Genomic DNA, 134,164 nt, shown 5'->3' on the forward strand with positions numbered 1-134,164 from the left:
AATCCGGCAGCAATAGCAGGAGCAGCATAAAAAGGACTGTATTCTTCGATGGTGGGGAGAAAAAATGACGCTACATTAGCAAAACCAGGGAGAGTTTAGAGGACGCAAACAGTGAGGAAGATTCGCGGTACTTCAAAGGCAGCACGGGGAAGAGAGCACTAGAGAACAGACGTGCGGATCCCCCAACGGAGAGAAGCGAAGGGTGCGTTACCACAGCGGGCGCTGATTTCCTGTGGATGCCGCGCTCCAGCCCATCGCGCGCGCCAGAAGACTTCTGTTTATCTAAAGTCTGATTGAAAACCCGCCGAAAACAATGGGAATCTACCTACTGATACGAAATACAGTTCGCCCCAAGCCTTCATTTCTTTCGAATGATTTTAAGTACTGTTTCTTCCCTTTGTTATTCCGCACAGCTGATTATTTGTACTTCTGTACAAATGATAACGTTTGTATTCCTGTATTTTAAATTACTTTCTGTGAGAGCTAACACGCCTCACACCCAGCTGGTTTTTGACCCTTACGCATACTGAGCCCAAGTGGTACTTCTTTGACCTTGCTTTTATATAGACGGGTGTGTATTGTATAAATAAAGCAAAAATTAAACTGTATAAAAACCTTTAAACTCTCAGTCTTCTGGGGAAACGAAGGGGAAAGGCAGGCTTGCGTAAAGCACCTGCTAGTCCCAAGAGACAGTCTTAAATAGGCTCCGGTAATGTTTTGATGGGTTTGGTGGGTTGATCCTGGCTGGACATCAGGTGCCCACCAAGCCATTCTATCAGTCCCCTCCTCAACTGGACAGCAGGGGGGAAATACGACGAAAGGCTCATGGGGTGAGATCAGGACAGGGAGAGATCACTCACTAATTACCACCATGGGCAAACCAGAATTGACCGGGGGGAAATTAATTTAATTTATTGCCAATCTAAATCAGAGAAAGATAATGAGAAATAAGAACAGATCTTATGTCACCTACCCTTCCCTTCCTCCCAGGCTCAACTTCACTCCCAACTTAGAATCATAGAATCTTCATGGCTGGAAAGGACCTTTGAGATCATCGAGTCCAACCATACACACACATAAAAAAAACCTACAATGTCTGCCACTAGAGCATGCCCTGAAGTGCCACATCTGCACGTTCCTTAAACACCTCTAGGGATGGTGACTCAACCCCCTCCCTGGGCAGGCTGTTCCAGTGCCTGACCATTCTTTCAGTAAAGTCATTCTTCCTAATATCTAACCTAAACCTCCCCTGCCGCAGCTTCAGCCTGTTTCCTCTGGTCCTGTCATTATTCACCTGGGAGAAGAGGCCAACACCCACCTCTCCACAACCTCCTTTCAGGGAGCTGTGGAGGGCAATGAGGTCTCCCCTGAGCCTCCTCTTCTCCAAGCTAAACATGCCCAGCTCCCTCAGCCTCTCCTCATATGACCTGGTCTCCAGACCCCTCATCAGCCTGGTCGCTCTCCTCTGGACACGCTCCAGCACTTCAACGTCCCTCTTGTACAGAGGGGCCCAGAACTGAACACAGCACTCGAGGTGAGGCCTCGCCAGTGCCGAGTACAGAGGCACCATCACTTCCCTACTCCTGCTGGCCACGCTATTCCTGATACAAGCCAGGATGCTGTTGGGCTTCTTGGCCACCTGGGCACACTGCTGGCTCATGTTAAGCTGGCCGGCCACCAGCACCCCCAGGTCCTTTTCTGCGGGGCAGCTTTCCAGCCACTCTCCCCCAAGCCTGTAGCGTTGCTTCGGGTTGTTGTGGCCGAAATGCAGGACCCGGCACTTGGCCTTATTAAACCTCATCCAGTTGGCCTCGGCCCATCGATCCAGCCTGTCCAGGTCCCTCTGTAGAGCCTTCCTACCCTCAAGCAGATCAACACTCCCACCTAGTTTGGTGTCATCTGCAAACTTACTGAGGGTGCACTCAATCCCCTCACCCAGATCATTGATAAAGGTATTAAACAAAACTGGCCCCAAAACTGAGCCCTGAGGGACACCACTGGTGACCAGCCGCCAAGAGGATTTCACCCCATTAATCCCAACTCTCTGGGCATGGCCATCCAGCCAGTTTTTAACCCAGTGAAGAGTACACTTGTCTATGCCATGATTCGCCAGCTTCTCCAGGAGAATGCTGTGGGGGACGGTGTCAAAGGCCTTACCAAAGTCCAGATAGACATCGTCCACAGCCTTCCCCGCGTCCAGAAGGCGGGTCACATGGTCATAGAAAGAGATCAGGTTGGTTAAGCAGGACCTCCCCTTCCTAAACCCATGCTGGCTGGCCCTGATCCCTTGGCTGCCCTGCACTTGCCGTGAGAGCTCGCTCAAGATGATCCTCTCCATGATCTTTCCTGGTACCGAGGTCAGGCTCACAGGCCTGTAGTTCCTTGGATCCTCCTTCCTACCCTTCTTGTAGATGGACGTCACATTAGCCACCCTCCAGTCACCTGGTACCTCCCCTGTTGACCAGGGTTGTTGATAAATGATGGAGAGAGGCTTGGTGAGCTCTCCCACCAGCTCCCTGAGTACTCCTGGGTGAATCCCATCCAGCCCCATAGACTTATGTACGTCTAGGTGCAGAAGCAGATCACTGACTACTTCCTCCTGGATTATGGGTGGGTTGTTCTGCTCTCCATCCTTATCTTCCAGCTCAGGAGGCTGAGCACCCTGGGGATAGCTGGTCTGACTACTGAAGACGGAGGCAAAGAAGGCATTAAGTATCCCAGCCTTCTCCTCGCCATTGGTTGCAACTTTCCCCCCAGCATCCAGTAAGGGATGGAGATTCTCCCTGACTCTCTTTTTGTTTATGTATTTATAGAAATGTTTTTTGTTGTCCTTTATGTTAGTGGCCAAGTTGAGTTCCAGCTGGGCTTTTGCCTTCCTAATTTTCTCTCTGTATAACCTAACAAGATCTCTGTACTCCTCCTGAGTTGCCTGTCCCTTCTTCCAAAGGTAGTAAACCCTCCTTTTATTCCTAAGTCCCATCAAAAGTTCCTTGTTCATCCAGGCTGGCCATTTTCCCTGCCCTTTAATCTTGCGACAGTTGGGGACAGCCTGCTCCTGGGCCTTTAAAATTTCATTCTTGAAGAGTGTCCAACTTCCCTGGAAAAAAAAAAGCCAAAAAACAAATGTGGGTAGAAAACTGGTAAGGGTGATTCCCAGCACCTTGAGTCCATTCTACTGCATAAATCTTCCATGTGAAATGCCGGGGACTGTGGCATGTGAACAGTTTCCAGAGTCAGTTTTTAGCTGAGAAGCAGCTATTTTACCTAGATTGTGCGAGCTCAGTTACCAAGCGTTGCAGTAATGCACGACATCTTTAGCTTCTGGGATTTATGTTGGCTTCATAACTTCCTGCAAATTTCTATTACTTGACAGGTGTATATAAAAATGGGGTCCCTGATCCAAAGCAGCACAGGGGACAACCCTGGTAAGTAGGAGCAGCAGTCAAAGCACTTAGAAGAAAACAGACTGCCCCAGAGAACAAGAGAACAGTAAAGAGCAGGTTGGAGAACACAGGCAAACCAAAGGCAGGGGGGAAAATCCCTGTTTATCTGTGCTTAATGAAAACTAATAATTTTTAATATTAAAAAATACAATTTTTAAAATAAATAGGGGCCTGCTACTGGAATCTGCATTCATTCCAAATTCCCATTTACTTCACTAGGAGTTAAAAGCATTTAAAAAGATGACTAGAGATATTATTATAAGGGAAAAATGAGCAGAAAGCTGCAGTGTCCTGGTTCTGATGTCATCCGTGAGTGCTGAAGAGTTTTTTTGACTGACCTGATTTCCTGGATCATTCGTTTCCACTGATCAGTGAAAGCAGAAGAAAAAAAAAAGAAAAAAAAAAAGGCCAAACTGCATCTCTGGGGAGTTTCAGCGTCTCACATTGCCTGGGATGGGGTCTGATCCGCAATTACATTCCATTGATCACTCAATGTCATTTGTGTAAGAAAAAGAAAATCCCACTGATAAAATATTCGCTGCCTCAGTTACAAAAGGTTTGCTTAAATATCATTAGGCAAGCAGGGCAGGACAGGGCAGAGAAGGTGTATATATATATATATATATACCTCAAATATATATATATCTCAAAAGTTCTTTGGAGACTGGCCTGGTATCAGAATTCAGGAATTGAATCTTTTTTTCCGTCTTGACAAGAACTCAAGAGAAGGTAGAGGGCATATTAACCTGCCACATTCCCTTCTACAGGCCTAAATCTCTTCTGTTACACAGAACGTTTTGTGGTTTTCTTTTTTGCTTTCATTTTTGTGCCCAGTTTCCCAGTAGGTTTTCTGTATTTGTTGCAGACTATGCCTGTCATTTCCAAAGGCAGCAAGTGATATTTTTATTGTAGTTTTAGTTTTAGCTCAGCTGAGTGCACAAGAGAAGGCTGTGTGATTCCTCATCATGACACTTAATAAATGGGAAAGTTCTGGACAATATTTGATATAAATGCATCAGCAACTGAATGAGAACACACCTCAATTTCTTTAAAATAAATGAGCAGGGGTAAAAATAATTCCAGATAAGTAGGAGTTACCCCTTTGAAACCTCGGATAGACAAAATTTCCATGCTCATGTATGACAACCCATCCAGTTCCCTGACCTCTGGCCATGCTGAGAGGTGACTAAAGAAGCAGGAGCAGGTCATCGTAGTGGCAGGCTATATGCCACGTTTGTAAGGGTAACTCATAGAATCATAGAATGGTTCGGGTTGGAAGGCACCTTAAAGATCATCTAGTTCCAACCCCCTGCCCTGGGCAGGGAAACCTCCCACCGGACCAGGATTCTCAAAGCCCCATCCAGCCTGGTCTTGAAGACTTCCAGGGATGGGGCAGCCACAACCTCCCTGGGCAACCTGTTCCAGTGCCTCACCACCCTCATTGTGAAGAATTTCTTCCTAATATCCAATCTATATCTACCCTCCTTCAGTTTGAAACCGTTACCCCTTGTCCTACCATTACACTCAACCCTGATCAGGTCAAAACCCCTACCTCAAAGCAAGGATCTGCAGCACTTGGATTAGTACGGAGACACCTTTATTTAAGCAGTTCTTAAAAGGAACATGGAGACTCCTCCACCTCCCAGATGGCCTTTCCTAGTGGGGCACCCTGTAGTCCAGCATTTTACTGAAATCCATGCTAAGCTTTCTGTATTGCTCATTAAACAGGCTACTTTTTAGACTTTGCTCGCAGCTGACCTAGGGGATTATTTGCTATGGTAGCTCTTCTAACAACTTTTACACGCTGGAATACTATTATTATTATTACTACAAGCTACATCTATACCAACCTATTTGCTCAGTGCTGGAGCCAGAGCACAACACTTCAATGGCTCACGGGGCTTCTTTTTTTGCTTGCTTTCCAGGCACAGATATTCATACCTGAGGGGGACCATTGGCCCTTTAGTCCGCAACTGTAGATGCAATGGCCTCAAGACATTCCGTTCTGCGACTACAAGCCCTAACTCGAGCAGATCTACCGCATGCCATGTAAATATGGCCACACTGTGTTGCGTTCAGGAGTCTTTCGTGTTCCCCAAAACTCTTACCATTTTCATTGCTCTCCTCTGCATTCTGTCCATTTTTAATTTTTACCTCCTTTTCAGACCCCCAGACCAGCCACCAGCAAGTTTGATCAGTGCTGAGCAGAGGTTAAGTACTTCCAGTGCCTCCCGTATAGCATTTCTGTAATATATTCCAGAATAATTGCCCTGTTCTCGTCAGCCTCACACCACTGACTGATGAATGGTCCATTATATTCACTAAGACTGTGGTCCTGCTGCTTGTAACAGAATTTTAAGTTTGCAGAATCTGATTTCCCCACTGACTGTCCAGACCTTGAGCTTAATGTTCATTCTCACGTGCTGACCCTTCAGCCCAGCGTGACCACCGGAGCTGGGAAACCACAGGGTAAATGCTGGGGCATACAGGTGAAGGATCGTGAATTTACATGTGGATCCCTTAGGACAGATCCTGGAATACCCCTTCCAAAGTGTTGAGATATAACTGTTATCTTCATAACTTAAAAGACAGTGATTAGTCCTTAGAAGCCGAAGGAAAATAATTCCCTGGCTGAGGAAAGACTGCGAGTCTATTCATCAGTCTCTGTAAAGTGCTCTGATACTCTCGGCTAGAAAGTCCATAGAGAGACAAATGGTCACTTTCCTCCATCCAACAGTTTTATTTGCATTCTGTTTTTCTTTTCTGTAGTTACAAGTGCTATGTATAGTAGCAGCAATAAAAAAGAAAAACCTAAAGAACAAAATATGTCTTTTTCTGAACTCCAGACACTGTCACATCACTCAGAGCATCTAGTGGAAACCAGCATGGTAGCAATAATGGCTAGAGTGTGCCTTTGTGTCCAAAAAGTTTTTAATCAAAATCGGGAACTCATTCCACAGCCTCTTAGTGCGCATTCCATAATTTTAACGAAGTGCTAAACATGGCACAGGTCTCAGGAGGAAGCCGCCTGCTCTTTTTTTTTGCACTCCTAACAACCTTTGACATAACGAGGTGTGACAAATGGATTTAAAATGCAGTTGCAGGAAGGAGGGCAGGAAAGCTCTGCTCTGCCTTGTGGGTGTTGTAGTCTTTCTGCCGTGGATCTGCCCGCGCAGCAATGGGAAGCTGGACTCGAAGTCCCACAGCTCCCACTAGAGCCTACCGCACAGGCTCAGAGCCCCGATGCTGGGAGGGGGTGACTACATTGTGTCTATTGTACGGTGGTTTTTTGTTTTGCTTTTTTTTTTTTAATTTTTTTTTTTCTCCCCTAGTATTTTGTACATCGCACGGGAGGTTTAAATCCGGAGCGGAAAGCATGGCAGACGAGCAAGAAATCATGTGCAAACTCGAGAGCATCAAGGAGATCAGGTAGGTTGGCTTTTTGTGCCGCATCAGTTCCACGAAGCGGCTTTTTCCTGGGGGGAGCGGAGGGGTTGCAGCGCCCCGAAAGTCCCTATTGTGCCCCCGAGGGAGAGAAACCCGCCGCTGGGCTTCGCCGTGAGAGCTGGAAAGACGTTTTTCTAGGTAGGGAGGGAGCATCTGCTGCTGGGAATCGCCGCTGGAATGCGCAGTGGAGGGCGGCGGTGGATTTCCAGGGAATTACCCGCGAGCGATAACGGGAGAAGGAAGCGTGCGCGGGTGCGGGGGGACGCGGCGGCCCCGCGCAGCGGGGGGAGCGGGGTCGGGCTGCGGGTGGCGGGGGGGGGGGGCGGTTATAAGCCCTTTCAATTATTATTTCTTACTGCCGAGGCACTCTGACATAAATCTGTTATTTTGCCCCACTCGCTCCCGGCTGGGAGAGGCAGAGGATGGCAGGAGAAGCAGCGTGGGACTCCGGGCGGGCACCGGCGGGCGGAGACCCGCGGGTGGGGGGGGGGGGGGGGATAGGGCCCCCCCGGGCGGCCAGTGTTTGGAGGGGGTCAGGTTCAGCTTTCGCCGGGGCTGTGGCCTGCGGGGGGACGTGGAATTCGTGCCCGTGTTAGCAGCTGGAGAGGCAGCCGAGCAGGCGAGAGAACCCGGAGTGGTGAGGGGTGTTACGGGGATGGAGGGAAGGAGGAAGGGATGGACAGATGGATGGATGGGTGGATGAAGGGGGGGACCACACACACTGGCTGTCCCTCCAGGAGCTCGCTGCCGTTGGGTGCAAGGCGGTGGGTGCACCGGAGGTTCATGCACCGCATCCTTCCCAGGGTGACCGCAGGGTGCACTGAAAGAGGGGACTGACAGGCACGGCACCCTGTGTGCCCGCATCGTGGACGTGCCTCTTTCTTAGCTTTTAGGTAGGGCATTTTCACTCTTCAGCTTAAGGCATCAATTTTCAGGATTAGGCTTGAGCTGTCTGTATTCAGTAGGAATTCGTGCATCCAAAAGCCAAAATACCTTATGCAGAAAGCGAGGGCAGTGATTTAGCATGGAGCTGGGAGGTGTGAGGCCATGCTGATAGTGGATAACCCCAGAGTGATGAGAAGTGTTTTGGGACACGACAGCCGGAGAGGGGCTGTCGGGGAGAGAGGAGACAGGGCAGGGGACAAAAGCAGTGCCACCAGGCACAGAGACTTCTGGCTGGCCACGGCACCTCTAAGAAGCACATATTACCCATGGGAGAGATGAATTAGGCAGCAGCGTATGGGCATCGGCCGCCTTCACACAATAAAAAGTGAACAAAGATCAAGCAAAAATATTTCTGCATCTAGCATCCCAAAACTATTTCAAGAAAGAGATGGGACAACACATACACTTTGCAGAGTAAGAGCAATGCTTTGCTACTCACCTGTTAGGCAGGCTCGGTTTTAAAATACAGATCTAAATATGGCCTACTACAGTTTGCGGTCCAATTATTGTAAAACTTAATTTAAATGTCTCATTAAATTACCTTTTCAGAGAATGATATCCTGTATTTGGAAATTTATGCTGCATTCAGTTTTCTGATAATATATTCAAAGGTGATATACAGACTGTAATTAGTCATTTTTGCTATTTGTTTGTGGCATAAGGTACTGTAAAATGCACTAGCTTTAGTGTACAAGTGAAGTATCAAGAAAGTTGCTTGAATATATTTTAAATTTAAAAAAAAATCAACATCAAAAAGTTGATCCTACTTACAACATTGATGTCAATTTCGAGTCTCCTTTAACATAACCTGATCAAATAAACCTTCTATTTCACCCCCAAATCCTTTAAAAGGAGTTTGCATTCTATGAAGAATTTCCTTCAAAAAGAACATGAGAAGTTCTCGTGTTTACAGACACACCTTTGATAGATTTGGCAGGCTTTATTTTAATCTGCATTCCATGTATTGTTCTACAGGCAGAGAGGAAAAAAAGCCCTCACAATCAAAATCAAAGAAATTGCCCATTCCTGTAGTTGATCTCTGTCACTTATTAAAGGCAGCTCAGATGGGTTTTCGAAGGGATCCTGGAAATCTGATTTTGAAGACCTCTACCTATATCCATAGCTATAGATACCTACATATAATTTGTTGTCAATGGAGTTACTGCTGTCAGTAAACAATCCAAAAATATCTGCACAACATTTGTATGCATTAAGTAGTTCCACAGAAATAACGCCAGTCATAAAATTAAGCAAATACCTAAAGACCGTACCTCAGTGTTCTGACTGGGAGGAGATCAGAGAGAATGAGAGTGAACTTACTTGATGGCAGATGCTCATTCCACTGCTTAATGCCCTGTGAGGATACACTTAGCGACTCCTGGCATCAGCGTAGCGTAAGAACTTAAATAGAAGGGAAAAGAATATGAGGGCAGAATTCATTAGGCAGACTACAGATCACACTCTTCTGGTTTCTGTTTTAAAACATTACTGCACGTTGCCTGATGCTAACAGGAAGAGTTCTAATTTGTGTGTGCTTTTTCTTTCCTAACATCAAAAGCTAATCATTTGGGCTAAAACATTCCCCTGCAACTAATTTGTTGGAGCAATTTGGCAGGTCGTGGCAGCCAGTGACTAGTAACAGTAAGGAAACTGCTTTATCTCCATTGTCTCAGGTGAACGGGTGTCATAAATACAAGAGGGGGAGCAGGGAGGAAACTGGGGACAAATACTCCCAGTTTCAGTAATTAAAGCTGCCATTGCTAAATAGATGTTTTAAGTGAATGGGATCAATGAGACTTCACAACAGGGGTGGATGGCTGGATGGCATTTTTAGTGGGATATTTCCACATTTAAAATGGAAGGCAGGGAGGATCTCTTTTACTGGTTTAAGTCCAATATTTACATTTGGATTAGTATAGGCCACTGTACAGTAAATGACAGAACACCTCCAATGACATCAAAGATTACGGTGTTATAGCTACAGACTTGCATTCTATCTACATCCATCAGGCTGCTTCTGCACTTCCTTCATAAAACTTTTACTAGCTGACTTATTATTCCATCAGCTATTTTTTACTTTAATGGTGAGATACAGACTTTTGAGAACTGGAATGACTGCGTACCTTTCAAAATAAATGTATGCTCACAGGTATACAATTTCTATTTTCTATAATAAACATACTATATGAAACAAGGTGGACTTTATGGTGAGCTACAGGCATAATAATCATACTTACCATGTGAGTTTTAATCAAATTTGGTTTTAAATATGTCTTCTACAATACCTGTAAATGTCTCTGACCTTTGACACACCTCTGGTGTGACCTTATTTGTCATTGGCTTTTTCTGTATCTATCTTTGGTCTGGTATTTCTATTCTTAACAGTCATGGGTTGCCATCACTGGCAATAGGAATCTGTATCTGCTACAACTTATTTATATAGAGGAAAGAACTTTACTGTTAAGATTATTTCTGAAGTACCAATGCAAGGCAGAATTTTATCTTCGTTTGTTCTAAGGAAACAAGCAGCAGTCCCTCTGGCCTTCAGTTCCAAATCTCCTTCTTTCATAGTATCCCTACCAGGCAGCCCACTTCTGAATACCCACTGGAGACGTAATTTACAATACTGTCTTTATCTCTTGCAGCTTCACAAACTCCTCAAGAGAGGGAGGAACCTTGGTCACATTACTAGCTGTAACACTTGGAACAGATAGCCATTAATTAGTTGTCCCAGGGAGCGACTCTGCTTTCTGCCACCCTCCTCAGCAAATGCTGGAAGCCCGTTGTGCCAGTGATGTCTCAGGCACTCAGGAAAACGTTACCAAAACTAGGGGCATGAGCGGATACTGAACTCACAGAGACCGATTTGGAAACAGAAACAAGGGGGACCGAGAGGAGGATTCACAGGCACAACATCAGAGCCTCCCCAAGGGGGATGGTGACAGAGGGTGAGCTTTGGTCAAATGAAAGCAAAAAGAAAATCTATACAGACACCTGATATATACTTTAAAGAACAGTCCTCGGGCTAGTTTTAAAATTTCTATGGGAATTTTGGTTGGAGTGAGAAAACAATAACTCTGTTGAAGCCCAGGATAAATATATATTGCAGTTGCAGAAAGAGCCCTTAGGGACTGGGTACAGAAACAGTTTGTAAAGGGAACAAATGCCCCAGAGAGGTTTAGGAATCCCCTTTCCTAGAAATAGGTGGTAGACCAGCTCCTTCCAGGGGCTCAGCACCTTCTGCTAATCTGATGGGCAGCTTCCTATAATCTACAGACTGCATTCTACAGTCAGCTTTGCTGCTTAGGTGAATTTGAATCAAACTTACCCCACTTTGCATTAGGATGGGAACAGGATATTTAAATAAGAACGCAAACCTCTTCTTCCCCAGCCCCCCCTTGACTGTAGCAAGTTGACTGTGGTATTCAGTGCTGCACTTGGAAACCAATATGGATCTATTCGTACCAGGCTTTAGGTGACTGAAAAGGAATGTGTAGCACCTTCTTGTTTCGTTCACACAAGGCAAAGCAAGGAGCCCTGGAACTCTTGATTATGTGCTTGAAATGTGACATTGCAGCCTGTTGGTAGAAACGTTTAAGTGTTGTTGACACGTTGGTTACCCAGTATAGGAAAAATAACTAAAGCCTCTTCATTAACTACAGCGCAGGAACAAGAACAGTTTGTTTGTTCTGTTCAACAGCTTGGACAAGTGTTGGATCACAACGGCAATGGGCTGTTCCGCTGCTTAAAACTCTCTGATGACTGAAACTCACACTCTGATTATTAGCTTTGAAGAGAGAGATAAGGACTGTGCATCTAAACATTTTTGCTGTGGAATTACAGATTGGCAAAAATGCAAAATAAATCAGAATGCAGGATATGGGCAGAAACATTTACAAATATGTGGCATGTACTAGATCTTAGCAAAGAACCAAGAGAATCATAGAATCATAGAATGCAGTTGCTCACAAGTGGGATGTTGATGGCCAGTGTCATTTGAGTTTTTACTATTCTGATATGTCATTCCTCTGGAATTTTCTTTAACCTGAAGTTGAAGTTAGTATTTTAGCAGTTCATATTACTGCCCACATAGTTTTAGTCAGTGCATATGATACTATAATCACCTCCAATTCATTTTACATTTCTCAGAACCCTGTGCTAAACCTCCCAGATTTTCTGAATTTCTCTGTTTTGGAACTAGGGCTTAATCCGCGTTAACCGATGCAGTAGAACTCTATGGGTACAAATTCTCTGAATCTACCGTAATTGTTAAAGTCTGACAATGTTCTCTTAATTTCATAATTCAGTATAAGAATTCTCATAGCACTGAGAAGCTCAGCAAAAGAGCTGGGATTAGAATTCCGTTCTCTCATTGCACCTCACCCTTTCTCAGACATGTTTAGTCTCACCCTTGTCTATTACTGCTGTTGCCTTCTTACATCTATTCACATATAAAGTGACACCTCGCAAAAAAATATGATGTACTGTTGTCCCTCTATATCTTTAATTATCGCTGGGATCCAGGAATAAGACTTTGCAGATGGAAAAAATAAAGGCCCGGCTGAAAGCAGAATTTGAAGCCCTGGAGTCTGAGGAGCGGCACCTGAAAGAATACAAGCAGGAGATGGACCTGCTGCTGCAAGAGAAGATGGCCCACGTGGAGGAGCTGCGGCTGATCCACGCTGATATTAATGTGGTATGGAACAGCCCGGCTGCGGGCAGCCTGAGACACGGTTGTATAGAGAATCACAGAGTTGTCTAGGTTGGAAGGGACCTTTAAGATCATTGAGTCCAACCATTAACCCAACACTGCCAAGTCCACCACTAAACCATGTCCCTCAGCACCACATCTACCCACCTTTTAAATACCTCCAGGGATGGCGAGTCCACCATTCCCTGGGCAGCCCCCAGGCTGTGGAATCGTGCCCATCAGTGACCGATCACTGGTTCGGTAATCTGGACCTTACACCACCCTCCTAGGAACCTACAAAGAGTGAGAAGTCAGTTTATCTCAGGATAATTGTTTTTTCCTGTCTGCCTTGGGCAGGATATTTTGTAATGTTGGCACAGTAAGCATCTGCACTGAGAGGATAAATAACCAAGCCCGTTGTGGCTACAACTTTACCAGTAGCCATAGTAACATCACTCTGGCATCCCATAGTTCTTCCTGTCAGTCTTTCCTCATTTAGCACCTGGAAACAGAGAAACTTTGGCAACTAGTTGGGACTTTTGATTGGAGGGTTTTGGAAGAAAAGAGAATTGTGGAAAAATACATGATATTTGTTAAATTCTTAGTAAGAGCTGACCCTCAGTGCTGAGTGGAACCACCAAACGTTAGGAAGAACCAGCCTGGAGGGCATTAATACAATTAAGAGAAAAACAGTTTATAAACAAGGAAGAGTAGCCAATTAGAGGGGCTAAATGGGGACCATATTTTTTAAATTGCATTTTTTTTACATCATGTTAGGGCACTTACAGGGCTGTACAGTGGTTTCTAGCTCTGAAGGTTTCTGTCCTTTGCACCAGAAGAAAAAAGCTCCCCCATTGTAAGCCAGTACAGGCTGCGTGCTGGATGTGCAGACTGCATTTATTTACCACTTGAAATGTCTGTTCCCCTGCCCAGCTGCATAACCTCAGTCTCTGTTTCATCCTCCCCTCTTTTTCCTGTCAGATTGTCTTTTTCTCTGCTGCTTTTCCCGTTTACTGCAGTAAAAGAAACAGAAACCTTGCCTTAGCTTGTTTGTTAACTTCTAACCAACGCCGTTCAGGTATCTTAGAAACACAGAAAATGAATGTATTCTACTTTAATTTCTTTTTTAACTTGTTTTTAACAAGTTTTCCATAGCTCCTCACTTGCTGACTTATCTGTAGCCTCTCTACCTGCTTTTTCTGTTGTTCAGAAGGTCATGTAGGCTGAGTGCACCTTTTTAAATGAAAATGCATCTCATATGTCACTTCCAGTTGCTTCTTCCTTGCCCAGTTTTCATCCTCCCGGTATCTTAACTCTTTGTTTTACTATGGCATTGTCTCCAGCCTCTTTCAACTTGAGTGAGAAAAAAATCTCTTCTTTCTGATACAGCCTTTTGCTCGATCAGAGCGCTGTCAAAGGAACGGTTCTTTAAAAACATGCCCATCCTCCTGTTTCAGATGGAGAATACTATCAAGCAGTCGGAGAACGATCTCAACAAGCTCTTGGAATCTACCCGTCGCCTGCACGAGGAGTACAAGCCCCTGAAGGAGCACGTAGATGCTTTGCGGATGACTCTGGGGTTGCAGAGGCTGCCAGATCTATGTGAGGAGGAAGAGAAACTGTCCCTTGAGTAAGTCTCCAAAGCAAACATTACCTGGCTTTGTAGCTTCTCTCGATTCTAGTGGTTATTTTGTCATTTTACGTTTGTTGGTAGGTGGAAAAAAAGAACTTAAGAGGTAAGCATGAAACACAAAAGTTAACAAAAAAGGGATGTGGGAGCACATGTATTTGGTAACATTCAGTCTGAATGAAACTTTGTTAGAAGTTAAATTTAGCTTATTCCAAGCTGCAAACTCGACATATGACATACAAAAATTCAAGGGTGGTTGGTTCTCTAGATTTTTAGACCATATGCTGCTTTTTCTAGCAAGACTTTTCTTTCCTGAAAATATTTTTTTCTGCTCGTTTAGCAAGCGGAGGTAGGAGGCAATACAAGAAAGGGATGCAAACCAAGCCTTCTTCAGCTGGTTTGTGCTACTGCTAGTCAGGATTTTATTTTTTGCTGCATGCACATGGCAGTGGCATTTCGCCATATATCTGTGACTGTCAAGAAGTAAGTGTGCCCTAGATGTGGAATAGATTTGGATAATAAATTACAGTTTCATTTTTAGGTATAATCTAGGTGGAGGAGGGTGACAGAACTAGCTACTATTCAAAAGAACAGCGTCCTTTGTTTTAACAGATCAGTTTTGAATGCAAGTGATGTTTTAAGAAACTTACATTTCTCTTAACGCCCAGCATATTTGGCATCATTTTCACAGACATGGGGTTTTCAAAATGTCTTTTGCCTTTCTTCAGAAATGCTGTTTTCCATTCCAAGAATCTTGACGCTACAAAGAATGTATTGAGCTGTTGCACATGTAATTTTAGCAGAATAAAATATAAAAACTGGGTTTGACAGAGGTGCATCCAAAGCTGTTAAAGATTAAATATATATGTTGCCTATTTTCCATCCGATTAGATTTATATCCAGTTGTGCATCAAGGTACCTCAGAAGCTGAAAATCTGGATGGATGAAATGTACAAATGCAAAGGAAAATACTACCAATTTTATTTATGAACTAGTCCAAGTGGTGCCTAAGCATAGGCAATTTGACTCTAGTGGAGGAACACGATAGGGAAATGCAATCCGTTATGTTTTAACGCAAACAAATGGAATACTCCAGAAGGTGGGCATATTTTTTATTTGGTTTTCTTTTGTCTAGCTACTTTGAAAAGCAGAAAGCAGAATGGCAGACAGAACCACAGGAGCCTCCCATCCCAGAGTCTCTGGCTGCAGCTGCAGCAGCCGCCCAGCAGCTGCAAGTGGCTCGGAAACAAGATACCAGACAGACGGCAACCTTCAGACAACAGCCACCTCCGATGAAGGTCAGGAGATGGAACGCCCTGGGGTTTCTCTTTTGTCATTGGAACGTAGTATATTTATAAAGTTGATCAATATTTACAAAAAGGAAAAATGATGTGTCCTGATTCTGATTTTTCCTGCAGTGGTTCAAATCAAAAGCAACCCCAGTAGACTTAAAGCGGTAGCAGCAGTCATCAAGGGTTAAGGACAAGGCTCTGTATTATTTGACTCCTTTATGATTTAAGAGTCTCCATCACCAGAGATGCAGGCCATTCCCACTCCTCTTGTGCTTCATGTGGGAGAAAGGCATGTAAGGGAAAAAAAAAAATATAAAAATCCACTGGGCAAAATTAAAACTAATAGCCGGGAGTTAATCCCAAATGGATTCCCATTAGAAGCAACGCACATATTTTATGAGGGAGAGTAATTACTGATGGTACGAATTACCAGGAAAGGTGATTGTTTCTGCACTTCTTGGGATCTTCAAGTCAAGACTAACATATGGATTAATTTAACCTAACCACAGGCACTTCAGTGACAGTTTGACTCAGCTCCTTCTGTAGTCAGTAAAAAGAGCTAAAGAATTCCAGGGGGGTATTCATCCCACCCAAGTTCCAAAGATTCACCGAGTAAGGAGGCAAACTGACTTAGATACACTCCATAGTTCTGTACTTGCTGTCTGGAGTTATGACATCGAAAAGCCTTTCTGAAAGTAATACGGAGCAAAAGGGCAGAGTTCTGTATCTTGTGTTAAATATGGGGAATTCATCTAAGCACCCGCTCCTGCCTTGGATTCTGTGACACGGCAGTTGGCCTTCGCTCTGACTCAGTGAGCTATTCCGCATGTAACGTCTTCAAAACATGTGGAACGTTTAACACAAAATAGAATTTAATGTTCGAGTTCTTCATACGTGCCTGAACCATGTGTTTGCTGAACTGTAGTTTTTCAGTTGGCCTGCATTTACTGTACAAGAATAGAACATAGCATCGGTTTCCCTATGAAGGGAGAAGCCGTAGTTATTTTCTTCTGTACTTAGAATACGTTACTCAATAACCCGCGTAACAAATGCCACTTGAATGTTTGTAACGAGGCTGCGATGTCGCATTTCAGGCGTGTTTATCGTGTCACCAACAAATTCATCGGAATGCGCCCATATGTCCACTCTGCAAAGCCAAGAGCCGATCCCGGAATCCCAAAAAGCCCAAGAGGAAACAGGACGAATGAAACCCAGAAGCCTGACGAGCAAACACCTGACCGGTTCCAGTACTCTTCCAGTAGAACTGCAAACGTGGCCAGACTTTACTGAAGTGCAGACTCAAGTACGACCGACCCATTGTTTTCTATTTAATGCAATGTAAGCACAATGTTCCTGTTCTGTCCTAATTTCCTTCCAGTCCTTAGGATCCAGGTTTAGGAAAGTAAGTATTACTGGTGCTACAGTTTAACTTTCAGTCATTCCATCTTTTGGACTCCTAAACGAAGTAGAATTCTTATGCAAGTATCCTAAATGCCAGGCTATTCCTATTGGCCAAATGCGATTACCATAAATGCTTTTACATTCTCTTTTTACAAACAATTACTAGAAGATTATTCTGTTTTCTTCTGATAACAGGAGACTATTTGAAGTGCTGAAATAGCAGACTGTCTGTTTGTTTCACTAAATAACAAATATGTTTTCCAAGCTAGTAAGACTGCATAGGTTTGTGTATTCAGTAGAGCTCTTTTTATACAGGAAACGTTCAGGAGAAAAAGAAATTGGTTATACAGGAAATCAGTGCATTAAGGACACACGTGAGTTTTGATGTACTGGAGTTTGATTGTACCATGCCCTCAAACTTGACTTTAAATTTGGGAGGGGGATCAAGTTGCTGTCTGTGTATGAATTTCTAAAAATGATGTAATTTGTGATGCTTTAACATGTTAATACGGTATTATGTCCGGCAGTCAGAATACTGATTGTCTTGAGTACAAGGCTCAAATGAACTGTATTGGTGGTGCTCCTCAGCTCTATGGCCAGCAAGCTCAGTGCGGTTCTCTAGGAAACATGCATGAAATATCCCAAATCTCTACACGCGCAGACTGCACATCAGCCATTCTGCACGTCTTCTGGTCCTGGTTTCCACAGCCAAAGTCTCCCTTGGCAGACATATCCTCCCTCCACTGGAGCACAGGGGAGTTCAGTAACATGCACCAGGAACGGCAACAACTAAAAATGATGTATTTCACCAGAACCGCCTGGCTTTGCTGTCATTGGCCTCCCTCAACCAAAACTTCCTATTTTTGTATCTCTTAATAGGTCATTTTCAAATACGCTTTATTTCAGCCTAGGATTTTTTTCTTGTTCTGTCTGTGTGCCAAAAGAACCCTGACTAAAGGATCCTTTAGACCCCTTCCTGTATCCTCTTTTTTCACCCCACGTAACAACAGTTCCTCCAACAGGGAGGATGGCAGTGACCAAACTACAGAATCGGGGCTTAAAACTCACTTCTAATCCCAGTTTTGTCACCACCTTTTTGTCTAAATTGATCTCAAGTATTAAATATTCTTTTCACTAACTTCAGGAGACGGGGACTGCCGACTGCCTGTTTACATTCTTCTCCCTTTAGCCCAGGTTTTCCTCTACTTTTATGCTAGAGTGGTTATATTGAGAACTTTGCTTGTTAAATAGGAAGAAAAGGGAAGCCCCAAGTCTCTGGTCAGAACTTTGCCAAATGCTGGGGACCGTACAAATCCACATAGACCAATTTTGCTGGCCAAATCACATATGTTGCCATTAATTTCTCAACTCCACCATAAAGTACATGGCTATTTCATTGAATATAGCCCTATAATTTATGCCAAGTTCAGTTGGTATTCTCCTATTTTAATGTTTCATAGCCAAATAAACGTCTGTCAACAGCAGAGACAGAATCTGGACCACGTGCTGCTGAAATATGTGAAGGGCAGATTCTGCTAGCTGAATTACTGGAATTCAGCCTCTGTGAGACAGCAATAATGGAGGGTGGTCTGACCCCATGCTCCAAATGGCCACAGTGCGCTCACTTTATCCTTACACATGTTTCCTAACGCAAATTTTAAATGTGAGAGTGGCCACATGCTGTGTGCCCTGTTCAGAGCAATTCCTATTGGATTTAAGGGAAAATGCAGACAAAAGTTAAAGGACAGCATATGGACTCCCCAAAATGCATGCACGGGAGCAGCATATGTTGATGACAGTTGTACATAAATTTAAGAAGTAGTGACAATGGAGAATGGGGGAATGGTCTGCCATGAAGTGGTACGTATAGAAGGATAGATTTGTATAACTCTGACTCACCGTTCTGAAACAGATAGGGGTAGTCGTAGCTGCTCTCACTTCACTGTTACTTTGCCAGGGTCTGTCTTTCTTTCTTGGGGGATCTCTGGAGCTCTAAACTGGATGCACTGTTTACTAATTTAGTATGGCTGATTTGTATTTTTACTTTTTTAAACTAGTCTCTTGTGCCCTCGTGTTTAACAAGGTTTGTTTTTTTAAAAAAAGAAAAAAATGTGAATATGACATGTTGTGTTTGTATCAATCATGTACTAGCGCTTACAAATCTGTTATCACATCCTTTACGAAGTTCTGGCTGAGAATGGGTCCAACTGAATACGAGTCAACAGCATGCTCTGGCAGCCCAAAGGGCCAACCATGTCCCGGGGTGCATCAAGCACAGCATGGCTAGCTGGTCATGGGAGGTGACTGTCCCACTCGACACTGCACTGGTGTGGCCTCAAGCCCTGTGTGCAGTTTTGGATGCCTCAATATAAGAAGAACATCAAACTTTGGAGAGTGTCCAGAGGAGGGCAGCCAAGATGGTCAAAGGCCTCCAGGGCAAGACATAGGAGGAGCGGCTGAGGGCACTTGCTTTGTTCAGCTTGGAGAAGAGAAGGTTGACGGGTGACCTCATCACCGAGGGGTGACCTCATCCCAGTCTACAGCTTCCTCAAGGCGGGCAGCAGAGGAGGAGCTGCTGATCTCCTCTCTCTGGTGACCAGCAACCGGACACAGGGAAATGGAATGAAACTGCATCAGGGGAAGTTCAGATTGGACATTAGGAAAAGGTTCTTCACTGAGAGGGTGATCGGCCACTGGAAGAGGCTCGCTGGGGAAGTGGTCATGGCACCAAGCCTGTCAGAGTTCAAGGAGCATCTGGATGATGCTTTTAGTCATACAGCTTTGTGTTAGGTAGTCCTGCAAGTAGCAGGGAGTTGGACTCGATGATCCTTATGGGTCCCTTCCAACTTGAGATATTCTACAATTCTAAGTATTTCAAGGAGACAAAATCTATTATTTATTAAGGGATCCTGGGGGTGGAGGGAGGGAAGCAGTATCTTTCATAAGGAACCAGTATTCTCCTTTTCTCTTACAGATTAATTAAGGAAGTTTAACTGAAGAGCTCTTCTCCTGACAGCCCCTGGCTCTTTTCTCCCAGGCACCTTTCTCAAGGGACTAGAGGGATAATTATGAAATATCGATTTCTTGTTTTTCAGCCAGAGGAGGAAGCTGTCTGAAGTACAGTTCTTACCATGAGTCTAGTGCATTTTTGCTCCGTGGAGCAACACTGGCCTCTTCCTTTGTACCTAAGGTTCTTGGAGGATACTTTTTCACTTGGCTTAAATTCATTCTTATTTGGGTTAAATTCTCTTAAGAGCCACAAAAAGACCCTTCTCAAAGCTTACAAGACTTTTATATTACTCAAGTCTGGTTTAACCATGGCTTTGTCATTCCCTTTTCAATGGGTATTCAAGCAACAACAAAATCACTGGATTCTTTTGTTATAGATGGTTTCCAGGGTCTTTTCCCGATTCTTCACTTGCCTCAAAGGATACTCCTGTTGTTCTGCAACCAAATGGCAAAAAAAAATCACAAGCCTCTCCCCCTACGTCCCACCTTAAGCTCATGCTAAAAGGATGCAAACACTCTACTAGTGTCTAAAGCCTTTGCTATAAAATTTTTTGTACCCAAGCTGGGTTAGATCAGTTGTTCAAACTTCAGTGCCAAGGACCCCATTAACTACAGAGAAAATGTAAGCCAAATGTTAATACTTGCACTTCCTGAATTCAACTTTAGCTTTCTAAACAGGACACGGACTGACTGAACCTGCCAGTGGCTTCAAGTTACATAATCTAATTTTGAAAGAATAGCCATTGATGTGTTACTTTAAATAGCAGACTATTCAAGAAATTAAGACTTTACTAGCCCTTTAAAAAAAATAAAAGTGCTTTCCTTTATTTTACAGTTTTCTAATTCCTCCAGCATAGGTTTTCTTTTTAGCGTTTAGGTATTTTAGCAATATCTGGTGTTTTCACTGGTTTCTGTGTTTTATATATTTTACTCCTGTGCCCAGTAGGAGTAACAGTGTGATACCTGTTTAATTTGTCTGTACAGTCCTTTTTAATAAATGTTTGTTTCATGTCATGCTTTCTTCCTGAAGACTGTTTTCACATCTGTTATTTGCTTATGCTACTGAGCCATATACTGAGCCATATCCTGAAAGGTAAAACCCAGCTCTCTAATTTAACAGGATGCAATTAGCCACAATTGTTTATAGGAACTTTCTGGACATAAAAATAGAAAATAGAAAGGAAAAGGAGATAGCAATACAGGTTTTAACCTAGCCAAACTTCTCAGTCACATTTCTGGAGCCTAAGCTCCAAGATTTCTGCATCTGCGTAAGAGTCATAGAAACAGTGTCTTAATTCCCCAAACCAGGGGGTATTTCTGAAACAAACCTATCCTCTGCTACCACTGGCTACTAACACTGGAATCAGATAGTCTGCATGCATAAAAATGCCTGATTTGCACTCACAGGTGTCCAGTTATGAAACTCAGACAGACACAGAAAAATAACAAGGAAATCACATCCCTCTGCTGTGGTTCAACCACCGAAAGCTCTGACTGGGGCGTTTATTTCAGTTTCTGACTGATTCGCAGAGCTTCAGCTTGAACTACTTCCCAGTCAATTTAAACTAATTCCAAACAAACCAGCCTTAGGTGGGAAGAAGTCTTGCTCAGACAGATTTCAGTTTAAAGAAAAGAGTCACATCCAACACCTTCTGTCAGGTGCTAGAATGCCAAGAGACCAAAACCCAATTTTTTTCACAGTTCTTTACTACTGAGGAACCTCCTGGTTTGTTTTGCTTTCTAAAGTTAAACTGAAAGCAGCAAGAGACACGATTCCTGCTCTGATTTAAGGTAGAGGATAGCTGTCTTCCAGAGTCCTGCTTTGCCATTAGGAGATTGTGTCTCCTGCTAGTGCTTCCTGGAAGTTACGCCTCTCAACAAAGTGGTGACTGAGGAGCTTATGGGAGCGTTCCCTAACCCAGCTCTGTCAGGAAGGCCCACATATGATGTACGCTGCCAGCAAAGGAAGGGACCTACTCAATGGTAATGAAAACAGTTCTGAGAAATAACTTAATCCATTGGCATACCCGGATTCAGAGAAGAACGTCTGTCCCAGACCTCACAGAGCTCAGAACCTGAGCTTGGTCAAATACAAGAAGCATGATTTTTTTCCATAGGTACTGTCTTCAAACACACGTAAGCCACCAAACCTAATGACTGCCCTAATCTTCCTTTGTACCACAACAGCCATTCCGAGATAAAACAAATTGTTTTGACTTCTGTTTATTTTGTTTAATGCCATCTGAATTGCTCAAACTTTGAAACATCCTGCACTAATCTCTGTTCATGCAGTTGCTCTTTCCAGTTCCTTAATCCTAACCCCAGCTGTAACACTGTCACGGGCAGAGTGATTAATTTTACTCATAAGAGAGAAGTAGTGAAATGTTTATTAACGTAAAACAGTGATTTAACAAAGTTAGTGAATGTGACAGTGTTTTACAAGATTTGATGCCAAGGTACACTTGATTATTTACTGCATAGAGGCCAGGGTCAGACAAGCTCTCAGGCAGACCCTCCCGTTGAGTCCCGAGGTTCAGAAAGGACCCCCTTGCTTTCTAAACTCCTTCTCAGAGAGGAGTCTGGGTGCGGCTGGATCCAATCCTAGTCCCAGACTTGGTCAACGCTTTATGTCTAAAGGATTATATATGCGCAATCAATCCTTCTATCACTTAGCTAAGATTTCAAAGTTTAGCATGCTATTAGTCACTTACCGAGAATCTGTTGCGGCAAGGAATCTCTCAGCCTCGAGGAGAAGAACCTTAAGTGAGCATCCCACTCAAGGGGAGATCCTGGCATGCAGCCCGCTGCCATGCAGGAGAGCTCAAAGGGCTCTTGGGCTGTCCACTATTTATGGAGTAAGATAATTGACTTATAGTCATATTCCCATGGGAACAAAACATCTAGGTCCTCACCCCAGACCCCAATGTCCAGGTGCAACTTATAAAAACTCCCGCTAATGGTTATGGCTTGAGCAGGAGCTGGGAGGTGGGGGGGGGCGGGCAGGGGGAGAGCACACCGCCACAAACATTACTTGTAACATTACTCACAAAACTAATGCACTGACTCATACCTTCCTAAGAACTAAAACTGAAGTGTTCCCTCTGACATCAGCTTCCATCATATTTTCCTGAGCTTAGCAAGATCCTGCAGTAATAGGAGATTCCAAACCCATGATCTTCCGAAGGTTAAGTGTAAACTTCTCTTAAGATTTAAGTGCAGCATTAAACCCCACATATTTAAAAAAAAAAAAAACAAAAAAAAACCAAAACCACCGAAGCTTGTCCCAGCCTGAAATCTGCTCCTTAAAAATTTCTACTATTGTTGCCTTCAGCCTTTACTGTCCCTAACTTTAACTTCCCTCTCTTCCCAGAAACCAGTAAAAAAATGAAAGATCAGCGCTATCAATTTATTTGTGACCCACTAAAGATCTTCAGTGTCATGCAATCCCTGAGTTTTTCTACTTATTCTGTCCCACTGCCTAGTTCTTTGGTCTTTGCCCTCATTCAATGTCAGCCATTCATTTGCCCTCACTGCCTCCTGTCCTCAATGAAAACTTTCAAATCTGCACTTTCAGTGGGATTCTTTGCTCAAAAATCTTCAAAATATCAGCATGAAATATCAGCTGCAACTGTTATAAGTGGTGTATCTTAAAGTTGTAGGCTCCTGCACCTCAATGTCTTTCTTGTAGCGAAGGGCCCAGAACTGGACACAGTGTTCGAGGTGGGACCTCACCAGGGCCGAGGACAGGGGGACGGTCGCTGCCCTGGTCCTGTGTTCCCTGGAAGCCAGTGTTTTGAACCTCACTGGTAGAGCTCACTGAATTAGGATAGGACGAGGGGTAATGGCTTCAAACTGGAAGAGGGGAGATTCTGGTAAGACCCCACCTGAAGTACCGCGTGCAGTTCTGGAGTCCTCAGCACAAGAAGGACATCGACCTGTCAGAGCGGGTCCAGCCGAAGGCCACGAAGATGCTCAGAGGGCTGGAGCCCCTCTGCTGTGAGGACAGGCTGAGAGAGTTGGGGGGGTTCAGCCTGGAGAAGAGAAGGCTCCAGGGAGACCTTAGAGCCCCTGCCAGAACCTAAAGGGGGCCTATAGGAGAGGTGGGGAGGGACTCTGGATGAGGGAGTGTAGCGACAGGACAAGGGGTAACGGCTTTAAACTGAAAGAGGGGAGATTTAGATGAGATCTTAGGAAGAAATCTTGCCTGTGAGGATGCTGAGGCACTGGAACATCTTGCCCAGAGAAGCTGTGGCTGCCCCATCCCTGGAGGGGTTCAAGGCCAGGCTGGACGGGGCTTGAAGCAACCTGGTCTGGCGGGAGGTGTCCCTGCCCAGGGCAGGAGGTTGGAACTGGGTGGTCTTTAAGGTCCCTTCCAACCCAAACTGCCCTATGACGCCATGATGACGTGACCAGAGCGGTGACAGCGCTGCCTCACAGCTGGGTCCCCGCCGCCGGGCGTGCGCATGCGCAGTGCGGCCGCCGGGCCCCGCCGGATGCGGCCTGGTGCATGGGCAGCGCGGAGTGCCGCGCACTGCGCACCGTCGCTGCTGCGGGGACGGCAGCCGGTGCTTCTCGACGCCCCTTCCCGGTGTTGACAATCAAGCCTTAGCTCTCGTCGTTAGTTCCTGCCGTCACGGGATGCGTTTCCCCCAGCTGCTGACCCGCCCCGGTAGCTGGCGGCGCTCACCGGGGCCCGCAGGCCGCAACGGCGGGCCGGGAGCGCCTGAGGGCGCTGCTTCTCGCCGCCGCCTCCCTCCGCTCTGGGCCCGTCGAGTATTGGGAGGCTGAAAGGACAAAGTTTGGTGCTTGGGGAGCAGATAGAGAGTCAAAACCAAACCAGCTGCTTTTTACTGTTTGTGACCTTAAGTGGGAGTGGCCCCATGCCCTCCTAGAGGGGAGCAATCCAGAGACCCTGGCTGGGAATAACAAAAATAACAGAATTGCAGGTTTGGGCTGCACAGAGCTTGTTTGAGGTCACTCTGGGATGCACTCGGCAGGACGCCCTGGGAGATGGCACTGGAGGGCCAGGGCTGCCAGGTGATGCCCAAGGAGCTCTTACCAAACCTGGGGCCAGTGACGGACACCCAGCCCCAGCAAAGATCAAGGTAAAGAGCACTTAACTCAAAAACAGTAACAAAAACACCATTCAAAAACTAATTAAAGAAAAATATTATTTACAGCACTAATATGAAAAAAAAGAAAGTAAGCATTTTACTCCAAAGAAGTTCCACTGTTCATGGTTTTGCTAGTATCAATGCAGGAAGACTGAAAAGTTGACGTCTGACAAAACCAAGCTGGCTAAGGGCCTCCACGTCTGACAGCAATTTAATGTTGCTAATCCATACTGGCTGTTCAGTGGAAAGGGAGTGCCTCTTTCTCTGCTACGTTACTTTCATTCTCCCAATGCAATGGTCAAACTAATGAGTTGTCAGGAACGTCACAAGCCCCAGGAATGCAGGCAGCTCATTTTCCTCTACTTGAGCGAAGATTAGAACCCAGGAGCTGAAGCGAAGCAGAAGTTTTAACTGTGCTGTTGGTTCCTTCACTCATGTGAGGCAGACTTCACTTAACAGAATGCAGATGATGTACATGATAGGGGATACTCTGAAATGCAACAGCACAGACATGTGAAGGATTAGTTCAACAACAGGTATTTTGTTCCGTTTCAATCTAATGAAATTTCTGCAATTAAGTTCAGTGTGCATGAATGACAGGCCTGCATATTTTTCAGTTCTCTTCTCAGCATCTTAACCTTTTTCCCTCTGGGAAGGAATCACACTCCTCCCACGGAGCCAGCAGAGTCCATTTTGTAAAGAACCTCAGTGCTGGGCCTGCAACAGCATTAGACAAAGCAAGAGAACACAGACTGTGTCCAAAACACGCAGGCACCGGCATGCTGTAGCATCCATTTAATTTCTACTCCAAACAGCTCTGGCTTTGGAATTCTTTATTTGGTTTGAAGTATGCGGAACACAGATCCTATGTCAAAGTTCTTCCAGGTCTCTTCCCAAGCTTCCCTCCCACCTCTTACCTGCCTGGGTGGATAACCAGTACTCCAGAACATTACTAGATATAAGATCACAGTCAACTGAAGCTACTAAAAGAAGGCAAAAGTTGGCAGCATCAGGTATGACTGCAGGGACACGCTCTTCCCCTCTAACCCTCTCATTCTAGGCTCCTGGAATACACGTAAAGCAATAAGACTTCTGTCAAAATATAGGGGAAGGAGAAACAACACGTTCCCTCAGTGTGTCCCTTCCAGAACTGAAGTCTCTTCAGGTGCTGCCCAACCCCACCACTGAGCTGGAACTAAACTGCGTCATGTAGCACCTGGAGAGATACCACTGCTTTCCATCAACCTGGGGCAGATAAAGCCCTTATCCTGCAGAAGTGCTCTTTGCTGCATGGGACAAGAGAAGAGGCACAGCTAGTATTTTCACTGTAAGGCAGTGTAGGGCCACTCTTCAGCCAGGAGTAGGTCTTGTAGAGTTTTTTTCCATGTCTCTTTTCTGAAGGGTCTGCATTTCCTCCTTCACTCTAAAGCAGCTAGTTCCTCCAGGAGCTGCTCTTTCTCCTGCTGCAGCTCCTGCACCCGTTGTTTGTTCTGCTCTAGTCTGTCCTCTAGCCACTGAAGGAGTGGCCCGCTGATGGCAGACATCTGGCTGCAGAGGTTCTTTGTGAACACTGGAAAGATCGAGAACATATCATGCCAGTGCAAACACACACACACAAAAAAAAACACCACACAGTGAGCTACAACCACCCCAAAGACAAGAGCATTAGAGACAGCCAAGGAAACGCTCCAACATCCCGGCCAAGACAACCAGACATCCCCACGAGAAAGTCCGAATCAGCAGTTTGCTAAACAGGGAAACAAGCAATTTCAATCTGAGCTTTAGATACCCAGGGGAGGGATGTCAGACCTACAACAGAAATCTGGAAATCTGCATGTAAGTCATCACTGATGCTAATTAATTTCTAAATTCAGAAGCAAAGAATGTCTCATTTATTGATCAGGTGAGAATGGACAGTGGGGTATTCATCTTGGAACAGAAGTGTGATTAGGATTCACCCTGTCTCACTGTCAAAAGCAAAAACATCATATGCACATAACATACGAGAAGTGCCAGGAGATGCATGCATATACATCAGCCAGACATTACTTTAAGACTCACCAAATCCAAAATCCCCTTGCTGTTCTAACAGCAACAAAAACCCTCAAACCAAACAAAAAAACCCCAAAGTCTATTGTAATTTTAACCAATTGTACAAAGGTTGAAGGATACAAGAGCATTCATAAACCCCAGGAAAAGGTTATTTTACAGCCCCTGATGTGTTCCTTTAAAGTGTTTAGTTACAATTTTGATATTCCACTAGACTTTACGTAACAATATAACAATCTCGGAGAAATCTCTGGGTTACACAGTGTTTATGATTGGAAATTAACTGTACGGCAAAGAAAAACACAAAAGTTTGTGCTTTCATGGGTATTTACAAGTGCCTTTTATGGCAAAGGGAGAGCTGTCACACGGCTGTGATCTACTGTCCCCCAAAATTAGAGCCAAACCAAACCCTGCTCAAGGCTCTACTATTTTGACCCTGGGAGCAGCATCCTGGATTCTCGCATGCAAAAATGGAATCCTTACCTGAGCCATTATGAATCTTCGTTACAGAGTCTAGATGGGTGAGGCTAAGAGAATGATCAGAATGCAGGTTAGTGACAGGACAGCAGTGAATTGCACATTAAGCAAGCCCAAGCTATAGAACCAGCTACCTACAAGTCACTGACACTGCAGGTACATCTAAACTTCACTTGGGGAAGCCCTGTGCATTCACAAGGGTAGCAAAGAGCTTACAGCACAAAAACATGTATTGAGTACCAGGGTCAGGAAAAAAAAAAGCTGGTCTTTAATCTCATTTTTCAGACTTCTCAGCACTCTTACCCTGGTTAAACACTAATTACTGTCACACACAGACACATCGGTGAAGCGCCACCATCAGCTCACACAAGTTCTAGGTCTTTTTTTATTGCAGGCAAGGAGCAGTTATGCTTAGCTCTTGTGTGCAAGGCTGAGAGAACTCAGACTCCTTAGTGTGAAGGTATTAAATCAGTTCTCCTACAAAGGCACACGAGCTGCTAATGCTTCTTATTTTCTATACCTCTGCTAAGGTTATGGTACTTTAAGTACAGCAACAGTAGACAATGTTAGCAAAGACAAGTCTTGGAGAGGGGTGCAGCCCTAGTGTTGTTACCTGTGAATTCTCCTGTAGGCATCTTGCTCTTCTTGGCAAAGGATCTTGGGCAGCTCTACAGCTGATTCCAGACACACTTTCCCAATGGTTTCATGGGGGACAACATGAATAGGAATTTCAATCCTTTCATATCTAAAAGGGTATCAGATACCATTAACTTCAAAGCAGCAGAGAAAGAAAAAGGACATCTACAAACCTGCAACAGTCTGTCCAACACATGCCATTGATGCAGATTTACTTTTGGGAACACATGCCTGAGTTGACAGGCAAATGGACGCCTTTTACAGCCACACACTTGTCTTAAGTTTTAATGGTAAAATGCTAAAGCAACTAGATGGCCTGTACTGACAATATAATGCACTGCGTGTGCAGTTGGTGGGGACTCTACACCATGCAAGCTTGAAGCCTCGACCTCTACAGCTGAAAGCAAAAGGGCGGGCCTTCTACGCAATGGATTACAGCACAAATTCACATCCAGACTACAGTGTCCTACACCAAATCTTACGATACTGAATTATCTAGGCTAAATTAACCAGTCGTAATCTTTAGATGCTCTTCAAGCAGCCTGCATGAGCAGAAGGAGACCTCATTCAAGCATGTCTATACAGTATTTGCTTCTCATGATAAGCCTAGAAGCCACTTATTTGAGACAACCCAGAAGGAATAGACAAGATTAAATGCAACCTGACGCTGGACATAATATTCTTCTGCTCTACTTACTCTGAGCTCTTCTGGGCCTGAATGGACTGGAAACAGGTATAGAGAATCCTGCCTGTCTAAGAGAGACAGCAGAAAGTCAGATTCCAAGAGCAAAAAATAATCTAAAACCACATATTCCTTCAGGAAGTAGAATATACTTTCAGATAGCATTTTAACAGGTTGCTAAGGCTTTTCACTTTGATCGGTATGCTGGAAGTGTTTACAAGCAGATATTGACATATCCATTGACTATAAAAAAAGTCTTGAATGATAGATATCTGGAAAACCTACACAAGACACACCACTGACGGTTTATCTCACACTACAGCAGCATCTTCTAAAGAGGCCAGAGGCACAGAGGTGCCCTGAGCTCTATTTGCTGGACTGAACAGCTGAAGAAGGGTGCTCACACATTTCAATGCACACACATACTGCAGCCACCTGATGCAGTCCCGGAACCCTGGTACTGCAGGCTGCGGATCAGCATAGAGTAATTAATAACTCATTCTTCTGTCATTGGGATTACAATCCAAACATCACCGTTCCAGTTGTGCTTTGACTGTGCTCCAAGCAGAGCCCAGCCCTTCTTGTGGGCTGCATCCAAGGATTTCAGCTTTGCCTTGGGGCTGATGTTTCTCATGAGTACTTGGAGAATTCATTGCCATTTTTAAGTTGCCTACCTTTGTGTTTTTGTCTTCAATGAAGCAGGAAAAGATAAGCCCTACAAAACCTTGGTCCATCATCTGATACATAGCTTGTGTGCGGACATCTGCAGACAAAGAAATAAAAGAATGAGAACTACAATGGTCACCTGAAGGAATGGAAAAAGATTTGCCACCTTTTGAAAGGTGACCTGGAATTTGGCAACAAATGTCACAAGCTTTATTTTAAAGTACTTACTCCAGGTGACTAAGTTTAAATTGGGTCAATTTATTTTTTTTTAAAATGTAATTAAACAGCAAATCTTAAAAATACAAGATGAGTTAACAAAACAAGAAATGATCTTAGCATCAGCCTGATGCCACAGATCTAGCCATAACGTCCAACACGTATAACATCATCACGCACTTCTTTCTAAAGTTTTCATTTTTTGCATTAACACTCACAGATCAAAAATCATCCCAGCAGGCTTCCAGACACCACAGATTCCCACAGCTCTTTTCACTGTTCCCCACATCCTAGGTCTAGTTTTCCTGTCTGGAAGAACAGTAGTACTAGTAGTAGCTACTCAGTAGTAGAGGCTACTGAGCCTCATTCAGTTTGAGCACCTGGAGCATGTAGACAGGAATAGAGCTATACTGACAGAGGTTCCTGAAGCCCACACAGACAATCTTGTCCTAACAGAAGACGTCTGAGAAACCAAACTTTGATACTAGGCATATGCAGCTCTGAAAATCCAGTAAACTGAGTAATACAATTAGCCAGCTGTGACTTTTCGCATGGAACCTAGCCCAAGACTGCTCTTACCGACATGCGATGGCCAGACGGTAATGTGAGGATGCGAGTGGTACCAGCCCACAACTCTCATGGGGCGTCCTGTCATCTCAGCCAACCTGTGTGTGAGTCAAGGTGCTTTTGAAACCAATAGAGCAAATAGAATAAGTTTTCCGTACAAGGAAAACCAGCAGATTTTTAGGAGTTTCTCATCAGTCAACAGAATTCCCCATCCCTTTAGAGGGGTGACAAGATATGTGGCAGGAAGCTGATGGAAACTTCTTCCCCAGCACCAAGGGGATGCCACTGCTGCAGAAGTAAATTGGATTTTGTTTGCATGTGGCAGTAAGCGACACAGCAGCAAATTGTCCAAAACAGCATCCTTGAGCATATGTAGGAGAACGGCACCACACTCGGAAACAGAGACTTGTCAACCTTTCATCTTCTACAAAGTGCCCCTGCTGAACTGCTACCCTCCCCAAAAACATATTTCGGTTTTACTTGTGACCAAATACAAAGAAATTATAAAAAACAGTTGTAACGCAATTCCACTGCAAATGCTGGAACCTACAACGACTCCAGACAGCGGCAACAGCCAGCACATCCCTCCAAACTGAACAGCTGTAGGAGGGAAGCAGCAGACAACTTCAAGCCAACTAGAAGTCCAAAACACTACATATAAGAAGAGGTTCGAGGTAAACCACTTCACTGGCAAGCTTGCTGCTGTCTCTACGAAAGGATATCTCTGCTTCGGTAGAAGCAGCTGAAAGCTGCTCTGGTGAAATTTCCACGCGGTCTTTCCTCTTATCGGAGCGGCGCAGGATGATCACAGAATGGATATGAACGATTCGGCTGGTGTCAACCTGGTGACACAGAAGGAAAAACCCATCATTTCTCTGCTAAAGACATAACCACCCTCACGGAAAAGGCCGGCTCCTGTCTCTCCAGCAGGAGAGGGTTGGAAGCTTGTCTCGCTCCAAGCTTTGATTCTCACGGCAGCGGGAACTACGAGTCAGGGCCGGAGAGGGGAGGCCGGAGCAGAAACGCCCCCACGCAGGCCCGTACAACGCTCCCCACCACGGAGACCGAGCCCCGCTCGGACGGTAAGACCCCGCAGCCCGCTCTCCCACGGCCCGCAGCGGCGGAGGCCATGAGGCCCTCCCAGGCAGCACCGCCTCCCGCCGTCTCTCCGGGGCAACCCCCCTCGGCCCCGGTACCTCGCCGATGCAGAGCCCCATGACTTCCTCCTTCTCGGTGCTCAGCGCATGGTTGAGGCACACCAGGAAGGCATCAGCCTCCAGGTGTACCGCCTGCACCGCCATCTTGCCGCCACCCACCCGTCTTCCCTCCACCGCCCCGGAAGTAGGCGGGGACAAGCCCCACTTTCCCCGCCCCCCTCGGCAGCAGGACCAATCCCAGCGGCCCTCCCTGGCCCCTTCAGCCAATCGGCGCGGCCAAGGTGGCGCCTGGTTTCCGGCGAGGCGAGCGGTGCCGCCCGGCGGAAGCGCCCGTGTCGCCCACGCGAGCGGCAGCCCCGGGGTTCCGCCGGGGCGGGACGGGGCGGTGCGGGCGGCGGAACGGAGGGGGGACGGGCGGTGCGGGGCGGCCCGACCCGGCTCGGGGCGGGGCTCCGCTGCGGGCCCGGCCATTGGGGCCTGCGAGCAGCCTGGAGCGGGGGGAGGCGGCGGGGTCAGAGGGGAGGGCGGGGGAAGGCTTTGCTCGGTGCACACGGCGGTGGCTGTCACCTGGCGCGGGGCTGCAGGTAGGTCACGGGCGGGCGGCCCCAGGGGCCCGGCCCGGCGCCTCCCGCTCCGCCTGGCGCCGTCTCACGCCGAGGGGCGGCCGCCGAGCCCCGCAGGCCCGGCCCGGGTGGGAGGCGGTTGCTATGGAGACGTTCTGCGCCCTCTTCCCGCCGCGGCGGCCGGGCCCTCCCCGCCTCCTCCCCGCACCGGTCCCGCACCCCCTCCCCATCCTGCCCCCCCCCGCTTCCCCCGGCCGCACCGCCTCCCCGCAACCCCTCCTCGGCCGGCCTTTCACCGGGCCCGGCTCCCGCAGCCCTTTCCTCGGCCTCCCCTCGCTTCTCCGGGGCTCCCCCACACTTTGTCCATCTCATTTTTTTGTCTTCCTGTTTCTTTAGATCCTACCAAAGCTAGACCTTCCCTCCCCGAACTGCTGGACAGCCCCCGGCTGGTCGGTGAGCATCTGCTACCCCTCAGTAGGTCGGGCAGAGCGGAGAGCGGAGTCACGGAGGTGTTTGCTCGGGGCGAGCGCTCCAGGCAGAGTAGAGTCCAAACCCCCCGAGAAGAAGCTTTAGAGTGAGTCAACATGCTCTTACATCAGCAGACAGCTCATCTGATCCCTGACTTGTTGCAAGACGCGGGCTGGGTTTTTCAGCAAAGCTCAGCTGCCTTTTAGCTCCCCGAAGGCTGCGCGCACAGAGGTTGTGCAGGCAGCTGCACGCTCTCCAGCAGAAGGCCTAGCTGGCCAGCCTTGGTCCAGAAGCTGTGTTAGCACAGCACTGTGCCCTGTTCACTGAGCCACAGCATCGTTTTGTTTTTTGGTTTTATTTTCCTTGGCTCCTAAATGACAGCTGAACTATGGTAACAATCCGACCCAGTCCCCTTTTAAAATAGAAGGTACTAAAGGGTGGAGTTTGTTCAGCATGCTGAACTCCAGCTCTGGGGATGGTCCGAGCAGCAGCTGGAGCAATTTCTTTCACTGTTTTCGTAAATATTTTAATGTACCCAATTTAAAAGCAAATAAATTGTCTTCACCACAAGATGCAGTCCTCCTCCTGGCCATTTTCACGTTTATTCACGTATTGTATGGCTCAGAAATCCACCCAGGTCCCAGAACAGCATTAAATTTCTAAGGCCCAATACTGAGATGGACAGAAAATCTGCAAGTCTTTTTCCTGTCTGTGGGGATTGGGCTTTAAATCTCCCCAAATCAATACCTTAAGCAGCTCAGACCTCTGCAATTATGTTGATGGAAACATTAAAATCTGCGTCAAAGGGTGACGCTGCAATCCTGCAAATTCAAGCTGATTGGTTTTTTGGATGGGGTGGTTTTTTTAATAGATTATAAAGTGAGAAATATAAGAAACAGGTTTTACAGCTTGTTTTAAATATAAGTAAGCTTACTTCTCCTTTCACCCGTGTCTTCCTTCAGGCTTTTTTATTGCTTTCTGATAAAATCTGCAAAAATAGGAATTGTATATGTTTTTCCCTTCTTATAGTTTCAGGTGCAAATGTCTAAGCGCATGCTTTTTCAAATCTCCTGTTTCTTTTGTATGTTTGAGTACTAAAGACAGACCTGTCTTACTTCAAACCCAATTGACGGTTTTGCCTGACCTCAAGATTTTATTTGTGGCACTAACTGGGCACCTTCATAACAGTCTTAGAGGCTGTTGAAAAGAGAGGCCAGACTGGGCCTTTGAACTTTGGCAACTGAACTCGGAGCTATGGAGTTCAGAGGAAGTTTGGGACAAATTAGTGGGGCAAAGGGTGAAAACACGTTAACCGCTGCCCATTCTGCACAGTGTCCTCTGCATGAGACCTTGTTCTGTCGGTCCTGTACCTACCATTACTACCATGTTCATACACAATAAACACAAACATACATGTTGTGCTTTAGTCCTCCTACCTGTAGTTCAGCAAGACTGAACCGGGTTAGTATTTGGATAGGAGACCTTCCAGGAGAGTTTACTGTAGGAAGCAGTATTTACTTACCGAGTAATATTTTTCTAATAGTGAAGTCAGTCTTGAGTCTTCTGGGTCTGGGGATGCTGAGCTGTAGAAATTCCAGCTTTCAATGGGGTATAAAAGCAAGTTCTTGAGCATTTTTGGTCATGGTGGAGCTTTTGGCAGTTTACCGCAGAGTAGGAGAGTATCCTGGCCAAATTCCAACCTGGGTGATTACATTCAGCTGACTGAAAATGAGCAGTGGCGACTGCTGCATTTCACTGTTGGGCAAAGCGATTTCCACACGTGGGCTTAAATTTTTAAAGTGACTTAAGGTAAAGCAGAATGAAAAGGACTTACGGAAATGTCCCTTTAACCCTCTTAGCTTATTCTTGAAGGCCTTGCGAGGCTTGTCAGTCTGCTTTCACATTCCTCTAAATGCCAGTGATCCGGCTGCTGGGGCATTGCTTGGAATGGCTGTACCACATCACAGGATGGTCTTCAGAACAGTGGTGCTTTTTATAATGCACATACACATTCCCACACATCAAGCAAGGAAACAAACAGAATGGGAGAAAAAGAAAAAAAATAAAAGAACATTCAAAGTTTTCTTTGTAAGAAATCAAAATGCTGTGACAGTGCTGTTCAGGCTGATCCGTGGTTGGTGTTTTGTTTTCAAAAAGGCTAAGTGATCCTTTGATTCAAAAAGGTAGAGAAGCGCTGATGTAAGATATAGAAGGCAACATGGAAGTGTGTTTCCTGTTATATATGTACCCCAATGTGTAACAATTTTTTTCTCTCCCTGACTTTCCCTACTTTATTTTGTACCCAGATTTTCTTGCTGCTGTCTGAAATATGCCTTATAACTTTACAAGTTTTCAGAAGACCACTGTGTTTTGCTGCGATAGGAATATTGCATCTGCTTCATAGCAGGAGGATGTTATATGTATTACAGCTTAATTCTGTTCTACTTTAAACCTAGATAAAGAATGAAGACTGTCTGTACCATTTTGATTACCTCTTCTAGGGTTCAAAGAGAGAATCATTTCCCCTGACCTTCATTTGCTAATGGCTCAGCTTGCTCTAACTGGTATACAGATAAACTTGCTGTTAAACAAAAATTCTGGTAGGAAGAATCACCTCAATGTCCAAAATTCCTTTGCCCCTGCTGGTATCGGTGGCTCTCTGTAACCATCTAAAAGCTGAACTACGCAAGGTCACAAGAGCTGTTCACGAGAAGCTTGTGTATGAATGGACAATGCTGCCGTCCCCTTGAGAGACGAGACGAAGGACCCTTCACAATGACAGCTCCGCAAGTTCCAAATATGAGAGTCGCGCATACGGAGTTTCATGCTTTGTCTCCAGACTGATCTTCGTTCTTGTTAAGCTAATTTCACCTCTTGTCACAAGTTTTGCTTTTGGGATTTAGACCATCCTTAGCCACGGAACTCCTCTGTAAACCACTTTTTTCTTTTTCTTCCCCCCCCTTCCTATTTTACACAAAGACTGTTAGTAGGACTGTTAGCAGAATAAGCAAAGCCAATATTCACAGGGTTTAACTTTGTACCAATAGCACCTTTTGCCCCAGAATGCCTTACAAACGCCATACAGCACGCATGTCCCAGCGTACCACTTGTCATGAAATTTCCCTTCACTTAGACACCACCTTAGTTCCCCGAGCTGACTTGTAGGGACATTTCAGCACATAGCATCTCATACGATAAGTCAGACGCCACCCAGAGGTGCCTTTCAGGTCTGAGAGCTTTCTCCGTGAATGTATTCAGAGCTAAAGAGACCATGCGTGCGTCCTGCGGGTTGATGCCGACCACCTAACGGGAGCATCCTGAAGTGACTGGGGGAATGGCAGAAGGAGGGCATGCTGGCGCTCCTCCTGTCCGGCTCTGGGTGCGACGCGTAGGTGTTTACTGCGATGAGCACCGCAAAACGTGGCTCGTGGCTGCGGAAGAGGCAAGTGTCCTTTGAGCTTCCCAGTGATTGTAGCTTTGCTATTGCAGGTGCCTCTACTGCATTGCCGGTAACTGCCTGCTCTTTTTGTTACTCTCCCCCAGGAGGAAGGTATGCTGAGGGCTCGGATCCAAAGAGTTCAGGTTCCCCTGGGTGAGGCGCTGCGACCCAGCCAGCTCCCCCCATCCCGGCTGCCTCATATGTGGCAGCTGTCCCAGGGTGAGCAGTACAGGGATAGTAACTCTCGCGTTTGGGAGATAGAGCACCATCTCATGGTAAGGATGGTGGCAACAATAGACCATAGTCATGCCTGTTTGTGAAGTCATTTGAGATCCTTGAGGGACGGCAAAGGGCTGTTATTTTGTTGAAGTCCATTAGCTCAGCCACAGTTAACTGTAGACGTATTGAACTTTTCCTTGTCGCTTACAGCTTGGTGGTGTTGAAGAACTGCTGCTTAAACTCGTGCCTGGTGATTAATCTGGTATGTGTAGACATTACCCCTGCTTTGTACTGTGCTCTGTTTATTCACAGTCATTCTTTAATATGACTTTTTGTCTTTCAGGAGCAGTGGCTCTAGGAAGATGTCGTTGTATATTTTGTACAATAAATGATTCTCTCTCCACTGAAATGCAGCCACCTCTGAGGTGGAAGCAGTTAAACAACACACAGCAACATCACACAAGAGTTTAGGACAGGCAGTGAAGAGGAGTATTGTGTCCAAGTGAAACGTCAGGGGGAGTTCTAGGTAGGCAGAATGTAATTGCCCCAAGTGGAGTTTGGCCAGGATGCTGGAAATAATGCCCTAGCGATGCTGAAAAGTGCTGTGGGCTTGTGAATTGTGAGAAATTTGAAAAGCGGCACCTCCCTAGCTGTGGGCAGGGCCAGGAGCTGAACTGTGGCTCAGAGGGAGCTGAAGTCCCACCACCGCTTTCGGTAGCAGCGGTGCTTTCCTGTAGAGGTCTCCCATCCAACTACTTACACCACCAGTTACCGCTTGTCTTTTGATCTCTCACGGAAGAGCACAGTTACGGGTGTCACAGCTGCAGAAAGTCAAATTGAGTGTCTGAAATCTCGCTTTCTAGGGATTTGAACAAGATGGAGCTGTCCTCCAGGCTGCTTTTTGGGTTGGTTTTTTTTTTTTTTGGAGGAGGGCGGAATTTCTAAAAGACTTTCTCCTGGAACAAAGGAAAAAAAAAAAAAAGCCCTCCTTGTTGTCTTTATGGGCCATACACAACTAAGTTGTTTTGTTTGGTTGTTTTTTTAAATGCCTCCTCCGGCTGCAGTTATGTGCCTAACACCAAATCCTTGGTTGTGTAGAGGTCGCAGGGAGGGCTTTTGCGCAAATACATGCTTTAGTGTAAGGTCTAGAGTTAAAGGTTAAAAATTAGTCAGCCATGTTAATGTGGATCTTTGCTGGAATCTTTGTGCATCCAAGTAGAAAAGGACATGTTTTGACCAGAGAAAAAGGCCTTCAAGCCAAGCAACATAAAACTTCCCGTATTCATTGTCCACATTATCATCCTTTAGCCAGACGCAGAGAGTTCGTGTGTACGTTGGCAGGCGTCTGCGAGCAGCGGTAGATGTTTTCTGAACTACCTGGGACAGAGAGGGACATTGGGAGCTCTTTAAAGCCTTGGCTTTAGGACAGTGTCTTGCCCCCCACCCCCTCACCCCCCCACCTCCTGAAAAGCACATTGTTTCTACAGTAACATTTTCCTATCATTTTAGTTCTCTGAACATGTCCCAGAAGGATCCCTGCCAGAAACAAGCCTGTGCAATACAGAAATGCTTGCAAGGTACCAAGTGTCATTTTGTCTTTTTGGTGTCTTGGTTTTTGGTGGAACTTAATTCTTTTATCTTAACCCTGTTCTCTTTTCACCTCGAAAAGGAGGAAAGCAAGCACATTAGCATCACCTGGGTGCAAAGCAAACTAAATTGTAATGTCTGATTTTAACAGAATTGCCTTGTGCTTGATTTTAAATAACGAGACACCATTAGTACAAAACAGAGCGTTTGTAACAGTAACGTTGTGCTTATTTCAGAGTGTTCCCCGTGCTGGGAGTGAGATCCCATGTGTTGTCTTGGGACTCGGCTGTAGGCGGAGAGAGCTAGACATTATAATAAGCTCCCTCACAGAGCGGGTAGTGGGTGGATTGTATGAGAAGACTGCAGAGCTTCTAGCTCCAGGGGTATTTTAAGAGCAGGTCAGACAGATGTCTGTCAGGAATGGGATAGGTATATGGGATCTGGCCTCAAGGTGTGAGATGCTCTCCCTCTGGAGACCTGTAACAGCTCTTTCCTATTAGCTTAGCTAAATATTCGTAGGGGCGAGAGAGATTATGTGATAACGCGTTTTGGGAGCCTGAGTTGAGGAGAGCAGGCTTGTTACTTGCAGAGGACAATATTTTTAAAAAATTTTGATTGCTTCTTGGAAAAGGATTTGCCTTATGGACTAGATAAAAGAAAACATTCCTCTGTGCCAAGGCAGCTCAGCCACACGGGAAAGAGTTCTTCCTAACTCACCTGGTGGAGCCCTTAGCCAGCACGCTCCGAGCTTCTCCCGAGGATAACTCATGGTGGTTGCCCAGGGATGACGAGGCAGGTGGCTAGCAATGCCACAGCTAAAATCAGCCAGGCCAGGTCCACAGCAACTCATTTCTGCCTTTGATTTGTTTGCAGGGTACAAGCAGGTTAGCTAAAATATAGCAGGGAGGGTGGAGGGGGTTGTGCTGGGGAAGCGGAGGGTTGGCTTTGCAGCCTGCAGCAATCTCTGCAGGTAACACACAGGCCCTGGTGGCTGGGGAGGAGCGTGGGAGGAAAAGCACCTGGAGGAAAAATAGGGAAAAGCAATAGTCGGTTATTGGTAGATGTCTGTCTTTCCCAGGATTGTTTTTTGGAAGCTGTGTTCAGCTCAAAGCGGGGGCTCAAACAACCCCCTCTATGTGACCCCAGCATTTGTTTGGATACTGGCGCTGTCTTCGTGGTTTGGAGCATTCTCCCATGAAGGGCTGCCTCCTCTCAAAGTAACTGCACTTAAAAGCAAATGTTTGACCCTGGTTTGGTCCCATCTGTGACAATGTTCTTTTTATAACATTCATGGAGGTTATTCCAAGTGTTTTACCTGTGTAGGTTTGTGTGTGGATTTGATCTGAATGGTTAAGTGTTAGCAAAGAAGCTCTTTGCTACGTGCAGACTCCTCTGTCCACCGCTTCTCTAGCTATGGTTTTGGAGTGCTGTTGTTGTCCACGTATTGTCCTGCTGTGGAGTTGTCGGAGTTGCACAGATGAAGCAGCTGAGTTGACAGACAGCAAAACAATGTTTTCCTGTAAGAATTAATGTGCTAGAGGGTGTATACAGAGCCTTAACTGACAAATACGCAGAAAGCGTGTACACAGTGCAGAGGAGAGAGGGCAGGAGGGACCTTTGGGAGATGCCGGCTTTGCAGAGGCTGGTTTTGGAGTGGGTCGTTGTTCCAAAAGACCTTGCCTGCTTCCTCTGTGAGACTGAATGCCCCCTGTAAATCCCTTTTGTGTTTTGCTATCCATTGTCTGACTAACTGTTAGGCTTTTCAGGAATGCATCCCTGACAGATAGCAAGGTGTGCCTATATATATAGCTGTAGTTTTAGAAACAGACCTGCACAGGTAGAGGAACAGTTAGGAGAGCCCTGGAGCCCTCATCATCGGCAGGTCATGGCAGAGAGTGGTTATCTGTCTTCTCCAAGGGCCTGCCATGCCTCCTTGGCTCCCAGCTTGCACAAAGCAGTAACATAGAATCATAGAATGGTTCGGATTGGAAGGGACCTTAAAGATCATCTAGTTCTAACCTCCCCGCCATGGGCATCATCACCATAACCTTTTTCTGTGCTTGTGTTAGAGGTCACTCACCAAACCAGTTAGGGAACTCGTAGCCCAGCGATCAGAGTGGGCTGGCCTGCTCATTAACTGGAGGGCATTCACTGCTGCTTTCTGGGCTCTCCAGTGGGTGCTGTGCTTGTCTCACATGGGGTTGCTGTTGCTTCTTTTAGTCTTTTAAAAATCAGGGGTGGGTGCAGCTGTGTAGTGGTTGCGTAGCTCATCCAAGGCAGAGCGGGGAGCTCTGCACGCCCTGTGCTTCTCTGCAGACAGGCAGGTAGTTATTAATTCAGGCCACAGACTCAGTCTGCTCACGTACCCGCAGGGCTTCTCTCCGAGAGCCTGGTGGCCAGCCCGGCAAAGCGCTGTGGGCTTTGCCACCTCAGCGACGGCGGCAGCCAGCAAAGCGCTAGGGCAGAAAGGCTGCTGGACAAATCACCCGTGTCCCGCAGTGCCTGAACCTGCCCGTGCAGAGAAATCTCTCTGAGCCTGAAACAAAGGCAATATGGAGAAAGTACAGAGGTGGGCGTAGCTGTGCCGTGCACAAAGACGTGAGCCTGGTTATCCCAGGTCAGACGAGGAGCTTGTTTAGCCCCGTGTCCCAGCTCCAGCAGTGTCCAAGAGGAAAAGCCTAGGAAGGAAAGTAAGAGGAGGTGACGTAAGTTACGTAGCTAAGGGACCTCCTGAGCTAGAGGCGAGACCTTTGCGTGGAAGATGGTTGTGTCACTGGCTCTGTGCAGTTGGATTCAGCTGCTGGCATCGGGCTGAGCGTTCCTGCTAGCGTGCTGCCTGCTTTGGTCACGCTGCAAAGCTGCAGCCTGCCCACAACAGGCCACTGGCAGGAGGTTGGTGGTCACGCTCTTCACCCCTTCCTTTTACAAGCCCTGCACTGCTGAAGGGCGCGCATGGCCCTGCTTACACCAAGTCCTCTTTGGATGCTCTTATATTTACACTCAGCTGTGAACATCATAGTGTTCATAGACATATATTCAGCTGGGTTGAAGACTATGGATGACAAGATCCAGCTTAAAAGCAGCCAAGCTAAAGAAAGTAAGGACTGAAGGGCAGCAGTAAGGGAAACCTCATTCTTACGGTAGTGAGATGTAATAGCTACACAGCTGGGGGACTGAAGATGCTCCCATCCACAACAGCAAGGCTGCCTTTGCATGGCTTTAGATAGCTGAAACTAAAGATTGCTGTAGAGCAGAGAAAGTGATTAAATGCTTGTAAGCAGCTCTTGCTTTTCAGGGAAAGACGCTGCCCAGCAGCTGTAGGGCTGGGCTAGATGTGTCCCCTCTGGGGACAAAACCTGCTCCCCTCTGCAGACTTAGTGTCTCCTTCTTATTTTCCAGCGAACAACTACGTGGAGTCTAAGTGTGAGACCGTGCTTCAGGAAATGCGGAAGTGCTGCGCCCGGTACCCCAAGGGCAGATCCATCTGTTGTTCAGGGTTTGAGAAAGAAGAAAGGGAGAGAGAAAAGTTTAAGGCGACTTCAGAAGGAATTCCCCCATCACCTCAGTAACACAATGCAGCTCCAGCAGGTACCGGAGCACGGACTCACCTGCAGAGCTCGTGTGTGTTTTTTCAAGCCTTCTTTAGACTTTCAGGAAAGCCAGATCGCTCCTAGAACACACCATCCGGCACACCAAAAAGTATAACGCAGTACCAACAGATGGCCTGGTTAACAGACTTTATTTTCTGTACCAAAACATCATCTACGTTGTCTTTGCATTGCACCTGTATCTGTGAAAAGTCAACTTGATGTTTTTAGAATGCTTACCTTACTCTAATCCATCCTTGCTCTTAAAATGGAGAACTGGAACCGGGTTATTCTGGCCTATGGAGCGGGAGGTACAGGAAATGAGCTCAGAAGAGTGAGTGAGTTTAAGCGTGATACATGAAACAAGCCCATTTTGACACAGCGAAGGTATTGCTGCCGTCATGCAGTAATTCCAGACAACATTTGCCTGTCCAGTGGTTCAAGCTCAAGAACGGGAATCAGGTCTGGGGATTGTTCCTAGGTCTTGCATAGATCACGAGTGGCTACAAGTCACTTTGCCTAAGTGCCTCACTTTCCCACTGGACAGACTTTTGGTTACTTTATATTTGAATTGCCTACACGCTGCTATTTGCATGACAGAGACGTTACAGGAACATTATTTCAGGGATTGCTACAGGAATAGGATTTATTTTTTAAAAAAAAAAAAAAAAAAGCAATATTCATTTGAAAGATCTGACTGTTGATATAAAATTTATAAATTTATGTATAATTGAACACCTTTAAAGCAATATGTTAACGAACCCAGCGTAGTTCAACCGCTGGTACCCAGAGGCCTGTCACAAAGCCCTGGGCTAGATCCAAGAACTGATTTAGGTGCTGCTTACTGAACAAGCAGTTGTAGGCACTTGCTTTCAGCAAAGCATTTCAGACTCACTCACAACCGGCTGTGTCTGGACCCCAGGGAGAGATGGCTTTTTCAGAAGTTCTCACCCGTGCAGCAGAAAATTTCCTGTGACCTGTAGGAAGAGCTCAGCAGACAGGTTCCTGCATCACCCTTCAGAGCTGCCTAAGTCTCTCCATCCCCTGTAGCAGGAGTCCAGGCACCTCAGTGGGTGCCAAGGCCATTGCAGAGCCTTGGCACCTAAATACCAGACTTCAAACCCACTAGCCCCTAACTCTGTCGTTAGATCTAGCCGTTAAGGACTTCTGTGCTGTGATCAAGTACAACTTACTTACGAAATACAGCTTCTATAAACAGACCACTGTAGTCTAGGCACAATAGTTGAGTGTATTGAAGCCTAGAAAAGCAAACCATCTGTATTCACCGCTCTGAAATACCATGATACAAAATAAATGACTGGAACAAACTGTAGTCTCAGTTTGGTTGTTTATTGAGAATGCAACAGAGCTGCAAGTGCAGCGGCCTGGCTGCCGTTCACAGTCCAGAGCTATATGTGATATCATGATGTTTAAATAGAAGCTGCTTGATATTTTTAGAAGCGGGGCTCAAGAAGAGAATAACTCAGGGCTAGCCTTTCCCTCCCACCCCCCTGAAAAAGACCTTAAGACAAAATAGGGGGTTTAGTATTCCTGAAAAGTAGGGGAAACCGATGACAATGCTGTAAAGCAGCTCAAACGCTTGACAAATAGCTTGTTTTTCCTTTTTGCTCTATCTGAGCAGGAGCAGTGGAAAATCACTAGTAGATGATAAAAAAAAAAAAAGTATTTAGGCTTCGGTTACGTCCATTAAAAAGCCTCGTCTCCATGCCTGTTTCTCGAGCGGAGCAAACTTGCTCAGCAGGGAGGCTCCAAAGCCAAGCTGGCAGCACAATCACCGCCTGCCCCAGAAGCATCCCACCTTTTGGGAACGTGGGTGATGGGTGCCAGGATCATCAAGGAGAGGGACTGATTAGGGCAGCCCATAGTTACCTGCGGAGAAGAGGGAAGGCTGCTGGCCTCCTGCTACCGGACTGGCTGTCACCACTGCCCTGAGTCAAACGCAACACGCAAGACAAAACCACGCTGGTTCCCGAGAAGTCAAGAGACCTCACACATAGAAGCTATTAGAGCAAAACCGTTTAATAAAATATCACTTCAACAAGCATTTACATACAATATATAAAAACACTTTAAAAGCCTAGTGTGTTTTACACCTTCTCATACTGGAACAGACGCCAGAAGTTGTTGAAACAAGACCAAAAAGAGCAGGGGTGGGTGGGGGCGTGGGGAAACACCTCATCTTGGCACCTGCAACAATGAAAATGCATCCCAACAGAGGCCGAGTCAGCATCAAAGCTTCCAGTGTGAGCCCACAGCATCAAACAGTGCCAGCCACGAGCCCGACACTGGCACAGCAGAAAGATTTGCCAGATCCCGCTGTCCTTGTCTGTTCCCTGCCTGCATTCCCATCAAACTCAACATGAATTTGTCACTTGTTTCCCCTTCCAGCAGCAATTGAGGCGTTTTAGCTCCCTCTCTGGGCCATTTCTCTCCATAGCAGCAAGTCGGGACCCTGTGGAGCAGAACCCAGTACACCCTTCCCTGGGGCCGGGCAGAAACTGTGACTTATTTGAGCGTGAAAAAACATCCCTACGGTCTGTTAATGATTTACTTTGACCTTCGTCGCTGGAGAAAGCTTTGTGGAGATTAGTGCACCTCGGAAGAAGTTGTGTTATACAGCACACCAGGCAGAGGGGGAGCAACGCTGTTTTCCTACAGGAGGAAGAGACACCCTGCAACACAAACCTATCAATTCATGCACGTTCAGCCTTGCAGGGCTCCTACAAACAAAAAAAAAAATCCAAACCACCACCATCCTCTGTCATTCCACTCCCAAACACCAATTTACTGAAGATGTATTTGCTGCTTCACATCACTCCTTCTGTCCTGGATGGCTTTTAGGAAGACCATCATTAAAAGGAAGGGAGCCCAGCTGCTCCTCATTCTCCTTGGCCACGTAGGGCAGGACAGGAGCGAAGAGACCGACTTCTGTTTCCTGATTACCTGCAGCTTCTTTTCAGATCCTGAAGGTGAGAAAACCTCAGCTAAACCAATGTGTTGCTACACTGACAATCAACAGAGATGAAGCAAAATTGACAACTGCAAGTGCTCATCCCAAAACCTCTGGTGGAAGAACCCACTGTTCCAGCTCCTCCGGCAGCTCTCGGGGGAAGATCCCCGTTTCTAGCCATGCTGAGAGCAGCAGAGATGATCAGAAAGGCGTTACACAGCACCAGAGATGGGGTGCAGCCGCAGAGACAGGTGCTGTGTCCCAATCACCCGTGCGCATCATCATTCCCTAGCATGTTTCCCACTGCAAGATGAGAAAACATAAAAAAAACCATTCTTGGCAAGAACTCCTACATGTCCCTGCTGGAAGATATCACCCAGCCGTCATGCAAGTCCCTGGACACTGGAAAGTGGTAATGCCAGCCCAGCACAGCCAATGGAGAACACCTCTGAGGGATTTTGGGGGTTTTTTTTTGGTAATTTTCTCTTCTAGGTTAGAGTTCTGCTCTGCAGGGGGGGACACACACCCAGCTGCACTGGGACAGACTGTCCAAAAAGAGCTGAGCTCTGCATCTGGGCTGCCTCATCACCTGCAGGAGAACGGTTGCAAATGATGGGATTAAGCAAGCAGCTTTTTTTGTGGAAATGACAAATGCAAAGAAGGAAAGAAAATAACCAAGGTAGAAAGTATGGAAATGAGCCACTCCCACAAGAGCACAACCTGTTTTTCCCAACAGTTTTGTCATTTCAGTTGCTTGCAGAGACCAAGGGGATGGAGTTTGTGCTCTGCAGAGGCAGGTGAAGGACTGCACTCCAGATTTCACATCCTCCCCTGCCACCACTCCAGAACAGCTGGCAAACAGGGTCCCTGGACCAGTACAATGTACCCTAAACAGGGATGCACTTCCTGTCTCACACGGCTACAGCTCTAAGAGCATCACCAATGCCGAAGTGGCCAGAGAAGGTCACGGCAGACACCAGTGAGAGGCCCAAGGTGATTTACAGTAAGCAGCACAGCTGAAACGCAGATCCCCTGTGCCAGCTAGCCTGACACAGACAGGTCAAGCACGCTGGAAGCCTGCCCACCACAAGAGAGCACCTCAGCACATTTCAAAGGCTGAGCAGTCAGCTAGCAAGCGAGGAAGGCACTCTACAGTGCAAGAAGCTTGGTGACTTTCAGAACACATGATGAGGAAAGGGCCTGTAGAGTCACCCACGGTGCTCAGTTTCCATCAGCAGTGCCAGTGCTGCGATTCCAGTAAGGGGTATAAATAACGGCAGAGGAAAAGCCAAACGGCCATCTACGTGCAGTGCAACGGGAGGGGGAGGGCAGGAGAACCCCCAAGCATCACACACAGCATGAACTTGCTCCTTATCCACCTGCCCTGGACACAGCCCAGGCTGTCCCCTGACACTTCTGCATCCCACCCCCCACCAGGACACCCAAGCACATTTTGGACTGCACACACCATCTCTGTACAGAGGGAAGCACAGGCTTTCCAGGTGTCGGGGCAGAAAAAGTGCAAGCTAAATAGCGGTGAACAGCTGACAGCTGTTGTACACGCGTACTGTACAAATGTACATGTAACAGCCTGAGCACCTGGGAAGACGCGCATTTAAGAGATTTCTCTGCCACTACATGTTTATGAGGCTGCAACTCATCAGAAAATTTGGGACTGGGCATATTTGGTGGGAAAAGGAACCACTGGGAGTCATAAGCTTTCAGATCAATCCCAGCACCCTAACAGCCCAGACCGGGGAAAACTTTGGAAATCAGAAACAGTGTTGTAAGAAATAAGGACTGGAACCTGTAAGCAGAAGGGACTGAGCCCGTCGGCAACTTCCTTTGACTTCTAAGTGAGAGAAAACAGCAGTAGAGGAGGGCAGGGGAGACTAGGCATGAACAGAGTGCAGTTTCTAGGATGCCATTCCGAGCAGGAATCCTCCAGCAAACCCTCCAGTCAGGATAACATTCTTCTTCAAAAATATGATCACCTAAGCAGGGGAGAGAAGAGCCAACAGTGTTCAGCAGCAGATCACCCACCAACCCTCCCCATAAGAAGACATCCCTCAGCCTGTTCTCCGAGGTGAGTGATGCTCAGAGAGAGGCCATTGCTCGGGTCTGAGAAAGTATCCTATCTAATGACCTCCCCTCGCTGATCTCCCTGCTACGTGTACAGCTCCTCAACCGAGCCCAGATGCTCCAAGAGACGTGGTCCAAGCCTACATGCTCCAGGGCTCTCTCACAACCGGCACAGCCAATCTGACAGAAGGGGCTGCTGACCGTGCGTGCCAGACCAGGGTACAGCAGAGTCCAGGGTAACTAGGCCACTCTGCTGACAGACCCACTTAGCTTTTCTTGTCAGACTGAAGAAACGCTTCTCCCCACAACCCCAGCACGTTTTCTCCCAACCCCAGGGAATTTGCAGCAACACATGGTGAGATAGTGTCATGCCTAGAAGCCACCCTGGGTGTCTCAAATATGCATAGATAGCTTTGCCACTTCTCCAGTTTTGCTGTCCTGCAAGCATTCCCTCCTTGTGTTTGCACAGTGGAAGATCCGTGAGAGCTCAAGAGTCAATCTTGTTTTCTGACCCCTCCAGCTAAGCACCCCCACATGCCCTGGGAGAGTTGTCTCACCTCATCCACTTTGCTTTTCACTTCTGGAGACATTTTGTTACCGCTGCTGTGAAATTTCAGCTGCTGCTTGGCTTTATTCACATCCCGTTCTACTAGCTTCCAGTCCACTTTGATGTATCCCGTGTGGTTTGCAATCTAGAGTTTTGAGGGGTGGGAGAAAAAGTTGCTGGAGTAAAGTCCTGCGTGACCATGGCTGAACAGACCCCTTTACCCACCCACATTCCCTGACCACAGCCACCTCCCACACGCTGGTCCAGTGGGCTGAGAGGATGAGCACACTAGCTTAAAAATTGGACAAAGGACCACCCCTGTAGCTGTATTAACTGTCCTGCAACATCTGTCTTCCATGGTAATCCCCTAACAGCAGGGCACACACTGCAGCTTAGCCTGTTTCAGAGTCTATTCTCTAATGTAAAGCTGGCATCACCTCCCCCTTGCAACTGCCACGTATGTTGTTGGGACTCTGTGCAGCTCTCCTGCTGCTCTGAGTGGACACAGCTATTAATAGCTTGTTCCTCTCTAAATATTTTATCTGGTCAGGATGATTCACCAGTGAAACTCTCCCTGCTCAGAGCAAGCTTTTGGGCTTTCAGCAGAACAAGCAGAACCAGAAGAGCGGGGAGAACGAGTCACACACAGACAGCGCCTGAGAAGCAAACAAGTAACACTGCCGAGCAAGGCCCGAGAGCTGTTCTGTGTCCTTCAGGGTGCACAAGCTACATGTCCATATCCGAGCAGCTCCATTCAGTGCCAGGGTTCTTGGAAACCAGGAGAAATGGTTGAGGACAGAGATACGTCTCTGTTTCTCTCCTCTTCCCCAACGCTTTACAGAGAGCCCCATCTGTGCTGGCCCGACTCCTCAGGCAGCCAGGTTGACAGGAAGCATATCACAGACATGGACAAATCCTTCTTGATCCAGGGCTGTTCCTTCAGGAACACCATCTCCACAGGCACAGGACTAAGTACAGTAGCCAGTTCTGACCAGAAAGTCCTGTAGCAGCAGCGCAGTCTGCTGCAGCCGAAGATTGCCTCCTGCTTCACTCAGGTGCCCTTGCAGTAACGGCCCCCATGTGCCTTTGTTAGCAGACCCTAAGTGGATAACACCTTTTGGCAATCCTTAAGTTTACACACACTGACCCTGCTTTGCTGCCACATCTGTGTACCCTGGGGGACACACGCCCTTGACATCTGAGGCTGTGCAGAGCTCCTGGCAGAGCAGGGAACTGGCCCCACCTGTCCCAACAGGTAACCATCACTAGACAGCCCTTCGTCCCCACCAGCACAGTTCTTGGAAAGCCCGACCCACTGTTCATACACACCTGAAGTAGGAAAAAGCCACCTCCCACCGCCGTCGCTGCCAGCTTCCCAACTTTCTGGAAGATGAATCCAGTACACCTACAAACGAACCAGGATCCAGTCAGGAGAATGAAACACCAAACACACACTCCTCAGCATGCTTCCCACAGGCAAGGCTGCCTTTGGCAGTAATTAGCCAGGACTCAGAGACAGCCTGACAAACAGCAGAAGAAACCCACAACCACAACAACTCTCTCTCTGGTTGCAACCAGAGAGAGAGAGAAAGAAAGGATTTGCGCCCAGCCAGAAGTGATGCTTTACAGCTTTTTACTTCTCACTAACACATTTCAGCCTTTTGCAGTTTTGATTCTTATCTCTTCAACATCAACCTCCCAAAAGAGTAATCGGAAACATGTGATTTCACCGAAATCAACACATGGTTTTAGCTTTTTTTTTTTTTTAACTGGTATCATCTCTGAAGGGAAATTAGGCAGCACATCTGCTGCTGCTCCATGATAGAGCACGGGGAGCAGATCACAAGGCAAGCTTCTTTGTTGCCCAAACAACTGCTTACTTTTTCTTTTCATGTCTCAGAAAAGAAAAATTCTGAAACAAGCAGACAACAGTGGTCTAAAGCTATACTGGTCCCCAAACTGGGTTACATGTTCTCAACATGAAAGACACTGCTGCAGTCACCACAACTCAAGAAAGCACCACCCCATTGCTCAGTCATGCAGCAAAGGGCTAGTGTAGTGTATCATCCAAAACAGACTTTATTTTGACCACAGCTTCCTTATCAACATTGCAAAACAACACAGCGACCTCCTCTCACCCATTTCTGAATACATACACTTCGTGAAGATACAAGAGAGAGTTGGCCAGCTGATCTTTTTATCAGAAAATGAAGATCTGTCACACACCTTCAAATGGTTACCCCTGTGCCAGACAAAGAAGACAGGCACAGCAGGAAGCAAAGCAACGTGATTACACCAAGTTTTCAACTCATGCAATGCTGCTGTGGGAATGAAGTTGCAAACAGAGGCACAAGCCACCAGCCCCAGCACTTGCTACAAGCAACACAAAACCCCAGGAACCATGCTCACAGGTGCAACAAGCCACCTCCACAAGAGGATTTTGTGCAGGTGCCTGAAACACATCCGCCTCCCGGGAAGAAGGTATGGCTCATATCTGCCTGTCCTAAACTCAGGGGATTTTAGGGTGCCCACCACCACTTTATGCCAGAAGTTAAAGAGAATTATCTCACCTCAAAAATTAAAGACTGATGCCATTTTCTTCCATAGGAGATAGTGTCAGTTCTCCAGCTCCCCATTACAGGCAACTTTTAAGTCCTCCCGCCGTTCAGCAGAGCGTGCCAGGGCACGGTAGGCTGAGCAAGTTGGACACCTGCCCTCTCTGTGAGGCTGCCAGATGACCACCCTGCACCTGTCAGCATGTTCCCAAAAGCCCGGCTAGTGCCCACAGCCATCCTGCCTGCCATGAGCAGCAACGGCAACCCCAGCACATCTTACCATCCCGTGACCCCTCCAATCAGCAGCTGTGTGGCCACGTTGTATTTCTCAGCGCTCGACCCCGAGCTGGGGGCGAAGACCTTGCGCCACCAGGGCCGGTTCTTGGTGTACTCCGCCAGGTCCAGCACTTTGAACGTGTCCTCCTTCACACCTGCAGGCACACGGAGAGGCTCAGCACCGGGACTGCTGGCCCACAGCCCCCTGCCCAGGGCCTCCCAAGGGCCATGGGACCCCTGGCTAGTCACAGGGCCCACGCGGCCTGGCACTCCCCACGGGCCTTTGGGAACCCCCAGACCCCACACTGTCCCCCCGAGGGCCTCAGACCCCCGCAGGACCCCTCGGACCCAGTCCCCGGGACCCCTCACCCCCCTCGGTGCTCCCGCAGGTCGTGCCGCTGAGGAAGGGGCGCGGGCTGAGGAGCCCTGTCCCGGGAGCCGCCCCCAGAGCGCCCTGCGACCCTTCGGGCCCTCAGGCGGTGCCAGGCCGCGCTACCGGCCGCCGCGCGTTGCCAATGGAAACGGCGCCGCGCAGGCCACGGGCCCCGCCCTCCGCCGGGGCCGGGGCTGGGGCTGGGGCTGGGGCTGGGGAAGGGGGCCCGAGCTGGGGGAGCCGGGGACCCTGCCGCCAGCGGGGAGAGGAGTGGGAGGGCCCGCCGCCATCCCGCCCGGCCCGGCCCGGCCCTGCCCTGCCCACCTCCGCTCGGCACCGCCATGGCGCCGTTGCTCTCCGCTCGCCGCCGCGGGCACGTGACCGGGCGGCGCAGGCGCGCGCGGCCGCCGCCGGACGTGGGGGCAGGAAGGGGCGGGCGGGCGCGTGGGGGCGATGGCGGCCGCGGGCGAGCGGCGGGGCCGGGGCGGGCGAGCGGCGGGGCCTGGCCTTTGGCCGTCCCTTAAAACAAACACCCGCTGCCCCGGCGGAGCGGCCCCGCCGGCGGCTCAGCCTCACGCAGCCGCTCGGTCGCCTGCCCCCTGCCGTGGGGCGGGGGGAGAACGGGGAGGGTAAAAGGGAGAAAACGGGTGGGTTGCGGTAAAAACACTTTAATAAGTAAGGAGAAAGCTGTGCGCGCGTGCAAAGCAAAACGAGGGATTCTTTCGCCGCTTCCCGTCGGTAGGGAGGCGATCCGCCATCTCCAGGAGATCAGGGCTCCGCCGTGTGTCATGGTGATGTGGGAAGACATCCCTCCGAACCATCGCTCCAAACGTGCCCCCTTCCTCCTTCTTCCCCCGCTTTTATTGCTGGGCGTGACGGCACATGGTCTGGAATATCCCCTCGGTCAGTTGGGGTCGGCTGTCCCAGCTGTGTGTCCTCCCAGCTGCTTGTGCACCCCCAGCCCATCGCTGGTGGGGTGGTGTGAGGAGCAGGAAAGGCCTCGGCTCTGCGTGAGCCCTGCTCAGCGGTAGCTAAAACATCTCTGTGTTACCAACGGTGTTTTCAGCGCAAACCCAGACGCAGCTGCGTACCGGCTGCTGTGGAGAAAATTGACTCTTATCCCAGCCAAGACCAGCACCGCATCTCTGCGCCCGCCACCTGGTCCAGGACTTCTGTGTGGTGGGGCCGGCGTCTCGGGCACGTTGGAAGCAGCGTGGAGAGTCCAGTCTGCTGCTCTGTGTCCCACAGACCCCCCCCCAGCTCTGCCCCGATGTGCCCCTGAGCCCCTTTGGGCAGCCCAGGCGCGCTGCCTGGCTGCACCCCAGTTATTGTCTCCCCTGAAACAACCATCCCTCCGATTTCTGAGCCGTTACTCGCTTGGACTCCTGCAGAACAAAAGCCACCTACTTCCCACCTGGGGACCCCTTCCCACCTTCCCTCCCAGCTGCCCAGGGAGCGTCAAAGCCAGAAAACCTGCGAAGCAACAGGAAAAATAAAAGAGAGATTGTAAGCGAGGGAGGAGGGGGCTGGACCCTCCTGTGGGGTTAAAAGAAACCAGTGCATGAGTGAGAGCGGGTGGGGGAACAGACAATGTTCTGGGAACCAACGGCGACACTCTGCCACAGTGGCTGGGACCTCCCGCACGCAAACAGCCCAGCGCCTCCTTCCCCCCCCAAGGCAGGCGGGGACGTGTCGGGAGCCGCAGCAGCATCGCACGTGTTTCCTGCACTGCCCCGGTTAGGGGGAACCGGCTGGAGCAGTATGCGCACACCCAAACCAAAGTGGGGGGACGGCGCTTCCCCGGGGACCGAGGTGTGATGTCTTGCACTCTGTCTGGGAGCTGGTGGCTGCTGCCCACGGCAGGTTTGGGCCATGAGACCGGCCGTCTGAGGTGCCGAGGGCCAGGCAAGGCATACCTGGAGGGATGGGCACTATGGGGGTGCAGGAGGAGAGAAGCCGGGTGTCCAGCGCAGTGCCCAGCCCTTGAGCCCCAGGGACCCTGTAGACAGGGCTTTTGCTCTCATAACCACCCCGAGAAGACGACTGCACTCCACAAAGTTTTATTTACTCGCTGGCAACTGGAAGGCTCCTGTATTTGCCCTCCCGGGCAGCCGAAGCCCCAGGGCATTGCTCAGAATCAGGGCTCTGTCCCCGCTATGCTCCTAGAGAGCCTCAGTCGTCCTGTCCCCAGCAGATCAGAGGGCAGCTCCTGCGGGTGCAGCGTGGTCACCCTTTGGTGACCCAGTAATCAGATGTAGCTGTTAGCGAGACTGTCGGACAGATCCTACACCGACTACTGAGCAGCCAAGAGCACCATGTCTCTGCAGGGTCTTCGCTTTGTCTCCGGGCAGGGCTGGCAGTGAGCAGAGCAGCTTCCCCTGGGAAAAGAAGATGCAGTGGCCGGGGAGGGGACGGCTGACAAGGAGGGACGGCTGGGGGCAAGTGGGTGGCAGTGTTTCATCTTGGAAATCCCATCTGAACACCAGTGTCAGGTGGCACGGGGGTCTTCTGCATGTCCGGCACATGGTGGGCTCCTATCGCCGCACGTGTCTCTGGTTTTGTCTCCCTACCCTGAGCAAAGGGCTGCCCCGGTGCCAGGCAGGGTTCCTCTTGTGCCTCCTCGCTGGTGCCAGCTGGGGGGTCCCCCACACACGTGGTCCCAGGGGCACCCACCGGCCTGAGCATCTGCAGCATGGCCCCATCTTTCCCGGCACACATGCAGCACCGCCCAGGGCAGGCGCTTGGCTTCTTCCCGCAGCGGGGAAGGAGCTGAGCTGACAGGGGGGCTGCACAGGCTGCAGGGCTGGGGGCTCCTGTGCAACAGGGTCAGGCACAGCGTGGTTCAGAGGGTGGCACAGGGGCCAGAGCCCATCACTAGCACCTCAGCACCCCGCAGCCACAGGGGCTCCCGACAAGGCACCTTCCTGGCCAGCAGCCCTGTTCAGCCCAGGAGACACAGGCACGAAAAGCGGTTCCCCATCTCAAAGGCTTCCCATCCCTCCCTCCCTCCCAGCAACATCACCTTCTCCCAGCCTGCGTGGCTGGGCTGAGCCGCAGCTTGCCAGCCCATGTGGGCTTCCAGTACGTGGTCAGGGTGAGCGGTACTGGGCAATAACGCTGTCAGCAAAACCATGTCCCCCCAGCGAGTCCGCACTTGCAGAGCCCCCCAAAATACTCTGTAAATGGACCCATGATTCCCCTCCGGGCACCTTAGCGAGGCACCATACCTGGCCATCTCCGCCAGATGCCAGGGTCCCCCGTCGATAGGAAACGTGTCCCCAGTGCAGTGTTCTGGGACTCCCGAGCTGCTACTCCGGTGGCTCAGCATGATGTGGCCCCAATGCTGCCAGCCTCGTGGCCCCGGCCACCCAGTGCTCTGCTGAGGCCACCACCGTGTCGCTGCTTTTAGTACGGCGAGAAGCAACGTCTGAATTCCCCTTCCCCGGGCTGGGACATCCGCGCTGGTGTCACGCAGCCACGCAGGGACAGCCCCGGCTCGGGGGCACGCTGCAGCTTGCAGAAAGGAAATTTGCAGCTCAGCCCCGTCAAAGCAAGAGCGCGGGGATTTTCAGCGGGGTTTCTCTCTCCACCACCGCCTCTCTCTCTCTTTTCTCATTTTCTGGAAATGAAACAAACGCGGGCTCCAGCGCTTCATGCCACTCAGTGCCTATGGGTGGGTGCGACAGCCCTTCCTCTTCACTCCCCCCCAGCTGTCATGGGGGCTTTTCAGCACAGGCTGGCTCTCCCCGAGGCTCCCCCACCTCCACCCTGCAAAGGAAGGGGCTTTCTGCTCCCTCCTGCCAGCAGCTGGGACTTACGGCAGCCAGGTTTAGGGAACAGGAGGGCAGGCTGGCACCAGGCACAGCGCTGTGCTGGGAGTGGCAGTGAGCCCCCGCGCTGTCCCTCCTGCCAAGAACTGCTGATTTTGGGCAGTGAATGGACACAGCCAGCCTGGAGCGCAGCAAATGGTGCTGAGTGGCTGCTCAGGTGATACAGGCGCTCTCTTTCTGACCTGCTGCTGCCTTGCAGGTGACTGTGGGCAACTCCTGCTGCTCCCTGCAGAGTTTTCCCAGCTGTGAAAGGTGAATAACAATTCCTGGATGCACCATAATCTCCTTATTCAACTCTTGGACTGTTTTCTGCCCCTTTGGCCAGGATCCTGGTCCGTCTTTCCTGACAATCCCTCCACCTCGTGGGTCTGCACCCTCTCCTGTCACTGCCTGGCCAGCAGGCACCCCTGCCAGCCCCGAGGTCTGGGCATGTGGGGACAAGCCAAGGGCTGTGCAGGGACACCCATGGGCACTGGCTGCGATGGCATCCTCAGGCTCTGCCCCAGTGCCTGGAGCTGGGGGGCAGCTGGGTCGAGGGCTTCAGGCTGCCCAGGAGCTTGCTACAGCTCCTTGCATCTTGTTCTGCTTTCTTCCCGGCAACGATCAAGAGAGGAGATTTTTGGGACACTGCTTCCCTTGAACAGCCACCATTAAATTCCTGTTGGTAAATTTAGCCCCTTTTCTGGCTTGCCAGGAGCTCTGTTCGTGTGATGATGCCAAGGTAGAGCAGCACTGAGCACCAGGGGGACAGCTGATGCAGGACACCACCATGCCCCTTCCCCACAGCCCCAAGCACAGCATCTGCAGAGGAGAGCCGCTCCTTGCGGGGTGCAGGGCAAGTTTTTGCTGAATATGAGCAGGTTGGGGCATATTCCAGGAGTTTTGGCAGCAGCCAGGGTGTCTCAGGAAATGAACTAGCACAGTGCATGACAGACACCAAAAACCAGACACCACTTGGGAACGCGATCCCATCTCCAGGCTGACCCAGCAGCACCGGCCCTCAAAGCAAGTCCAGGGGAGCGCAATTGCTCTGAACTTCATTGAATCAGCCAGGGTAAATAGGTGACTTATGAAGGATGTGAGTGCCTGGAGGCTGCTCTCGTTTTCCCTGGGCTGCTTTGACACTTGAGGAGCAAAGATCCTTTAGCAACAGCCGTGCGAAGCCAGTGGCCATGGGGAGCATCCTCTGGCTGCTGAGACCCCCCTGAATGCTTGTCCTCCCCAGCTCCTGCAGGCAGAACCCCCCCACACCCCGCCGCCCTGTGGCAGGAGCGCAGCCGCTGTGCTCCCGCTGCCTGAATCATTCAGAGATGGCTCTGACGTGAGAAACGAGAGAGAAGGCAGAAACGCTCCGCTGACCCACTTCTTGCAGGGAAAGCCAGGGGAGGAGAGCGGGCTTATTTTTGGGACCTCCTCCACGTCAGCATTTCTGCTCCAGGGGTAGGGAACCTCAGGGCTGGATTTGCCGGGTACTCAGGGGTGTTGGTGCCGTCGGCCCCACTGTGCTGCTGCTCCCTCGGGGTCCCGCTGTCTGCGGGTCGGCTGGTCTGTGAGCTGTGTGGGGCTGCAGCCCCCCTTTGCTCCGTCATTGCTGGGATGCAGGGGCCGAGCAAGGTCCTCCAGGCATTTCTCCCCCAGCCCCGAGCGCTGGTTCCAAGGGAGGGAGATTTTTCCCCGCCAAGGACCAGTGTGGGCTTTGCTCCTGCTGTGATTTATCTGCACTAGGGCCGGTGTTTGTCTCTCCATCTGGGCTGGTTTAGCAGCAGCCTGGGTGGAGACAAAAGCACCAGGAGAGATGCCTTTTTTGGCTGATGGGTTGGTGGTTTGCTTTAATTTTTTTTCTTCTGAACTGCAACAGTGGGTTCTGAAAAAAGCAGCTCCCCTAAAGCACCTCTGCCCTTGCAGAGCACGGTGGGGCTGGTTACATGGGATAAACACATCACCTGTGACTAAACCCCAGCACTGGCTCCGGAGAGGAGGCTGGAAATCGCGACAGCATCCTTTACTCCCGCCGTGCAGGGAGGTGCTGGAAAGGTGACAGGGATTTCCTACGGCGTTTGGTGAAATGAATCAGTGTGACACGCATCCAGGTGGGCATGGCCAGCAGGCTGGGCAGGAGCCAGCTGGCAGCATGCGCCCGGCAGCACAGGGATGAAGCCTGGCAAGCCCACGTGGTGGGGACTTGCCCAGGGCACATCTGTGGAAGAGCAGGGATGTGTCCTACCGACCCTTGGGCTGCCATTCCTCTTTCTGGAGCAGCCACACACCAAAACCAAGCCCTCCCCAGGACAGGCAGGTCCCAGGTGGGATGCGGGCAGCAGTGGGAGATGCTCCAGATCAGAAGTGCTGGTACAAGGGGCCATGCCTGGTCCTTCCGACAGATAGCCGGTGCCACATGGCACAGCCGGTGTCTCTGTGCCCTCTGCCCATGTGAGTGCTGGGAAGAGCGAGTGCCCTGTGGGTGGCTGCTGCTTCTGAGATACTCTACATTCCCGAGAAGCTGCCATGAGTCACTCGCTTGCTCTATCACATACACAAAAAAAAGTCCCAGGAGAGATTAGACATGGCTCACTTTGTTCTGAGTCATTTTTATCTGTCCTGGCCCTGTATTGAGCTGAGAACTGCACAATTCGGGGAAACAACCAACACTTTCTTCATGCACGTGGGTCATTGGCTCTGGCCAAGCAGATTTCTCCGAGGCTCTCGGGTGCGGGAGTCTGTCCTGGCTTCCTCGTCATATTTCCGCGGGACAGCAGTGCGTTGGTGCTGTTTCACGGGGAGGTTTGGGGATGGGCAGATGTTGCTCACACTGTGCTTTGCTCCAGGCAGGACCGGGCTGCTACTGCTCTGCTCTGGGGGGACCAGGCTGTTCTTGGCACGCTTGGCTCTGCCCAAAGCTACCCACTGATCGCAGTGAGCGCCAGGATCTTCCTCCCCTCCCCAAGTTATTTCCAAGCATCCTCCAGTTTCACACCTGGATTCCCCTTCCCAGAGCCTTGAGTATCTCGATAATATAATTTTCTTTCTGCTCTGGGTTAGACCCCATCTTCTCAGTTTACTCTTATGCCTCTGTGTCAGGAACCTGGACCTGCCTCCTGGTAGCTGAAAATGGTTAAACCCAGCAATTCGGCACCTGCCAGTGTCACAACCATTAACTTCGGACTCTGTCCATGCTCCTGACATTGCAGTCCCCACGGGAAGCTTTGCCTAACCCCCACCCTGGATGTTGTCACCCCACGGTGCCTGGAACATCTTTGCCAGGGTTAGAGGTAAGAAGCCCCTGTGCCACCCCCTGCAGATCTCCAGCACCCAGAGCTGGGGCACCCCTCCTGACAGCCAACCCCAGCCCTACCGCGTGCCGCCCCCCGACTGCCCTCTTCACAGTCATGGCGTCTGCTTGGTGACGTTTTCCCCATCTGCTTGTTTCTGGAAGAAACACCTTTTCCAGACTTTCCGGGTGAGCACAATCTCACAGCGCTGGGAGATTCCCAGACAGGATGACTGGAGTAAAGTCACGTCCAATACTGCAGGGGACACCGGTGCCAGAAGCACGACCCGGATCTCCCATGTCTCTCCCGGACCTCCGGACAACCCTTTCCCCTCCAGCACTGAACAATATCCTTCTACTTCACTGCACCAGGGCAGGTGGTGCAAAGCACCCAGGGCATCCCCGAATGTGACACACCACTTGTTTTGCCCCAAAATACTTGCTGGAAATCGTGGGTCGGGCTGTTGATCATCTTCCTCGCAAAAAAAAAGGAGCCCCAGGCTGGGCACGCAGCCAGCTGTCGGCGCTTGAGCTGGAGGAAATGTGTTTCTCGCTGGCTTTTTGCCTCTCCGGGAGCAGGCTGGGTGATGCCGGGGGGAGCACTTTTTACCCCGGCTCCTGCTGCGTCAGCCGGCCCCTGGGCGAGCGCAGGAAGGAGTGGGCAGCCCCTCCGCAAGTTGGAGTTTTGCACGGACCGAGGGGGAGTCCCCCCGGGCGCTCCTCGCTGCTGCTGTGGGAGCCCCAGTTAGACACAGCTGCCCGGGATGGTTTTCCCCCCTCGGGCCTGGGGATGCCGTAAGGAGATGGGTGGAAAGAGAGGGGATGTACCCAGCGAGGTGGTGAGAACTGGCCCCTCTCTGAGGGAGGGGGACAGAGAGACATCACTGACCGTACAGACATGGGGCGCTCCTGCACAGTGAGCCCATGGGGCTGGGATGCTCGAGGTCATTCCCAGGCTACGCTGGGCCACGTGGGGCAGCGGGACATTGGGGAATACATGCCCGTATCCGCTGGGATTGCCCCTACCTGGGGGGCTCAGCTCCTATCTCCTGTCTCATCCCCTAGCAGTCCCGCCCGTGCTGAGGATTCGTGTCTGGGACCCCAAAACAGCCATCCCTCCACCATCGCCACCGCCTCCAGGCACCCAGACCTGTCACATGGATGCTTCTGCACGCACTGGGACTGTCACCAAAAGGGTCACCACCCCCGTTGCACTCCTGCTGCCCTGCAGCGTGATTTATGGGACGTTTCCTCACCTCTCTCGCCCAGCAGACGCCGGGACCATGCAAGGCGTTCCTCCTCATCTTCCTGCCTTCGTGAGGGAGAACCACGTGCCGGCGTGTGTGCGTGAGCACAAGTGTGTGCATTTGGGGGGTGTGGGGGGGATTTCCTGGGCTTTCAAAAAGAGATGTTGAAAAGTTGTGAGTTTAAAAGGGAAGCAATTTGCAAAAACATTTCAGCGCATCTTCTCTGAGCTGTTCTGCAGGGCTCTGGGAGAAGAGGAGAAGGGTGAGGAAGAGCTGGCGGGAGGGGGACTGCCAGAGATCACCCCAACCCTCTCCCTGCCGTGCGGCTCGAAGCGAGATTGTGTGACTAAATCATCACTGCTTGGGGTGCGGGCACCCGGGGGACCCCACGTATGTACATGCACATGTGCATCCCTGGCTATTTCCTCACCTCCAGCCCTGCCCCTGCAGATGCAAAGTGCCCTGCAGGCTCCCAGCACTGGAGGGGGGGGCACAGGGCAGCCTCTCCTGCTCCATAGCAATAAGCCATCTGCATCCTGAACGCAAATTTTCCCCTAAATCACCATTTCCTCAAGCTATTTGGGCTAGCAGGTACAGAAGGCAGCTGCCAGCCCCCTGGGGGGCTCCAGCCCTAGGTACAAGCCCAGACTGACCTGCGGGGGAAATAAAGGCTCCTGTAGCCTGGGCAGCAGCAGGGCACTAGACTGCAACCCGCTCTTCTCTGCCGTGAGAGGGAAGGTGGGACCAGGCAGAGACCGCACCTAAATTCCCCTTCCTCTGCAACCCTCCCTTTCCTCACCTCGCTCCCGGACGCCCGCCAGGACACCGAGCCAGCTGGGTCCTGAAGTGGAGCTTACCGCTGCGCTTGCCCTCCCTTTCCTTTTGTTTTTTCCTCTCCTCCTGTCATTGCCACCCCAGAGGAAGAGAGGGAGAGTCCATCGCTCACACGCTCCTCTTTGCACTAACCTGCTCGGGCAATTCCTCTCCTGATGTCTTTGAGAAACTCTCCAGCGCTCTGACTGAGACTGTGGGTGCTGGCTTTAAATCGTCATCTCCTGTGGATTACAGCAGCTGGATGAGAAGATAAAGGCTTTTCTCTCCTCTTTCCTTTCTCATTCCTTCCTTTTCACTTTTCCTCCTGAAGCCAGGGTGGTTCCCAGCTGACGGGCACGATGCTGGTGGGAGCCCTGCGTGGCCTCCTGCTCCTCTGCCTGGTGGAGGAGGGCATCGGCAAAGTCAGAAGATACTACATCGGTGCAGTGGAAACCGCCTGGGACTACACTCACAGCGACCTGCTCTCCGTGCTGCAAGCGCCTGCGGGGTAAGGCTCTTTCTATTGCAATTCTAGCACCCTGCTACATGTGTTCTCCCACCCTGGGATGCACAGCACCGTCAGCTTGGGTCCAGGCAGGCAGGTGCCTGGGGACAACCTGGCAGGGTGAGTGCACTGAGCTGCTGGTACAGCTGGGAATGGGTGTTTCTGTGCACTGGGGAGTCACTAAGTGCAACCCCTGATGTACACAGGTGGAATAAACCTGCAGAGAGAGATGCAGACCTGCTCTGCGCTGCTTTATCTTAATGCCGTTTGCCTGTGACCCTTTAAAGTCTGTGCCCAGAGCCAAGGGCAGGTTCTCCAGCCTGTGATTTCTCTTCTGCTCTGCGTCCTGGGAGCTTTGGGGAGATGCGAGGGGAGATGGAGTCCCGTGCCTCCCTGCCTGGGGGCTGCAGAGGGAGGTTGGCTGTGCCCCCCTGACATAACTCAGAGCAGCAAAGGCTCTCCACTCTGTCTGCCCCTGGTAAAACCCCGCTTTAGTTATTTATGCCTTTGTGTACATTACATTGCTGGGACTGACATTTTTCCTTTGGGAAATGAAAACAATTTTTAGTGTTTGCTCAAAGAACAGCGACAAGAGGGAGGAAGGCAGGGTGGTTTTCCCCAAATTCTTTGGAGTGGGAAGGAAAAGTGGCAGTTGTATTGCTCAGGCATCAGGATGGCGTTGTCTGGAGACACAGCTGGCTTGGACACAAATGGCTGTGAGGGGGCTGTTGTGAGCTCAGCATGGGGAGCAGAGCTGGATAACTTCATCCCCTGTGGACCAAGCCGTACCCCTTCCCTCTGCCACATCCCCACCCCCAGGCTCTGTGCCGGGTCGATGGCAGCCCACGGCCCCATCTCAGACCCATACTGGCTTGAGCAGCGGGGAGCTGTGGTCAGGCACTGGAAACCAAGCTCCGGTGATGAGCCAGGTCAGCCTGACTTACTGCCGTAGTCACTGTATCAGAGTCGCGTTGTTTTTTCCCCCCTTTGGAAAATTGCATCCGGCACCCCCTGTTTTACTAATGCCCCCCCTGCCCTGCTTTTACTAACATTGCGCTCAGATCCATTAGGCTACGGTGGCGGTGAGGTCACTCACGCCGTTAATTCAACCCTGTGGCTTTCCATTTTGGCACTGTCTGTCATGACGTGCTCGCACGCCGTTTCTGACCCGGGAGTGACTCAGGGACCTGGCTGTGCCCTGGGGACGAGCGGGGCATCGGCAGGCAGTCTGAGGTCACTTCTCTAAAACAGGGAACAATAACTTTGGCTTTCTCAGAGGGACTTGGTGGCATGCTCCGGAGATGTAGGGCATGCCAGGGCAGCGCGGCTCCTGGGGGAGCCATGGTAGGAACGGGGGCTTGCTTGGCATGGCTGTTCCCAGCTGGATGGTGGTGCCTTTTCCCTGGCCCTGGCAGCCTCAGCCCAGTTCCCCCCGTGCAGGGAGGGCACAGGCCAGGCTGGGGAGAAGGGGCATGTAGGAGTGAGCCAGGAGAGCGTAGAGGAGCAGAGCTGGGGTGCCTCTGAGCTGTGCTTGAGGTGTCTTCTGCTCCACCCGTTCTCCCTCATGGTACCAGGATCTCATGGCAGCCTCCAAGGCTGCGCCTCCCGGCTGGACCTCCAAAACCCCTGCATGCATCAAGTGGTTTCTCTGGCACGTTTGTGGAAAGATCTGCCAAATGAATGGGCTACGGCGCACCAGGCCAGAGCTGCTTACGCCTTCCCCATGATTTAAGTTTCTCTCCCTCCCAAACGTAACGCTAGCGGCAGGGTCAGAGCCGGGACCAGCGTGTCCCGTGATGGCCCCAGGGAGCTCAGCTCCGGCTCGGAGCTGGCGGCCACATAGCAGCAGCCTGTGTTTGAGTGCTTCGGCAGCGCAGGGTGTTTACCTTGGCCGTCTCCCGGCTCCGAGAGATGAACAGATAGTGCGGCTAACAATGCTGATCGAAGGCGCCAGGAACTTGTCTCTCTGCCTCAGCTTCGGCCGCCGTTGGGGTAGGAAGTCCATGGGGACCACAAGTGCAGAGGACGGGCCAGAAGCACTTGGATCAGAAGTCCTCGCTCCGGACTCTGCCTCCTTGTCCCCTGCCAAGGCTGACAGCCTCTGCCGTGCCAGCTGGGACCCAGCGCTGAGCCCTGGTGTCACCAAGTCTCCCCCCAGCCATGCCCCCGCATGCCAGCAAAATCTCCCTGGCTCCAGAGGATTTCTGCCTCATTTACTGCAGAATTACCAGGACCAGACCCTCATATCTCAGGGATGTGTTTTTGAAAGCTGGGCTTTCTGCACATTAGAGATTAAGGCACAGCCTCCCGACAGTGAACAGCCCAGTGCCAGCGACCCCACGGCACTGTCACCTCCCAGCCTGGGGTCACCCCGGAGAGCAAAGCTTGGTCCAGACCCTACTGCCATCGAGCCAAGAGTGATAACGGCTGGTGAGCAAAGTCAGCTGAATGCCACGGCCCTGCTCCCTGGGGCTGTGTCTGCTGGGGGCTTCCTGCCATCCTGAACGCGGGGTTATAGCCGTGGTGGGAAAGGCAGAAGCTGGGCACGTGTGGGGTTTTTGTGGGCATCTGTCCTGTTCTGTCGCCGGGGAGGGTGAACCCCGCTCTCCTCGCAGCACCCTCCGGCTGCAGGTGGCTTCCAGCCGGTGGTGTGGGGCTGAGTGTGCGTCGCCCTTTCCCAAATTTGAGTCACTCCTCTTCCTCTTGAGGAAGAGCGCAAAGGGAACCGCTGCTTGAAGGAAGGCTTAGTCAGAGGGGGAGAGCAATCCTCCTTCTTCAGAGGGAAGAAAATAACACCTGGCTTTTGCTCCAAACAAAACAAGACTGGAAGCAGTCTGTCTGGTTACTGGAAATGGTCTCAGTCCCAGGGCTGATAAGGCAGCCTCTAAAATCCCTGGAGAAATTAACGGCTTTTTTATCCTGATAAACGTGCTGTATTCCTTCTGGAAAATGAATTTGTGAAGCCGCTTACAGATAGAAAGTGGCCAGTGGAGATAAGTGGGGTGTGAAATACGTTCAGGGTTCCTTTATCCTCCTGCTGCAAGGAGTAGTTTTTTAGGGGCTGGCTGCAAATCCCAGTTCGTTCAGAAAAGAAACAAATGGGGGGGAGTTGCTCGGAGCACAGAGCGAACTGCCGCGACCTGCCACGCAGCCTGGCACAGTCTCTTTCCCGGGGGAGCTGGGGAGGATGCTCGAGGTTATATGTGATGTGATGTGTCTGCCACACCTGAAGGTGCCGGAGATGGTGTGGGGGGTGGCTGCGGGGCAGAGGCCACCATGGCACTGCTGTCACAGCACTCCCAGTGCCCTGGGTCTCTGCTGGCAGGGAAGCACGAAGATGGGCAAGGTACGAGGCAGGAGGCTGGCAGTGATGCCCGTGGTGCCTGCTCCCGGCTGCAGCTGGGTACGGTGCTGTGCCTCCTGCCATTGTGTCTTCTTCCATCGTGACTAACACCGTTGCCCCTGTACGCGGCACTGGTGAGGCACCACCTCGAGTGCTGTGACCAGTTTTGGGACCCTCACTGCAAGAAAGACATTGAGGTGCTGGAGCGTGTCCAGAGAAGGGCAACAAAGCTGGTGAGGGGTCTGGAGCACAAGTGTTGTGAGGAGCGTCTGGGGGAGCTGGGGGTGTTCAGCCTGGAGAAAAGGAGGCTGAGGGGAGACCTTCTCGCTCTCTGCAACTGCCTGAAAGGAGGATGCAGTGAGGTGTGGGTTGGTCTCTTCTCCCAAGTAACAAGCGGTAGGACAAGAGGAAACATCCTCAAGTTGCACCAGGGGAGGTTTAGACTGAATATTAGGAAAAACTGATAACTGAAAGGGTTATCAAGCATTGGAACAGGCTGCCCAGGGAAGTGGTGGAATTGTCATCCCTGGAGGTATTTAAAAGATGGGTAGATGTGGTGCTTAGCGATATGGTTTAGTGATGGTTTTTGTCAGTGTTAGGTTGATGGTTGGACTCGATGATCTGAAAGGTCCCTTCCAACCTAGACAACTCTATGATTCTATGATTAATCACTGCCATGTTGTCATCCGTGAGCTGAGCAAAACATTTCCAAACACACCTGGTGGTTGCCAGGAAATCCAAAGGACACAACAGGGTGAGTGATCACCGGGGATGGCACGGCACAGGCAAGCTGGTGGGGAGGGGAGGAAGAAGATGGCTGCTGCCCATCTGTGGATGGGGCTGCACAATCAACCTTGGATTTTCCTTCCTCCTGCAGCGTGTTGGGGCACCCAGGCCCACGGCCCCCGACGCCTGGTGTCCTTCCCCGGTACAGGAAGGCCGTGTTTGTGGAGTACCCTGATGCCTCGTTCACGCAGCCGAAGCCCAAGCCAGCATGGATGGGTATGAAGCACCTGCAGCGCGATCAGCCTTAGCTCTCCATGACAGTGGCCAAACTCATCCTGGGATGGCTGCTGGCAGCTCCTCATCCAGGAATGGGAAAACACCTGGGTCGAGTCCCAGTACAGCAGAGCTGCTGGGCATGGAGGGAGCCTTTCTGGTGCCAGAGAATTTGATGCTGCTATGCTACTTGAGGGACAACTGGAGGTGGAAAGTCCAGACCCTTTGGGGCCCATGGCTGGGTATGAGCTGCCTGACCCTGTTGTATTCCTCCCTTCAGGTCTCCTGGGCCCCACCATCCGAGCAGAAGTCTATGACAAGGTGGTCATCACGTTTAAGAACCTGGCCTCCCGCCCATACAACATCCATGCTGTCGGGGTGTCCTACTGGAAGGCATCGGAAGGTGAGTTGGGCAATAGCCAGATGCTGCAAGCCCTCTGCAGCATCTCCTGCTCTGCTGCCTGCCAGGGGGGAGCACGTCCCACCCTGACCCTGCTATTCACGTCCCTCTACGAGGACAAATGGTCACAGAGATGGCTTAGCCTGGGGGAACAACCAGACCATGCCCAGCCCAGAAATGAGCTGAGATGAGCAAACAGCACAGAGCAAACCCATATCAGTTACAGAGATAATACGTAGGTTAAACAGGAGGTTGGATGCTTAGGGACAGGATGACTGTGCCCTTCAGCGCCAGGGCAGGTGGTGGGTGCACAGCCCAACCATCAAGTCTCTGGCACAGCTCTGCTCACTGCCCTGAGACCAGCTATTGCCGGTGGGAGTTGGGCTGGCCCCGGGGGCTGGGATGGAGAGAGGCCGTGCATTGGGTTGGGGGAAGAGGCATTTCTGTAACCACGGTGTGTTGGGGATGAACCTTCGGTGACATCTGGCTGTTCCTTTGGCTTTAGGTGCAGGGTATGAGGATGAGGCCAGCCAGGCAGAGAAGGAGGGTGACAGGGTGGATCCGGGGAAGACACACACGTACATCTGGGAAATACTGCAAAACCAGGGTCCCACGGATGGCGACTCACCGTGCCTGACCCACTCCTACTCCTCCAACACCGACAGTGTGAAGGACATCAACTCCGGTTTGATTGGAGCCCTGCTCGTGTGCCGACTGGGTAAGGACAGCACAGGATGGAGACAGGTCACATGCAACCTTGAATGAAGAAGCAGAAAAATCAAAGATCCTTTCCAGAGGCTGAACATGGCAGCGGAGTCAGTAAGCTTTGGTCAACGGCAGCACTTTTGGGGTTTGGCCCTTTCCTCAAAGAGTCCCTTCCTAGTGCAGGAGCAAAACACACTTTGGATTTCCCTGTTGGGGAGTAATCAATTGCTTCTTTCCTTTGCAAGATTTCAGACTACAGATGAAATCTTTTGCCTTGTATCTGAACCTTATCTATCCATACGGTGAATTGCTATGGAGGCATAAATGTTTGTCTTTCCTTCAGAGCTTCCCCAAGCTGTGATCGTTCAATGTCAGCCAGGGTGCTTTGTCAAACAGGGTTTTGTTGGAAGAACTAGAGGGAAGTTTGTATGAGCAAGGGTTAAGGATCAGGCAGGAGAGAGGTAGGACACCTGGGGCACTGCCTGGTCCACGGTACCTGTGCCTGCTCTCCTTCCTTCGGTAAACACGGAGGTGATGAAATCCTGACTGTTAATACTTGCTGTTTGCAAGGCACCGAGAAGTGTACCTAGGGTGGGATTGGTCACCCCTGGTTGAGCTGTCTCCTGGAGGTAGTTGTCCAGACCCCTCTGTAGTCACTGGAGAGGAATGGGCACGAGTCACGTCCTTCCAGGTCTCTGTCTGCAGGCTCCAGTGACTCACCAGGAGCAGTTTCTTCACTGATGAGCGAAGTCTAGACAGAGACAGACCATTGTGTTGATGATGAGGCTAGAGAAAATGGGCTCTTCCAGGTGACTAAGTGGATCCTGAGAGGGGAATGCAGCACAAACCGACCTTTTGATGCCTTCTGGGGCCAGCTGCCTCTCAACCATAGGCTTTTGGGGACTGGAAGGCTGGAAACAAAGTTGTTCCAGTCATGAGACAACAAAAGCAATCCACAGCCTGGCCTCGATTTACCAGTTCTTGGCGGGTGCAAAGGGTGAGAAGGCAGGCATGGTGCTTGCTGACCTTTAAAGAGATCCATCCTGTGGCATCTTGCAGGGACCCTGACGAATGATGGGAACCAGAATGTGCAGCAAGAGTTTGTGATGCTCTTCGCAGTGTTTGATGAAGGTAACTACTCTGTTGACTGGTGTCGGACCCTGAATTCAGCCTAGTCCGGGGCACATGCTTTGGCCATGGTGTGAGCGTAGCTGCTCAGCTCCCACACTGTCTCCCAAGGGTTTGAGCCTTGTACAGCTCCTCCAAGCAACGTACTCCTGGTGCAGTACTGCCACTCCTTCTGTGCCCCCGGTGCAGGGAGCTTGCAGCCCCCCTCGCCCATCCCATGGCCTGGCCTTGTTCCCACCCCACAAGGCCAAAGCTGTGGGGGAGTAATGACCTGTCACGTGCAGTGGTCACCACCACATTCATGCAGAGCCGTGGCCAGGTCTGCTGTGGATTTCCAACAGGCACCGCACATCTAACCTCCCTGGATTTTGGGTTTCATACTGTTTCACCCCAGTTGCAAGGTTTCCTTTTTCTTTGAAATGCTCTCAAGTGAAAGCTGACTGCGTCCTCCCCTCTCCACAGGGAAAAGCTGGTACTCTGAGCCTGGCACCCCGGCAGCTCACAACAGGACAGAGCTGCACACCATCAATGGCTACATCAATGGCTCGCTGCCTGGTGAGTACCAGTGTGCCGGGGACAGGGATGGAGGGCATGGGAGGTGCTAGGAACAGGGGTGTAGCCAGGTCTGTAAACTCAGGGTGGCTTGTGAAAGGATATGAGAATGGACATCAAGAGGAGTTTCCAGGTGATGGATGTGTTGGGCTGTCTTCACCCCAGAGGGACTATCGCATCTCAACTCCTTGATCTGCCTTGCCCATTTAGAGTGGGGCAGGACCTGTTTTCCGGCTGTCTGTGCAGCTGATGTCCTCGGAGGTCTCCAGAAATAGTGCTGGTAGCAGAGAGTTTCATCTCTTGTAGCTCTGTGAACAAGGATGGAGGTAACATTGAGGGGAAATTTCGGTTCCCACTAGCCTGGCTCTGACAACACACCTCTGTAGGATTTGGGGAATAGAATCATTTAGGTTGGAAAAGACCCTTAAGATCATTGAGTCTAACCATAAATCTAACACTGCCAACTCCACCCCTAAACTATGTCCCTAAGTGCCACTTCTACACATCTTTTAAATACCTGTAGGGATGGTGACTCAGCCACTTCCCTGGGCAGCCTGTTCCAGTGTTTGATAACTCTTTCAGTGAAGAAATTTCTCCTAATATCCAACCTAACCCCCTCCTGGTGCAACTTGAGGCCATTTCCTCTTGTCCTATCACTTGCTACTTGGGAGAAGAGACTGAGCCCCCCTCACTACAACCTCCTTTCAGCTTGTTGTAGAAAGTGATAAGGTCTCCCCGCAGCCTCCTTTTCTCCAGAAAAGCAAAAGAAAAGGCTGTTTGTGGTCTTAGTGAAGACAAAAGTTGGCATTTTCTAATGTTCTTCTGGTAGAAGGTCCAGAGCCACTTGAGAGTGAAGAATCTTCAAGGCAAACTGGGAAACACTGTCAGGAGAGCCATTACCATCAGCAACCTTGGCGAATCACACCCTGAAATTTCCCACCCGGGTCTGGCCGTTCCCCAGTAAAAGGCAAAAGCAAAACTCCCCTGAATTCCCTGTCATGGTGGATCCATGGAGCTTAAGAGCTGAGTAGACCTCATGGCCAGCCGCTGTATCTGAACAGTGCATTTTTCCTCAAGAAGGTATCCACCTCCACCCAGCAACTTCCAGTCTGGTTGCGGGACCTGGCCTGAGAGGTGTGTGATGGAGAGGTGGCAATGGAGAGCTGAGGGCCTCAGGACGGAGCCTCCACCCTGTCTCCTCCAGGGTTCTTGGGATCTGTTCCAGTCACCTACTGCACTCAGTGCAAAAAACAAGTGCTTGACTCTGTATTTGACTTTGTTTGGCTTCAGCTTCCAGGAACTTGTTCTTGTTATTCACTTCCCTGCTACTTTACAGAGCCCTTCAGCACACACTAATTTCTTCCCAGGAAAATATTTTTACAATGCATTCAAGTCCTCTCCCATTTCCTACGCACGCTGACCTCTTTGAGTCTCTCCGAAGAAGGAATTTTCTCCAGCCTTCAAATAATCCTGGTGACCTCTTTCTGCCCTTTTTAGGGTATTATTTCAGCTACTGCTCCAAATGCAATGTTTTAGTATTAGGCTTGCCAGTGTTGTGATCACACAAATTATTCCCCTTTCCAGTTCCGGATTCCCATATTTATAGAGTCAAGGAGCCCATCTACTTCTTTTGCTACTGCATCCCACTGTGAGTTCCCATCAGCATGCCTCCCAAAGCCCAATCCAAAGTCCCTCACACTGTAAATCCAGTCTCATCTCAGGGGGGTGATGTGGCCTGCGCCTCTGTTTTGCTCAGACAGTACACGTTCACATGCGACTTCTCCAGCTTGAAACCACCACTTTGCAGGGCAGGAGACTACTCAGCACGTGTCAGGCTCTGACTCCATGACACCAAGAGTGGGGACAAGGGATGGGCACAGTGTTGACTCCTGGGTGCTTTCCTTCTCTCCTGGTAGGTCTCACACTGTGCCTCAAGAAGCAGGTCCATTGGCACGTGATCGGGTTGGGCACTGGGCCAGAAGTCCACTCCATCTTCTTCGAAGCCCACACATTCCTGGTGAGAGGCCACCGTCTCAGCAGCCTAGAAATCTCCCCTGCCACATATCTCACAGCCCAGACCATGCCAGGAACGGCTGGCTGGTTTCGGATGTTCTGCCAAATGCTGTCTCATCAGCAAGGTAACCTTATTCTGCAAGAGCTTGGGGGAAAGGACATTTAGGGGATGGCCTGGGCTCAGCATTATGCAGTGCTGCAGGTCCAAGGCCCCTCCTGCTCCATAGTGTTACATCCATGTGCAATCTGGCCTGTGACCAAGATGGCATAGGTTGACCCATGTGATGGCCCATTTGATGGGGACAATAGTGGAGAGGACATCTCCCAAGTAGAGCCTGGAATAGTGTGTGCCTGTGCTGGAATGTCCATGTGACCCTTTCTGCCCGGTTTGTCTGAACCCAGCTGGCATGGAGGCCATTGTGAAGGTGGAGGAGTGTCCAGAGGAGCGCGTGATGAAGATGGGGCAGCTGTCAGATGAGCCAGAGGACATGGATTACCCTGAAGACGATGAGGAAACTTATCATGTGATCCAAGTGCGCTCTTTTGCCAAAGAGAACCCTGTGACCTGGACTCACTATATCGCGGCTGAGGAGATGGACTGGGACTATGCCCCTGTGAAGCCAGTGTCTCTGGACAGGTGAGAGTGGGAATGTGTACCCACGAGGCTAGTCCTCGAAGCAGGACAAGGATGGTCTTGGGGAGGCCATGGGAAGGCAGGACCTGGCTTTGCTCCATTTTACCAAATATCTTACGGAGGCATTTGTCACCAGGGCATTTGTCTCTGTTGCCCAGGGGTCAGCCTCTTCTGAGCAGGTAGTACTGCCTGGTGACCCTTCTCACCCTGCAGCCAGGAGGCCCTGCACAGCCAGGACATGTGCCTGTGGCCCCAGAGTGTGGGTCCCCTTGCCCTGTCTGGAAGGTCCTGCTCTAGATGGCAGAGGCAATTAGTCCCTGCTGCTGCCCCACTTCTTGGAGGGAGAGGTGATGCGAGTGCGATATCTCAGCAGAAGTATCTTAGTCAGCACTGCATGGCGACGACACTTGTCACCAGTCCCGACGTCACTGCTGACGCAGGCTGTGTGGGCTGGGGCTGGCTTGGTAGTGGAGTCACCAGGTTGTGCTCTAGATGGGGATGTCAGACAGCAGCCGCTGGAGCAAGGCATGTGGGGCAGAAATCCCCACCTGGAGAGGTGTCCTCTCCAGTTTAGGGCTGGCCTTGTTCCTGGGAAGGAGCTGGGATGATCAAGAAAAGGCAGCTGCTCTGTTGCATACTGGGGGTGTTCCCTGGCACAGGACAACCCGCCAGGCTCTCAGCTCTCACAGCCACCACTTCCCTCCGAGACAGGGCAGTGTCAGCCCAAGGCTGCTACTGTGCAACCCAGTTGAAGCTTTCTCCATTAAAGAAGCACTGAATCACTTGAAACCTTATTCCCCGGGATGCACATTGTGATTGCAGGGATGGGTGTCCCCACTGTGCGTTGGTAGTCCCAGGGCAGCTGTGTACATCCTTGGATGATGGAAGGTCTTATTCTGGTTCTGACAGTGTCCCTCGTGGCCATTTGCTCTTTCTCTGCCTTGCTCTTTCTCTGCAGAAACATCACGAGCCTGTTCCTGGAGGCTGGCCCTCAGCGGATCGGTTCAAAGTATAAGAAAGTGATGTTTGTGGAGTACGAGGACGCAACCTTCAAGAAGCGCAAGGTTTCAGATCAAATGGACAAGGGAATCCTGGGGCCTGTCATTAAGGGAGAGGTTGGAGATCAGTTTAAGGTAAGAGAGAGTTTGCTTTCCACAAAGGGGGACTAGAAGGGGAACTTCAAATCTTGATGCTGTTCCTCCAAGAGCTGTTGCTCTTGGTTTGTGGCTAAGGTCTGACATAAGTCCTTGAGGTGCTCTATCATGTTTGGTAATGCCCAAAGTTCACCAGAAAGGCAGATGTTACTGAAAGCTAAAGCTAAATACTCTCAGTGAGATCAGCAGAGATGCACAGGATGTGGCACAGTCCCCTTGATCTGACTTCATTGCAAGCGTCTTAGGAATCTTGTGAATTAATCCATGACAGATGGCATCCAGCACCTTCCTCTGAGGCAGGAGCGTTCTCTCACCCTCCACTCTTCTCCATCTGTGTGCTCTTACCATACAGTATTGGGGACTGTCACTTGTGTCTCCCCCAGTGCCTCTACCGACCACTTGACTTGTTTGCTGCTAGGAGGGATGGGATGGTTTCCAGGAGCTTCACATTTCTGCTCCCTGACAGGGGTTCTCTGTGCAGTTGTGGGCACGGAGCTGAAGGTAACGCCTGTGGCAAAGCCCCGACAGAGCTATTTAGAGAAATAAATGAAGGGCTTCATGTGGTGAAGTGGGGAGCACTTTGAAGCTGTTGATTGCTGTGTCTTGGTCCTCTGAAGCCTCCTGGATTGACAGACATCTTCTGTCTCATATGCAAAGTGAGGCTAAAAACAGCAACTTTTCCTTTAATAAATCTGATACTTTCATGCCCTCCATAAAATGAGTATCTCCCAGATAAATGGACAGTGTACATCGGTAGAGAAATAAACAGTCTTTTCTTCTATTCTGACTCCTACTTTGTGGTCCCAGACACATCTGTGTTCCTCCCTGTTGGACACAGGCAGGTAGCCGATCCCAGAGCACTGCTTGCCCAGCGTTTCCCTCCCTGTGAGGACACCAAGGGCAGCCTCAAGGGCTCACAACATTCAGAAAGCATTAAATGCTCCTGCTGGCTGTCCTCCTCATTTCAGATCGTGTTCAGGAACCTGGCAAGCCGACCGTACAACATCTACCCTCACGGCCTTACCAGCATAAGGCCATACCACGCCACGAAGTCCTCTCAAGGTAAGGCAGGCCATGAGAATTTGGGACATCACTTGGCCACTGCCATTCTTCTGGGCCAGGAGAGCATCCTGCAGCCCATGGTAAGACTGGTTGTCCAACCCATCCATCCAAGCACCTGAGACCTTCAATTCTGGAGATGATGATTTTTGGTTCATGTCCCCCTTGGTGCCATGTAACCCTGCCTTTAAGGAAGGCCTGGATGATGGCTGGAAGAAGGGGCATTGTCAGCCAGGGAGCTGGGACCATGTTGTTTGGTCCATCTTGGAGGCCTCCACTTTCTGATGAGGCAGGAACCACCCTGGTTTGCCAGTTTGCTTACAGTCCTCATTCCCTGGGCTCCCCCCTGCCCTGCTTTCATGCGGGGCCTTCGTTATGACTCATGCTCTGCCTCTTGCACCTTCGCGGTTTTTGCTCTGGGATTGTTGAGTTACCAGGTCCCTTTCTCAGAGCTGCTTTCACGCCCTGCCGTCGTGCTTCCAGGATCACGACTTGTGAAAGGTCATCCCACATCCCACCAGGGAAAAACACTGCCCCATCCCCCTCCCTTCCTTCTCTCTGCCCTTTCAGGAGCATCACAAAGATGGGAGCAATTGCAGAGGCTGGACAAAACCTCCTCTGCTGCAGCAGAAATGGCAGAACCGGGTCGGCAGCAGCTAATGAGTTCAGTAAACCAGGTCAGCTTTGTGACCTGTTACTATCTAAATTAAGGTTTTCCCTCAGGAGAGTCAAAAGGGCAAAGCAGCCCCATCGGCTGGCAAGGCTGAAGGCGCCAAGCCACACAATGGAGCTGGGAGCCCCGTCCCTGCCCCTCTGTCAACATCCCCCAGCCAGACATGGCTCACCAGCTTTGCCAGCAATTCAACTCTGTGAAAGCGGGCAAGTCATGGTCCTGGAGCCACAGGAATGATGATTTTTACGGGGAGTATGAATAAAAAGAGCTATTCCTACCCCAACTGACACAAGCTTTGCAAACCATGCTCTTAAAGCAGCTCAGCTGGGCACTTGGAGCAAAGAAAGCTCTTTTCCTAAGGCTACGTCAGTGCAAGATCCTGATGAATGCTCAGAGGATTTATTTGCATTTGAGTTTCCCTTCAGTTCCTTCCAGATGTTATTGCTTTTCTTATGGTCTAGCTGTGTTTGCTTAAAAATCTCTTTGCTTTGTTTTTCACCCATTTCCGCCCTGCCCAGCTCCCTACTTTCATCTGCAAGTCTGTACCTTCATCTCTCGGCAGCCCGGAGCCCGGACACAGCTGAGACTGGGCAAATTTTCCAGTTTTCAAGAGTTCAAGGGCTTTCAAAATTAGGCATGTACCTCTCCATCCTCACCTGGTCCCAGGCGCAACTTTTGTCCAGATCAACTTTCCATGCTAGCAGCCAGTGTCCCATCCCGGGGTGGGTGTGGGTTTGGGCAGTTTTCAATGCAACTTGTGTGGTCAGGAAACCTCTTTCCTGATCTCTTTTGAAAAATGGGATCACCCCTTTCTGGAGCAGCCCAGACCTAACTGATCTGCCCTTGGGCTGTGTGTTGCCAGGTAAGGATGTGAAGGACATCCCGATCCCCCCTGGCCAGTCATTCACCTACAGCTGGAGAGTCACCACTGAGGATGGGCCAACACAGGCGGATCCTCGCTGCCTCACACGTTTCTACTACAGCTCCATCGACCCGGTCCGAGACACGGCCTCAGGCCTGATTGGGCCCCTCCTGATCTGCTTTAAGAAGTCCATGGATCAGAGGGGAAATCAGGTGGGCCCCTCCTTTGTTGCCTCAACTGCCAGGCTGAAAGACTGGAATAACTGAAATATTTGGGTAAAACCAAATTTGTCTGTCTCCTCAACCCTACCGTCAGTCCCAATGCCCCCGCTTTTCCCATCCTCCCTTGCGTGCTCCCTTCTCTCCAAACCCTGACCCTAATGCCAGCGAAATAGCAGTAAACTGTTCCCCAGGCACCCAGGCTAAGACCTGGCAGCTACACTGAGCCCCAGGGGCGCTCTGATCAGACCTGATCAGAGAGATAACTGCTTCCCTCTCCACCTTCCAGATAATGTCAGACAACACGAGGTTCGTGCTGTTTTCGGTCTTCGATGAGAACCGCAGCTGGTACCTGGAGGAGAACATCAAGCGGTTCTGCACTGACGCAGCCCACGTGGATACCCAGGACCCCCAGTTTTATGCCTCCAACGTGATGCACAGTGAGTGTTTGGCCAGGGGCTCCCTGCAGACAGTCCCTCATGTACTCCCTGCAGCCCCAGCAGGCATAGGCTCATCCCTGCCCCAGGGAACATGCTCGGCAGCCACGGGGGAATCAGGTCCTGATGAAATGTTTCACCCCTGCTCTCTTCCAGCTATTAACGGCTTTGTGTTTGACAACCTCCAACCAAAACTCTGCCTGCATGAAGTTGTGTACTGGTATGTCCTGAGTGTTGGGGCCCAAACAGATTTCCTCTCCATCTTCTTCTCTGGAAACACATTCAAGCGCAACATGGTGTTTGAGGACGTTCTTACCCTTTTCCCGTTTTCTGGAGAAACGGTCTTCATGAGTTTGGAAAAGCCAGGTTAGTAACATGGGCTATTCTATAAACCTTGGGGTTGGCATTACAGCAGGGATAAGTAAGCACCTCCAGCCAGGTCTCCGGTGCCCGATCGCATTTTGGCAGCTCTGAGAGCAAAGGGATGCACAACCTGCTGGAACAGCAAAGTGAGAGGCAACGATTAAATCCTTCCAGAGCTTAAATCAAATCAAATTACTGTGTTAAGGTCACACGTGCTGCCAAGCCAGTAAGCTGGTTGCAGTAAGATAAGCCCCATGGACCTTGCATCTGCACCCTTGGCTCCAAGCTCGGAGGTCAAGGGGAGCGGCAGTGCTGTCCCTGCTGTGGGTTCAGCTGCTGGTCACAGCATCCCATTTATCTCCACACCTTTGCGAGGACAGAAATCACAGCCATGGAGAAGTCCTGGGAAGGATTTCCTTCAGAGTTCGGTTTTATTTCCCCCCACTCAGCATTTTTTCCTTAGCGTTTCAAAACCAGGGCCGTCAACCATTTCCTCACTCACAGAGGAACCGGAGAATTTACCATGTGATTGCAAACAGTGATACGATGGTCACCAGCGCTGCACCCTGAGCCAAGCTGACAGGGTTTCTAGATACCCCAGGAGGCTTTCTAAAACCCAGCCAAACGTTGCGTCCGTTTGAGCTCTGATTTTTGCCTGCTGATGCGAAGCAGCCGAGCAGCTCGGCCAGCAGCAGATGACAGCTCTCTCCAGCGTCAGAGCCTGGTTATTACACACCTCCTCACCCACTCGGCGCCTGGAGAAGAGGCACTCGCTGCGGGGAGCAAACGCGTTGGCCGGGGATGTGAGCAAGAGGCAGCCTTTTCATTTCTTTCTCCTTGAGTGGGAGAGACGTGACGACAGTGTCTGGGAGAGAGGTGTATTTGACAGCACTAGCATGTCTTTGGGGGTGGATTATGGTGATTACTCTGCTGCTGGCAATAATCCTGGAGGCACTGTGGGTTCTCGGTGCATTAACTGTTCTCACCAAGCTATTGTTGGGGCCTCGCGGGTGTGTGTAGCCTGGTAAACTCTCACAGGAGACACTGGCCCTGCTGATGGTGCTTGTCAGCACTGGCTCTGACGTTGCGAGCAACCCTGATGTCCTGTGTATCCAGCTGTAAGATACTCCAGGGATTATGAAACCACGAAATCTCTACCACGAACCGGAGGCTGCCTGAAAATACAGGTCGCATTAACAAGGGAGTGGCACGGGGATGGCAGCTCTTTTGATTTCCCACTGTAGTGGCCTGATGGTGTCCTCTTGTCCTCTCTTGAGACAGGCGTCTGGACGCTGGGGTGCCTGAATTCTGACTTCAGAGACCAAGGGATGCGCGCCAAGTTCACAGTCTTGCAGTGCCAACAAGAGCAATACCCTGATGGGGAAGATTATGTGGATTTCGAGGATGATGATGAGGATACCATTGACTTCCAACCCAGGAGCTTCTCTAAAAGAAAGAGATGGCGCAGGCCATGTGTGAATGAGCAACTGAACAATGTCACCTCTTCCAGAAATGAGACAGAGAAGCCAAGATTGTGCTTGACAGAATCCAGCCATGGGGCCCTCCTGAGCAATGACAGGATTTCTGATCCCTCTTCTAATGGCACATCCACACTTTTAGGAACAATCCCACATCCACCTGATATTTCCATGTCTTCTCTGACAGAGACAAACTATGAGCCAGTGTCCTATGAATCCTTCCTGGAAGATGAAGAAGAATTGTCAAAAGTCATCAGCCAGGATGAAGCTTTTGGGCCTCTCCCACCTGGAGAACACTTGGTGAGTTCCAGTGGAAGGGTCTATGGTACTGTGAGCTCAGAAGAGAGTCAGCAATGGCTGGCCCAAACCACACCAGCTCCAGAAGATGCTCTGGCAGGAAAGAAGGTGACAAAAATCTCAGAGGTGCAGGAGACAGTAAAAAGGACAATGGTCCAGTCTGGTGGTACATTAGAGATCCTGGAAGCAGAGCCTCAAAAGACAGCTACTCATGCAACAAGCTTGTGGGACTCAATTGCTTATGCTGCTAACAAAGCTCCTCTTCAAGAGAACGGGAGCTACTTTCACCAGAATGACCTGGAGCTCAATCTGGGACTTCAGGACACGTCTTCACAGGGTGCTGAGGAGAAGTTGCTAAGAGGGCCTGATAAAATGTCCTTAAATCTATACGAGTCAAAGGAGACAATCAATACAGAACTGGCTTTAAGTACTGATCATAATTCTTCTTCCACACTGGACAATCTTTCTGCATTTTCAAATGAGACAGAAGACAACAGGACTTCTCGTACTGTGGTTCACAGTCACACCAGAGAAAGCAATTATTCCTCAAATGAGCTAGATGCTAGGCTGGAAACAAGACCTCACAAAGTCGTTTTGCAAAGCTTTTATGACTCTTTTGAAGGAAAAAATGTTTCTTTCTCAGACCTAGGACCCAGCAAACCTGTACAAGAACAAATTCTCACAGATGATGGTAACTCCTTGCATGCAAAAAGTAGCATGGAACAAGAAGCCAGGGAACTTGCCAGAGGCACAAGCCTTCTAGAAACCACATTTGCACACACCAATGACCTTGAGCCTTCCAGCTATATAATGACGGAGGAGAAGGATGAATTAATCTTGGAGGAAGTGTTTCAGGATGCTACAGCTGCCAAGGAATTGCCAGAGGTGGACAATCTTGCCTTTCCTGAATCGAATGTCGTGGCCAATGACACAAGGCCATTCCCAAATGCTTTCTTAACCAGTCCTGAGCAGTTACCAAGACATAGAGCTCCAGCCCCGAGCGTGAGTGGTCCTGACTGGAGGCCTCGACAAGCCAGGTCACTGGAGAGCAGAGGCATGATGCACGGTCTGGATCTTCCCAACACCAGCTGGCCTGGCCGCAGGGAGCCCCTCTCTGAGGGTAACAGAGCAGAGCAGGATCTGGCCAGACAGACCCCCGAGACAGCAGTGAATAAGAAAGCCTCAAAGGTGTGTGGACCTCATTCCCCTTTTTGCAGTGCTCGCTTCAAAAAGAGGTCCCTGATATCAAGCAACACTTTGCCTGAGGTGATGGTGGACCAGCAAAGCCTGGAAGAAAAATCAAACATGGTTGAGGAGAGACTACAGCCGGGCAGGGATGCTCCACAGGCTCTGCTTGGAGACAGTGCTGATGAGATGCATCCTGAGGAGGGGAAGCCAAGCACCGATGGGGGTGTACGGAACAGCAGTGAGGGGTCTCAGCGCGGTGGACTCTCCTTCCCCATGCAGGGAGCAGCAAGGAGCGAGGCGGCGATGGCAGCAAGCAGCTCAGAAACTCAGGCTGCTGCTGTGGCTGCAGACCTGGCCTCAAACTGGGACCCGATCTCCCTGAGGGCAGCGGGACACGCTGGGGGCTTGGGGAGCCCAGCTTTGGCCAAGCGGCAGCCAGGCAGAGGTGCTGGCTGGGGGGCTCTGGGGAGCGAACAAACTCAGGGGAGAAGCCAGATGGAGGAGGAGACAAACTCTGTGGAACAGCTGGGTCAGTTCAGCCCTCAGCCTCAGCAGCTCAAGGCTAATGCCACGGAGGACTACGTGCCTGGGAGCATGTCTAGGCAAAGCCCAGAAGAAATCCCTATGGAACCAGCCTCCAAAGAGAACTATTCCCTGTCTCCCAGCAGCCCTGCTCAAAACCACAGCACTACCGAAAAAACAGTCAAATATGTGCAAGCCAGTCCAGATGAATGGCAGGTACTCAGTGGGGGAGATGTCCTCAGAGAAATCGGGAAGAGAGAGAGCCAGGGCCTAGGAGAGCCCAAGGAGGATGGTGAAAGCAACAGCACAGCTGGGCAGAGGAACCATGCCCCAGGACATAGGGAAAGGCTGGCTCTGGACAACGGGACCCATTCCGGCCCCTCAAGGCCAAAGGCTGACAAGCTAGACTATGATGACTATGGTGACACAGAGCAGACCATGGAGGATTTTGACATCTATGGAGAAGAGGAGCACGATCCGCGTTCCTTCCAGGGGGAGGTACGGCAATACTTCATAGCAGCGGTGGAGGTGATGTGGGAATACAGGAACCAGAGACCCCAGCACTTCCTAAAAGCCACGTAAGTGTGACTGTCCCTCATGTATTCCTCCTGCACTGCGTGACATGGCTTGGTGTGTGAGTTGGCATGTCCTGGCCGGGCAGGATCACAGGTCTACAACTGTACGACCCAGCCAAGCAGCCCAGGGCAAGGATGCTCCCAGCACCTTCCCTCCGCTTGGGGAGTTTTGTAACTCCATCAACCTTGAGCTTCCTTGCAAGTGGGTCAGGGATGCTCTAGGCTCTGCATCAACCCTGCCCTGCAGCAGCCCTGCCACGGCTGTCCTCCCCGTGGGACAGTATCACCTGACTTGCTTACCTGCCCTCATTCCAGCAGGGACCCCTGGAGCGGGAGGAGGAAACCTTTCCGGCAGTACCGCAAAGTGGTTTTCCGAGAGTACATGGATGATTCCTTTACGCAGCCGCTGCTGCGAGGAGAGCTGGACGAGCACTTGGGCATCCTTGGGCCGTACATCAGGGCAGAAGTTGAAGATGTCATCATGGTGAATTGAAAGTTCCTGTTTCCTGTAAAACCTGAAATCCCCCTGTTGCTGGCTGTGCTCGGCCAGAGGGAGTGCTGAGGTGGGCCTGCAGGCTCTGCAATGCTTGTGGCTTCTAATTCAGGGCTTGGGGGCAGGAGGTGCTCCATTGGCACCCTGGGTGGCACCAGGTTGGGAGGCAGAGCCACCATTCAGAGGAACCTCAGTGGCTGGAGGAATGGGCCAGCAGGAACCTCAGAGCGTTCAGATGCAAAGCCCTGGAGACAAGACATACCCAGCCCCTGTAATAGCACAGCCTGAGCAGCTCCTGAGGTCCATGGGGAGCTTTTGGGGTGAAGGGATTGTAAACAGGGTAATGAGCTAAGCAGGGTTCAGTACAGCTTCTTTGGGTGCTCTATACGAGGGCAGGCTTGGGCTTCCTGCACTACCAAAGGTCCTTTTAGTGCCGACCTGAGGAACAGATGAAAGACTCTTCTCCAGGCTCAGGACTCTTGTGCCTGGAGAAGTTGCTCAGTTTTCACTAAAGTGTTCACCAGGATGGATTCAGCACCTTTGGGCTCCGGAGACAGTAGTGTAGCTGACCTTGCTCCCATTGAGCAAGGAGAGGGCCTCATCCTGCTGACATGTTTGGGTGAGCTTTCTATTGGGGATCACACTGCACAGCCACAGCTTGTGGTTCAGCAGGAGTTGGCCACTGCATAGAATCATAGAATCATTTAGATTGGAAAAGACCCCTGGGATCATCAAGTCCAACCACCAACTCCACTCTACAAAGTTCTCCCTTACACCATATCCCCTAACACCACATCTAAACGAGTCTTAAACACGTCCAGGGATGGTGACTCCACCACCTCCCTGGGCAGCCTATTCCAGTGTCTAACCACTCTTTCTGGGAAGAATTTTTTCCTAATGTCCAGCCTAAACCTCCTCTGCTGCATCTTGAACCCATTCCCTCTTGTTCTATCGCTAATTACCTGTGAGAAGAGACCAGCACCAACCTCTCTACAGTGTCCTTTCAAGTAGTTGTAGAGAGTGATGAGGTCTCTCAGCCTCCTCTTCCTCAAACTAAACAGTCCCAGCTCCTTCAATCGCTCCTCAGAAGATTTATTCTCCAGGCCCTTCACCAGCTTCGTTGCCCTCCTCTGCACTCGCTCCAGCACCTCGATGTCTCTCTTGTATTGAGGTGCCCAAAACTGGACACAATACTCAAGGTGTGGCCTCACCAGTGCTAAGTACAGGGGGACAATCACCTCCCTCCTTATGCTGGTCACACTATTTCTAATACAAGCCAGGATGCCATTGGCCCTCTTGGCCACCTGGGCACACTGCTGGCTCATGTTCAGCCTCTTGTCAATTAGAACCCCCAGGTCCTTTTCTGCCAGGCAGCTCTCCAGCCACACTTCCCCAAGCCTGTAGCGAAGCATGGGGTTGTTGTGGCCCAAGTGCAGGACCCGGCACTTGGCCTTGTTGAAGCTCATACCGTTAGCATTGGCCCATCGGTCCAATCTGTCCAAGTCTCTCTGTAGAGCCTCCCTAACCTCATGCAGATCAACACTCCCGCTTAGCTTCGTGTCATCTGCAAACTTGCTGATGAATGGGGCATGAATGCATGGGGCCCAGCTGGAGGTCGGGGCACCAGGGACATGGCAGACTCCTTCCCACCAGGTGGCTGGATCCAACCCAGGGTTCAGGGCACTCTCAGCACTGTACCTAGCCCCCTCCCACACTCCCTTTGCTTTCCCTTCCCTCTGCTGCAGGTTACGTTCAAGAACCTGGCCTCACGACCCTTCTCCTTCCACTCCACGCTACAAGCCTACGAGGAGACGCAAGGTACAACGCAGGGTGGAGAGGCGGTGCAGCCCGGCGAGCTCCGGAGGTACTCCTGGAAAGTCCTGCCTCAGATGGCACCCACCACGCAGGAGTTCGACTGCAAGGCCTGGGCTTACTTCTCCAACGTGGACATGGTAGGTGGGAGCCTGCTCCATGGGGCAGCCCGGGAAGGAGGGATGGGCAGCACGCCTGGGTCCTGGCTGTGAGGTCAAGGCTTTTGCTATGGTGCTGTGCTGAAAGCAGCCTGTGGCTGTGTAGATTCTCAGGTGTCTAATACAGTGATGAATGCATGACGGTGCTTTCTCTTCTCTTCCCTTCTCTAATTGTTTTTTTTCCCCCTTTCCCCAGTTGTACCAGCTTATGAGACTTGTAAGGAACTAGCATTCTGCAGTCCCCTCTGCTAAACGTAGCTGAATTTGGCCCATGGGTTCCATTGTGAGTGGGGTAGGGACTATTGAACAGTTGGACAGACAGACACCACTTCTCTTGAAACCACGTGCAAGCTCTTCCTGCACAGCCTTTCTTAGCTGGGGGCAGAGCGAGGATCCCCCAGTGAACCCAGCACGTCCTTCCCACCCTGCATGTGCCGTGCCCTGTGCACGAGTGGGAGCCAGGCCTGGGATGCAGACAGGGCCGCTGCTTTCCTCCCTGCTGTGCCGCTTGCAGGCATCAACGCTGCCTCCTGCTCCGAGGCAAACCCTTCTTTCCCGGTTCCCCGGCAGGAGAAGGATCTGCACTCGGGCCTCATTGGGCCACTGATCATCTGCCGCCGAGGGGTGCTGAACTTCGTTTTCAGGAGGCAGCTGGCTGTGCAGGAGTTCTCCCTGCTCTTCACCATCTTTGACGAGACCAAAAGCTGGTACTTCCTGGAGAACATGGAGAGGAACTGCCGCCCTCCCTGCCGCATCCAGCAGGACAACCCTGACTTTAAGAGAAATCATTCCTTCCACGGTGAGGACCCTTGCCCTTGCCCTTTCCATCCCACAACCTATACTGGGAGGGAAAAACCCTGAAGCCTTGATCCGCTCCTGACCACTGCCTTTCCCAGCCATCAACGGCTACATGAGCGACACACTGCCTGGGCTGGTGATGGCTCAACAGCAACGGGTCCGATGGCACCTCCTGAACATGGGCAGCACTGAGGATATCCACTCCGTCCACTTTCACGGGCAGCTGTTCAGCGTCAGGACCAGCCAGGAGTACCGCATGGGGGTCTACAACCTTTATCCCGGTGAGATGCAGCGCGGGCACCCTGCACAGCCCAACTGCCGGGGCTTCGTGTCCATGCCCGTTAGGAAGTGCCAGGCCTCTGGGTGGAGATAGCAAGGAGGGGGAATGGGTCTGGAAGGGTCTGGCTCTGTGTTTGCACAGTGCTTGGCACGGTGGCATCCCATTACAGCCAGTAATTTGCCTCTGCTCTGCTCTCCATTCCTGGCCAGGTGTCTTCGGGACGGTGGAGATGTGGCCCTCGCATGCCGGGATCTGGCGAGTAGAGTGCAAAGTGGGAGAGCACCAGCAAGCCGGGATGAGTGCTCTCTTCCTCGTGTACAACCTGAGTGAGTGATCCTCTTTGTGCCCTGGTGCGCTTGCTGCCATGGCCGCAGCCAGCGTGTTTTTGAGCTCCCTGTCCGCCAGGGCTCTCAGCATTTCCCCTGGGGTGGCCCAAGTGGGGTCTTCTGAGTTTTCACTCTGAAAGAAAGTCACGACTTCAGCCCTTGCCACTCTACAGACCCCAGCAGAGAGCACAGCTGGGGAGGTGGTTGGGGTAAAAGCTGGGAGACCAGCCTCATTTGCCTGCAAATATTTATCCCCAGAGCTCTTGTTTTCCAAACCTGAGTGTCCCTGGACCTCCTGTAAAATGCACTTACCTGTGCCTGCCCACACTCTCGGGACCACGCAGTGCCCAGCTGCCTAACCGCGTGTCTCGAGGTAAACTGAGGCACGGAGTGATGGCAGGAGGCAGCGAGTGACACTGCCTGAATACAGGTTGCTCTGCTAGAAACAGCCCCAAGAGCAACTGCAAAATCCAGGAAACCTCCGACTCCATTCACCCCACAACAACACGTTTCCACCTCACCATAAGTAAGCACTGGGAGAAGTGGTTTGTGAGAGCAGTATTTTGTCACACAGTGACAGTCTCTCTCCTCTTACCTAAAAGAGTATTAAATGTCAGGCAGAAACTGTTTCCATACGTTAAAAATCTGCTTAAGATTTCAAATTCGCATTTTCCCCAGGAGCATTTGCCATGCAGCGGAGATGCCAAGATGTGACAAGTCGCTAGTAATAATGGTTATTATACGAGACAAACAGCCCTGTGCTCAGCAGACCAGAAGAGAGACACAGGGAGACGGAGGTGTCAGGCAGACTTTCCTTTAGCGACGTGATATTTGTTTTTAAAAGATGCTGCCTAGCAACAAAAAGGCCCAGGAGCAAGACATGGGTATAAGGAAGAGACACTTGTCAGCATCGCTGGGAGATCGGGACATGGGAATGAGAGGTCGGGGGCTAGGGGACAGGAGTTTGGCAAGAGGCTGCTGTGCCTGATGCTGGGAATTCTCTGCTGCTGTCATCAGGGGTGGGAGCAAGAACTTCCAGCACCCCTAAAATTCAGGGGTGGTTGTGGAGGCATCTGAAACCCACTGCTTGGCGTGAGACAAACAAGCATCGGGGCTCCTGGAGGCTTGAGACAACCTCCCTGGGCCTGGAGGCTACCACCCAGCCTAGGCTTTTCCTTCAAAAGCCTTGTTATCTAATCAGCTCTCCCTGTTCCTCACCCTCATTCTCCCTGTTTCTCACCCTCCTTCTCCCTGTTTGGCTGCAGACTGCCGAAACGCCCTCGGCCTGGCCTCGGGCCACATTGCAGACTCTCAGATCACGGCATCGGGGCAGTATGGTGAGTAGGGGTTGTCACTGCAAGGAAAGCGGCTGAGGCTGGGGCAGCTTCAGCCAACACAATTCACTTGCTTGCCAGCCCAAGGTTCTGCTGCACCAGGTCCCTGGTAGAGTCCTTCCTCCATCCATGCCCATGTCAGCGTCCCACTCGGGACCTGGAGGTGCCTTCCCACATGTCTGGCCCATCATGTCAGTGCTCTGCCACCCTGCACGTGGCTACTAAACCCTAGGGTGATCCTCAGGCTCTATCCTGTGGGTGGACTTCTCACCGCCTCAGGCTGGGCAGCGCCAGGGACCAGCAGCACCCTCATATTTGTGTGCTCTCCTCGCAGGGCAGTGGGCTCCTTACCTGGCCAGGCTGGATAACACCGGTTCCATCAATGCTTGGAGCACCGACAGCAGCAACGCCTGGATCCAGGTAAGAGGGGCCCTGAGGCTGGAGGCACCACTGGGGACATCGCAAAGGCATGCTGGTGGCTGATGCACTGTGCAGAAGGACCTGCGCGGATGGCCAGTGTCTCCCCAGCTACATCCTGCTACTTCCCCTGTTTCCCCTCTGGGAGGGGAGCTCTGAGATCCTGATGGCAGTTGGTCTGGCCATGGCTGCTGCTGGCCTGACCCCCAGATCCATTCTCAGTGCAGCAGAGGAATCACTTGATGGTCTGGCTACAGCATCGGATTGTGCAAAAATCCCCCAAAGACCAAGTGAGAACCCGGTCTCCACCTCTCACCTTTCCAAACAGCTCTCCCCTGCCCTCTCCCAGCCGTTGGCTGACTTGTGCCCTTACGAAAGACAATTTTAGCTAGTTTCATAACCTGTGCTCAGTTACATCACAAGGAAGCGAGTTCCACGGGTTTACAGTGCATCGCCTGAACATGGCTTGGGTTTTCCATCATGAATGAATCCCTGACTTTCGTCCTCAGGTGGACCTTTTGCATCTCATGGTTATTCACGGCATAAAAACTCAAGGGGCCCGACAAAAGTTCTCCAGCCTTTACATCTCGCAGTTTGTTGTCTTCTACAGCCTTGATGGGCAAAGGTGGAAGAAATACAAGGGGAATACCACCAGCACCCAGATGGTAAGGCAAACGGGTCTTGAGGAGAGTGTGTCCCCAGCATGGGGTCTCTTGGGGTGATGAGGGCTAGGGACTCCTGTACACAAGGCAGAGACCTCCTGAGTCCCTGAGATATTGGATTAGGGAAGAAACAGCGAGCATTCACTGCCAGGATGACTGAATCGCAGATCACAGATCTGCAAGGGACTTGCTGTCTGTGTCCATCTGTCTCATTTTAAATTGACTGAGCTATTTCTTTCCACGATCCCACGTGGCTGTGAGATCCACCGCTTAACGTTGTGTTGCCTGTTACTTAGAGCTAGGAACAAGATTTTGCCTGAATATCTTTTTTGACCCCATTGTGCAGATCCAGATGATTTGAGGGATCTCTACTCATTAGAAAAAAACACAACCTAAATATGCACAAGTTTATTGTTCCAGCAAGAGAAAGTATCCAGAAAAGCCTCCATCATGTACACCACCTGTGGCCAAAACTTTTCCCAGGTTCAGAAGTCCCAGGAATTACTTTTTTTTCTCTTCTTTTTCTCCCCTCTGTTTGGTGAAAATATAAAAACACGTTCATTTGCATGGATCCTAAGCTTCTCCTCCTCCTGTTTCTCAGTTATTCGCCCTGATTTGGCCCATTCACACTTCTTTGGTCTGAATCACATCTCAAAGCATTTCCCTGAGCTGCCATTCTCTTGTAAGGACGGTGATAAGATACAGAAGTGCCAGACAGAAATGTTCTTCTCCCCACTAATCCTGGTGCTGTCTAGTTCTCTTTCCACCGGATACAACAATCCTTTTCCTCCCTTTCCCTGCAGCTGTTCTTTGCAAATGTGGATGCAACCGGAGTGAAAGAAAATCGTTTCAACCCTCCGATCATAGCCCGGTACATCCGCATTAACCCCACTCACTACAGCATCCGGACCACGCTGCGCATGGAGCTCATCGGCTGCGATCTGAACAGTACGTCCCACCTCTGGACACCGAGCACCAAAGCCGGGGCTTGACACAATGGGGTGCTGAGCGCCAGCCCCCCGTGTTTCAGGATTCCCCAGGCATTTGTGGAGGGGGAAGGAGGAGGCCAGAGACGGCATTGAGTTGTTGAGGGAACAAAGCTGGAAAATCTCATTATGGTCTTAGAGATGGCAATCCCAGAGGGAGAGCATGGGGCCACCTCTCGCCACCGCTTTTTCCTGCACCACCAGAAGCCTCTGGCAGCAGCTAAGCCGATAGCTGGGGGAGCAGGGAACAAGCAGAAACAGATCCTATTGGGTTTTCCTCTGGTTGTGCCACTCCAAGGCAAGACTGCTCCGGCCCACAGTGCTGCCCGGGGCAGTGGTGCTCTGGGATTCTTTCTTGAGCTTCACACACCACAAGGGCAGAGGAGCAAGCGTGCCCCAAGCGTGCCCCATCACAGCGTGTGCAGGGTGTCTCCCCGCTAAGTATTTGTGTCCTCCCCCTGGAGACAGTTTCTCCTTATGTCCTGGCAGATGCACAAATTCTTCACCTTCCTCCTAGATAAAATCTCCAGGGAGAAAAGAAGGTGGGACTAGTGGCGGGTATAGTTTGGTGCGCGCAGGGGCCCTGAGCAGTGCAGGGACCGTGACGCTGCAGCAAGGCACAGAAGAACCTGTAACCAGGGAAAGTGCACGGAGGGCGGCTGGGTGGGTCTGTTCCCTCCTCTAACAAGCACCGCTCCTCTCCTCCAGGCTGCTCCATGCCCCTAGGAATGGAGAACAGAAGGATCCCTGACCAGCGCATCTCTGCGTCCTCCTGCAGCAGCAATGTCTTCTCCAGCTGGTCACCCTCCCAGGCCCGCCTGAACCTGCAGGGGAGGACCAACGCGTGGAGGCCAAAGGTAGCCCATGCAAGAAGATGGCCGGGCAGGCAGCTGGGGCACGGGCAGGCAGGTGGGATCCCAGCAGGGAGGCTGGGTGCTTGCAACCTCTCCCGGCCGGGGCCGCGCGGGGAGCGTGCACAGCCACGTGCACTGGGCAAGCTGCCTGATTTAGCACCCAGCAGCTCCAACCAGATGCCTGGTAGGGAGGGCAGGTGATGCCCAGGTCTACGTGCAGGGCTAGCTTGGCTTCAGCTGCGATGAATTTGTCTTTCTCATTGCTGCTGAAGGGCTGAAGGCGGTCTGTCTTTTCCCAGAGCAACAGCCCCAGCGAGTGGTTGCAGGTGGACTTTGAAGTAACCAAGAAGGTGACCGCAATCATAACCCAAGGTGCCAAAGCTGTCTTCACCCACATGTTTGTGAAGGAGTTTGCTGTCTCCAGCAGCCAGGACGGGGTGCACTGGAGCCCGGTCCTGCAGGACGGCAAGGAGAAGGTAGGCAGAGCTGATCCACAGCCAAAGGCAGCCCATGGTCACCCCCGGGGCAGTAAGCACAGACCTTGGCAGCAAATTTTCTCACAGGATTTTTTGCAAAAGCCATGAACCAGGCTGTGCTTTTTCCTCCCTAAAGGGTTCCCAAGTGGTGCTTGGCTGGGTTGATCACGTCATGGGCTCGCTATACCAGAAGAAGCAAGCGCACCCCCTGATTTCTCTCTCCTCCCCAGATTTTCAAGGCAAACCAAGACCACACCAGCACAGTGACGAACACCCTGGAGCCCCCCCTCTTTGCACGCTACGTGAAGATACACCCCCGCCGGTGGCACAACCACATCGCCCTGCGGATAGAGCTGCTCGGCTGCGACACTCAGCAGGAGTACTGACGGCTGCGGGGCCAGGCATGGCCAGTGCTGGCCCGAGGACCCGCATCCAACCGGACACTGAACTCTCACCAGGGCTGGAGCCAGCCCTCCGGGGCCCTGGCCACCCCTGCTGCCGTGGAGGAGAAGGTCTCCAGAGCTGTCACCATGGCTGGCTCGTTATCAGCCTCTTCCTGTCCTTCATCTACCAGATGCCATATATTCAGACGTAATGCTGAAGAGTTAAACAGTAATTTTCCAGTGTAACGCTGAAGAATTAAACAGTAATTTTCCAGTATTTCTCTGCACTTTCTCCTCTGCTTCAGCCTTGGAGTCCCCGGGGGCTCAGTCAGCATTACCAGCAGCTAGTAATTAATTAGCCCCAGAGCTTCTCAGCTCCGTTTTGCACAAGCTGGGACTGCCCGGGCACAGTCCTGGAGGAGGAGGAAGCAGCAAAGATAAGGGCTGGGGGAGGAGGCCCTGCTCCTGGCCCCAGCATCCATTTCACAATCGGTGGGGATCGGTGGCTCAAGGGAGGCTGGGCTCGCTCAGCCTGACTCAGCACTGGGCTTTGGCACTCCACTTCCCTTCGTCTCCCTCCCATAACGCTCCTTCTGCTGTGGTTGGGTGCCACCATCCTGCTTTCCATGGCTGCCTCGAGCAGGCCCTCCCTGCTTGCTCACTGGGGGAGTTCTGTATGTGGCTGTGGCTCCCTGGGGCTCTGGTGGGACATGGACCACTGGATGATCTGCCACCTTGCCATGATCCCCAGCAAGGTGTGTCATGGGCCGGAGCCATCTTCCTGCCACCGGTGGCTCTCTCCCTCCCTGTCACCCACCCCACACAGTGGCAGATGTTTCTCCTCCCAGGAATGGTGACAAGCAGGCTGACACCGGCTCTCACGGGATGAGGACCTTCCCAAACAATGGCCACCTCGTAAAGGCCCGGAGCGCCTGGTGGGTGGTGGAGCAGGCACGGGGTCATGCCTGCTGGGCAGCACGCTTCTCCTCCATGGCGGTGGCAGCGTTGTCATCACTGCTGGCTTGTCAGAGCCTGCCCCAACCCATCCCCAGCACTGCGAGTCCTCCCTCTGTGGCGGGGGCGCCCACAAACACCTCTGGCGTGGGGTGGGAAGCAGGAGTGTGAGGGGGCTTGGGAGAACGGCGGGGGTCAGCCAGGCACTGGCCGCCATCACAGTGGGATGGGCAGGGTAGGTGCACCAGCCCAGCACTGGCCAGCAGTTGGCTTGTGAATTCCCAGGGCACCCCATCAGAGTCAGGGAGTCTCTGAGGAGAGCTTTGCCCCCACAAGGGGACGGTCACGGTGGGGACGCCAGGTCCCTGCCATGAGGCAGGGGGGTTGTGCAAGGAATGGCTGCTCTGAGCCACCCAGCTTCTGCCTGCCCTCGGGGACAATGGGATGGCTGCGGTGTGCACAGACGCTCTCCATCACGGCCTGGGTCTGGGGGAAGCAGGGCCACGTGCTGCAGATCAGCCCAGTGGCCTGACCCGTCCGGGACCCTGCACCCAGCGGAGATCAGAAGCTTCTGTCTCAAACGAAGCAGGGCTGAAAAAACCTGATGGAACTGCCGGGCTCCACATTGCTGCACAAGGAGCCTTTGCTGTGGCCCTGGCAGTGATTACATTAGAGCCCCGGGCAGGAGATGCAATCGCCCTTTGGCTTAATTGCATTCTGACAATAACCAGGCACAGATGTGAGGAGAGGCTGCCTGGCAAGAGCTGGCCTGAAGACAGGAATTGGAGCCATAAGCTTCTCAAAGGGGAACACCCCTGCCTGAGGCAGGGTAGCCTTCGGCCTGGGAGGACACAACCACCTTGGACCCTTCCCAAGGCAACCTTCCTCAGCTCCAAGGCAACTGCATCTCTCCTGAGCGCGGTGGCCAATGCTGCTCAAGGACAGCTGGCTGCAGCCTCTGGACCACCAGCGCAGAGGAGCATCCCAGGCATGGTGAGGGGCCGGGTGGCAGAGAGAACAGAGCAGAGGCAGCAGCTCAGCCCCAAACAGCAGCTGGACTGTAGACAGAGCCCCGCACAGCCTCACTGAGGAACTGGCCCAGTCCCCTGTGTTGGTGCCCTTGGACAAGGGCAGACATCTGCACCCTCTGTCCATGGCTTCCACTGCAGGCCAGGCTGGGCCGGAGCAGCTGAAGCTTAAATATCCATCAGGGTGAGGAGCTGACCGGGGCTGGTCAAGAGCAGGGGGTTTTAGCAACACAAAGATTGGTGAGGACCACAAGCCCACCCAGGAGCTGGCCCAGATGCGGGTGCCGTCCATCACACAGGACTGGCTGCTCTGTACGGTCCTGGCTGCCTGGTCTCTCAGGGCTGGTAGCCAGCTCTGCTTGCTGAAGCGGGGACGCAGTTCCTGCCTGTGGATGCTCAGGCTCATCATCTGGAGGCATCAGCCTCCAGAAACAGGCTGCTGTGTTGTGGCACATTTGTCTGGTGACAGAGGGTTAGATCAGAGAAAAAGCTGTGCGCACCAGAGCCCCCTCTGGTTGGAGGAAACAGGGCTGAAATCTCTGCAGGTGGCCGAGCAGCCTTCGCCAACCAGCCCTGAGCAGCTCCAGGGTGTTCTCCAGCCACCCAGGAAGGAGCGAAGGGGCTGTGCTGAGTGAGAGCATTGGGAAGGGGCTGTGGGCAGACGTGTCAGAGCCTGCCAAGCTCTGGCATCCATTACTGGAAACATCTCTTGACATTTATCTTGTGCGGAACGGAGACCAGACGCTGCTTCCTCCCAGTGCGACGCAGATCCGAGATGCATCACAGCCTCCCCCAAGCCACAGAGGTTTCTGTGCAGGGGAAGGGCTGGACCAGGACAAAGCCCTCTGCCTCTTGGCCAGGGCATGCCCTGCCGAGTCACCACCCGGCACAGAGCCCTGCTGTGGCCGGGGCTGCCTGGCCAAATCCTCCTGGACACCAGGGATCTTATCCTCTGTCATGGCCCAGCGGCTAGGATTGCCTGGGCTGGCTGATACAGTGATCACACAGCTATCTGGTGTCTCCAGGAAGACAAAACACATCCCTTCCATCCCGAAAAGGGATGCAACATGCTGAAGAGAGCATTTGAGCAGGCACCGTGGCCGACAGGGAGTGAAGCAAACTCAGGAAAACACAGCTTAATTCCCAGCTCAGCCATGGATCTAGGGCCAAGCTGCTCACCACCTCCTCTGCCTCGGTGTCCCTGTAGGTAACCAGGAGGGAATGAACAGACTTAGACTTCCCTTTTCTGTCTCTTGCCATATTTCTCCTTCCTACTACGTATTCCACAATTAACTGCAGGGCTTCTCTCTGCTCTCTGTATCTCTCGCCTCCTACCCCACGTTGTTTCCAGCCTGTTTCTAGCCCGTGAGTGCAAGAGGAGCCTGGAGCCGAGGTGTCCTGCCTCTAGGATGTGCCCAGGGCAGCACGTTTCCAAGCCATGCCCCATGATCCCACTGTATGTCCGTACTCCCCACCCCAATCGGCGGCAGATCCATGGCCTTCTCCCTCTCAATCCCCATCCACTTGACACATCTGCTGCGGAGGAGAAAGGGGTGGGCAGCTAGCCCCACGGGGCAGTCCTGGGCTGGAGACCACTGCAGGAACTTCATCCCAGGGGGATGGAGTTTTCTAGGAAGTTTCTTGGGAAGGATGAAGTTTTTCAAGGCTGGAGGGGTGGGTGCGCTGCCCCTTGTGATCTGGGGGCTCCCTGTCCACCCCGTTGGCCTCAGCCTGCAGCAGAGCAGGCACCCAGCAGCCCCCGCCGGGGAACTCTCGTTGTGCTGCCCCAAATGACCCTCTCGCCCTCTGTGCACGTGGGCGGACGGCCAGGCTCGCTCCGCCACTTGCTGTGCACACAAGTAAAACCAGTTTGCGCAGAGGGCACCGGCTTTGTCCTGGGGCTGAAGTTCCTTAGGGTGGGTGGCCCCAGAGCGAGGGAAGTGGCACGTGTGTGTGTGGAGGGAGAGGGGCTGGATGCTGCACATCAGCACAGGGAAGATGGCCTGACCCTGCCTCAAAATACACTCAGATCCAAGGAAAAGGAGGGTTTCCAGTGTCTCTCTGCTCTCCCCAGTAGAGAGTTTTGCTGCAAGACTCAAAACAGCTTCTGGGATCAGAGGGATTCGTTTTGGCAGCATCGGGTGCGTGAAATCTGAGTGAGGATTGAACATCCCCGGGGCTGCCACCAGCAAAACCCCCGAGGAGAGCAGCCCTGGCCACCGCCTGTCCCACAAAGACCTGGGAACGCAGGCCCAGTCGCGAGCAGGTTTATTCCCACATGGCAGGAGAAAGTTGCTGTCAGAACAAGATGGATTTTTTTGCTTTTCTTTTTCTCCTCCTCTTATGCCCCTGCTGTCCTGTTTCCTTTCTCTAGGGATTTACACCCTTCTTTTCCTTGTATTTCTTAAGGTAACCTTAGACCGAGACAACCTCTGGAACTCATCTAGCAGCAGTAGGGGAGTCTGGTGCAAGGAAACCTCAAAACCCCCAGGATCCCGGGCCCGGGGATGGTGTGAAAAATCCTTTCAGTGATTATCTTAAAGAAGATTCCAGCAGAATTAATTTCCCATCCCCAAATAAAGCTCAGACTTCACCGGCGGCTCTGGCATGGGTAAGACTTACAGTGAGGGCACAAGAAGTTTGATGACGGCCCTTCCTGCCACGCGCAGGTGACGAATGCAGGGGTCTGCCATCCCACCCATAGCCATGCGAGTCACGGGTGCTCGAGGAGGTGGAAGACCCAGAGCAGTGCAAGGAGAACGGGGCCATCCCTGCTGCAGCACAGAGAAATTCCTGGGTCTCCTCACCTTGGAGACACCCCGGAGCCCAGCACACTCCGCTCCGTGCACCAGCGGAGACGACCATCGGCTTGTGAGAGCCAGGTCTGCCCCGATGCTGCTTTGGCGAGGTGTCCCCGTGTCATCACCCGGGCTGTGAGGGGACAAAAGCCTTTCTCAGATCCAGCCTCCCACCCTGGGTTTGGCAACCGCATGAGCATGAGGGGTGCAGCCAACACCCCACCCGCCCCCCCAGCAGGGTCCCAGGAGCATCGAGACTTGCCAGCACCCCCCTTGGCGTGCAGGCTGACAGCTCTGCTAGCCCGTGGGCACGTCCGGCGGCCGGCATGGGCCAGGGGCTGTTCCCAGCAGGGACACGATGGGGACACTGGTGTTTCACGGGGGAAAAAGGACACCCGGGGGGCAGTGACGGGCCAGGGGCTGTTCCCAGCAGGGACACGATGGGGACACTCGTGTTTCGCGGGGGAAAAAGGACCCCTCGGGGGCCGTGACGGGCCAGGGGCTGTTCCCAGCAGGGACACGATGGGGACACTCGTGTTTCGCGGGGGAAAAAGGACACCCTGGGGGCAGTGACGGGCCAGGGGCTGTTCCCAGCAGGGACACGAAGGGGACACTGGTGTTTCGCGGGGGAAAAAAGACCCCAGGCCTGCAGCCAGGCCGGGCTCCGAGCCGCCGACGTGCCGCCTGTGCGGGGCCGCCGTGCCCCAACCCTTCCACCCCCGGCACCGGCCCGGTGGGGGGCAGCGCGGGGGCAGCCCCCGCTGCGGCCGGCCCCCGTCCCTCCCCCGGCCGTTGGCTCCGCCCGCCGCCGCCGGCCTCCCCCTCGCCGCCTCTCGGGCGGAGCGTGCGGGCAGCCCCGCGGCGCTGCTGGAGCCGGGGCCGTGCGGCGGAGCCGGGGCCGGGCCGCTCTGCTGGAGCCAGCGGAACCGGCTGCAGCTGCTGGCGGCGGCGGCGGAGCGGCAGCGGCAGCGGCGGCGGCGGAGCGGCGGCGGGATGACCCTCAAGTCGGGGCGCAGCGCCAGCGCCGGCAGCATGCGGACGGCGCTCTCCGACCTCTACCTGGAGCACCTCCTGCAGAACCGGGCCAAGCCCGAGGTGAGCGGCGGCCCCGGGGCAGCGCCCCCCCCGCCCCATCCACCCCCGCCGCAGTCCCGGTTTCCCCCACGGGAAAGCGCGTCTCTGCCTCCACCCCCCACCCCGGCCCCCCCATCCCTGCCAAGGCCGGGCAGGGACCCCCGCGGTGCCCCCCGCCATCCCATATCCCTTGTGTCCCCCTCCTTCCCCGAGGGCCCGGCACCCTGCGCCTAGCTCAGGCCCGGCACGAAGCCCCCGGGGATCCCCTGCTATCCCGTCCCTCCCGCACACGCAGCGGGGTCCCCAAGGCAGAGACACCCAGGGTGGGCATCCAGGTGTGTGCCCCGTATGTGGCACTGCTGGTCCCCAGCACCCCAGGAGCGGGGCTCCTTGCCGGGGGACACGGGGCGCCTGGGGGGAATGGTCAGCCAGCGTGGCCCGGGGCAGGGGAGAAGGAGCTGGGTGGAGGGGAGGAAGGCTTCAGCATCCTGCCACCGAGGAGCTTGTGCTTGTTTTGCTGCAAAGTTGTAGCTGGTCTGAACTGGAACTGCCTGTCACATGAGCTGATTCAGCTGCTGAGCAACCTCCAGGTCCACAGCGTGGTGGTGGTGGGTCTCGGCCCCAGAGAATGAGGATGCAACCAGCCCTTCTCACTCCTACCCTGGGGCTGGGAATGGGCTGGGGGGGGCGGTGCACGCACCCCACCTCCAACAGAAGGAGAGCAGGCTGTACTAGATGTCTCGGTTGTGCTGGGAGGGCTCCTTCCCCAGCTGGTGTCATCTGGGGTAGCTTGGGTCCAACCAGCGGAAGGTCAACAGTTCCCAGTGCTAAGCAGCTGGTGCTTTTCTCCCAGGAGAGATTTTCGACTTTGAACAGGAGTCCCTGACAGAGCCATGGCATGACATGCCTGGGCTTGAGGGGTCCTTGCGGCTGTGGGGGGCCTCTGAGAGCAGGGAGGAAATTTCCCTGAAGCGCTGCCCTTGGCCCATCCTGTTGGACGCTAGAGCATCCAAAAGAGATATGTCAGATCTGTCCCACACCAGTGGTTCGTGCGCCTTTTATGGCCCAACCCCGGCAGAATGCTTTAAAAAAAATAATAAAAAGCTTTCAAAGCAAAGTGCCTGGATCAGGCAGCTGCTGAGAGGAGCTTTCCCATCCCTCTGCCTGCAGGATCCTGGCAGAGCAGGGATAAATTGATGATGGCAGTGGGGCATGGAAAATGTAGGAGCTGGCCTACGGCTCCCTGGCGTTACGGTGTATTTACTCCAGGAGGGATAAAGAGAGAGATGGCAAACCGGGATCTGCCTGGGGCCTTTTAAGAGGAGCTCTGTAGGGCTGGCACCCAGGTGGGGCTACGTGTCCTGAGCTTGCCCGTCACTTATGTGCTTGTCCCCATGTCGCCTGCATGCAGATGGTGCTGGCCCACGGTGGCAGTGGGCCCCTCTATGGGACAGCAGGGACATCGCCCAGCAGCAGCAGCTCTCAGGGGGAATGCTGGGCCCGGCTGGCTGCTCCTTGGCCGGAGTCAAACAGGGCGGCCGGGAGGTTTCTCTTCCCCATTTCCTCTGGCAGAGCTGTGCGCTGGGAAGTGCCGTCCTGCGTTCCTCCCATGGCGGCAGGGCACGCAAACCCTCGGCAAATGGATGCCATGTCATGGCTAGAAAACAAGCCAAAGTGGAGGAAGCCGCATGCCCTCTTCCCTTAAGCCCCACCATGTGCCTGCATGCCTTCTCCTTATCTCCCAACTGGCAAATACAGATTTACCAAAGAGGTGTGGACTTTATTCCCAGCTGTGCGCCTGGTTGGCAGGGTGACCTTGGGCATGTCCCCTTATCGGCCGTGACTCAGTTCCCCTGCTGTAAAACGGGCAGCAAACGTGACCTTTAGGAGTCTGGTGGAGAAAAGAAGGGTGCTTCTGGAGAGGGTTGAGCTTGGGGGTGCAGAGGGGACACTGCGCTTCCCTGTGGGCAGCAGTTCCCAGCATCCAACCGGCGCCAGATCCAGAGCAAACCGAGGCCACAGTTGCCAGGGACCAAATCCTGAAATTACCATGGGCAAAACTAGTCGTTGAAAGCCGAGCGAAACTTCTGGGCTTGACCAAAATAAGGCAGGGAGGGCTGGTTCCAACTTTTTAATCTCAAACGTATTTTGCCACGTTCCGGTCTGTAACGGCTGCAGGGAAAAAACTGCTTTGCAGGACTTGGTCTGGGAGGCGGGCATGGAGCGGCCGGGCAGCTCCTCAAGATTTTGTCTGTCAGTGTTGTGGTTTTACTGCCTCTCCCTTGGAGGTGACCGGTTTCACAACCACATCTGGAAGGCTGCATCAGCCTTTCCTGGTGGGAGGATGGTGCCTCAGCAAAACCGACTGGGCTCCCTTGGAAATCTGGCCCTTCTCCATTGCAGCACTCCGTCATCTGGAGTCAGTGCGAGGGCACACAGAGCCGGCAGCACCTTCTGGCCCCCGTGACCTCTTGTATCCCTCCTATTTCTCTGTTCCCCTTCCCGCTGCAACCTGCTGGTATTACTGAGCCTTTTCCCAGCATCAGCAATATAGTCCTGCTTCGTTTAAATTACCTTTTTTAAAAAAAAAAAAAAAAAAAGCAAAAAAACACCCCAAAAACCAAGGATTATATTGCTGGAAGGGGTCTTGGGTGAGGTTGCTCCTGTGGTTGTGCTGGCAGAGATGAGAAGGCAGTAGCCCCCGGCAGAAGGCAGGGATGAATTACTTCTAAATGTCCACGTGGCTGTTGCTTCCCAGCCTGCTGGAGCAGCCCAAAAGCAACTCCCAAGCTCAATTTTTTTTTTTTTTTTGCTAGTTTGCTCTTTTTACACATTCCTGTGTTTTTTAAGCTGTACTGAGACCGCACACATCTGCTGGACGGTGGGGAGGCGCAGTCGGAGCACTGTTGGGCGGGAGGAGAGGTTGCTGGGCCAGGACACCTCTGCAGCAAGCAGTGCCCCAGCCTTCCCTGCGCACGCCCGCGGTGATGATAATGGGAGGGCTGATGATTCCCGGAGAGAGCTGGGATTTTCTTGCTTACGGTGGGCAGCGGAGCGTGTCTCCCTGCCAACCGAGAGGGCAATCCCGGAACATCCCGGCTCCAGGGTTCCCTCCTGCATCCCAGCTGCTGTACTTTGGGGGCCCGCGTGGCAACGCCAGCAGTGTCTGACCTTTCTCCACCTGCTCACCGTGCTCTTCCAAAGCCACATGATATTGAAGGCTCTTGGTCAGGGCAGCAAGAGAGCCCAGGAACCAAACCACCGAACGTGCCCTTTGCGCTACGGTGCTGCTTTCCCCAAGTGCTGCTTCAGCCTCCTGCAATCAAGCTGCCCAGTTAATGTTTGATTTGCCTGGTGGCGTGCAGCCCGGCAGGAGCAACCCTGGCAGACAATGCCGACCCTGCCAAGGAACAAGACGCCAAGCCCCGGGGTCCTCTCCGAGGATTGCTCCACGCTCACCAAATTCCCTGTTGCCAAAGGCTGCGCGGGGAGATGGTGCCCTTCCCTCCACCCTGGGATACAGGGCAGAAATCCAGGCTTTTCAGGAAAAGGCAGGCGGGGAGGTGGGGTGCACCTCTTTGACCCGTGGAGATGGTGGCTCCCATGCGTGTTGCCACCTGGATCAGGATTTGTACCCTCGCCAGCCACCTGCAAGGCACTTGTAGGTGCTGCAGGGCAGCAGCCCTGTTGCCCAGATCAGCCCCCCAGCCTCCTCGCCTCATGCGTGCCCCAAGGCTGGCCCCAGCGGTGACTGAGCCCGGGGCTCGTGCACAACCGGCAGTGGCTGGTGGCCACCGAGCCGGCTCTTAGCAGCCCTCGCAGATGTTTCCTGCCCAGCAGAGCATAAGAAGCTGGGGTCTGGCCCGCTGCCAGCACAGCTCGAAAAGGCTCTTGAGGTCACGGGCTAACACGACCAGGCCAAGCTGGCCAAGAGTGTGGCGGCTGCCAGGAGAGCGCAGGGGAGGTGATCTGGCTGGCCGGGCTCATGTGCACGGAGCGTGAGAGCCACACACGTCTCCTGTTTCTGGATGCCCAACATAACGCCTCCCTTTTCTGGCTTCTTGGATGCCCAACACCAGGGCTGGAAGCTGCCACCCCGTGGGTCCTCCTCGTGAGCCGGCCATTTTCCCATCCCCATCCTGCAGCTGCCCGGTGCGGTCAGCAAAAGCACATGCCATCCCAGCGTGGCTCCTTTTGGGGCAGAGGGAGTTGCCGGAGGACCCTGCTGGGTTCAGAGCTGCCATCAAGGGGCTGGTGGCCGTCCCCAGGTACAGCAGGGAGTCTCTGGTGACAAGGCTTGCTCTCTGGGAGTCACCAGGGTGGCACTGGTGCTGCGTCAGCGTCGAGGGCTGGGTGTTTTCTCCAGATGTCAGCAAAAAGCAAAGGTCAGGACTGGGAGGCTCAGCTGGCGGGGACAACGGGGATGGGAACTCCCAGCCCCTGGAGCAGACTGTGCTGTGTCCGGGGTCATCGGGCTCTGCTGAGCCCAGGGGTTTGAAGCCGGGGATTGAACAGCATAACGCTTTGCCAAGGCATGACCAAGATAAGTGTGATCTGTGCTGACTCAAACCATCTCACGGGCACTTTGGCCTCGGGCATGGGTGGAGGAGTTCCTCGTCCTCCTCTTCCTCCTCCCACCTGCTGGTTCGGCTCTGGTGCCGCGCTGCTGGATGTGTCCCTCTGCTCTGTGAGCAGCACGGTAGCTGCATGCCCTGCTGGGGCTGGTAAGCCAGACTGGGGGGCTGCAAGTCGCTTTTCATAGAATCATAGAGTGGTTTGGGTTGGAAGGGACCTTAAAGATCATCCAGTCCCACCCCCCTGCCCTGGGCAGGGACACCTCCCACCAGCCCAGGTTGCTCAAAGCCTCATCCAGCCTGGCCTTGAACCCCTCCAGGGATGGGGCAGCCACAGCTTCTCTGGGCAACCTGGGCCAGGGGCTCACCACCCTCACAGCAAAGAATTTCTTCCTGATATCTAATCTAAATCTCCTCTCTTTTCATTTTTTTCCTTCCACCCCATGAGTCCTTGGCCCGGGCATTGCTCTGGGCTGGGATTCAGCCTCCTCCTCCGTGTGTAAGCCGTTGGCAGCCAGAGCCAACGCGTTCAGCTTTTTCCTCTGAGGAGGAGGTTGGTTGGCTCTGTTAGAAGTAGTTGGCTTAAAAATAGATCAGGCATCTTCCCCGTCGCTGCAGCGTGGTCACAGGGCTCCCTGTGCCCTTCCCACCCCGTCCCGGCCCCTTTTGTCGAGGCTGTGATGGTGCCCGTGCCTGGACGCTGGTTGATGCTGGTCCGTCCCTCTCTGCAGCACCTCTCCCGCTGGCCGGGCTAGCCCTGGCTCTGCCACCTCTGCTTTCGGCTCCCTCCATGCCATCAGCCATTGCACAGGGCTGTGCCGCTGTCTGAGCCCGGCAGCACCTCCGGCACATCCCTACCAAAGCTAATTTTGTTGTGGTTTAGTGCCGTGGCACCTGCACGAACCTCCCCACGGCCTGGCTGGATCCTACCCCTTGGTGGCATGAGGCTGCAGCCTCTTCTCTCCGGTGAGTGAGAGCCGGCCATGGTGGCAGGGTCAGGCTGCCGCTTCCCTAGTCGGTGGCACGGAGTTCCGGAGCCCGGTGCTCAGTTGGGTGTTGGCAAGTCAGCACGCGTGCGTGGCAAGTCAGTGCCCTGTCGCTGATGCGGGTTTAAAGCCAGCGAGGACCTTGCTGGTTGTCCCCGCAGGTTTGCGGGCTGTGGTTCCCGACCCGGGCGCCGCTGGGAGGGAGGGTGCAAGCTGCAAACCGGGCAGCGAAGCCGTCAGCCTGGTGTGGAGTGGGGCAGCCGGGAGGGTTTGCTTCGTCTCACGGGCCGGCGTGGGGATTTGAACATGCCGACAAGGCGGGCAGGGGCCGCGGATCAAAGCTGGCCTGGGTTTTGCTGGGCCAGGACCAGTTTGGGAGAGGCTACAGGGGAGTTCACTGCACCTGGGGCCAAAGCAGCGTGTCTGCGAGCCATGCGGAGACGTTGCCCGAGGGGCTTAACAGGACTGCGCCGGGCTTTCTCGGGCTGGGAGGTGGCAGCTCACTTCACAGTGTCCCTGCTGCATGGCAGGGTGGGTTTGGAGGTCTCTGCCTGGGACCCCATGCACCCTCTGCCTGCTCTGGTGCCAGCGCCTGCTGGAGATGAAGAACAGAGGTTTCCCCATGGCTGAAAGCCCCTGCCTGGCTTCCCAGTGCCGGCCCAGCACCAACTGGCCTGGAGCTGGGAGCTGGGGAGGGGAATGGGGAGTTTCTGGCTGGCTTGGCAGGACGTTGTCTTAAGTGCCTGGATGCGGATGTGGCTCTGCACCCTGTCGGTTGCCCATTGACGTAGATGAGGAAAGGCTGAACTTGCAAACAGAGCAAGAGCAGAGCCTGGCCCCAGGCTCCGGGGTGAGTCCCGAACTGCTCCGTTCACTCGGTGAAGCTGTCCAGGGCTTTATGCTCTGCAACAAGCCAGCTGCAGGCCGGGTGCTGCTGCGACACACAAGTGGTGTTTGTGACTCGTTGCTGCAGAAGATGATCAGCTGTGGACTCTTTTGGCTTCTGCTACCTGTAGCTTTTCCAAAGTTTTCTTACCTCCTGTGTTTCCCAGGCTGGAAAACTGCAGATCAAGCCCACCTCCATATCTTCAAGGGTGAAGCTCTTTGGCTCTTTTTCTTTTCTTGCTCTCACTGTCCTCTCCTCCAGCACATGGGTCTCTCCTCCTGCTGTGCCCCACCTGCGACCCAGGCACTCTGACACGGTGGAGTAGCTCAGCCCCACAGCAGGGAGCCGGCGTTCCCAGGCCCTGTTCAGGTGGAGTCCCTAAACCCCGGTCTTTGTTTTGCCCCGACAGGCCATCACTCAGTCCCCGAACACCATGACTGAGGACATTTATACCAACGGCTCAGCTACTCTGGGCAGCCCTTCCCACAGCAACGGCCGCGAGGTGCGGAAGATACGCCTCATCCAGTTCGAGAAGGTCACGGAGGAGCCCATGGTGAGAGCTGGCAAGATCCCAAAGCTTGGTGGTGGCACCCAGGGGGATGGAGGGGCAGGTAGAGCCGTGCCAAACAGGCTGGCCTCAGGGGAAGCAGGAGATCGCTGGACACTTCGGCCACGGGAAGAGGGTGCTGGATCCCACCTCCTCCCTGGGGACCCGGAGCGAGCCCCATCAAAGGGTGGTGATGCTTGTGCCAAGAGGAGCTGCAGCAGGCTGGGCTGGCCGAGCAGGGGGATTCCCCCCAGCCACTGCGCAGCCCAGCGTGGACGTGGGCCTGGAGAGGACTTTGCTGAGAGCATGGGAGCTCTCCCCTCCAGTGAGCGGTCATGGATTTTCCTGTCTTCCAGGGAATCACGCTGAAGCTCAACGACAAGCAGAGCTGCATGGTGGCCAGGATCTTCCACGGGGGCATGATTCACAGACAAGGTAACGAGGCCCTCGTAGAGGCAGTGTATGGGGTGCACGTCTGCAGCTGGTTTCTTTCCGTGAAGAGATAAGGCGGCTCCCCAGCACTGCTGGCTTTCCCCTGTGACGTGGACATCTGTGTCCGTTGCTGCACTAGGAATATGTCAGGAACTCGGGGCTCGCTGGTCTCTCTGCGTGGTTGTCATGTTAATGCACAGGAGGCTTTAGGGAGAAATGAAGGGTTGGGGGAAGGGCTCTCCCAAAAGGGAACCGGAGACCGTCTGTCTCCATCTCGTGATGGGGTCACTGTAACGAGAGATGGATCATACCCTGGAGACTGCAGGGAAAGCTCTTCCCATTCCTAAAGTGCACAGGTGGGACAGGCTTGCTGTTGATTGGCTCTGCAGACCAAAAGAAGGTGCCAAAAGAAATAAATAGGTGCTATTTTCTGGTTTTGGGGCTTGCCAAGGGGACATGGAAATGAAATGTTCTGTGCTTAGAAGAAGAGGCCCCTTTTCCAGCCTTGAATCCAAGTGGGAAGTCTGAGCTTACCCCTGCCAAAATAACCCAGGAGCCGTTCCAATAACGCTACGGGAGCCTGATTTGTAGCAGTGTATCTGAGGCTGTAATCTGGCTGGGTGTATAAACCGAAAACACAAAGTCAAGAATGCCTGTGTTAAGGGCCTGTAAGGAGGCTGTCACTGGGCTTCAGGTGAGATCCTTGGGTTTGAATAACTCTGAAACAGGTGCTTTGACCAGTCGAAAGCGTTGAAGGACACACAGTGGAGAGCAACCTGATGACCTTCAGACTGGATGAAGTGTGTGTATTGGGTGGAAGGGGAAGAATTCGTTCCCCGTGCACTTCGGTGACACGTGTGGCTCCACATGCATTGCCCAGGCAAACATCGCGGTGTCCTGGCCACAGCTTGCCCAGGGGGTCGGGAGGCTGGTGGAGCCGTGTAGGTTGGGTTTGGTGAGCGGCTCTTGTCCGGTTCCTGCATTTTCATGTTTCTCCCGTTGCTGGCAGGCTCCCTTCACGTGGGTGATGAAATCCTAGAAATCAATGGGCAGAGTGTGAACAACCACTCAGTTGACCAGCTGCAGAAGATGCTGGTAGGTATTTGTGTTTGGCAGGGCTGTTCCCCGGGGAGGACCCCTTTGGCCTGCAGATGTGCACGCTGGCTGAGCGTTCGCCCCCTCCTAGACACCGCCTGCAGCAGTGTGCCGCGGCAGGAGCCAGCCCGCTGTGCCGGGGGGCCGTAATACAGCCAAGCGCTGGGTCTCTGTACACAACCATGGTGGTCTGTGCTTGCTGCTTGTTCCTGGCCTCCCGAGAGCAGCAGCGAAGGCTTTGGCTGAGTCCCTGACATATGCTAATGTGTGTGGGGCTTGGAAAACACCTCTGCTTGCCAAGGCTGGTGTGCAACTCCAGCCTGGGAGCTGGCTGCTCTCGCAGACCTGAGCCACTCCTGCAGGTCACCTTGGTGCGATTTTCCTGCTCCTGAGGTCACGGTGATGCTGCCAGGCCCTTGCTAGAGACAGCTTTGGACAGGATCTCAGCCCTGCCTTGGGTTTGCACACCGAGGCCATCCTGATCCATGCCCAACATACGGCACCTGGCTGGAGGGAGGTGGTGGTGCTGCCGAGGTGGCCCAGCAGCAGCCACGTGCTGCAGTGCCACAGTCCTCTCCTGCCTGGTGGCAGGACGTCCCTGCTCCAGACAGTGGGACCAAGGAGGAGCTTGTCTTTGTCTGCCTCCCAAGAAGGGCAGTTGGCCCAGGAGGTCCTTCCAAGCCTTCAAATATGGTTGTCCCCACAGGACCATGTACGTCTTGTGAAGCACATGGGACAACAGTGCATCTGGCCTGTGGCAGGCAAGGGAGTGCTGTGCCTCTAATGTCACCAGGGTAGGAGTGAGAGGCCAGCATGGAAGGGACAGATGGAGGGGACCTGGCAGATCCAGTCTGTCCTCCAAGACTCCTCGCTTGGGGCAGCCAGGCCAAAGATCATACAGATCTCCATGTTTGTTCTGGTGATGCTTAGCAGTGCCCACAGCAAGCGCCTTGTTGGGGTGTTGGTGTCCCCCCATGGGGATGGGACAAGCATGGCAAAGCTATATGCTGCCGTGGCTCTTAGCCCAGCCCTAGCAGAGCTGTTTGTGCCCAGGCTGTGGTGTCCCCCAGCATCACAGCATGGCTGGGAGCACCCAGGAGCCTTGCCTTTGCAGGTCCTGGCACTCGGTGGCTCCTTGCACAGGTTGCTGCTGTCGGGCTGCCTCCAGGCACCACCTCCTCCAACTCTTCTTTCTCCCCTTCCTTTGTTCACTAGAAAGAAACCAAGGGGATGGTCTCAATAAAAGTCATTCCCAACCAACAAAGCCGCCTCCCTGCTCTCCAGGTAAGTGTAGCCTCCAGACCCGCGGGCTGTGCCGGGACATGGTGGTGGGGCCGGGTGGGACCAGAGCAAACCTCGGAGCGGGACCAGTCTTGGGAAAGAGCTGTGCTGAGCCAGGGGAGGGACAAGGGGATGGCTCCCTGCCTGAGCTGCTGGAGGATGAAGGGACCCGTCCTGTGCTTACATCGCTGCAAACGAGCAGATTTTGGCCCTGTGTGGATGTATTTACCCAATGTGTATATAGGAACGTGGGCCTGGGATGCCCGCGCGGCAGTGGTACATGTGTGCGGTGTTTGGTGATGGGAAAGCAGGAAGCGTGAGAGAGTTTCCCGCCACCCTCAGAGCCGCGGCCGTTAGAGCCACATCCCCATGACAGGAGCCGCAGCAGCATCTCCAGGTGCAGCACTGGGCTCTCGTTGCCCCCCCGCCGTCACTGTCGCCTGGTGCATCAGCCGCAGGGAGGGTGACGTAGGTCCGGATGCCGCCAGCACGCTCATGAGCAGCGAGTGGGAGGAAGGAAGCGGTGGGGGAGAGGAAGGCAGCTCCTCGCGCCTGCTGCCACTGCCAGAGCGGGGGTGATGTGCTGTGGCAGGGGGTGACACCTGCCTGGCTTTGCCTTTGAAGTCCTGCCGTGACCGAAATACTCGGGATAGTGGCGGGAGGCGGGGGGGGGGCTGGCTCCTCTGCCAAGACTTCAGTGGGTGGTGGCTGGGATGCTGTCCTGTCTCCGGGGGCTGGAGCCAGCCCCACTGCAGCCCCCCTGTCGTGGGCAGGCAGGAGCGGGAGAGGAGCTCAGAGGCAGAGGGTGGGAGCTGGATGGTGCTGGGGTGGGCTGGGGGAGCCCGTGTCGCCCTCCTTCCTTACGCTGAAGTCTCTGAACATGGTGGCAAGTGAAAACTGTCTCCATCTCTCTCTCAGACTGTGCTGTCCCCATTCCAGCTCAGCCAACCTCGCAGGTGTTTGTTTGTTAAACACTGGCCCATGTCTGCCCTTCCCTGCTGTCCATCGGCCCCCGCTGGCCTGACCCAGCCAGCTCCGATCGGCCAGGCCAGCTCCGTGCCAGGGAAAAGTTACCTCTGAGGAAAAGAACACAGTTGCTGGCTCACCCAAGGCTGGCCATGGGCTCGGGGAAGGACACAGGGACAAACTCCTTCCCAGCAACATTTGTCCTCCCTCTTGCCATGTCCAGGGCCGTGGCGCCGTCTGCTCCTCGGAACCACACACAGCCCACGGGCTGCCCGTGTCTCTGCTTGTTGCAGTCCATCGCCGAGAGTGGACTTTTGATTTTGTTTCAACTCCCGGATCCCCACGGTCACCTTCATTTCAGGGTCTGGCAGGCAGGACGGTGCAGATCCTGGCAACACGATGCCCCCCTGCCCTGGCTTGCCCCGCAGCCTGGCAGCCAGCCACTTTGAGGCCAACTGAGTGTCTCTTGGGGCAGGTCTGCTCAGGAGGATCCTCATGAGAAGAAGCACTGAGTGCTCGGGGCTCTTGAGGTCACCGCCAACCTGTTCCCAGGCGCAAACCGCAGCCTTTTGACTTTAAAGGCCAGGGTTTCTCATCCTGGAGCCTGCTCTACCCGGGCTTCCAGCGCCAGAGAGGGGGCTGGCAGCAGGCAGGCAAATAGCTTGCATTTGGAGCTGGCCCTTTGCAGTCTGTGGTGATGCCTGGAGCTGTGTGACGCTAACTCCTAACTGGTGTAAGGGAGGGTCTTCCCAAAAGTGACCTGGCTATGTCTGGCTTGGGGTACCAGGGCGGCAGGAGCAGAGGGCTCCAGGCAGGTGCCTGGGCAGTGCTTGCTGTGTGTCCCTTGTGTCGATGACCAGCTTCCTGGTGCCAGAGAGTGCTTTCAAAGCAAACATCAGTCCTCATCCTGGAAGGAGATTCCACTTTTGTTGTCTTCCATTGTGAGAGCTCTCGTGTCACAGCTTGATCCATATGCTCTGCTTTTCTGGCAGTGAAAGGGAACCCTGTTCGTGTCCTGCTGGCCCTGTGCCTCCAGCAGCGCTACCGAAGGAGGCACTGCTGTGGGAAATTGTTTTAAGGTGGAACATGGTCTATACCCAGGGAGGATGACTTTCCAGGCCCTGCCTGTCACATCTCAGGACAGGACATAGGTGTCACCCCACGTGAATCCCTTTGCCTGTTTGCTGCATGCTGTCTTTCTGGGATAAATAACTTGACAGGGTTGTGCTCGGGGGAAGCCTGTGTTAGTGTGAGCGCGAGGCTGGGTCTGATGGTGCTGCTGCCCCTGTAGAAGGATCTCCTGCCAGGGGCACGACTGCGGGGCAGCCCCAGGCATGCCCCGGGCTCGGGGCCCAGCACCCTCCTGATAGATCACAGAAGTCTCAAACGACGGGGAGCACCGACGGCTTGTGGGAGAGGACCTCGCCCCATGGCGGGGGGCTCCTGGCAGCCTCGGGCCCACAGGACAAAAAAAACCCTAGGAGGGGAACAAGGGGAATGTGAGGTCTGTGCTTAGCCACAGCCTTTGTTCCCTAAACCCTGCCCTTCGCTCCCCCATCCTCCACACCCTGCCTTGGCTTTGCCCCCATGCTATTCCTGGCCTGGCCCTGATCTTGCCGGCTGTGCTGGCCGGAGACAAATTGCAGCTGCGGTGGAGTTTCAGAGGAGAAACCATTCATCCAGGCACCGAGAGCAGGCGGCAGTGCAGAAAAGGCTGGGTGCACATGCCTGGTCTGCCCTCCTCCCGGGGATAGGTGACTCTCATCCATCCTGTTGCTCTCTGACGGTCTGTTCTTCCTGAACAGCCTTCCTGGAAAACAAGGTCCGTGTGGGAAAGCCACATGCCGTTTCTCTCCTGACCCTGCAAAGATGCTCGGGGCCAGTGGGAGCCCAGGGGTGCCCAGCTGCCCGCTGGCTTCAGGAGGGCTTGCGGCCATGGGGAGGCAGCGGGCTGGGCCGCCCCGGTGGGAGCAGATGCTGTAAACTCCCTCCCAAAGAGCTGAGCGAGCAGAAGGGACAGGGAAAGGCCACTTTCTCACGCCTTCCTGGTCCCCAGGGCTTCCCCAGCCCCAGGAGGGTGGCACAGCGGCCTGGGAAGCAGCAGCAGCTCATTTCCAGTTGCAGCTGTGATGAACGTAACATTGCAAGAGCAGCTGATGCTGAAGAGGCCAGGACAGTCCCAGGCAGGGATGGACGTGACACTGCAGCCTTGGCTCCCCGAAGCCCCCATGCCATGCTGGGGAGTGCCCAGTGCTGGGGAGAGGCCAGGGCACAGCAGCCGTGGAGCCGTGGCCTTCCCTGGGGTCTGCAGGACGTGGCATTGTGATGGCTCCTCTCTGCTCACCCCGTTGCAGACCCCAGTTGCTGTGCACCGAGTTGGTCTGGGTGGTGGGACTCGTCTCCAGCTGGTTCGGCTCACCAGCACTGTGCAACACCCAGGGGACATGCCAGGGGTCGAGCACCAGCTGTGGGACACGCAGGCCAGCTTAGAGGCAGCAGCTGTTTCACTGGCTCCCAGCAGGGCCAAGATGCCATCCTCCTCCTTCCCTCACCCACCAGCATGTCTCACTGCAGCTCCATGACCGAGAGCTTCATCTGAGACTTTGTGCCTCTTGTTTCTCCCTACCCGGCCTCATGGGGCCTGGAAAGCAGCAGGGGGTCCCTCCTGGAGCAGGGACCTTGTGTCTGGAGCCGGCTCTGCAGTCACTGCTGGGAGATGCAATGAGTGACCGGGAGCTGGACACAACCAAGTTCAGTCACCCTGCACGGCCGTGCTGATTCCATCCCACTCTCTCTTCTGCAGATGTTCATGAGGGCGCAGTTTGACTACGACCCCAAAAAAGACAACCTGATCCCCTGCAAGGAGGCGGGGCTGAAGTTTCAGACCGGTGACGTGATTCAAATCATAAACAAGGACGACAGCAACTGGTGGCAGGGCCGGGTGGAGGGCTCCTGCACCGAGTCGGCGGGACTCATCCCTTCTCCGGAGCTGCAGGAGTGGTAGGTCCCTGGATTTGGCCAGAAGGGCCGGATCTAGGAGTGGAGGTGGGAACAGTGAGCATGTGCTACCGGGAGTGTGAGCACGTTGGGTAACACCAGCATCACTGCTGGGAAAAGGGGCAAACGTCCCCTTTATCTGCCGCAGGGTGAGCCTTTACCTGTCCCAGCAGCCACCCTGCTCCTCTTGCCCTTGCACGTCTGTGGGACAATCCCGCTGCTCCCCTAAGGCTTAGGGTGACAGCCGGACCATGGTGGTGTCCTCCTCTCTCTTCAGGCGTGTGGCGAGCGTCACCCAGTCCAGTCAGAGCGAATCCCCCAGCTGTAGCCCCTTTGGGAAGAAGAAGAAGTGCAAAGATAAATACCTGGCCAAGCACAGCTCAAGTAAGTGTGAACAGGGCGACGGGCTCCATCCCCAGCCCTGGCCATCACTCCTGCCTCTGGGCAGGGGCGGGTCCGTCCTCCACGGGAGTCAGACCACACGTTGGCAGGGGGACCTGTGAGGATACCCCACAGCTGTCAGTTTTTTTGAGTCCCTTCTCCAAGGGACTCAAATCCTTCAGGTGGGCACAGCTGTGTCCCCACGCAGCTCTGTGGTGCATGAGGCCGGGGGTGGCTCACACGGGAGCCAGGCACCGTGCTCTCCTGCGGTGACAATCCCTGGTGCTCCTGGCCCTGAGCTCCTTGGGATGTCGACCTCCCAGGCCCTCAAAACTCTGCAGGCTGCTGAACGCAGGGCAGGCGGTGGCCTTGCTGCTGCTCAGCAATTAGTGAGCAGCCCAAACTGGTGCCCACAGCTGCCAAGCCATGTCCCTGGTGAGGCAGGGAGCTGCCCCTCGGCCGCCCCTGCAAACACCCCGTGCTAAGCATGCCCTGGGCCAGCAAAAGCGGGTGCCTGAGGACGCGCTGGCTCCTAGCCCGGCCTGCAGCTCCAACCAGCAATAAACAAGGCTGTAAATCAGCAAGATAAATAAAGCTTCCCCCAGCAACAAGCTCCCTGCAGCGTCCTGTCGCCTCCCCGCCCAGCTCCCAGGTCCTGCTGTCCTGAGCAGAATTACAGCGGAGTAGCCCTGGCTTCCCCTTGGATAAGCTCCCCAGCAGCCCCTCCGCACCTCACATGCTGTTGAGGCTGCTGCCCTTTTCCTCGAGCAGACAAACAGGGATGAGCTCCCAGCCCAGGTCTGATGGCTCCATCCATTTCACCCGAGGACCTGGCTTCGGTCTGACGCACACGTGGTCCTGCTGCTGTGGCCAAGCCAGCTCTGACCACTTGCTATCTCATTTCTTCTCCTCCGCCCCAGTTTTTGACCAGCTGGATGTGGTTTCGTACGAGGAGGTGGTGAGGCTGCCTGCCTTCAAGAGGAAGACTCTGGTGCTCATCGGTAGGTCCTGCCCCAGGCATCCTCTGCAGCGCCAGTGCTGCGTGTGGCGGGTCCCGGGGGGATCCAGGGGGGGACAGGGGCTGGGGCAGCGCTGCCCTTCAAAACCTAAGCTCTGGGGAGCATTTCTTCTGCCTGCAGTGGTCACCAAGCAGGCTGACCTCCTCCATGCGTCACTGTGCGTGGTCTGGCACCTGCACTGCGATGCTGAGGTAGAGTTAATTAAGGAGTTTCCAGCTTCTAAGTATCTTTACGGATGATTTTTATTAAAAGCAGCTCTGGTCTGCGCAGCTGCACCAAAGCAAGCACTCCTACGCTGTGGGTGCTGAGCACTTGTCAGTGGGCCCCGCAGACATGGGGAGCCCACACAGCCCAGCCATGCTGGCTGCTCAGCAGGAACCTGTCTTGTCTCCAGCTGGGGCTGGAGGTGAGCACGCCCAGGGCAGGGAGAGCCTCTTCCAGGACTGGAAGACACCACGGACCAGCTCAGAAAGGAGATCCTGGGCAAGGCCCCAGGAGCTCTGTACCTTTCCTCAGACCCAGAGTTGCAGAAGGGCCCGAGCACCTCCTGCCAGGCTTCTCTGAGCCCATCTCCAGCATCCATTCCTCCTTCTCTGCAGGGGCCAGCGGCGTGGGCCGTAGCCACATCAAGAATGCTCTGCTCAGCAACAACCCGGAGAAGTTCATGTACCCACCCCCATGTAAGTACCCAGCCAGGGTGGAGGGCACAGCACGGGGCACGTTTCTTCTCACCTCCTTGAGCTATGACCTTCTGACAGCAGATGGGAGGTAGGGAGATGTTCCTCCAGTGCCACCAAGCCCCCAGTGTCAGAGGCCACCACACAGGGCACTGCATGGCTTCCCTGCCTGCTGTCCCACGGGCTGAACCTACCCACAGATGGCTGCAGGGCTGCTGCTACCGCCCGCATTGCAGAGACACCTCACTCTTCACATCCCAATGGCTCTCCTCGGGCTGCCTGAGTTCCCTACTTTTCCCAAGCAGGAAGGAGTTGAAAGGGGATTAGTACAGCCTGGTCTTGAGATACAGAGGTCCTCCATGCCCTAGCCCCATGCTCAAAAAGGGAAGGCAAGACACCCATGTCACCCAGAGCAGAGGCTGCCTGCTCCGCTCTGTTCCCCAGTCCTTCTGGGGGCAGCACTCACCATCTCCTTCCTTCCCCAGACACCACACGCCCCCAGAAGAAGAATGAGGTGGACGGAAAGGACTACTACTTTGTTTCCACCGAGGAGATGACCCGGGACATTTCGGCCAACGAGTTCCTGGAGTTTGGAAGCTACCAGGGAAACATGTTTGGCACCAAGTTTGAAACAGTGCACAAGATCCACCAGCAGGACAAAGTCGCTATTTTGGACATTGAGCCCCAGGTAGGGAGCAGGGGAAAGGTTGGGCAGGATGGGCTGCAACAGATTGAACTACCTGTGTGCTGGCTGTGACTGTCCCTGCCTTCCCCGGTGCACTGCCCACCCGCCCTTCCCAAAGGAAAAGCCAGGGAGTGCTGGGGTGGCATTCCCGTTCCCGAGATATGGGTGCAGTGAGGGTATTCCCCACCACTGGCTGTGACAGCAAGGCCAGGGCCAGGCTGCTGTGGGAGTAGGGGTGCAGGGGCAGCACGGGCCCCCCCATGGGGACACTTTCCCCTCTCCGACACCAAGCGCGTGGGTGCTGCTTTAAAAGTGGTGGTTGCATCCAATAGCCAGCCCAGAGCAGGGCATGTACGTCCTCCCCCACAAGGCGCAGGGGAAGCCATCCTGGGATCCCTGCTCCAGCTTCACCCAAGTGCCCCCACATCACCCAACTACCCCCAGGCTCAGGAGTCCATCCAGAGAGCCCATGGCCCCAGAGCAGGGCCCGATAGCCCACCATGCATCACGGGCACCTGGCTGGGGGTGGTGGGGGACAGGAGCCGGCTGCGCTTGCTCCCACCCTGAGGAATGGCCACACTGGTAACTACACCCTTCTCTCCACAGACCCTGAAGATCGTCCGCACGGCCGAGCTCTCCCCGTTCATAGTCTTCATTGCCCCAACAGACAAGGCAGAGGAGGTGGGTGGCACCGAGGCCAAGTCCCCTTCCACCTGGGCTTGCCTGCCCATGGCAGAGGGGCCAGGAGCCCGCTGCAAGCCCAGGGCTCTCCCCCTGCTCCACATCGGCTTCTTCCTGCCCGCATTCATTTTTGCGGTGCAGGAGAGCAGGGCAATGTCCTCAGCCCAGACCTGAGGAACAGGAATTGGCGATTCCTGCAGCCGTAGACTCTCTCCCAGACTGACAACCCCCCCAGTAGCCACCATCCCTGCAGCATAATCAGCCGCTAACAGATAGTGGGGTGCGCAGCCCAGCACCCAGGGCCGTCTCCAGCTGCAGCAGTGCTGCAGAGCAGGAACGCTTATCCTGCCATCAGCTATGCAAATGGGACACACCAACAGCAGCTCCTTTCATTCTTTGCCTCATTAAGATGCTCATCCCTCCAAAATTAGGATGAAAGCAGCCCTGATTAACTCACGCGGTGCCAAGCACCACAAGGCTGGCAGCCGCACGCTGCCATTTCCCCGGGAAGCTGCCGGCACCGGGAGCAGCGCTGCCCACCCTGCCCTGCAGCCTGGATCACCCCTGAGGGATAACCTCCGCAGGGAGACGGGAAGCGATGGGAGAACGGGGAAACCCACAGAGCTGTGCTGCTCCTGGACTCCTGGCCAGCCAAAGCCACCTCTCCCAACCTATTAATTTGGGGGTTGTAAAGCTTGAGAATACAGATAGTTTGCAGGGAGGATTTTACGCAGCCTTCAGAGCATTTAGAGGCACATTAACCTCCAGAGGATTGTAAAGCCAGATGCAGCAGGCTGGGGAGGGGGAAAGGGAGGGGGGCAAGCGTCAGGGCAGAAAGCTCAGCGAGGCAGCCTGCTGTCCCCCACCTCCCTGCCCCGTCACCCACCGCTGCCTCCAGCCAGAGGAATTAACTCCTGCCGCAGTGGGCAGGGCCAGCCCCGCTGGTGCAGGCACTATATATAGCTTGCTGCCGCAGCCCAGGTAGCTGCCGGCTGGAAGGGATGCAGCAGAGCCAAACTGTGACCCAGCAGAGCTCAGATGACCCAGGCAAACCGCTCCGTTGCTCTCCCCTCTCCCTCCAGAAGAGCTGCCGGGCGCCATGCAGCGAGCACAGCGCCCCAAGCTCATCCCTCCCCCAAGGAGCCACCTGCGTTTCAAGCTGCATTAGGGAGATACATGGAAATGGGTTCAGCCTTCGCTGCTGAGGGCACAGCTGCCCGCAGGGACACGCTCCTGGGATGTCCCTGCTAGCTGGGGAGCCGCGCAGACTACCCGCAGGAGAAAGTGGTCAGCTTTGCTTTTACTATGAAGAAATGTAATTCCATCCCAGACAAAACCAGTAGAGGGAGGCTGGCACAGCTCTGCCAGGCAGCAGCATTCTGGTCAAAAGCCAGGGAGGAGGGACCGTCCTGCCGGGATCCTACCTTGAAACCAGCCTTAGGCCTGGAGCTGGCTACACCGCACAGCGTAGTAACGAGCAGCCTGCTGCTCGGTGAACCTTCTCCTCCCAGGGAGCTGCCGCAAAGCATTTTAAAGATAAATCCGACACCGAGCAGGTAACCTGATGCTCCCGGCATTGCATAAAAGTTCCAGCAAAACCCCCAGACACACACTCCGCGACATCACACAACAGCTCCTCGCTTGTCACACAAGCTGCAGGGATGCTCTGTGCTCCGATACTTAGCAACCACTTGTTGTTTTTGCGGTGGGAGGGAGTTTGCCTGTTGGGGTGGGCTGCAAAATTCCCCTCCTCCCCAGCCTCCTCAGCACTCTCTCCCGTTTCTTGCAGTCAGAGGCTCTGCAGCAGCTCCGGAAGGATTCGGAGAGCATCCGGAGCCGATACGCACACTACTTTGACCTCTCGCTGGTCAACAATGGGGTGGAAGAAAGCCTCCAGCTGCTGCAGGAAGCCTTTGAGCAGGCCTGCAGCTCTCCACAGTGGGTGCCCGTCTCCTGGGTCTACTGAGAGGGCATCCGACCCCAGCCGCTTCCCATCAGCCATCCTGCAGCCGTGGGGAGAAGCCTTCTCCTCAGCTTCCCCTGATCCACACACAGCCAAGCACAACTCCCTTCCTCTGCCACTCCATGGACATGGTCTCAGCTGGTTCACACACACACACACAGGGTCTCCGGATCTCCTCTCCTGAGGGAACGCAGGACAAGGGCTGCCCAGGGGACGGCTGCCTCCGGCAGCACTGCAGTGCAGTGCCGAGTGAGTGGCTACAGCAGCGCCTGGGGCACACCGTTAGCTCAGAGCACAGAGCCCCAACCTCACCAGGCAAGGGAAAGCACAGTCCTGCTGTAGCACTCGGCCAATCTTCTCTGCGTCCGTCCCAAAGGAAGTGGTAGAGCAGGAGCTATGCAGGCAGATGTCCCCTGCCATCGCAGGAGCACACACTGCACCACAAACGCCTCGAAAGCCTGGCTGGTGTTCACGAGGCTTCGCACAGACCACACCAGAGCTCCTACAGCCGAGGGTCTCCCCTCACAAATGGGAAGAGCAGAAAAAGGCGAGCGCAGATTTGACGAAGGTGGTGTGGAGCGTGCCACCCCCGGGCAGGTCTCACCCTGCGTTCTGATGTTGGAGTTTTCCAATTCACCCTGTGCAACTGTAGCTGTAAAAACTCACCGTATTTAAATTCTCACTGTGCAGCTTGGATTGTTACCGCCTGGCCGGAGAAACTCGGCAGCAGCTGAGGAAGTCCCACGGACCAAACACCAGAGGGACAGTTCAATGGGTAAATTAGATCCAGCCACAAGTGTTTGTTGCATGCAGTAGAAACAGTGTCTCTACAAAGATCATCCAGGCATGTTTTCCCAAGTCTAGGGTGTCTCACACACTGTATGCAAACGTAAAAACCACCTACACAAAGGGGTTCCTTCTTCTGCAGGAGCGTACTGACAGACAAGCCCCACCATGACCATGTTCAGGAAGCATCACCGTGGCTCCTGGGCAAACCATAGCCATCATTTAGGTGAAAGAATCTCATTTGTTTGTTCAGCAGTCAGCTAGGGGAAAGGGAATAAGAAGTCTTGTGCAATTATTTTTTTTTTAAGGATGCCAAAAAATAAAATCTGTTGATGTGCAATAGGGACCTTCGTTCTGATCCACTGCAGGGAAACAATGAGCAGCAATAAATGTGTGCTGAAACATTGACTGCGAGTGGCGTTTTACCTCTTAGGCTGCACGCTTGCTCACAGCTGGAAGTCTGTTCCCACCTCCCTGACCCTAACACACTGCAGGTTAGGCAGCCCAGGACCAAACCGTCCCTCCAGCCACCACCAGACCTCCCCAGCAGCTCGCTCCAGCACAGGCCAAGGAGGAAAGAGAACACCCAACTTCCAGGCAGACATCCCAGTGGGTTTTACCAAAGTGGAGTGTGGCACTTAAGCACTTGTCCTCACCAGCAACAAAGGCCCCTCTAGTGATGGTCCATGTCACCAAGACCACTTCTCAGCACCAGCAGCTTCGTCAGGAGAGCAGCAGGAAGGCTGGGTGGAAGGGGCAGCCCTTTACCTGCCCAGCTGCAGCGTGCACATGCATTAAGCTGCCTCCCCTGCCTGTGAACAGACCACTGACCTCTTCCGGGAGCCAGACGAGCAAGAAAAATCACCCATTCAAAAATAGGGCTTTTATTTTTATGTAAAAAACAGAGTAAATAAAAATGGACTTTTTTTTTTTCTGCTCAGGTTCTGACAGCCACCAGCTGCTGGGCCCACTGCCTGCATGTACCTCTAGTATTGCAGAGGAGAAAAGTCAGACAAGATAAAAACAATGCACGAGGCTAAGACAAACGTTACAGAATCTCCGCAGGGATCAAACTCAGAACAAACCAGCCCGAATCATTCCCCATTAAAAAGGGCTAAAATCCTGGTTCAGCACTACCCTGTGACAGAGGAGAGACCTCCTGCCCCCAGCAAGACACCCCAGACAAGGAAATTAGGACAAATCTTTCTGAAACTGCTCAAGCCCCACACCCAGTGCTCCTTACAAAGCTACCTCTGGCCAATATTTTCCTCACGAGGACTCCGGTCCCAACAGCCCTTTAGAAAACCTTTAGACCAGCCACCTTGTGGTCACTTTGCTTCTGCCCCCTCCAGCAGCATCCCCACTTCCAGTCTTCAAAGCACATTAGATGCCAAAACCAAAAAGGCAACTGAAGCGCCGCAGTCCCATTCCAACAACGGGGTAGAGAAGAGCAAAGAGCCAGCAAGAGGGACACGCTGACAAAGTCACTGGGTCTAGGGATCAGCTGACAACTAACAAGCAGCTCCCCACATTATAAAGCAAAATGAAGGAATTTAATGTTCTAATCCTTTCATGGTAAAGTTAAAAAAAGTACTGAGAATATCTGGGTGGACTATTAGATCTCATCTAGCTGAAGGTCAAGCCAAGCATATGGCCAGGTTAAAACAAACCAGAGCCCTTCCAATGACCAATTTGACTGTCCTCATCTCAGATGGGCTGTGACAAAGCCAGTCCTCCAGATATCAGCATATTCTGCGACTGTCAGGTAACAGCTCCAACCTTGGAAGAAAAGGAAGAAAGAGGCAGGACAGGAGGGGGAGAAACGTTATTCCTCCGTCTCAAGGTGAAAACAGAGACACCAAGAGCTACAGCTTCCCTGAAGATACCACTTCTATTGGCATCGCGGTGTTCAGCTTTAGAGAGCAATCCAGTGCAGGGGCAGTCAGGCACCCCGCTCCTCTGGCGACCCTTAAAACAGGATGAGGAGGGGTACCCGAGCAGGGCGTATCCTGGGCACACACACCCGCTCACTCACATACACAGCAGAAAAGGAGCTTGGAGCTTGCTGGCCCCTCTGCCATGCAGCCAGTCCTCTTTTTCTCAAGGCCTCTGACTCCTCCCTCCCTACCGACGAGGTCGCCTGCTTTGGACAGATCCAGTCGCTTACTCTGAGCTCTCTTCTACCTCCTTCTGTTTCTTCTTCTTCTTCTTCTTGGTGCTGGTCTCACTAGTCTGTAAAGGGGTTGGAGAGGTCAGGAAGGGATCAAAAAGGAATTCCCCAACTGATGATTTCAGGAGGAACAGCCCCATTCCAGACGCAGTGGAAGCTCCCCACGGCCACAATCCTCCCTCACCACCACGCAAGCACTCAAGCACACGGACTGAATGCCAGCACCATCCTCCCGCCGGGGCCCCTTACAGGGCACCAGAGCACAGAGGTGGCCTGGCAGGAACAGCGTACCCACCAGCTGCCCCTGGGGCACAGATGGCTGCTCACCCCATCCCTGCCCTACTGCAGATCCACCCCCACAAGCTTCACCTGCCTGATCTCCCACCACCCTCAACCAGTTCAGTTTACTATGTATTCAGTTTACTATACGCATCTATACAGGCGTCTTTCTCTGCCTGCGGGGAGCCCAGCACTTCAGGGACATAGAATCACAGCATGGTTCGGGTTGGAAGGGACCTTAAAGATCATCTAGTTCCAAGCCCCCTGCCATGGGTAGGGACACCTCCCACGTGCACAGCAGGATGCCACTGCGTTTATCCTGGAGGTATTAGGCAGAGACAGCAATCTCTCCCGTGCTTGGACCACACCGTGCCAGCACCCAGTTACGTACCACTTCTATTTGCTCTCCTCCACTCTCAGCTGCCTCTTTGGCCTTCTTCTCTTTCTTCTTCTTTTTCTTTTCCTTTTTGCTCAGCTCCTCTGGTGGTGGGGTGTCAGGGGATGGTGGGGTCACAGCCTCATCACTTTCACTCTCTGACTCTCGCTTTCTCTGTTAGGGGAACGCGTTATCAGACACACCATCTTCCAAAGTGATGGGAGAACTGTCTGCAAGCCCGTTGCAACTATTTTGCCCAGTTCAAACTTCACAGTTAACAATGCGTTGAGCAGGAGGGTGAGCTAGAGACTGCCAGTCGTTCCCTCCAGCACACACTAGGATTTGCTTCTGCTGGAATTGCACCCCGTATTTCTCAGTGTTTCCTGTACCCTGAACGCTCCAGAGTTTGAAACACTGCTGCACCTTTCCAAGCGCACAAGCCCTGACTTAGGGAACTTTAGATGCAACTCTTGCATGGACATAGCAACTGTTTGTAGTCTCCAGAAAGGTTCTCTGGCGCAAACCTCTATTGTGGCTCCATACAACCTATTTCCTGGGATGCTGCAGCTTGTACACCCCGAGTCACAGCTCCTCATTCTCATACTGTGCTACGGGACTCACAGCTCCTCATTCTCATACTGTGCTACGGGACTCTCACCCAAAGTACAACATCCCAGAGACTAACAGCCGGGGTAAGACCCTGAACAGGTCACCCTACAGCTAGCTCACAGGCCAGGCAGCCACAACACACGTTGGGGCACTAGGTTCACAGAATGCAAAACACTTTCCTCTGTAAAACAACCAACCGAAGCAGCCTGATACCAACTGCCTAAAGGAACAGGCATGTATTCACTCTTCGTCAGGGCCCAAACAACCTTACAGCCAGAGAACACGAGTGATACTCACTTTTGGAGCCCTCTCCACCTCTGAAACAGCTTGGGGAACAGCAGATGCCTCTTTCTTGGAAGCATCCCTGAAAGAGAAGACCCCCAGGCTGAGCAGGACAGCCGCTGCCTCGCGCTGCTCTGTACAAGTACAAAGCCCCGTCCCCCTCGCGAGGGCTCCGTAACCTGCACCAGGCGCTGGGTGGGGAGGCTGGTGTGGGGAAGACCTGCAGCCTGCACCAGGGCCAGCTGGGCTGGGCAACAGCAAGGCCCTCCCCCGTTTAATTTAGCAGACTGACTCCCTCTAAAACCACAAGCACAGGCTAGAAAGGGATAACTGTCTGCTCAGGGTCTTTCCCACCAGCGCTGCCCAGTTAGCAGCACGTTCCCCACGATGGCAAGAAATGCCACCACACCCCACGGGTCCGCACAGACGACAGCCTTGGGCCAGGCCTAACACGCTGCAAGCACAAATGGCAGCACTCAGCCCAGCCCTCCCCTCTGCCCACCACGCAGGAGCCATACACCCTGTACCCACCTGTAATCCACATACTCCTTCTTCCAGGAGTCCGGTGTGCTCTCGTTGGGCTTTCCGTGCTTGTCCAGCAGACCCTTCTGGATCATCATCTTCTTTTGACTGGCCTGAGAGCAATGAGCAACAAGTCAGACTGGAGCTCCAGGGAGGAGAAATCCTCCCCGTGACTTCAGCCACTCAGCCTAAGAGGAGGTAATCCAGGAACAAGCCAAGCCAACTACAGCATTACTGATTTAACACTTCTCCAAGGACTTCCTAACAAATCACGCAAACATCCCCTGCACAGCAGCCTACAAATCTCAGGCAGGAGGGATCTTCATCGGTAAACAAGGGCTAATTTGTGGGGGAAGCAACACCAGCAGAATAAGATGAACTCTGCACATTGTGGAGCTCAGATCTCTGACTGGGTTTCTCCAGCTTAATGACATGCCACATTCCAGCTGACCCCCTTTCAGCTGCAAGTGCAAGGCTTTGCTGAAGACTCCACGATGCTTGAATTGGCCTGCAATACCTAACATTTGCTGCAAGATAGATGCGCGTGCATCCCCACGGCTTTCTACGTTTCACCTGAACCACAGCAATGGAATAAGCCACAGCAACTTGACACATGGTTTTAAGTCTGAGCTGCGCCAGCCTGGCTGCAGTTAAGCTACCACTACTGACCCGCTGATTTCCACGGCTACTGCACGTTTGAGACAGGAGAGGAACCCAACTATGGGTGTTCCCACGGCTCCTGTCCTTCAGGCACAACACAGTGTCTCACAAGACGGCGTGCATTTTGGCGCTGTTGCAGATGCACCAGAAGGAAGAGCAACTCCTTGCCCAGCCTCTCCAGAGCCATCAGTATGGGGTGATAGATGAAGGTCATCTTTGCACAGAGTGCTAATGCCATCCAATTCACATCATTTGGCTCTTTACTGGAGGAGGGCTGGTGCTGCACAGACCTGAGGAGCCCACACCTGAGCACCAGCAGCAGCCCCAGCTGGGCCTTGGGTAGAGCTGCCCAGGCTCCAATGGAAGGAAAAGCCTTTCTCCCACCAGCACTGGGAAGTGCCACCACTGTGGCTCCAGGAGACCACAGCAGAATTACACCAAGGTCCTGGAGAAGACACAGGCACAGCTCTGCCCGAGGGGCGTGGAGTCCCACATCCCGACAGCCAGGCTCCCACCGCCACCCTGGGACTGACCACATCCCCACACCGCTTACCTTGGGACCGAGACCCCATTTGCGGGGATACGTGTCTCTCTCCATGATCACTCTCTTGATCTTCGCCACAATGCCATGGTCGCAGGTAGAAATCACTGCTGTGGTCATCAAGGCAATGGCTGCAGAAGCAGGCAGAGAGTTCATTAACTCTTTAACAGCAGAACTGCAACAGCAATGCAGGAACCTGCTGTGTCCAGCCTGTTCTTTCACTGTTAGCACAAAGAGGAGCAACACACACCCCCCACCAGCGCCATTTCAGCCCAAAACCTCACTGGAAGTAAGTTCTGGACTAACACTAACATTCAAAGGCAGCAAGTGTGTCAGTCATGGATAACCACACCATAAGCACAGGCGTCTCCAGCTTACACCAGAAGACTGGTTCTGGACCAGTGAACACAGTTAAGACCAACTATTCCCCAGAGCAGCACCAAGACCACCACTGGATGGGGGAAGAGCTCTGTGAGCAGCTACTGGAGCCCTTCCAGGCAGCTCAAGGAACCACGACACTATAAAAAAGAGCAGCGCTGCTCCTTCGTCAGCTCCCAAAGCCTTGCAGAGCCAAACTAGAGGAGACTAATTCTACCAATAAACGATGTTTTTCCTGCCAGGTCCCTGAGATGACCAGAGTGAAGGCGGTACAAACAACAAGGTGGAATGGCTTGGCTGTGGTGACACCTCCCAAGGCTGCTCAGTCCCACGGGTCTACACAGAGCATGAGGCTGTGCAGCACTGCGCACCGTGACACATCATCTGTACTGTATGTCAGCACCTGCCACCTACACAGCTTCTCTGAAGACCCTGGTTAGAACAAAACACCCTTTCGAGTCACCTCACAGAAGCTGGTAGTTGCTCAAGTCCTTTTACGCTGATCTGCTCAGAAGCGTGACACGTCAGGTAGCAGTATGTGATCAGACATCATCCCTCATCTCAGTGGGGATGGACCCCCCCCTCAAAGAGGGGCTCCAACCCTGCCGGCACCACTTCACTCCTGCAGGCAGCCAGCCACACACCACAGCAGCCCCCAGTAGGACACTGGGAGACTGGAGGGTCTCTGGAGGCTGCACAGCACCCAGAGCCTAGAACAGGAATCGGGGTGCTGCAGGAGGGCAGCACCACTGCACTCAGAGAATGGATAAACTTCGTCATCACCTCACACACAGCACCTGAGCATCACGCAGCTGACACCAGGCTGAGGAACTCTTCACACCTTGCCAAGGACTGATATAGCCGCTATTTCTTAACGTCCTGCCCAAAACCAGCTGCCTTGGGCCACGCTCACCCACAGTCCCCATCAGGAAGCACTATTTAAAACTTCTGCACATAGGGACTCATTTGTTGTGCATTCACTGGAACTCAGTCTGTTATTTCTGCAGTTAGCTGGGCACAAGAAGAATAAGGAGTTTCATACCTAGGCAGATAGCTTCTCCTTTCGTGGTGATGACAACAATCTCCTGATTAAGTTCAATACCATCTTCATACCTCAGGACACCAGGCAGCATAATCTTGGCTCCATAGCAAATGGCATTAACCTGAAAATGCAGGGAATGAATAGGGAATGAATAGGAGGGCTTATAAGCTACTGGAGAATATAAAAAAAAAAAAAAAAAGGTAAGAAGTGTCTCTAATATTTTAGCTGCCCATTGCCATCACTGTCCCAGCAATAACATCCCCATATATCTATTTTTTATTGTCCACTATATAAACTTGGGGGCTTTGGAAAAAGCAAGCAAAGCCCCTATGACAGCAAACATGTGCGGCAGATCTTTTGTAACCATCAGCACCCCTAAACTGAGAAGAGCAGCTTCTCTGCCACTCAGTTCTTGGCTCTTGCATCTTACTGCTGATCTGGTGGTGCCTGTAATAGGTCCTACACAGCTCACAATCACAACAGCGCCGGACACCATGCGGATCCTGATCCCCCATTTATTGTATTTGCTGCACAAGTTAGGAGGACACTTTGCGGTCTCTGGCTGTCACCTGGCACCATCTCAGGAACTCACCGCACTGTCTTTCATGACTAGCCGCTTGTGTGAGGTCAGCAGTTTCTCCAACGGCAGGATAACTCTTCGCAGGTAGCTGTCGTCCTTATTGTTGTCGTATTGCCACTGTGCATCCAGTACATCGTGCATAGTCACCATGTTGTCCTGCCAAGACACAAACCCTCTAAACTCTCCTACCAGCCACCAACTCAAAACACACACAAGGCAACAGCTAAAGTCCAACAGCCGTGCTGAAAGGGAGTGAAGAACAGATGCCCAGCTCAGAAGCATCAAAAAAACCAACGTAAAAGAGGCAAGAATACTTTCCTTTAACAGCTTAAGGTCAGACTGCCCTGTGCTGACAAAGACTTCAACCTTCCTAATCGCAGACAGCACTTGGATGTAGTGTATAAGGTCTGTCCACATGAAACTTCAAAACATGGCTAAACTTAAAACAAATACCTGGGACTTCTAGACAAAGGTTAGTGAGTACAAGTCTAAATTAACCAGCTCTTCAATCTGTGACACGGAATAAATTATTGAAGCAGCTGTAAGCACCCAACATCTGGAAGTCAGAAGACTGCCAGTAATTACAGCTGTGGTAAGAGCACAAACGGGTGGGGAAACACTTGCACTCTGATACTCCTGCTTTGCAAGGAAAGAAATTAGTTCTGGAGTTTGGACTGGCAGCAGGATCCAGCTACGATCAGACTGAAGAGACTCTTTAAGTGTTCGAGGCCACACACATAAGCCTGCATCTCCCAGGCTCATTTTGACCAAGCGCGTTCCCTGTGTTGTGCCCTGACACCAAGCGGTCGCAGATTGCTAAGCAGACAGCTCACAGGCCTGAACGTGGGGCATGTGCACTGCATGGTTTGTAGGCTGAGAAACACAGGTGGCATAAAACAAACTTTCAGCCACCGTGGTGCATCTCCCAGTCGCACGCTGTCCCAAAGTTTAATTACCAGAACAGGGTAAAAACCCTGAACTGAACTCAACACTTTGGTTACAGACCGTCTATGGGAAAAGCTCCCATGTTTTTGGGGCTATTCACAAAACTCCTCCCAGCCGCCATGCACCTATACCTTAACACTGTAAAAATAGCGCAGTTCCAAGGAATTCTTGCAATTCTAACAATTTCAAATTTGCTGGTTATAGTTAGAGCTGCCACTCTACCTTCTCTCCCAGGATACCCGAGCGCACTCTGCGGAGCTCTTGCATCTGGCCCCCCACACCAAGCAGCAAACCAAGGTGAACACAGAGCGTTCGGATATATGTGCCCGCTTCACAGCTCACCCAGAAGATACCTGAAAGGCAGGACAGGACAGAAGAGTATTTAAATACGTATCTAGAAACTCCCTCAGAGAGAAGCTGTACATCCAGCCCTTCAGAGCCATCAGCCTGGGGTGATAGATGAAGGTCATCCTTGCACTGAGTGCTAATGCCATCTAATTGACATCATTTGGCTCTTCAATGAAAGACACAGCAGTATAAAAAAAATAGATGGGATTTACTTCTCAGCACACCAAAATAATGCATAAAGCAGTTACTGCTTGACGGTGGTGAGGATTTATGTTTGAAGACATCTGCCAAGAATAGGAAGCAGCCCATTTCACAGGAAACTGCATCATCTCTCAGCTTAACAGGAAGAAGGCAGGAAAGCCCTGTTTTACCTAATCTTCTCTCAGGATCATACTCCACCAGTTTGCTCTCATAGATGGTTCTGACTCTCAGTTGTCGTTTGACAGCAGCAATGAGGGGCGGTCGCTGAAACAGTGCGCCTGTCAGAGTTTCTATTGCCTGAGGGTAGAAGCAGAAGAAGTAACAGCTCACACCTGTGCCCTAACAGGAGCACCTTGGGGTCTGTGGCAACTATGACCGCTTCCATGAGTAAGAAACCACAAGTTTCAACATAATTTGGTGGTGTCATATTTAATAAAGTCGATCCGAGACAGCGATGCGGTCAAAATGCCACCCCAGCTGCCAGCGACAGCTGGGCTTTTTCATCAGGTGACAGTATGTGATCAGACATCATCCCTCATCTCAGTGGGGACGGAGCCCCCCCAAAGAGGGGCTCCAACCCTGCCGGCACCACTTCACTCCTGCAGGCAGCCAGCCACACACCACAGCAGCCCCCAGTAGGACACTGGGAGACTGGAGGGTCTCTGGAGGCTGCACAGCACCCAGAGCCTAGAACAGGAATCGGGGTGCTGCAGGAGGGCAGCACCACTGCACTCAGAGAATGGATAAACTTCGTCATCACCTCACACACAGCACCTGAGCTCCGCTCTCATCTCCCACCAACACTGAACACTTTGCGTGTAAAGCACCTGCACGGCCAAGAGCATGCCGAGACTTACCCTGGCAAGCTGCGCCTCACTCTCAATTGCATTGTGCAGCCGAACAATTCCCACATACTCTTTGCCTGAAAGAACGACAAGAGCAGTCAGGAGTGGCCGCTTGCATTTTATGTTGACCTCAAGGTCCACACTGCTTCACAGCCACACACCCACAGAGCCATGAAATTTTTACAACCCCTAGGAAGGACGCACAGGTTCTTCTGGAGTTGGTTGTTCTTTCAACAAAATAAATCTAAGCTACATTTATTTCTTCACTGAGTTTTATTGCACTGGGCTGGTAGAGGCTGAGACCAATAAGTTCAGTCAGTACATGAAGCCAGTCTGTCAGAAGTGTTTTCACCGACTTAAAACGGTACAAGCCCCAGAGAAGCAATCAAGAAAAACCCAACTTGTGACAGCACAGACGCACCCTCACCAGCTTGGAGTGAGAAGGATGAGCAACCCTTAAGCACAAGGCACTGAAGACCAAGACTAGCCCTTTCAAAGGCTGGAAATCTCCATTTTGTCGCCAAAAGAACTCCATGGCTCCCCAGTCGCTTAGACTGTAAGTGGTCCTGGGCAATAAACATACCTGCACTCTGCTGAGATTTGACCAGCCGTGTTGCCCTCTCAATGCACACAATGAGGCACCCAGTCACCTTCGGGTCCAGAGTGCCACTGTGACCAGTCTTCTCTACTCGAAGGATGCGCCGGATCCATGCAACCACCTCGTGGGAAGATGGATTGGAAGGTTTGTCGAGGTTAATAAAGCCAGACCTGTAGTGCAAGATGACAAGAGAGTAGGAGCTAAGCATCAGGGCAAACACAGCAAGAGCGTAAGAACTTTGGCAATATTTTTCTTAGCTGCAAAGAAACGTATTTCTACCCAGGCAAATAAGTGATGAACCTCACAGCTGCTCTCAGTGAGCACACGTCAAGCTGCTCTGTGCACAGCAGGTGATATATTCCATGGTCAAAGAATTCTCTTCTCCCCAGACAGCTCATCACTACTCTGTACTTAGACCAAATCAAATGCTACAAACAAACTCTGAGCAGTCTCAAAGCCTAGCAGGCCAAAGGACTTTCCACGAGACCCCAGGGAATTCCTCAAGTGTTTGCATGTCCGTCCAGAGACCAGCCACAACCCCAGAACAAAGCAAACTTCACAGAAAGTGACCAGCAGGTACTATTTAGACATTTACTGGTTAGTAGCAAGGCACCGAGTCCAGCAGAAAGGTACAAGGGGAATCCAGAACAGAAAATGTTTTGAAGATATTAACTGTGCAAGAAAAATAAACCACTCTGACCCTTATTACACTCACCTAACGTAGTCAGAAATCTCTCTCTTCAGGGGATTAGCGCCAGAAGGAAGCGGTGTGTAGTGTGCTGTCATCACATTTAACTTGTCGAAGTTCTACAAAATGCAAGGAAAAGTTACAAGTGTTCTTGAGCTCACCTTGGTTTCAGCATCGCTTTGCCCCAGTACATCTCCCCAGTTACACAATGTCTGATTTGTACATTTATGTGAAAGAGCCTCTTCGAAATGAAAATGACCTGACAATGAAACCACAACTATGTTTTACAGAAAGAGAAAGAAACAGAAATCCTGCGCTGAAAGAGATGGCCGAGCAGCACAATACCAACCTTTAAAATGCAGGATAAATACCGCGTGCCCCCGAAACTCAGCACAAGCAACTCAGAAGTCTACACAGACCACCGTCAGACATAACTATCTGAAGAAGTCTGGTGGGGTCTTTACTGAAGATGATAAACTTCGAAGGCAGGCGTGCAAATAATACTGCTAGATAAATTTTCTAACGTGATTTCTGCATGCAGAGGGTCTCCCTCTGCTGCGTGCCACACGTGCTGCTTCTTAGCAGGAGGGTTACGCAGAGGAGGAGCTGAGCATCTCCACGGGCCTGCACTGAGCGAGGCAGGACAGAAGAAGGAGCAGGATCAGGGGTGGCCACAAGGTTGTCTGTAACCCGTTTACCTTCAGCAGCAAGGGCCACTGGGACGTGTCCAGCTGGGCAACGCGGGACTCGGGCTTGATGAAGAATTCCTCCGTGTGCTGAATCTCCTGGGGGGTGGATGAAGATAGGAGACATCAGAGAAGGGAAACTCGGAGGCCCGGGCTCCTGCCCGCTGCCACGCGGCCCCTCAGACGCCCCCAAAGCAGCGGCTTTTCCCCGCCACCAGCGGGGCCTCCCCCCCGCGGACCGGCTCCGCTCCCTCCGGTGATGGCGGGGGGAGGGAAGCTCCTCCAGGGCTTCTGCGAGGCAATGCTACTCCCCGCCCTACCCCCATGCCCCACGGACCGGCCCCAGCCCCACGGAGGGTCCCACCGTGCCGCCACAAAGGGGTCCGTGGAAACCCCCCCGGTTCCCCGAGCCCTGCCCCGGGCAGCCCCCGCCGGGCCGGCGGCCCCGCGCTCACCGCTACATCCTCATCGGGGAGCGCCCGCTTCTCCTTCTTCCGTCGCTTTTTCACGCTGAAACCTGCGGGAGCGACACGCTGAGCGTCCCCGCCGCCCCGGGAGCCGGGCAGGCCCCAGCCCGGGCCCGCCACCCACCCACGTGGCGCCACGGCGGCGCCCAGCCCCGCGCTCACGCCGCCCCACCGGGGATCCCCCAGCCCCTGCTCTTCCCCCGCACCCACACCGCGACCCGGCCCCGGGGCGAGGCGCCCCCCCCCCCCCCCCCCGCCGGTCCCCTCCGCTGCGCACCGTCCCCGTCCGCCATGGCCGCGCCGCGTGCTGCCGCCGCCGCCGCGCAGGGACCGGAAAGGCCGCCCCCTTCCCGACAAGCCCCGCGGCAGCACGTGACCGCTTCCGCCCCGCGCGGGCGGAAACCGCCGGGGACGATGGCGGCGGGAGAGCACCGGGGGAGGTCTTTCACCCGGGAGCGCCGCGGCGGAGCCCGGCGCCGGGTTGGGGCGAGAGGCTCCCGCTGGCCCCGCCGGCGGCTGGGGAGGGACCGGGCGGTGTCGCCGCACCACGCACCGAGCGGGCATCGAAACCCGGAGAGCAGCAGCGGGCGGGGCCCGATCCGTCCCGCCCCAGAAGCGCCGTGTCCCGCAGAGCGGCCCTACCGCCGCCGGGACACCCCCCCAACACCGACCCCGCAGCGCTCCCGAGGTCCCGCGGGCAGACAGGGCGCGCCGGCACTAATTGCAATTAGACCGGGTGCACCGAAGAAGGTTCTCGACACCGACCGATAATTATCTGCGGGCAGCTTTTAAGGATTCTGGCTGCAGATAACCCGGGCATCTCAGAGACAGCCCTTGTCCGGAGATTAACTCCACGCAGCCATCGCTACAGCCTCCAGTTAAGAGTCACTTTTTTCTTTTTTTATAACCACCACATAGTATTCTAGCACCAGTTTCATCTCTTTTCATTGAAAAGGAGAGGGTCATAAGTAGTTTCAAGGCATGGATTTTTATTTTTGCTTCACAGTGTGGCACGTCCGTAGCCAACTCAACTATAAAACGCTATCACGTTCTGAAATGAGCATTTATCAACTCTTAATTTTATCTAGACAAAATGAAGCTTTGTAGTAATTAACTCTTCTTAAATATTATGGAAACGAGTGTTTGCATTTCCGGTAGGAAAACTCCAAGTTCCTAGTTATTCCAGTGCGGAACCTGAAAAACATCTGAAAAACAAACAGTGGAAAAGCATTTGAAAAAAATCACTGTCTCTAGAACCAGCTAGTAACATCAGAAGTACACGTAACACCACTGTTGTACCAGAATTACCTCTTCCCCTCTCTCTTCTCTCCCAGGTGTGCAAACAGGATCTCTCCATCTCTCCCAAAGCCTCAGCCTTCTGAGGGAGGGGGGTCTCTGGGGGGTGTTTGCTCCCAGCATTTGTTTCTTTTCTTATTTTTAGGTGTATTAGAATTGCTCTTTATTTATGTGACAGCCACAATTATGTGGGAACCACCAGGGCCCCTCTGGCTTCCACTACAAAGCATCCCCTTCTTGAGATTCCATCTCTGACCCCTGCAGAAATTTGCCTCGGTCTGCAGGCAACAGCTGGGTGCACCAGGGACAGCGGGTTCCTTTCTTTCCTGGTCTAAAGACAGGGATTCTTCACCTCAGTACTGGAAACGGTCCCGAGAGGCAGAAAGCAGGAGGCAGACGTGCCCGCTAGCAGACAGGAACAGCAGCTGCAGAGAACTGAGCAAACAGTCCATTCCAATAACTCATCCTTCTCCACCATCCATTTTATCCTTCATTACCCTCGGCTGTAGTGGATTTGCCTTTTTTCAGTCTCAGTTCTCCAGCTTTCCAGCTGTGCTACAGAAAACAGAGTCAGGCCACCACCACTGGTCCCCAGGCAAACACTCGAGGGTCAGTGACCAGCTCCTTTTGTCCGCCGTGAAAGCCAAATCCATGGCCTCACCTTGGCTGTAGTGTCTTTTGGTTTCAGGAGGGAAATAAAAGTCTCATTTGGATGTGGGTGGTTGTTTTTGTTTTTTTAAAGGCAACTCCAGCAACATTTGCTTCCCGGATGTGCAAAAGCCAGTTCTCTAAGGAACGGCCGGGCTCTGCTTCGGGACTGCCCAAGCCCGACAACTCTCGGGACAAACCGCAGGCCGTTTCCTGGGGCACAAGGGCAAGGCGCAGAAGGACACGCTCGCTCGTCCGCCATCGCTGGCCGCTCTTACGGAACGCGCACCGAAACCGAACACCGGCCCCGAGGACGCGCCCACCCAGGCCTCAGCCCCGGGCCCGGCCGCGGCCCCGTCGCGTCCCGGCGGCGCTCAGAGCCCCTGCCCGGCGGGGCTGAGCATCTCCTGCAGCACCAGGTGCAGCAGGTGGTTCTGCTCGGCGCTGAGCAGCGGCCAGAGCTCGGCCTGCAGCGCCTTCAGCGCCTCCGCGTCCTTCTCCTGGCAGGCCAGCACGGCCGACTGCAGCAGCAGGAACAGCTCCCCCGGCAGGTAGCCGGCCGCCGCCGGCAGCCCCCCGCCCGCCCCCACGCCGCCGCCGCCCCCGGGCCCCGCCGCCGCGCCGCCCTCCGCCGCCTCCCAGCAGTACTGCTCCAGCGTGCGGGCGTGCTCGGGCAGCAGCTTGGCGGGCGGCGGCTGCAGCAGCAGCAGCAGCAGCACCCGCGACACCTCGCAGCGCCACAGCACCTCCACGAAGGCGCCGCCGCCGCCCGCCGCGCCCCCGCCGCCCAGCGCCGCCCCGGCCAGCGCCTGCGCCCGCGTCAGCGCCGCCAGCGCCCCGGCGTAGTCGCGGCCCAGCAGCAGGCAGGAGGCGCGCTCGGCCAGGCAGCGCAGCGCCTCCAGGGGCAGCCGCGCCGCCGCCAGCAGCTCGGCCGCCCGCTGCAGGGCCGCGGCGGCGCGGGCGGGCCGGCCCGTGTCGCGCAGCGCCGCCGCCAGCTCCAGGCAGAGCCCGGCCGCCAGCGCCGGCTGCCCCCGCTCCAGGTGCAGGCGGGCGGCGAAGGCGCCGCAGCTCTGCGCCGCCGCCACGTGCTCGCCGAAGCCGCCGCGCAGCCCCAGCCGCTGCCGCAGGTCCCGCTCCTGCCGCAGGAAGAGCCGCGCCGCCTCGGCCAGGGCGGCCGCCTCGGCGGGCCCGTGGAACAGGCTCTGGGCGCAGCGCGCCACGGCCAGCTGGCACCAGGCGGCGTAGGGCAGGCTCTCCTGGGCGCGCAGCTCCCGCGCCAGCGCCGCGAACTGCTCCGCCGCCTCCGCCACGTTCGGCTTCCGCAGGAACCGCCGCCGCAGCTTGGCCGACACCAGCCGGTACCGCGACAGGAAGTCCCCGTCCCCGCCGAGCCCCGGCCCGGGGCCGCCCGCCCCGCCGGGGCCGGAGCCGGAGCCGCCCGACGCCGACAGCATCGCGCGCCGCCCGCCCGCCACGGGCCCGCTTCCGCCTCGCCCGGCGACGGCCAATCGGCGTCACGCGGACAGGGGGCGAGGCTGTCGCAGACCGAGGCTCCGCCCACTGGGGGCGTGGTCTTGCGCCGCGGCCCCGCCCCGTCCCCAGCCCGGCGGAGATGCCGAGAGGCGGCGGGGCCGGGGGGGGGATGCGGGCGGTGGGTGGCAGCCGGCAGCAGCCGGTGAACAGGGAGCGTTCACCCGCCCGGCAGCAGTGAGGGAGCCCCTGGGCTAAGGGATGTGCGGGGGTGTTGTCCCAAACCGGAGTCGTTTACCCGGTGTGCAACACGCCAGTGTCCGCACAGAGCAGAGGCAGGAGTTTTAAGTGAGTCCAAAGGGTGAGTCCTCTCTCTGAGACAGGGAAACACCTGGAGGAGAGCGCTCCTGGGCTTCCTAAAGAGATCAACCACATCGGACTCGGGAAATCCCCAGCACTGAAGATATTTGGTGCCAGAGACAGTACGTGGGAGAGGGAAGTACCATGCGTGCTTGCCTGCTTCTTGCTTTTCTCTGAGCATCTGCCTACAGCACCGCTGGAGGCGAGGTCCTGGGCTGGGCAGGCCCATGCTCTGGCTGAGAGGGGCTGTTCTCACACTCCTGTATGTATGAGCACATATACCAAATTGCACCCACACCATGAGCTGAGGTGACATGGCCAGGGAGGCCTGTGGGGTTCTCTGCAGCCAGACTTCCCTCCTGTTCTCCCCAGTCCTTCATATAATATCGGCCAGGCCTGGTGGGAGGTGGCACTGAGCCTTCGGCTTGTCCCAAACAAGCTCAGAGCAGCCACGCAGTTGCTGTGACACGGGCGCTTTCCTACCTGTGTCCCATCAGCACACCCATAGAAGCTTAGTCCCAAAGGACAGCGTGGGTGTCAATGCCAGAAACTGAAATTCAAGTTCAGTACTTCTCATTGATGCTCAGAGTTCAATTCGTATAATAAAAAAACCCAACAAATGGAATTATGAGAAAAGGTCACTCTGACCTATGCTCTTACCTCACAAAAGGTACTGTAAAGCTGGGAAGTGAAACTGAAGTGTGATCAATAACGCAGATCATCCCTCTGTGCCCTTCAGAATGAGTAACAAATTCCCCAAGCGAGTGATGATGCTGCGGCACCACAATGCTCACAAAGCCCCGTCTCACAGCAGCCGCGCAGACCACAAGCTGTCAGCGTCTCGCTGTGCTGCAAGACAGCCCGTGAGCTGCGGGTCCCCGTGTGCTTCCTGTGCTTGAAGCCAAGCACGGGCAGTAACCACCCGTCCTCAGGATTAAAGAGTTTATTCTTGCTCCCGGTCGCAGCAGACCCCTCTGCTCTGGGATGGGCTGCACAGCCGGACTGGTGCCATCCCAGTGGTACCAGCTGGTCTAATAGGAGATGGCCCTCTCTGCAAGCCCGGCCCTACTACCCTCCTTTACACCCTTGTAGCTCCCACCCAGTGTGGCGGGAATCAGGAGCTCACTCCTCCCGGCTCTGTCCCTGGGCCCTTTCGGAGGCCAGGTCACTGCATAAGGGCTGGGCAGGAACACGGGGGATGTGAGTGTGGCAGTGCACTTATCCGTATGGATACGTTTGAGAGTGGCAGACACCAGCCAGCTGATGCTGGAAAAATGCACTTTCAAACTTCCTGGGCTTTCTCAGTTTACAGTTACTTCTCTGCCTATGGCTGGCAGCTCTGCTTAGATTTATCTTTCCTAATTACTCAGCAAGGGCTGGAGGTGAAGCTGATGCAGCACGAGATGCTGGAACAAGCCGGAGAAATCTGGGGTTTGGCAGCCCTCCGACTTCCGTTCTTCAGGCTTAAAGATTTCCACAGCTGGAACAAATGCTCCTCCCTTACTCATCTCCTACACTGGCCCTGCAGAGAAGCCATGGTTTCTCTCTGGAGGGAAGCAGCCCCCTGAGGTCACCCGGGGCTGGGATGCTGTCGAGGCACGGGATGTCTGAGGAGCACAGCCAAGGTGTTTCATGTGCACCTGCTGGTAAAGCACCCTGTGGATCTGGACTTCATTCCTGTTTCCCAGAGCCACTAAGTCAGTATATGACAGTGCCTTTTGGTGGAACAGAAGATGGAAGGTGACCCAGCCCACCCCCAGGTCTGGGTTAGGCTTCAGGGTCAAGCCTTAGGCTGCCGATACTAGGAAGGCAGCCCCTGGGCTCGAGGAGTCCTGCTGAGAGGAGGCAGGTGAGCAGTGGGTTTGCTGCCCTGGGAAGTGGCATTGCGGCCGGAGAGTGGCTGGCGCTGACACAAGCCCCGGCAACGCGGCACCTGCGCAGGGGTTTCCTGTGCGAGTCCCCAATGAGGGGTAAGAGCACAGGCAGGTACAGGCAGGGGTTTCTCTCCAGCCCACCTGAACAGTGGCTTGACCTATTTTTGAGGGGTCTGAATGCAGCTGGACTTAACACCTCTCGAAGGGAGACGAGGGTGGGAAGCAGGAGGATAGGATGTAGACACCTCTTTTCCCCAAGGGGCTCAGACCTCCGTAGCCCCCACAAGCTGCCTGGCAGCCCCCAAGCTCTGGTCACAGCAGGGATTTCTGGTGCCAAGAGCTCTGGACTGCCCGTGCTGCTGACAGACATTTCTCACTGCTGACACTCCGATGTGCACAGCCGGAGGACTGACTTGCTCCTCGGGACCTGCCTCATTTACTTCCCTTTGGGGCTTGCGCTGGAATGTGAGTCGCAGAGGAAGAGATCCTGAGTTCAGTTCCATTTGGGGGCATGAGGACCTGCTTGGGACGCTGGAGACAGTTGTCTTTGTGGGAAGAGGGGCTGCAGCGTTTGCTGTGAGACTGGGAGGATTTTGGGCTCGACCCTGAGCTCTGCCCAGACGCCTCGGCTGTTGGTGCCTCCCCTTCTCCAGGTGTACAGCAGTGCTGACAGCACAGAGGGTGCTGCCCCGTCTTTGGTCAGGACAGCTGTGTATGGCTCCATTTGCTCTCTCAGCCCGGGCCAGACCCTGCTGCAGCAGCTGGCGGAGAGCAGCATGAGAAAGGATTTCTCCTTTCCACTGCCATTACCTGCCTGTTCCTCCCCTGCATCTGTGTGGGCGCACTTCACACTGCTCTGCGAGCTAAATCCGGTAACGTGGAAACAGTTTGCGGAACGATCTGCTCTACGCACATAGCTGTTGTGTTTTTGGTGTCTGGGATGAGGGCTGGGGGACGAGCCACCTCTCCCCTCTCTGTGCAATTCCCATGCGAAGGAGCTGCCCGGCAGCTCTGGTCTGTCTCCATGAGACAGCAGCCCCAGTTAGACGCCTGGTGGAGACAATGCCCTACCATTTGGGCAGGGATGAAGCCAGTGCAGGATCAGGCCAGGGGTCTCCAAGAAAGTGGATGCTTCAAGGACTTCCAGCTGAATCACTTCCCCGCTCAGCGTGAGCAAAAGCTTGGAGAACTCCCCTCCTTCTGCCAGCGTGGACCCACGCCCACAGCCTCAGCACCGTGGGGTAGCTGTGAGTGGTGGCACACCACCATGCCCCATCTCCCTGTGGCTGAGCTCTCCTGTAAGGGCCCGGCATCCCCCGGGGTCCCTGAGGACAGTGGATGATGCTTTCACGAGGCATATCGGGTTCAGCTTGGGGATTGACCTATGCTGGTGCAAATGAGCCAGGTTGGAGACAGCAGCACCCTGGGCTGGACCACCGGTCTCCAAATCGGCTCATTTGCAGGAGCTGCCGCCGTGGCCAGTGCTTGCTTGGGGAAGTGGGTGCATGGGGTGCGTTGAAGAGCCTGCATCAGGACAAACCCCTGCAAAATGCACCCCCTCTCCAGGGCCAGAAGGGAAAAACCCACCAAGCCCACATGGGAGGAGCAGGGAAACCGTGGAGGATGTTTGTCACGGTGAGATCTGTCGTCACCAACAAAGGGCTTATAGGGGCACCGTCAAGAGAAGGAACCACTGTCACAGCGGGGAAAGAGCAGAGGAGAGGTGCTGAGAGAGGTAGGTGACTCTGGGGTGGCTTTTCTTCTTGCTATGAGTCATTGGGGTGTTTTTGTCATGAGGGTGAGCGTTGGGGGAGAAGAGGGCCCAGGGTTACTGTGGCCATATAACTCAGGTTGGGGCTATGGCTGGTGGGAAAAGCTGGGCTGGGGCTGGGTGGGGAGAACAGTGGGCTCAGCAGAAGGAGCCCAGGACAGGCAGGGACACCTGCCACACAACGGGCTCAAGCACGGCTGGAGTCGCCACAGGCACGGGGACTGTGGCACAGCTGTGCCCACTCAGGCAGACCGTCACAACCGTGCAGGCACACACAACGTGTGCCAGGTGCCCAGCGGCATCACCCCGGTGCAGCAAGCCAGAAGTGGGAATTTGAGGTATTCAACACATGCTGTTTTTAAAGCACCGTGTGTCACAAGCAGCAAATCCAGCTACCTCTGCTGCCTCCATCCTAAACCACTCGAGGCTGCAGATGTATGAAGGGAGCAGAGTAATCTGTTAAACAAGTTGTGGCAGGTAGGAAGGAAGTTGGAGGTTTTTGCGGCTTTGGGTAACTCGACGTCATGGAAAGCAGGAAGGGGAGTGAAGGGTGAGGGGCTGGAAAGAGCCAGGTCTCCCATCCCTGCCCCAGGGAAACAGGAGCTCATGGGCATGTGAAGTCCTTCTGGGGTCAGTTCCCAGCAGGACCGGGCAGAGCCGGGCCACCACAGCTGCCATGCCTCCACCCCCGATGTGGGCTCGCTCCCTGCCTTCCCTCGCTGGCGGAGGAGCCCTGTGGCCTTGCACCACTGATGGAAAAGCGGCTGTGGGTAAAGGCATGAGAAGAGGGCTGAGACCGAAGCCATGCAGGCACACGCACACACACAGCACCGGAGTCGGAGCTCCAGCCTGGCCACCGGGACCAGCAGCGCGAGTGCACCCCCTGCACCGTCACTGCTGGCCGAGAGCTGCAGCCCTGTCCCACTGCCCTGCACCTTGCAAATGCCGGGATCACCGGGCGAGACGGGACAGGCGTGAGAGAGCTGGGTGAGAGGGAAGAGTCCGCTGGAGGGGGCCTTGTTTCTGAGGCGAGCCCGGGTATCTGGCGTGAGAGCAGCAGAATGGTGGTGAAGGAACAGCTGGGCGTGGGTTTGATTTCCCAGCCTCAGAGGGGACAGTAGGGAGCTCTGACAGACCTCAGCAGCGTCCCTCAACAACGCCAAGATCCCCACACGCATCATGCTGTGTGTGGTCTGAATTCATGTTTACTCTACCCATTTGGTTGACCATGTACAATCAAAAATGTGTTTTTCCCCTGCTTGAGGAACCTCAGATTTTGCTATTTAGTAGGGTGTGCTTACCTAGCACCCAGCAGCCAACTTCTACTACTCCAGTCTCGCATCCCTCCTTAGCAGAGAGTAGCACAGAACACCACGAGAGAAGCCAGG

At 53.1% G+C, this 134,164-nt stretch overlaps 10 protein-coding genes, 1 long non-coding RNA gene and 5 other non-coding genes across 27 annotated transcripts in view; 6 read left to right on the plus strand and 10 right to left on the minus strand.

The window, feature by feature from the left end:
- The first annotated feature begins 6,685 nt into the window (after positions 1-6,685).
- ZC4H2 (zinc finger C4H2-type containing) lies at positions 6,686-20,859 on the plus strand. 2 transcript variants are annotated; one of them, XM_063346825.1, is made up of 5 exons: positions 6,686-6,872; positions 12,360-12,531; positions 13,983-14,155; positions 15,291-15,453; positions 16,542-20,859. In XM_063346825.1, the coding sequence occupies exons 1-5, from the start codon at positions 6,820-6,822 to the stop codon at positions 16,653-16,655; spliced, it is 675 nt and encodes a 224-aa protein (XP_063202895.1). In that variant the 5' UTR covers positions 6,686-6,819; the 3' UTR covers positions 16,656-20,859. The 2 variants fall into 2 exon arrangements, with proteins under 2 accessions (XP_063202895.1, XP_063202897.1); XM_063346827.1 differs by lacking the exon at positions 6,686-6,872 and adding an exon at positions 6,915-7,028.
- A 4,186-nt stretch (positions 20,860-25,045) lies between these two features.
- On the minus strand, positions 25,046-31,592 carry BRCC3 (BRCA1/BRCA2-containing complex subunit 3). The gene is made up of 8 exons (XM_063347016.1): positions 31,461-31,592; positions 30,986-31,106; positions 30,277-30,363; positions 29,490-29,578; positions 28,831-28,886; positions 28,111-28,242; positions 27,504-27,547; positions 25,046-26,541 (listed from the first exon to the last, which is right to left on the minus strand). The coding sequence occupies exons 1-8, from the start codon at positions 31,563-31,565 to the stop codon at positions 26,390-26,392; spliced, it is 786 nt and encodes a 261-aa protein (XP_063203086.1). The 5' UTR covers positions 31,566-31,592; the 3' UTR covers positions 25,046-26,389.
- Positions 31,593-31,938: 346 nt separating this feature from the next.
- MTCP1 (mature T cell proliferation 1) lies at positions 31,939-41,231 on the plus strand. 6 transcript variants are annotated; one of them, XM_063345450.1, is made up of 6 exons: positions 31,939-32,005; positions 32,381-32,437; positions 34,954-35,894; positions 35,996-36,166; positions 36,321-36,372; positions 41,097-41,231. In XM_063345450.1, the coding sequence occupies exons 3-5, from the start codon at positions 35,787-35,789 to the stop codon at positions 36,366-36,368; spliced, it is 327 nt and encodes a 108-aa protein (XP_063201520.1). In that variant the 5' UTR covers positions 31,939-32,005; positions 32,381-32,437; positions 34,954-35,786; the 3' UTR covers positions 36,369-36,372; positions 41,097-41,231. The 6 variants fall into 6 exon arrangements, with proteins under 6 accessions (XP_063201520.1, XP_063201516.1, XP_063201515.1 ...); XM_063345446.1 differs by lacking the exon at positions 41,097-41,231 and adding an exon at positions 37,620-37,661; XM_063345445.1 differs by lacking the exon at positions 41,097-41,231 and adding an exon at positions 36,454-36,591.
- Positions 32,386-42,613, plus strand: CMC4 (C-X9-C motif containing 4). 4 transcript variants are annotated; one of them, XM_063345453.1, is made up of 3 exons: positions 32,386-32,437; positions 37,620-37,687; positions 41,097-42,613. In XM_063345453.1, exons 2-3 carry the CDS (start codon positions 37,630-37,632, stop codon positions 41,264-41,266), a joined length of 228 nt encoding a protein of 75 aa, XP_063201523.1. In that variant the 5' UTR covers positions 32,386-32,437; positions 37,620-37,629; the 3' UTR covers positions 41,267-42,613. The 4 variants fall into 4 exon arrangements, with proteins under 4 accessions (XP_063201523.1, XP_063201524.1, XP_063201521.1 ...); XM_063345454.1 differs by lacking the exon at positions 32,386-32,437 and adding an exon at positions 32,492-32,558; XM_063345451.1 differs by lacking the exon at positions 32,386-32,437 and adding an exon at positions 36,321-36,372.
- A 693-nt stretch (positions 42,614-43,306) lies between these two features.
- On the minus strand, positions 43,307-50,513 carry FUNDC2 (FUN14 domain containing 2). Its single transcript, XM_063345443.1, has 5 exons — positions 50,413-50,513; positions 49,720-49,870; positions 48,214-48,289; positions 46,895-47,029; positions 43,307-46,249 (listed from the first exon to the last, which is right to left on the minus strand). Exons 1-5 carry the CDS (start codon positions 50,429-50,431, stop codon positions 46,172-46,174), a joined length of 459 nt encoding a protein of 152 aa, XP_063201513.1. The 5' UTR covers positions 50,432-50,513; the 3' UTR covers positions 43,307-46,171.
- A 1,619-nt stretch (positions 50,514-52,132) lies between these two features.
- Positions 52,133-53,452, minus strand: LOC134520373 (uncharacterized). The gene is made up of 2 exons (XR_010072430.1): positions 53,316-53,452; positions 52,133-52,466 (listed from the first exon to the last, which is right to left on the minus strand). It is a non-coding gene; the product is annotated as an uncharacterized LOC134520373 (long non-coding RNA).
- Positions 53,453-59,162: 5,710 nt separating this feature from the next.
- Positions 59,163-87,607, plus strand: F8 (coagulation factor VIII). Of its 3 annotated transcripts, none has more exons than XM_063346861.1 (27): positions 59,163-59,171; positions 59,582-59,754; positions 63,972-64,096; positions 64,374-64,496; positions 64,999-65,211; positions 66,258-66,329; positions 66,789-66,881; positions 68,795-69,016; positions 69,294-69,528; positions 70,484-70,658; positions 71,648-71,741; positions 73,274-73,485; positions 73,781-73,931; positions 74,085-74,294; positions 75,573-78,354; positions 78,667-78,835; positions 80,590-80,796; positions 81,385-81,613; positions 81,711-81,893; positions 82,102-82,218; positions 83,484-83,555; positions 83,887-83,972; positions 84,479-84,634; positions 85,435-85,579; positions 86,326-86,474; positions 86,771-86,947; positions 87,178-87,607. In XM_063346861.1, exons 2-27 carry the CDS (start codon positions 59,606-59,608, stop codon positions 87,331-87,333), a joined length of 6,702 nt encoding a protein of 2,233 aa, XP_063202931.1. In that variant the 5' UTR covers positions 59,163-59,171; positions 59,582-59,605; the 3' UTR covers positions 87,334-87,607. The 3 variants fall into 3 exon arrangements, with proteins under 3 accessions (XP_063202931.1, XP_063202930.1, XP_063202932.1); XM_063346860.1 differs by lacking the exon at positions 59,163-59,171 and adding an exon at positions 59,258-59,460; XM_063346862.1 differs by lacking the exon at positions 59,163-59,171 and having other exon boundaries at positions 59,258-59,754; positions 78,670-78,835.
- A 5,325-nt stretch (positions 87,608-92,932) lies between these two features.
- MPP1 (MAGUK p55 scaffold protein 1) lies at positions 92,933-113,548 on the plus strand. The gene is made up of 12 exons (XM_063345625.1): positions 92,933-93,205; positions 100,040-100,183; positions 100,534-100,612; positions 101,619-101,704; positions 102,920-102,988; positions 106,755-106,951; positions 107,226-107,332; positions 108,250-108,330; positions 108,948-109,028; positions 109,511-109,713; positions 110,317-110,391; positions 112,181-113,548. Exons 1-12 carry the CDS (start codon positions 93,104-93,106, stop codon positions 112,355-112,357), a joined length of 1,401 nt encoding a protein of 466 aa, XP_063201695.1. The 5' UTR covers positions 92,933-93,103; the 3' UTR covers positions 112,358-113,548.
- A 460-nt stretch (positions 113,549-114,008) lies between these two features.
- Positions 114,009-125,723, minus strand: DKC1 (dyskerin pseudouridine synthase 1). The gene is made up of 15 exons (XM_063345624.1): positions 125,635-125,723; positions 125,346-125,407; positions 124,903-124,989; positions 124,232-124,323; positions 123,502-123,686; positions 122,931-122,995; positions 122,244-122,370; positions 121,747-121,877; positions 120,592-120,735; positions 120,000-120,120; positions 118,592-118,710; positions 117,388-117,491; positions 116,872-116,938; positions 115,981-116,139; positions 114,009-115,372 (listed from the first exon to the last, which is right to left on the minus strand). Exons 1-15 carry the CDS (start codon positions 125,648-125,650, stop codon positions 115,304-115,306), a joined length of 1,548 nt encoding a protein of 515 aa, XP_063201694.1. The 5' UTR covers positions 125,651-125,723; the 3' UTR covers positions 114,009-115,303.
- LOC134521236 (small nucleolar RNA SNORD83) lies at positions 118,220-118,295 on the minus strand. Its single transcript, XR_010072694.1, has one exon. It is a non-coding gene; the product is annotated as a small nucleolar RNA SNORD83 (small nucleolar RNA).
- Positions 119,496-119,745, minus strand: LOC134521245 (small nucleolar RNA SNORD17). Its single transcript, XR_010072702.1, has one exon. It is a non-coding gene; the product is annotated as a small nucleolar RNA SNORD17 (small nucleolar RNA).
- LOC134521243 (small nucleolar RNA SNORA36 family) lies at positions 121,444-121,578 on the minus strand. Its single transcript, XR_010072700.1, has one exon. It is a non-coding gene; the product is annotated as a small nucleolar RNA SNORA36 family (small nucleolar RNA).
- On the minus strand, positions 121,962-122,037 carry LOC134521237 (small nucleolar RNA SNORD83). The gene has a single exon (XR_010072695.1). It is a non-coding gene; the product is annotated as a small nucleolar RNA SNORD83 (small nucleolar RNA).
- Positions 122,591-122,838, minus strand: LOC134521246 (small nucleolar RNA SNORD17). The gene has a single exon (XR_010072703.1). It is a non-coding gene; the product is annotated as a small nucleolar RNA SNORD17 (small nucleolar RNA).
- A 603-nt stretch (positions 125,724-126,326) lies between the features above and the next one.
- On the minus strand, positions 126,327-128,821 carry LOC134520381 (40-kDa huntingtin-associated protein-like). Its single transcript, XM_063345626.1, has one exon. It carries the CDS (start codon positions 128,753-128,755, stop codon positions 127,676-127,678), a length of 1,080 nt encoding a protein of 359 aa, XP_063201696.1. The 5' UTR covers positions 128,756-128,821; the 3' UTR covers positions 126,327-127,675.
- A 3,495-nt stretch (positions 128,822-132,316) lies between these two features.
- LOC134520730 (probable G-protein coupled receptor 34) overlaps positions 132,317-134,164 on the plus strand; it is a 4,391-nt gene continuing 2,543 nt past the window's right edge. Inside the window, exon 1 of the mRNA XM_063346477.1 lies at positions 132,317-132,740. The gene's annotated coding sequence lies outside the window, so the exon portion shown is untranslated. The remainder of the gene's footprint in view (positions 132,741-134,164) is intronic.

The sequence above is a fragment of the Chroicocephalus ridibundus genome, chromosome 9, assembly GCF_963924245.1.
Source record: "Chroicocephalus ridibundus chromosome 9, bChrRid1.1, whole genome shotgun sequence".
NCBI classification, from domain to species: domain Eukaryota; kingdom Metazoa; phylum Chordata; class Aves; order Charadriiformes; family Laridae; genus Chroicocephalus; species Chroicocephalus ridibundus.

Coding starts and splice junctions, on each gene's coding strand:
- ZC4H2 (XM_063346825.1), top strand. CDS start 6,820: ATGGCAGACGAGCAAGAAATCATGTGCAAACTCGAGAGCATCAAGGAG. Junction 12,532..13,982: donor TCCACGCTGATATTAATGTG/GTATGGAACAGC, acceptor CTCCTGTTTCAG/ATGGAGAATACTATCAAGCA. Junction 15,454..16,541: donor AACAGCCACCTCCGATGAAG/GTCAGGAGATGG, acceptor GTCGCATTTCAG/GCGTGTTTATCGTGTCACCA.
- BRCC3 (XM_063347016.1), bottom strand. CDS start 31,565: ATGGCGGTGCAGGCGGTACACCTGGAGGCTGATGCCTTCCTGGTGTGC. Junction 28,887..29,489: donor TTGAAGACAAAAACACAAAG/GTAGGCAACTTA, acceptor TGTCTCTCTTAG/ACAGGCAGGATTCTCTATAC. Junction 27,548..28,110: donor GCCTACAGGAGAATTCACAG/GTAACAACACTA, acceptor TCATTCTCTTAG/CCTCACCCATCTAGACTCTG.
- MTCP1 (XM_063345450.1), top strand. CDS start 35,787: ATGGCAGAAGGAGGGCATGCTGGCGCTCCTCCTGTCCGGCTCTGGGTG. Junction 35,895..35,995: donor GGCTCGTGGCTGCGGAAGAG/GCAAGTGTCCTT, acceptor ACTCTCCCCCAG/GAGGAAGGTATGCTGAGGGC. Junction 36,167..36,320: donor AGATAGAGCACCATCTCATG/GTAAGGATGGTG, acceptor TGTCGCTTACAG/CTTGGTGGTGTTGAAGAACT.
- CMC4 (XM_063345453.1), top strand. CDS start 37,630: ATGTCCCAGAAGGATCCCTGCCAGAAACAAGCCTGTGCAATACAGAAA. Junction 37,688..41,096: donor AATACAGAAATGCTTGCAAG/GTACCAAGTGTC, acceptor CTTATTTTCCAG/CGAACAACTACGTGGAGTCT.
- FUNDC2 (XM_063345443.1), bottom strand. Junction 48,290..49,719: donor ATTGGAGGGGTCACGGGATG/GTAAGATGTGCT, acceptor GTTCGTTTGTAG/GTGTACTGGATTCATCTTCC. Junction 46,250..46,894: donor TGAAAAGCAAAGTGGATGAG/GTGAGACAACTC, acceptor TCCCCTGCTTAG/GTGATCATATTTTTGAAGAA.
- F8 (XM_063346861.1), top strand. CDS start 59,606: ATGCTGGTGGGAGCCCTGCGTGGCCTCCTGCTCCTCTGCCTGGTGGAG. Junction 78,836..80,589: donor AAGTTGAAGATGTCATCATG/GTGAATTGAAAG, acceptor CCTCTGCTGCAG/GTTACGTTCAAGAACCTGGC. Junction 86,475..86,770: donor CCAACGCGTGGAGGCCAAAG/GTAGCCCATGCA, acceptor GTCTTTTCCCAG/AGCAACAGCCCCAGCGAGTG.
- MPP1 (XM_063345625.1), top strand. CDS start 93,104: ATGACCCTCAAGTCGGGGCGCAGCGCCAGCGCCGGCAGCATGCGGACG. Junction 93,206..100,039: donor AGAACCGGGCCAAGCCCGAG/GTGAGCGGCGGC, acceptor TTGCCCCGACAG/GCCATCACTCAGTCCCCGAA. Junction 100,613..101,618: donor GGGCATGATTCACAGACAAG/GTAACGAGGCCC, acceptor CGTTGCTGGCAG/GCTCCCTTCACGTGGGTGAT.
- DKC1 (XM_063345624.1), bottom strand. Junction 116,939..117,387: donor AAGGAGTATGTGGATTACAG/GTGGGTACAGGG, acceptor CTTCTCTTTCAG/GGATGCTTCCAAGAAAGAGG. Junction 116,140..116,871: donor AGGTGGAGAGGGCTCCAAAA/GTGAGTATCACT, acceptor TTCCCCTAACAG/AGAAAGCGAGAGTCAGAGAG.
- LOC134520381 (XM_063345626.1), bottom strand. CDS start 128,755: ATGCTGTCGGCGTCGGGCGGCTCCGGCTCCGGCCCCGGCGGGGCGGGC.